General features: G+C 38.3%; 13 protein-coding genes, 2 long non-coding RNA genes and 1 pseudogene across 34 annotated transcripts; 11 read left to right on the top strand and 5 right to left on the bottom strand.

Annotated features, from left to right (window-relative positions):
- The first annotated feature begins 8,200 nt into the window (after positions 1-8,200).
- LOC121794598 (ENHANCER OF AG-4 protein 2-like) lies at positions 8,201-20,160 on the top strand. Of its 13 annotated transcripts, XR_006049319.1 has the most exons (13): positions 8,203-8,612; positions 9,254-9,330; positions 10,820-12,694; positions 12,773-13,277; positions 13,799-13,907; positions 14,236-14,339; positions 14,407-14,588; positions 15,214-16,078; positions 16,175-16,655; positions 17,434-17,517; positions 17,648-17,708; positions 17,985-18,128; positions 18,597-19,045. XR_006049319.1 is itself a non-coding variant. In XM_042192831.1 (12 exons), the coding sequence occupies exons 1-12, from the start codon at positions 8,502-8,504 to the stop codon at positions 18,634-18,636; spliced, it is 4,485 nt and encodes a 1,494-aa protein (XP_042048765.1). In that variant the 5' UTR covers positions 8,203-8,501; the 3' UTR covers positions 18,637-19,045. The 13 variants fall into 13 exon arrangements, 10 of the variants coding, with proteins under 10 accessions (XP_042048775.1, XP_042048765.1, XP_042048772.1 ...); XR_006049320.1 differs by lacking the exons at positions 17,648-17,708; positions 17,985-18,128 and adding an exon at positions 20,135-20,160 and having other exon boundaries at positions 18,606-18,765; XR_006049321.1 differs by lacking the exon at positions 17,985-18,128 and having other exon boundaries at positions 17,601-17,708.
- Positions 20,161-22,997: 2,837 nt separating this feature from the next.
- LOC121793728 lies at positions 22,998-26,624 on the top strand. Its single transcript, XR_006049154.1, has 3 exons — positions 22,998-23,356; positions 23,846-23,976; positions 25,428-26,624. It is a non-coding gene; the product is annotated as an uncharacterized LOC121793728 (long non-coding RNA).
- A 4,298-nt stretch (positions 26,625-30,922) lies between these two features.
- LOC121797136 lies at positions 30,923-32,903 on the bottom strand. The gene is made up of 2 exons (XR_006049799.1): positions 32,595-32,903; positions 30,923-32,265 (listed from the first exon to the last, which is right to left on the bottom strand). It is a non-coding gene; the product is annotated as an uncharacterized LOC121797136 (long non-coding RNA).
- A 291-nt stretch (positions 32,904-33,194) lies between these two features.
- Positions 33,195-37,173, top strand: LOC121793645 (annotated as a pseudogene).
- A 6,545-nt stretch (positions 37,174-43,718) lies between these two features.
- LOC121794596 (nucleolin 1-like) lies at positions 43,719-46,991 on the top strand. The gene is made up of 12 exons (XM_042192827.1): positions 43,719-43,952; positions 44,030-44,078; positions 44,197-44,363; positions 44,571-45,110; positions 45,213-45,248; positions 45,424-45,515; positions 45,594-45,711; positions 45,866-45,954; positions 46,036-46,129; positions 46,211-46,299; positions 46,409-46,683; positions 46,779-46,991. Exons 1-12 carry the CDS (start codon positions 43,923-43,925, stop codon positions 46,802-46,804), a joined length of 1,605 nt encoding a protein of 534 aa, XP_042048761.1. The 5' UTR covers positions 43,719-43,922; the 3' UTR covers positions 46,805-46,991.
- Positions 46,992-47,166: 175 nt separating this feature from the next.
- LOC121794595 (probable metal-nicotianamine transporter YSL7) lies at positions 47,167-49,813 on the bottom strand. The gene is made up of 5 exons (XM_042192826.1): positions 49,266-49,813; positions 49,001-49,164; positions 48,845-48,942; positions 48,632-48,766; positions 47,167-48,553 (listed from the first exon to the last, which is right to left on the bottom strand). The coding sequence occupies exons 1-5, from the start codon at positions 49,621-49,623 to the stop codon at positions 47,260-47,262; spliced, it is 2,049 nt and encodes a 682-aa protein (XP_042048760.1). The 5' UTR covers positions 49,624-49,813; the 3' UTR covers positions 47,167-47,259.
- A 4,343-nt stretch (positions 49,814-54,156) lies between these two features.
- Positions 54,157-57,151, top strand: LOC121794594 (probable metal-nicotianamine transporter YSL7). The gene is made up of 5 exons (XM_042192825.1): positions 54,157-54,680; positions 54,977-55,140; positions 55,228-55,325; positions 55,402-55,536; positions 55,634-57,151. Exons 1-5 carry the CDS (start codon positions 54,302-54,304, stop codon positions 56,922-56,924), a joined length of 2,067 nt encoding a protein of 688 aa, XP_042048759.1. The 5' UTR covers positions 54,157-54,301; the 3' UTR covers positions 56,925-57,151.
- A 471-nt stretch (positions 57,152-57,622) lies between these two features.
- LOC121794593 lies at positions 57,623-63,724 on the top strand. Of its 3 annotated transcripts, none has more exons than XM_042192822.1 (8): positions 57,623-57,876; positions 58,279-58,674; positions 58,793-58,884; positions 58,990-59,385; positions 60,046-61,564; positions 62,139-62,233; positions 62,681-62,825; positions 62,978-63,130. In XM_042192822.1, the coding sequence occupies exons 1-8, from the start codon at positions 57,678-57,680 to the stop codon at positions 62,992-62,994; spliced, it is 2,859 nt and encodes a 952-aa protein (XP_042048756.1). In that variant the 5' UTR covers positions 57,623-57,677; the 3' UTR covers positions 62,995-63,130. The 3 variants fall into 3 exon arrangements, with proteins under 3 accessions (XP_042048756.1, XP_042048755.1, XP_042048758.1); XM_042192821.1 differs by having other exon boundaries at positions 57,624-57,876; positions 62,967-63,724; XM_042192824.1 differs by lacking the exon at positions 57,623-57,876 and having other exon boundaries at positions 58,626-58,674; positions 58,793-58,891; positions 62,967-63,724.
- Positions 63,725-64,554: 830 nt separating this feature from the next.
- LOC121797289 (uracil-DNA glycosylase, mitochondrial-like) lies at positions 64,555-68,744 on the top strand. The gene is made up of 7 exons (XM_042196046.1): positions 64,555-65,067; positions 65,664-65,881; positions 66,110-66,268; positions 67,057-67,087; positions 67,356-67,491; positions 68,069-68,152; positions 68,374-68,744. Exons 1-7 carry the CDS (start codon positions 64,683-64,685, stop codon positions 68,438-68,440), a joined length of 1,080 nt encoding a protein of 359 aa, XP_042051980.1. The 5' UTR covers positions 64,555-64,682; the 3' UTR covers positions 68,441-68,744.
- An 8,194-nt stretch (positions 68,745-76,938) lies between these two features.
- On the top strand, positions 76,939-80,516 carry LOC121794591 (BTB/POZ domain-containing protein At3g19850-like). The gene is made up of 3 exons (XM_042192818.1): positions 76,939-77,252; positions 77,332-78,435; positions 79,956-80,516. The coding sequence occupies exons 1-3, from the start codon at positions 77,190-77,192 to the stop codon at positions 80,364-80,366; spliced, it is 1,578 nt and encodes a 525-aa protein (XP_042048752.1). The 5' UTR covers positions 76,939-77,189; the 3' UTR covers positions 80,367-80,516.
- Positions 80,517-80,555: 39 nt separating this feature from the next.
- Positions 80,556-85,868, bottom strand: LOC121794592. Of its 2 annotated transcripts, none has more exons than XM_042192820.1 (13): positions 85,744-85,868; positions 84,920-85,368; positions 84,159-84,275; positions 83,850-84,042; positions 83,562-83,728; positions 83,320-83,470; positions 83,023-83,084; positions 82,738-82,819; positions 82,247-82,304; positions 82,008-82,108; positions 81,238-81,321; positions 81,077-81,147; positions 80,556-80,920 (listed from the first exon to the last, which is right to left on the bottom strand). In XM_042192820.1, the coding sequence occupies exons 2-13, from the start codon at positions 85,231-85,233 to the stop codon at positions 80,794-80,796; spliced, it is 1,527 nt and encodes a 508-aa protein (XP_042048754.1). In that variant the 5' UTR covers positions 85,234-85,368; positions 85,744-85,868; the 3' UTR covers positions 80,556-80,793. The 2 variants fall into 2 exon arrangements, with proteins under 2 accessions (XP_042048754.1, XP_042048753.1); XM_042192819.1 differs by having other exon boundaries at positions 83,320-83,488; positions 85,744-85,862.
- Positions 85,869-86,550: 682 nt separating this feature from the next.
- Positions 86,551-94,173, bottom strand: LOC121794590. Its single transcript, XM_042192817.1, has 4 exons — positions 92,681-94,173; positions 89,284-89,723; positions 87,474-89,085; positions 86,551-87,103 (listed from the first exon to the last, which is right to left on the bottom strand). The coding sequence occupies exons 1-3, from the start codon at positions 94,130-94,132 to the stop codon at positions 87,597-87,599; spliced, it is 3,381 nt and encodes a 1,126-aa protein (XP_042048751.1). The 5' UTR covers positions 94,133-94,173; the 3' UTR covers positions 86,551-87,103; positions 87,474-87,596.
- Positions 94,174-110,971: 16,798 nt separating this feature from the next.
- On the top strand, positions 110,972-115,660 carry LOC121794588 (extended synaptotagmin-1-like). Of its 2 annotated transcripts, XM_042192814.1 has the most exons (9): positions 110,977-112,068; positions 112,627-112,868; positions 113,424-113,442; positions 113,530-113,735; positions 113,896-114,005; positions 114,100-114,198; positions 114,511-114,961; positions 115,037-115,162; positions 115,315-115,660. In XM_042192814.1, exons 1-8 carry the CDS (start codon positions 111,254-111,256, stop codon positions 115,123-115,125), a joined length of 2,031 nt encoding a protein of 676 aa, XP_042048748.1. In that variant the 5' UTR covers positions 110,977-111,253; the 3' UTR covers positions 115,126-115,162; positions 115,315-115,660. The 2 variants fall into 2 exon arrangements, with proteins under 2 accessions (XP_042048747.1, XP_042048748.1); XM_042192813.1 differs by having other exon boundaries at positions 110,972-112,068; positions 114,511-115,162.
- Positions 115,661-116,244: 584 nt separating this feature from the next.
- On the top strand, positions 116,245-118,883 carry LOC121794586 (G-type lectin S-receptor-like serine/threonine-protein kinase At1g34300). Its single transcript, XM_042192811.1, has one exon. The coding sequence runs from the start codon at positions 116,272-116,274 to the stop codon at positions 118,720-118,722; it is 2,451 nt and encodes an 816-aa protein (XP_042048745.1). The 5' UTR covers positions 116,245-116,271; the 3' UTR covers positions 118,723-118,883.
- A 408-nt stretch (positions 118,884-119,291) lies between these two features.
- On the top strand, positions 119,292-121,718 carry LOC121794587. Its single transcript, XM_042192812.1, has 5 exons — positions 119,292-119,505; positions 119,968-120,079; positions 120,980-121,051; positions 121,127-121,332; positions 121,423-121,718. The coding sequence occupies exons 1-5, from the start codon at positions 119,396-119,398 to the stop codon at positions 121,517-121,519; spliced, it is 597 nt and encodes a 198-aa protein (XP_042048746.1). The 5' UTR covers positions 119,292-119,395; the 3' UTR covers positions 121,520-121,718.
- A 9,344-nt stretch (positions 121,719-131,062) lies between these two features.
- Positions 131,063-134,610, bottom strand: LOC121797135 (hsp70 nucleotide exchange factor FES1-like). Of its 4 annotated transcripts, none has more exons than XM_042195870.1 (8): positions 134,226-134,610; positions 134,048-134,127; positions 133,304-133,454; positions 132,560-132,687; positions 132,251-132,409; positions 131,969-132,154; positions 131,476-131,682; positions 131,063-131,401 (listed from the first exon to the last, which is right to left on the bottom strand). In XM_042195870.1, exons 1-8 carry the CDS (start codon positions 134,461-134,463, stop codon positions 131,354-131,356), a joined length of 1,197 nt encoding a protein of 398 aa, XP_042051804.1. In that variant the 5' UTR covers positions 134,464-134,610; the 3' UTR covers positions 131,063-131,353. The 4 variants fall into 4 exon arrangements, 2 of the variants coding, with proteins under 2 accessions (XP_042051804.1, XP_042051805.1); XR_006049798.1 differs by lacking the exon at positions 131,063-131,401 and adding an exon at positions 131,798-131,898 and having other exon boundaries at positions 131,541-131,682; XR_006049797.1 differs by lacking the exon at positions 131,063-131,401 and adding an exon at positions 131,784-131,898 and having other exon boundaries at positions 131,542-131,682.
- Positions 134,611-141,541: the final 6,931 nt, after the last annotated feature.

Genomic DNA, 141,541 nt, shown 5'->3' with positions numbered 1-141,541 from the left:
TTTTTCATCGCGACCTTGACGAATAGAAAGCAGCTGAGCCGAAGTGATTCGGGCTTCCGCTTTCTGGAAGAATCTCCTATGAAAAGCATCCATTAGATCTCTGTAAGATCTAATGCTGCCTTGAGGGAGGCTATCAAACCACCTCCTTGCGTTCCCGATGAGCAGCTCGGGAAACAGCTTACACATGTGAACCTCATTGAGACCTTGGTTCGCCATATTATACTGATAGCGTCCCAAGAAATCATGAGGATCCACTAACCCGTCATAAGTCATTGACGGAGTTCGGTAATTCTGCGGCAACGGAGTTCGGGTGATATCATCCGAGAATGGAGTCTTCAGCGCTCCATACATGGCGAACCCGACATCTCTTCGGTATGGTGGAGATGGAGTTCTCCTGTGATTCCGGTAACGAGGAGGAAGAGGAACATGTCGGTGGTGAGGATTCTTTCTCCGGGGAGATGCGACACTACTGCGGTAGTGACTTTCATGTCTGGATGGAGAGGGAGAATCCGCCGTTTTCGTCTCCGGCTTTTGGCCTGTTTGCAGGAATGTTAAGAATTCATCCTGCTTCTCGGCCAAAAACAACTTGACAGCCTCGTTCAAATCGGGCTGCTGGGAAGACTCGGTGCGACGACTTCTGGAGTGGCTTGTTCCTTCACCGTGAGGACTGGAGACAGATTTCTCACGAGGCTGTTTTCCAGGCCGACGGGCTGGACTAGCTTCCTCATGGTTATCACGGACGGAAGCACGGGTATTATGTGATCTGGTATGCATTTTTTTGGTGGAAGAGGATCAAAAACTCGCTTTTATCACAGATTTGGTTCTCTGGTTCCCACAGACGGCGCCAGTGATGATTGGCGAATTTTTGATGGTAATAAATGCAGGTAATAAATATAGATCACGACACAGAAAGTTACGTGGTTCGATTTACTGAGGTAAATCTACGTCCACGGGAAGAAAGGAGGGCAAATTTGTATTGCTTGATCTGGATTACAGCTTACAATACTGACTTGCTATATGAGATTCGATATCTAGAGAGCTTAACCCTTGTCTATCTGATCTAAGTTCTATTTATACATTTGAACCAAGATCGTGGCTTGCAGGTTGACAACTGCTTCATACCACTAGATAGATCGTGGGTGTAGTGGAGGTCGTGGAGGTCCTGCATGGGTCCACTATCTCCTTGTTCGGTCGAATACTGAGACCGAACTGCTGAACTTTGCCGATCAGCTTTTGCCGATCTGAGGGTAGAGCTTGATTGGTTCTTTTGCCGATCTGAGAGTAGAGCTTGATTGGTTGGCTTTTACCGAGCTGTAGGCTGCGACCGAACTCTTTGGTTGTGCCGAACCGAACTGAACTCTTTGGTCGTGCCGAACTGATACTCTTTCTTGGGTTTTGGGCTAATGGGCCGTCACTGCTATTGGGCTCGCCATTAGGGTTTAGTTCGTACCCCATCATCCACCATACCAAGTAGCCCTAGTGTTTGAACAGACGACTTTGCATCACCTACGTTTTTTCCGTATGTAGTTTCCATGCTCTTTCAATTGTTAGAATTTCATGGATTGAATGTGAGTATGATCTGTGGGACTTAATTTCTTTAGTTATTTCTTAACTAGACTCAAGTTAGCATCATCTTTTTATTATATTCCTTACCCAATACCAATATTTATAGTTGAACTGAAATTAGACCTCCGCATATATCACTCAAACAACATCTTTAGTCAATTTTGATTTAAACTGAACATAAATTTAAAATAAAAACTCAAAAACAAACAAGAAAAAGCTAGCGAGATCCTGCTCAGTTTTCCTTCATTGCAAGCAGACAAGTTCTCAACCCATAATAGATAATCTAAAAAAGATAATCAAATTCTCAATATTTATCTACTATCATAGTTTCGCGCCAGACTTGTATGTGCGCGTAGTGCACTATTCACTCTCAGTTAATTAGGTTTAATTTAAATAGTAGTATTAAATTTTATAATTAAGTTTTAATTAGAATAACTAATCATTAACTAAAATAATAATCCGCAATAGCATAATCTTATGTGCTATGTTACCTATGTATAGTGAGATAGATCACACAAGACTAGCTCTAAATTCCAAAAGAGTTAGGGTATTTGCAATGAGACCGTTATTTATGGCCGTCGCATGTGCTGAAAATTCCGGCCTTATTGTAGAGTGTATGTTTTGCGGCCGTCGGGTGAGAATAGTTGAGACCGCGGCGGGTTACCAGTGTTGCGGCTATTTTCGCAGTCTTATTGTGAGTGGTTTTCAATCGCAAAATGTGGTTCAAATCAATTATTTATTATTTTATTTTTTTTAAAAAAATTACTCTATCAATCCCAACTAGGGAAGAAAATTTTTTATACGATATGAATTAGCACGAAATTAATGGGTTTAGGTCAAGCATTATTGAGTTTGGGTCCTTATTGGGTGGGTTAGGTCAAGTTGGGGCCGAGTTATCCGATAAGAAATAAAATTATTATATTAATTATTTTTATTACTTAAAAAATACTACACTTTAATTTTATTATTTTGATTTAAATTGTGAAAAAAGTTTTAATCATGTTATAACATGTTTTAATGTATAATACCATATGTTGTACTGTAATTTCAAGTTTTAATCGTGTAATATCAATTTCTGGTCGTTATCGTATCGTGTCAAGTTAATTTGTATAGTTACTAACATTAACGGTAAGGATGTTTCTGGTCGTTATCGTATCGTGTCAAGTTAAGTTAATTTGTATAGTTACTAACATTAACGGTAAGGATGACCATTTTTGACATGACACGATAATCCACATGAACACGCACAAAGTGAATGGGTTGAAACCCAATAAGAACACGATGATTTTTTGGTATGGTTAGGGTTTGACTTTATTGGACTGGGTTGATATTTGGTTGACCCGATAGCGACTCAATCTACACGATTTGTCATCCCTACGTTCAATCCTTCCTCACAACAAAGCTAATCGATCGTTTTCATAATTTGTAATTAAATAAAGCAATGGCGATATTGTTATGCTCAGGCAACAAATGTTTCCCATAGGAGTGAGGGTGGAATCCTCTACCTCAAGTGCACGAAGAACCATGCATCTCATATCGGAGGCTACGCCGTCGATGGTTGCGGGGAGTTCGAGAAGCCAAGAAAGGATGAAGGCGGAGCTTACCAGCAACTGCCATCGGGATTATCACATGATGGAAGCAATTAAAATTACTAGGTCTTCAACAATATTTCACAATAATATTTAATTGAAAATTTAAATTTTCCAATGCATATGTATAGGGTTGGAATTGTTCGTTTAATTTTTAGTTTTTATAGATCGTGTCAAATTGTGGATTTGGTAATTTTTAGTTTGGATCTGCTTGATTTTATTTTATAGATCGTGTTGAAATATCAAATTGTGGATTTGGTAATGTGTGTTGATATCTTGGATATCAAGATATTATAAGGAAATAAAAGTACCATTTTATATCCCAACATTTGTTATTTAGTCAAGAGGTAAGTCGTGTCAATTTTTGACACGACACAAATCCGACCGAAATTAATTATTTGAATGCAGGGTGGATAGAGATAACCTATATTTTAAAAAAAGTTTTATTTTGATGCTTTTATATCTTGTAATTCGGGTTAAATCGTGTAAATAAGGTTTTATCGTGTAAATAAGGTTTTATCGTGTAATATCAAGTTCGGGTTTGAGTGCAGGTTGTGTTTGAGTTTGGAGTTAGCAGGTTGGGTTCGTGTTCAAGTTCATATTAACTTTTATTAGGTTGGGTTGGTATCAGGTTGACCCGATAACTACTCAACCCGCACGATTTGCCACTATAAAGCCAACTAAGTTTGACATTTCTTTTGAGTACGAATATTAAGAAATTGTGTTAAATGGATTATATAAAGATAAAATAAAATTGGAGAGGGAATAAAGTATGAGAAATAAGAGAGACTAAAAAGCATGAGAGAATGAAGTATGATAGATAAGAGTGGTACAATATTTTATTTTTTGCCAAAGAGGGAGTACATTATTCTATATCTAAATGTTGGAATCGTGCTTGGTCAAATGATTTTTGACTAATAATAAATGTTACAAGACATTTAATTTTGTGAAATTAAATGCAATAACGTCGATCTACGTTCCGAGTAGATGACCGTAGTATATTCATTTTCTCAAATCCGATTCCCAGTGAGTGAGAAATAATATATTAAAGTTGGTCACAATAAAGCTAGAAATGAGCTATGTGAAAAGACTAAGGGATTAATTAACTAGGTGTTAATTATCCCACATCAGGGATGAGAAACTTATTTGATGAAGTATTTAATCAGATGAATTATCATGTGTATTAATTATCGTGGAATAAGACGGATGACAGAGCCCAAACGCGCGCACACGCGCGCGTCGCTGCCGCCCGCCCGCGAGCCGTGCATCGTGACCCGTGTTCCGTGTCCCGTGCACCGGGTGCCTGGTGCCTTGTGCCTTGGCAATTGGTCTTTGGGTGGTCTTTGGGCTGTTCTTTGGAGCTGGTCGTTGAGCGTGGTTCGAGCCCCGCTTGTTCTTTTTAGACCATCCCAAACTCCACGCTATCCCCGACGGGTCCTGGTCCACGTCATGATCCCGCTGGACCCCGACGCATGACGGGAGATAAAAGGTTCCCGCTGGACCCCGACCCACAACGGGAGACAAAAGGTCCCCGCTAGACCCCGACTCACAACGGGAGTCAAAAGGTCCCCGTTGGACCCCGACGCATAACGGGAGACAAAAGGTCCCCGATGGACACCGACGGTCTATGGTGTATCCCCTCGTGTAGCATGTCCAGGTGCGTCGTGTCTCTTCAGCTCCCACTGGCTAGTGCACCAGTCAATAACCCCCGGCGGTTACAGTCAAGTCATTATGACACACATAATGGCTGTTGACTCCATCAATGCCCTGCAGGTGGACTTGGCCTATAAATATGCATGCATCCATTGCATTCTACACATAACATACACAAGCATCTTGCATACATGCTCTCTCCCTCTCTGCATAATCTTTCCCGTCAAAGCTCTGCCCCCGCCTTACTCCTGTTCGCCGGAGCTCTGTTGCTAGCGGTGCTGCTACTTCAGAGACGAAGCCGTTTTATCTTTGGGGATGACACGCCAAACCGAGAGCACTACCGGGGCGTATCTTGTCTTGCGGAAAGAGGACTCCTCGACTCGGCTTACCACTTTTCACAAGTTTTCCATGTAATTTTGTTCAATTATTTTCCATGTAATTTTCTTGTTTTATTTTTCATTGTAATTTCGCCAAGCAAGATTTGTATATCTCATTTCCACAACACTAAATATCTCCAATCCTATTTTTTTTATTATGTGCATAGGAATTGAAGTTTAATGTAGAAATATTAATAAATAAAATATTATCATCGTAGGTATTTTAATCTATGTTATTGTTTTCTAAATTTAAAATTAAAAGAGTAAAATATGAAAAAATCCTATGATTAATTTTGGGGCTGATTTTGGACTGTGTTAGAGCATCCACAGTGGGACGGATGTCCCGGCGGACATCCCGACGGACTTCCCAAAAATACTTCCTGCCACATCATACAGACACCCCACTGCACTGCCACGTCATAAGGACATCCCACTGCACAATGACGGACATCCCCAAGGACATCACGACGGACTTCCCACAATAATAAAAATTCACAAATTCACCAAATTAAACAATTTACGGAATTAAACTCGACACAAATACGGAGAAAATGCAACCACTTTATTTAAAACAAAAAACATACATAATTATTAAAAAAATATATAGTTAAAAAAAACAACCTACAGCTTCGACAGATGCGCCTCCCGTCTCACTCCTCGTCGTCCCCGCCGCCAGTCCCGTCGTAATTCTTGGGCAGGTGTGGCATCCCCAAATCGCGCCGCATACTGTCGATGACATCCTTCAGCATAATCTTGTATAAGGGGTCAGTCGCTAAAAGTAACTTCTCCATGGTGATTAAAAGTAAATCATGCTGTTGTATGCGGGCGAAAGTGCGGGGAGCTCGGGATCGATTTGGGAAGGAGCTGCGGAAGGAGCTGCCGATTGGACCTCGGGTCCGGACCCGCTGGCGCTTCCCCTAGCCATCCTCATCGCGGACTTTTGCCCAACCGGGCGACGACGGCAGGATTGAGGGGTCGGGAACTTTGCCTCGGCTTCAAGGAGTTCGTGGGAACCAGCAGTGCTGCTGTACTCCCCGGAGGGGTTGATCTTCGTTCGCTTCGGCCAGCCAGCTTCAACACCCGAACTAAACTTGGCGGAAGTCTGCACCACAAGATAGACCTCCCAATATTTGAAATCCTTGAAACCCAATTCACTGTCGGGGTACTACTGGTGAGACAGAAGCTTCACATCATCGGCGGACATGCCGTTGGTTGCCGTGAGGAGGTTGTTTTGGTAGATGCCGGCAAATTGGCTGAGCTGCCTCCTCAGCCGCTCCCACTGTTTCCGACATTGCTCTCTATCGTGAGGCTTCCCACCGGGCGGTTTGAATTGGAGATAGCTTCGGCTAATGCGCCACCACATTATGTCGATATGCTGGTTAGCCCCGACGTAGGGATCCTTGACTACACTGATCCAGGCCTTCGCCAGCACGACAAACTCCTCTATGCTCTAGATGGTCCTCTTTCTCCTGTCGGCTTCCTCCCCCCCTCGGCCCCCGCTCCACCCTCGTTCCCCGCACGCGCAGACGGGGTAGTGGCCTTGCCCTTCCCTCTCCTTTGCCTCCACGTCCTCCCTTCCGCCGATGGCATCTCAGTGGGAGAATCCCTGACCGGAGATAGCCCCAACTCCTCAAAAGAGAATGTCTCGATGCCGGTGAACTGAGTCTCCAAATGAGTACTATGGGAGAATCACCCGACAATAGATCCATGTAGGGGTGATAGATATTGTCCACAGGTGATTGGGGTACCCCCTGCCTGCTCCCCCCGCAGCGGCAGACATATTCTGCATCATCGCGGGCATCATCATCCCGGGCATTTAGGACATCATCTTGTGCATCGCGACACTCATCCCGTGCATTTGGGGCATCATCCCACACCAAGGGGGGTACATATTGTAGTACCCGGGCATCATCTCCGCCATTTGGGGTTGGGGCATCATCGGCGCCATTCCGGGCATCAACCCGGGCATCATCCCGGACATCGGTGCACTTCCGCCGGCATTTTCTCCAACTCTAACGGGAAAGTTGGTGTTTGTGACTCGCTCGTGGCGGGGGAATCACTATCGAAGTGCTCCATAGACATGCCCACGGTTCGGGACCGCCGGTTCTGGTTTCGAGAAATGTGGAACCGGAACCGAACCGTGAGGCTATTTCACGATTCCGATTTCAGTTAAAAAACCGGCGGTTCCGATTCCGATTCCGAACCGCCGATTTTCGATTGTTTTTCACGGTTCCGAGCCGCCTGTTTCCGGCGGTTTTTCACGGTTCCGGTTTGGAACCGTCCAGAACCGGCGGTTCTTGCACGGTTTCAGTTCGTAAATTTTGGAACCTGAACCGGCCCGCGGTTCAAAATATGGCAGTTCCGGTTCAAGAAAAAAGTCACGGTTCGGAACCGGTACCGGCGGTTACGGTTCCATGGTTAACCGCTAGAACCGAAAACCTTGGGCATCTCCATTTATCTTCTGAAGAAATGAAAGTAGAGAGGGAGAAACTCGTTAAAACAAGTGGCGTGAATGAAATGAAGTTCAACGAGCCGTATATATAGAGTTTTTTTAAAAAAATGAAAAATCGGGAAGTCCGCCGGGACGTCAAGACGGACGTCCCCGGAATGCCGCGGAACTCCGGTGTCCGCATATCACGTCCGCCTCCATGCTGCGTAATGGCGGACGTCCGCCGGGACGGCCGCCGTTGTGGATGCTCTTAGTATAATTGTTTTGCCTGAATTTAAAAATACTGTAGAGGGAAAATAAATTGTAACTAATTCTGTGGCTAGTTTTATGACATTATTGCTAATTCGCCCTAAAACACTGAAATTTATTTGTTCAGAAAAAATAATTGGGATTTTATGACAGGGGTAATAATGGAAATCTATGGATTATGTAAGTAATTTAAAAAATCTCTGAAAATTGGGTGTAGCAAATTAAATTACGATTATAGCCTATAGGGATCCCATGGTGGATTTTTTTTTCTTTTATTTCTGTTGATATTTTTGCAATTGGTATACGAATTTTGACTTTATGTACAGAAATACTACAGAATACATACATGCTTGCGCGAACTGCATTCGTCCCTGTCTCTCATCTACCACCGCCGTCTCCGCCTCCCGCTTGCGAATTGGCCTTCGCTTCTGCTATATTTCCGTGATCGCCGCAGTAACCAACCTCCGCAACACCCGAGGCCGCCACCCCCAGACTGACGCCGTTTTTGGGGGCCTGCTGCCCCCTGACATCTGTTATTTTCGCTAGGGTTCTTCCGATTGTTCCGCCGTTAATTGCTTGCTCAACCATAGGGGCGAAATAAGTTGGAATTGGAGGGTCATGGCTCCGGGGCGCAGGCGCGGAGCCAAGGGGGTTAAGTCGAAGAACGACTTGGGTTTGGGCGATCTCGTCCTCGCCAAAGTTAAGGGTTTCCCCGCTTGGCCTGCCAAGGTACATTCTTGTTCACTTTGTTGCTTTGCTTGATTTGTTTTCTTCGCCCGCTTTCGCTTCATTTGTCGCGGAGTAGTTATCGGCTACCGCGAGTATTCAATTTTTCTTCTATTGGAATCTCAATTTGTTTGGTTGCCATTGGCTTAGTCTTCACTCTCTGGAGTTGCATTTAGTTGCTAAGTTTGATTGAAACTAGCCTTTCCGAGGGAGATTAGGGATTATTATTTCGAGAATCTGACATCTTGAACTCTTAGTACACGATGAATCCGATGTTGCTCATATGTAGGTCTTTGGGATTTCGGTCAATTATGATCAATTGTCATGGATATGCTATTTTCATGTATTTATTTGCTGAGCAGGCGCATATGTGTCTTTACATATTTAGTTCCAAAGCCACATGTATTAGTATACTAGTGTCAAGGTTTTATTAGTTTCCTTACAGATTTGGTTAAAGGCAAACAAAACATCAATATTAATATTGGCAGTTACGATATCTGAATTTGGTGCTGCTTATCTTGCTTTTCCATTCTTTGTTGTGCCTTGGTTAGCTTAACTTGGCTAAATGATGGTAATTGTGCCTGTTCCTTATTAATTCTGTTTTACCTTATGTGAATTGTTCACTGATGAGCTTCAAAGTTCAGATCAGCCGACCTGAAGACTGGCAGCGTGCTCCCGATCCTAAAAAGTGCTTTGTCCAGTTCTTTGGTACAGCAGAAATGTGAGTACTTCCTCTCTATGTTTTCACTTACTTGTACTAGTGGTAAAGGGACTTGGTTGGCGTTAGTTATATGTGCTCAGAGCCTTTCTTAGCCTGCTAAGAACATAAAGAAAGCTGTTACTACTTGAGGGGAGTACAAAGTTCCTGAAACCCTTTTGTGTTGTTATGGTGCTTTGAAAAATACAATTGTCTATTCTTTTCAATTTCACCATAGACGACAAAAAAGTAAAACAATAATAATAATAAAATATGAAGAGTAACAGGTTAGCTCCTATCTCCTTGCTTCATGCTTGAAATGGCTTCCCATCCTAACTTGATAAACTTTTGTAAGCATGAAGTTGGAAAACTTTTGCTTTATGTACTGGAAGTAGGTCTTTTACTTGGCAGGCCGCAGGTGCATAAATGTCACATAAGAAATTGTACTCATGACACTTTGTATTGGCACATCTCTCATATTGCTGAATTTCTGTTAACATCAGTATCACTAAATTTTTAGTAGACTCCTATAGTTATCTTAGTATTTTAAAGTGTATACGTAGTACTTCAAAAGATGACAGATGCATAGAATTAGACAGTGCGCTTGTAGAAACTAGAAACTCAGCTTTCATATGATATTAAGTCTACCTTGCAAGTAAATTAGAGAATTATTGAAAGTACCGTGTGCTCTTTTACACTGTTGGAAAGTCTCATGTACCTAATAAAATTACTTTATATTGGCGGCCCACTTTTATGTAGGATGTACAAAATTTACGTTTTGCACTAATCTATTAATTTACTGCGTTGTGTTTGTATATCTACTTGCTGTATCACTCGCAGGAAACAATTGATTTAAAGTCAATGTCTCATGGAACTACTAATTATCTTTAGAACATGGTACAGATTCGTTGAAAAACATTAAAGCCAAATTAGTTAATGATTAAGATGAGGGTACAAAACTACTACTAATAATCATCTTCTATCTGATAAAAGAAAGCAGGATCTAAGTAATTTGCTTTCACATGCTCCTTTTACTTTTGGATAATTTATTGTGTTTGTGACTAGAAACCCAAAATATGTTCATGAAGGAACGCATAACTGGGTTTTTGAATTCATTAATGCGGATGTGGAAGCATCTCATTATAAGAAAGTTGGTACTGATGGTTAATTATCTTCGATGGGGAAAGTTCCTGAGTTATTGCAATAATATGTATGGAATTATGGGTGTGGTTTGCATGTTCACTTCATCACTTGGACTTAAATGTGATCTGATATGCTCTGATATGTGTCTCGTGAAGACATTTACTAGACTTAAAAATTCGCAGCAGAACACTCAAGAAAGGCCAAAGGGATTTTACCCATTTTTTGAAGGGATATCATATAATGCTATTTCTTCGTTCATTCAGTTTTGCTCTTAATTGTATTTTTTTGGCATACTGGATAGGGAATAACAAAAATGGTTTTCTAAAATAGTTTAATTTTAAATTTTTTCCTTGTTTTTCTCCGGCAATAGAGCTTTTGTTGCTCCTGTGGATATCCAAATATTCACCAATGAAGCGAAAAATAAATTGTCAGCTCGATGCCAGGGTAAGACTGTTAAATACTTTGCTCAAGCGGTGAAGGAAATATGTGAAGAATTTGAAGAGTTGCAGCAAAAAAGAAGTGATGTTGGAGATGATAACAGCATACAAACTCATCCACCTGAGGCACATTCTGTTGATCCAATGGTAGAAGAGGCATTGGATATTAGTCAAAACAATGGGATTGCGCCAGAATGCAAGTTGGAGACTAAAGAGTATGATGATCCGGGCTCTGGCTTAGAGCATTGTCCGCACAAGCAAGATGCGGTGGAATGTCAAGATGTAAAGCCTTATTTGTCTGACGATGTGAATCGTAGGTTGTCCGCTCCTGTATCTTTGCGGAAGAGCAATAAGATCTCTTCAAACAACAATGCTTCAAAGGATTCACTATCAGTTTCTAGCCCTTCACACCATTTTCTTAAGAAGGAAGATCCTCTTGATAAAAGAGTAAAAGGCAGATCAACTGATGGTAGCCAGAAAAAATTGACAAATGGACACAGACCAAAGCTGGCTATGGGGTCAAAGAAAAAATCTCCGGGTGCAGTACATAGAAGTGGTGGATCAGCTGTTTCTCATGATCATAAAGGAGATGCGATGAGAAGAAAATTTGTTTCAGGTGAGGGCATGAAACTTTCATCACCTGATATCCGAAAATTACGATTAGATATTATTAGTCAGAAGAAGGAAAAGCTGTCGGTGAAAGAAAAAAGGCAATCTGAGGCAGTACATGATGGTCAACAGGATGCTAAAGTAAATTTTGAGTCACATAGTGATGCTATTACCTGGAAAAAGATGAAGGTCCAGCATGGCAATGAAAAGAAAGGGTCTCATACAAATGAAGTATCATCTCCTGCCAAAATCTCAAAAATTGCTGATTCTAGTGGTCCTAATGTTCTTGATGACAAAATGCCTAGCAAAGAGCCTAAAAGGTTTACATCAGTCGGGAAGGCTGATGTCTTCCAGTCCATTAGACCTCCAATTATTAGTAACTCTGAATCTGACAATGATCTCCCCCCAATAAAGCGCCATCGCCAGGAACTGGAAACAATGTGTGCATCTGCCTTGTTATCTGAAAATAGATTGGAAACTTTTGTATCAGACAAGACTGACAAAGTACTTTCTAGCGAAGTCATATCTCCAGTTGTGCAGTTACCGATGAAGCGTAGATCTGTCCGCATATATGATGATGATGATGATGAGTTGCCTAAAACTCCAGTTCACGGAGGAACTACTAGTAAGGTGTCTGTACCACGCCTATCAGATACAAAAAAGAAATCTGTAACACATGGTGAGAAATTTGTCCATGATCTCCAAGTTTTAAGAAATTCAGTTGAAGTTGAAAATGGGTTAAAAGATCAGGTACAGTATAATGGAGTGATGAAGAAGCTGCTATCTCCAGCTGCTCAACAGGGTATGGAGAAGAGGACGGGAGATTCATCAGCACATGTATCTCCTAGTCCACAGCAGATGAACTCTGAGAAATTAGCCCCAATGGAGGTTAAACCAGTTTCAGTTTCTCCTAAAAGCCCCCTCCAATCTGTTGGTGGTGGGAGAGTGTCAGGAGAACTGGAAAGCAAGCAACCCAACAAGGCACCTAGTAGTGATTTTAGGAAAAAAACTTCAGCAGGAGACAACAAGAATGCAGCATCGTCTGATAGGTCAAACTTATTTCCTAATCAATTGCTAAGTGAAAGAAGCAAGCAACCTTCTTCTGGAGAGAGAAAGTATACTACTCTGAAATCAGGTTCCCGGATCAATGACTCTGTGGTTGGGGCTTCAAAGGAAAACATCACGTCAATTAAAGAAAGGTAATGAAAAACGCTTGATATTATGGGGACTAGTATTTGTGTTTCTTTCTTTCTTAAGCTTTATTTTCCATTGCTCAGGCTGAATGCTAGCAAAGACCGCAAAACAAGTCACACATTTGACTCAATAACATCCGACTCCGTCATGTCAATGAAAAATCTTATTGCTGCTGCTCAGGCGAGAAAGAAACAGACACACTTTCAAAATACCCATGGAAACCCTTTTCTTTTTTCTATTCCTGACATTGAGATGGCTGGACGGGGACCTAGTCCTGCACCTGCTGCTTTGGTGTATGAAGCAAGGAATACACTCCAACTGGATATTTTAGGAGCACATCCGATTTCTCCTTCCGCCAATCTTCATCAAGTCCAATCTAGTCATCAACATGAGAATGATGAGCTTGAGGAGAGGAGGGTAAGCTCTGGTCATCCAGGCACTGGGAGCTCTCTAAGTGGGGGTACTGAGGCAGCTGTTGCTCGTGATACCTTTGAAGGGATGATAGAGACACTATCAAGGACCAAAGAGAGTATTGCACGTGCAACTAGACTGGCAATTGATTGTGCAAAGTACGGACTCGCCAATGAGGTAGCTAACTGGCACATGTTCGTTTCATTCCAATTAAAAGGGTATGGTATAGAATAATTTGTCTTAGGAGTTCTGAAATCTGATGGAAGACTTAATTACTATAGTTAGCTGACTCCTTTTTTCCTTTTTCCGTACTGTAAATTAGGATTTCTAGTTCGTCATGGTTATTCTTTTTAGGTTGTGTCCGGATTGAAGGATTTGATATAAATAGATTAAAAAAATTCACTCAGCTTTAAAGAAGATTCCAATCCGCGCCAAATTCACTAAAAAGTTAGTTTAAAATAGGATTTTATGTATTTAAAATCCATATGAAACAGCCACCAATGTATTTAAAATCTGTAGTTGAACATAGATGTTTTCCCTCCTATTAGACAATTTAAGTTGGGTAATCTTGATTTTAGGTACTTTGCCTTTGACTTGTGCTTAGTTACTAAATGTTCATGTTTGCCTTTTCTACATCATTAATTTACTTGTTATATATTCCTTGGAAATAGAAATTCTGAAATTTGATTCTCATGCAGGTTGTGGAACTTCTTATACAGAAGTTAGAAAATGAACCAAGTTTACATCGCAGAGTGGATCTGTTTTTCCTTGTTGACTCAATAACCCAATGCTCTCACACCCAAAGAGGTACAGGAAGTTCAAAATTAAACTGTTCACACAGAATACTCTGACTAGTACACAGACGCAGGGGACCAAAAAGAGAAATGAATTGTTTAGTATGTGGATACTTTAACCGGGGTTTGGAACTTGGATCATTTCTTTACAATGATGCCCTCTAAAATATCTTGTCTATCTTTATTCCCATTGTCTTCTTATTCCCCAACTTACCCTGCTCCAGCCATACATCAAAATAAAGTTATGCAGCCGCTTTTGCTTTACATCACACTCATCACCATCCCGATGGGTTTCTTTGTGATGAACCTGTCTTCGACTAAATCTTCTTCATGAAATGCAGGGGTCTCATATGTCTCTACTGTTCAAGCTGCGTTGCCCCGCCTCGTTGGAGCTGCTGCTCCTGCTGGTGCTGGTGCTCAGGAAAATCGTCGTCAGTGTCGGAAGGTGACTATACTGTAACTAAAAGTGAGTCGTCAGACTTTGTTACAAAGTACTGAGTATCCTCTTTCAGGTCTTGCGTTTGTGGCTCGAGAGGAAAATCTTGCCAGAATCCATTCTTCGTCGCTACATGGATGACTTTGGAGTGGTAAATGATGATACATCAATCCCACTAAGACGCCCTTCCCGAGCTGAACGATCTATTGATGATCCTATTAGAGAAATGGAAGGCATGGTTGTTGATGAATATGGAAGGTCTAGAAATTACTAGTTGCTCTTTTAAGTAATGTTTTGTTTTTGTTTTCTAATTGTTTTTCTATCATGTCATGATTATTATACAGATTATAAGTATCTTTGGCATTTCCCGACTCTTAAGCACATGCCCTAAGCACTAATTGAATGTTGTGATGATTTAGTGTTACTAGCTAGGCATGTTTTATAAACTGCTTTCATTCAGGACTCTGGTTAATACGTCATTTTACACTGTTGTGCAACATTAGGCTTCTTACTTCATAGTCTTCAACATGGAACAATTCATGGTTTGCCCAACATTTAATACACTAAAAATTTAAAGAAAAAGTAGAATGTAGATTTTTCTCTTATTTTTTGTTTTGCTGTTTTACCCTGTGATACTTTGACAACTATTCTGACATTGTCTGCAAAACTCGTATAAGTTACTGTATTACTTATTTAACTTGTGACTTGAGTTGGAAACTTAAATTTAAACCTCCAATGTATAACCTGATTACTGTGATAACAATATCTGATTTGAAATCTGTATAACAGGATCTGAATGGGTTAGTCTACATCTCATACTTTGCGAACTTTATATTTTCATAGATCTCATATGCCTGCATCTTGTGTTTTGTGTTGGTTTCAGCAATGCTATGTTTCAGTTACCTGGATTTCTGTCAGCAAGTGTGTTCGAAGAAGAGGAAGATGAGGATGCTTCTGATACGAGTTTACACCTGAAAGATGATGGTGCATCACCTTCCAAGGATGCACCTGCTACAGGCAGAGATCATGAGAACCATTCTGTTACTCCTAGTGATAGGCGCCATTGCATATTGGAGGAAGTTGACGGTGAGCTTGAAATGGAAGATGTTTCTGGACACCAAAAGGATGAGAGACCGACGATGACTAATGACACTATTGAGCTCGCTTCATTGGATCTCAAACCAGATAGTGGCCGTGAATCTTCTTCAAACACCTCCTCCGAGTGGCTTCCTTCTCCAGATGGGTCTCCTCCATTACCACCTGGATCTCCACCTATGACTCCACCATTGCCATCTTCACCACCTCCACCTCCACCTCCACCTGAACTTCCATATTCTCCCCCACCTCCACCACCCACCATAGTCCAACATCCTTTCCCACAACCACCTGTTGAACCACCTCAGCCACCTGTTGGTCCTGCACCACAAGCGGGTCCAACTCCGCCTGTTGGACCTCCACTAAGACCTGCTGATCCTTCTCCTACTGGCCCTCCACTGAGACCTGCCGGTCCTTCTCCACCAGTTGGACCTCCCCCACATCTTCATCCTCCACCACCTCTTGGACCTCATCCTCCACCTTTTGGTCCTCCGCCCCTTCTGGGTCCTGTGCCACTAATTTCCCAGCAATTATTTCCATCTCAGCCTTCACTGGTTTCCCACAACAAGACTCCACTTCAATCACTGCCACTTTCTCCACGATCATCTTATCGACCTCATCCTTTACCACGTGAAGTTAGTGCCACACCCACTGTAAGTCTTCTAGCTTTACTAGTCCAAATGTATGTGAGTTTGTCTGTAGACCATTGTTTTCATTTTGAATATGAAGGATCAACTTGTGGATTTTAGGGAAATCAACAGACCAATGTGGTTTCTACTATTCATGGGTCTCATATGGATGCATCTGTTAGAGGGGAAGTACCACCACAACAATCATCTTGTTTTCCTCCTTCTGGGATCAGCAATGCACGAGAACATGTTGGCTATAATTCGTCTAGGCATGTGGAATATGGAGAGGATGATACTTATATGAATCCCCAAGATTCACAGCATAGGCAGCAGTATCTGCCTGGTAGTGTGCCTTTCGCACAAAGGCCTGTGCATCCTGAACTCCCATCTCAACGACCACCTAACCATTTCCCCTATCCAAACTCAGCTCAACAACCTCAGTACCCCTCTTATTCATTACCAAACTTTGCCGATAATCCAAGGAGATATATAGCTGATGAGCAATGGCGGAAGCAAGGAAATGACTTCATTGTGGATCATCCTCGTGGTGGGTGGATGCCAGGAGGAAGGTCATGTTCAGGTCCATCTTATTCCCAAGAAGGTGCGATTTATTACTATTGTTGTTTCTAATGCCAAATCAACTGTTTTTAGTTAGGATTTCTTTATGTGCTCTTATGCGTATTTTGAAGTATTTTATGGAGTATAATTATTATGTCTTCACTGATGCTTCTTGTATAACTTGCTTAGTGAAACATAACGTAGATGGTTTCTGTATAAAATAAAGTACTAGTCTCGGCTTTTAAACCAGTTCAGCCAGTATTTTATTATTCAAGCATTGCTGTTAAAATATACATGCTGTCTGTTGCTGGTGGCTAATTCGAATCCCAAGTGAGAACCAGGTGCATGATATGCGTTGTGTGTGGTCATTGGTCAACTGCGCTGGGTAGGTGTTTGATACTGTAAATATATAGAATGTTTTAGGAATGCTCCTTCCCTCCCAATATCGTAGTCCCCTTCCCTGAATTTCCTGACCACCGGTTGGTGTGTACACACACCATGGGGGTTTTTGTAGTGAACTGTCTCGATATGGATTTCAGAAGCACTTGCTTGTTCCTGTTGCATGCCACAGATCACAATCCCCCCCCCCCCACAATAAATAAATAAATGATGATGATAATGATAATAATAACATTAATAAATAAATGAATGAATAAAATTTTGTGGAAAATGCATATATACGTCATGCATGAGGGCATCACAATGCTTACCCATTCAATAAGAAAAGGGTTGGATCCTTGGTTCTGATGCTATGTAGCACAAGAACTTAGTGGTGGTGAGAACACGTTCTATAAACATTAATAAGGTGTCATGTCTTGAAGGTTACCATGAAAGGCCTCCTTCTAGTACCATAAATTATCAGCACTCTGCCCCAAATAGTCTACCTTCGTCTGGTCAAATGCCAGGTGATCTTTTTTCTGCATACAACATTACTTTTATTTGTTATCACTTTTACTTGTGGTTACAATGATTCTGTATGTTATGTTAGTATAATTTGATTTTTTTAGTTCATGGTGTTCCCATGATGCTGCCTAGACCGAACATGTCTTCCGTCAACTGGAGGCCAGCATAGACGTATTCCGACTCAAATTTTGTGGTAAGCTTTTGTACATTTTCTTAGCTCATGTTATCTATTAAATGGGACAACATCATCTTTACACTAGTATGTAAGAATAATTTATTTGCTGGGACTACTTATCTAATATAACTAATTACTGGAGTATTTGGTTAAGAAAAGATCTCTTGTTGAACTGCTACTGTGGAGAGAGAGAGAGAGAGAGAGAGAGAGAGAGAGAGAGAGAGAGAGAGAGAGAGGATGCTGAATTGCATAAACTAGCTTTTATTTCAGCACATGATACCAAAATTAATACAGTACCCATGCAGACTATCGTGTCGTTTGAAGTCTGGCAAATGGAAGTATGTTTAAATTGATTGAAATCCAACAGCACAGAAAGATGCATGCATCATCCTGGAAAATTCTCGAATGGGCAAAGGATAGAGAACTATTGTTGCTGGAGTAAGCACTATAGTTTTTAGCCACATCATCAGCTGAAAATTTATGGTATCATAGAAGAAGATTTACTTAAGTTACAGGCAAAATAAGTGGATTTGATGAACTAAGCATACATATTGATCTTGTTAGCTGGCTCGTGTGTACTGTACTTGCAAATCCGAAGAGTATTTATATGAATCCTGGAAATTGAATATTACTGTCCAATGTCCTTACAAATAAATGGATTTTGATCTCGTTTCTGTTTCCGAAATATCTTGTCCCTTTCTTGAAAGCCAAACGGCTAATTGGTGTGCAGTTAAATGGCAGTTTTAGTTCTCTTCATATTTGGCCTGCCATAAGTTTTGAACATTTTCACATCCCATTTAGTTAAAAAAATACAAGTATGTTGAGCATGCATACACAGAAACTCTTCACAACTGTTCATGTCTTAATCTTAAACAACCAGTTTAAAGCTAGTTACTTGTCTACCAGATTTTTCAGGTTATACATTTGCGAGGAGTATGGGCTTTAATATGCTCCAACTGAGAGGTTGCTATCTATCAGGATAGATTGAATTGGTGGGAAGTTGTTGGAAACCTTCTCGGGACTTTATACTAGAAAATTGCCTGACAAAAAGCATTCAAGGGTGCACAACTAATCTGTAAGCCCTTTTTTGCTTGCTATACCAACGCTTGTAATTATACAATACATCTCATGAAGTAAGTTAGTGGCTGGTACAGTTAAAAAAAAGCCTGCTAATTCTGTCATTTTTTCCAACAACTGCATTTCTAATCTCTTTCACGGAGATCTTAAGTGCATCAGTACATATATTTGTTGTTTTTGATGCACGTGTGCATACCAAGTAGATCACATCCAACATTCACTTTGTAATACTGTCTTTGTTGCATATCTTACATCCATATTACTCAAGTTTTATGACATGAGCATTCTTTGAGTTGCATTCTTATTTGGTCTTTTTTCTTTGGATGGGCTTGAAACTTCTTTCTTTAATAGACAGAGTGGATTAAGTATCAAACTCATCTGTGATCTCTGATTTTACTGGATATGCTTTCTGCAATGCATCTTGTACTTGAATGGTTGCTCGATATAATCATTTTTTGAACCATTTTGTCTGATTTTTTACGGTTTAAGTATGTTATCATCTTCATTTTTGACATGTGAATGCAATGATCATGTAACTTAAATATTAACTTTATACATTCTGATAAGTAAAAACGTAGGTTATTGGAAAAAATATCCTTCCTCCATTTGCATATACGACGTGCGATCAACTAATAGAAATTCTCGTGAAAATATATTCATGGATGAATCATATTGTTGGAGCAAAACAAAAGTGTTTTAAGGAGAAATTCAGTATCGTGTTTTATATATACGACACCATATGCCTGTGTACACATCTTGTGAATTTATCTTTTGATTCTCGAATCTCGTTGACTCAGCATTATTTATTAAGGTTGAAATGTTAAGAAGAAAATGTCAACTGCTGCCATTAAATTCAAAGTCATTTGAATAGATTATGTTAGGCATAATATTTGCACATCCTTGAAAAAACTGTATTCCATTTTGTAAAGTCAGGTTGTATTTAATGCGCATGGTCATTCTTGTCGATTGCATATTTGCTTTTATGCTTATCAGATAAAAATAATAAAATTGTTAAATTGTACGATAAACTGAATCAAAATTTATCCAGTTTTAAAGCAGAGTATAATTGAAGCACCGTATTTGTTAGAGAAAAACAATACTCCTATTTTTATTTGGTTTTTTAATTGTGTAATGGTTCTATTTTTTTTATTTTATTACTCCCTTCGTCTCAAAAGAATATGCACTTTGGGTTCGGTACATGTTTTAATGCAAAATTGGTAAAGTAAGAGAGAAGTAGAGAGAAAGTAATTAAAATATTATTAGTGGAGAATGGTTCCATCCCACTAGAAAGAAGAGTTTTAAAAATTGAAAATGCATATTCTTGTGGGACGGATTAAAAAGGAGGGTGCTAATGAAAGCGGCAGCAGTGTAGGAGGAGGATTTGACAGCAGCAGTTGGGGGGGGGGGGGGACAATTGCGGCGTGTAAGAGGGGGAAGAGACGGCAACGATGATGGGGGAAGAAGAAGCAGTGCAAGAGAGGAGGGCTAGATAATAAAAATAATAGAGTTTGGATTTGTTGACAGTCATTTTGTAACTAATTTTTTTTATGAAATTGTGTCTCATATAACAATTGGAAAATCATTTATCAATATCACTACTAGTGAGTTAAATTGTGATTTATTCATAAAAAATCTAAGTAAGCCGTCACATTTTTTCATCGCGGAATAATTAGGAATAAATGTAAACTTTATAGTTTCGATAACCTGAATTTGACCAAAACTAGTACTAATACTTTTCAAGCGATTTGCCCGGAAGTTAATATACGTAGTACTGTATATGTTGAAATATTCGCTATGTGACAATTACTCCTAAACATTAAATTTATTTTATTTTATTTTATTTTATTTTATTTTATTTTATTTTATTTTCTACGGCGCCTGTTTGGAATAGTAAAATCAAATTCTCATTGCACTAGAATGAAATAGTAAACATTCTTACTGCGTAGGTAACTAAATTCAACTAACTTAACCTTTTATACTTCGAAATATAAACAGGCAAAATAAAGCAGATGCTATATATATACTCCTCTGTGTATCTGGAGAGAGGGGTTTTTTCTATTTTTGTTCTAATATAGAACTTAGATTCCTCGTTTGTTCTAGCGTTTTTTTTGTTCCGGATTTGGGGGAGACGCATGACCCTCATGCGTCTCTTTTTAATGAGACGCATGATCGTCATGCGTCTTTCATAGAGACGCATGAGGGTCATGCGTCTCTATTTTTTTTCGTTTTTTTTAACGACGCATGAGGGACATGCGTCTTAGATATAGACACATCTCCCTCATGCGTCTGTTGTTTTTTAAAATATAATAGACGACGCATGAACGTCATGCGTCTTAGGTAGAGACGCATGAGCCTCATGCGTTTCTAACTTGCTTAAATCAGTTCCCACGGCAGAATAGGCAGAATACGCGAGAGAAAGAGAGGAAGACAACCCGTGCGATTTCCTTGGCGATTTCTTAGCGATTCCCTTCATATTTCCGGTAAGTTTCCTTCAATTTTTCAACATTGTTCTCGTATTTGTTGTTTATTTGCATATTATTAGGGTTTTGATAAATCTTTTGTATACTTACTATATTAGGGTTTAATGAAAAAAATTGTCTTTAATTGTTGTTGGTTTGTATATATATTTTTGCAGAAATCATGCAAGTATACGTGAGTTTATATTGGGGTGGTAGAATATATCAACTTCCTCAAGTGGGTATTTGTTATGATCCTCCTCGTGCGAGAGCTTCCATCGTATTGGATTCATGTGTCTCATTATCTGAATTAGTTGCAATGATATGTGTTAAGATAAGAATAGATTCAAACCAACACTTCATCGAAATATCTTGGAGGCATTGTTTCTTGGGTACCGGTACGAGTTATGTATGTACTGCGGTTGACAGTGATCAAAGTGTGTTTTATATGTTCAATGCGGCTCTAAATTCTACTCGGCATATTGAATTATTTGTTGAGTATTCGTATGTTGGAAATGCCTTCATCCCACCAATTGTTGATCATGGTGTTGGATCATCTACGAGGTTTGAACCTTTGAGCATGGATTGCGGTATGAATGAGCAAACAGATGTTGCAGATGCTGCTGATGTTGGATTGAATACTCAAGAGAATGTAGAAGAGCATGATGATGTTCATGTTGTACGAAGAGACCTTGATGATCCAGAATTGTCGTCATCCTCGTCTGATGAGATTTTAAGTGATGATTCTGGTGCTGACTCTAGTGATGAGGAGGTAGTGTATAAACCCGTCGTGCAAGGTGAACAACCACTTCCAGAATACGTTCACACCGGGTTGAAATATTTTCGCAGACTGCCTAGTGGTCCTTCTGAGGTACCTGAAGTTGGTAATGAACGCAGTACCATGTACTGGGATGAAGAACACCCATATCGGATTAATGCGGGAACAAAATTTGATAGCAAACTGGTCATAAATCAAATGATTGATTCACTCCAATTCAACACCATTCATGCTTTATAAGGCCTAATTTACATATAGCTACTAAATTAGAAGGTTAAATTAAAATATGCAATTCAACCTATACTTTATTCTTCAATATCAACCAAAATCACAACACCAAGCATCTCTAATATATGAATAACTATACAATAGAATGAATTTAGCCACTAAAATCCATTACAATTAACTAAACACCAAAAAATCGGACAAAATTGAGCAATTTGTTATAAACCCTAATTTACAAAAATTAGGGGAAATCTAAACAAACTATGCAAATTAACAACAAATAAGGAAGGAATGTTGAAGGATTGAATGAAACTTACCGGAAAACGAGAGGAAATCGTCGGATTCGCCAAGAAATCGCCAAGGAATCGCCGGAAGTCGCCTATCAGAATTCTCTCTCGCGTGTATTCTGCCTTCTGCCTCTCGCGGAACTGATTTAATTCGAAATAGAGACGCATGAGCCTCATGCGTCTCTACCTAAGACGCATGACGCTCATGCGTCGTCTATTATATTTTAAAAAACAACAGACGCATGAGAGAGATGCGTCTATACCTAAGACGCATGACCCTCATGCGTCGTTAAAAAAAAACGAAAAAAAAATAGAGACGCATGACCCTCATGCCATGCGTCTCTATGAAAGACGCATGATCGTCATGCGTCTCATTAAAAAGAGACGCATGAGGGTCATGCGTCTCTCCCAAATCCGGAACAAAAAAAAACGCTAGAACAAACGAGGAATCTAAGTTCTATTTTAGAACAAAAATAGAAAAAACTCCTGGAGAGAGACAGGGAGAGAGGAGAATCCCCAGATCCGTCAGTGCTGTTACCCCACCGTCAAAGCTTCACTGGCTAGCGATTATTAAATTAATTGTATTCCTATGAATTTCGTCATCAATTTGGGGTTCTGATTTTTATTTCGTTCCGGATGGAAAGATACGGGATATTGGATGATGACAATGGCGAAGTGGAATTTGAATCCAGATTAATGGTGGCATCATCACCGTCGTCGAGATCACTGCCGATTTCTAGCTCGCCGTCCGATGACGCCGGGATCGGCGGGTACAGTTACATAATACACACCGTTAGCAAATACGACACTCTCGCCGGCGTCGCCATAAAATACGGTGTCGAGGTAGAATACTTCACATATTTTCCCTCTTAAGATTTTTTGAAATTTATTATAGTTTGCTGCGCTCATTTAGAATTCAGTATTCTGTTCCCAGCCTATTTTATTGTGTTGCTGTGCCTTCCATACGCTATTGTCGGTTTGTATATATAAGAATTACACTGATAATATGGTTTTAATTCCATATACAGTTAGAAAAGAGCTGAAGATATTAATTTTAGTTTGTTATCTTGTTGTTATCGGTTTCGCACATCGATATCTTGTATTTTGCGCGTTAGCAATCTTGTTAGATTAAAACAGTTTCTACATTAGGTAGATGATGCGATAATTGTACCTTAGCTTATTTGCTCATTTGTTAGAAACTTGTGTTCTCCATACTAAACCGTACATCCAGTTTTCTGTTAACCCGACCTACTTGTCTCTTTCATTGTAGCTTAAGGGGGGTTATGTGATAGTTGGTATTTGTCTGATTACTTGGTTTTGGAATGGGATTAGGTGGCAGATATTAAGAGGTTAAATGGACTGGTGACTGATATTCAAATGTTTGCTTTCAAGACCCCTAAAATACCATTGCCAGGAAAGCATCCCATATCCCCCACCTTGTGCAATGGCCAAGAGACTCAATGGTACTTGGCTTTGACTTTGATTCTCATCCGCATTATGCTTTTCTGTGCATCCCTTTGATAGATTGTGTCAAAATTTTCCACTTTGTGCTGTCAATTTGATTTATTATTTTTTGTCATTGTTGGTTGAAAGATTGAGAAGCCTTGCAAATTAATTTTCTGTCTTGTGTTGGGTATGAATTTCTGTTGGAAGAAGCTGGTTGGCATTTGTCCCTTTTTCAATTGGTATACAACCTAATATGGACTTATTAGGTCGTACTGCTTACTCGGTGCTTCTCAATGCATTATGCAGTTAACTACTCCACTCTCTTAATGCAGCTGTAAATCAGTGCTTGAATGTTTGTAATGTTACATGATAAAATTGAAGGACATATCTTTGTTTTCATTCCTTCGTTTCTAATTCTTGAATAAGTGGTTAATCAATTTATGCTAATGAATGAGTGTCCTTTGAGCTACTACCCAGTTCATGGCTGCTGCCTTTGTTTTAAGTCTCTATCTCTGTCCTATTCACCTTACGAGCACTATAAGGGATTGCACGGATTGAGTAATCGTGTGTGGCTAGACTTTGCTAATCTGGTAACTGAAGGCAGTAATTACATGGGGGAAACTATCATTTAGACTTTCCAAATCAAGCATCAATCAATTGGCTATTTGATTTGGACTTTGAAGTGGTGTTATAGAAGGCGTGTAGATAATTACTTTAAAGTATGAGATACATGACTCATGATTGAGTGAGGTTATGCCCCCTAGAAAATAATTCTTGTCAGATGATATTGCCTGATATGCAGCTTAATTATACAAAAACAATAACATTCAACAAACCAGATGGCTCGTCGATCATAATGTTGAGTGATCATGTATGATGTTTCTGATCCATTGGGTCTTCAACTGTAACTTGCATTTGTATGAAGACTTGAGAGATATTAACTTTGCATAATAAAAAATCAGACTACCCTCTCTTCACAGTTTTTGGTGGAATCCAAAAATCTCTCTTTCTTATCATGGATCACATTCTCTACAAGGAAACTATTTGCCTTGATGCTCATGCAGGTTTCTTCCTAATAGCATCTTATGTAATGTATAAATTCAAGTTTATCTGGTTACAATAACTTTAGAAATACCAGGCCATTGTGCTCATGTTGAACCATGATGATGTTGCCATGTCATATCCTTGTGTTAGAGATGCAGTCTAGACTCTAGAGTTAGAAAGGTATCTAATTGCTATTAAGTCCAATACCCAGTTTTATTCAAGCTGGGATTTTCATTTATGACTTATGTCATATTGGTATAAAATGTAGCCATGCTTCACCCCTCTAGTTAATATTGTTGAGGACAGGCTAATTTGTAATGTCCTGATTTTGTGCATAAATCCCAGTATCTACACTTAAACAAAATAGTTGTACTCACACTAAATCAGGAAGACTATTGGTGGCTGATTATAATGCCTTTTGCAGACCAAGCAGCTCCGAGCAGGACCCATCCAGCCGTCGACAATCTGATTTATTTGATTCGTTTCAGTCTTTAAAATTAAGTTCTTCAGAGCATCATAAAGTCTCACCAGCCATGAACAGCTTACGGGGTTATTATGGTCTCAGACAACCAGATGAAAAGGCTTCCTTCGAAGGTTTAGAGCGGAATGGAAGAGCTAACTATCTTGAGGATGGGTCATTTTACACACATTCAAAACATCCATTGAGCCATCAAAGAAAATCGAGAAGTGTTGCTAATAATTTAATGTATGCAAATGGTGGGCCTGCATAATTCACTCTTGTCACCAGAATCTGAAGATAATTGCACTAACAAATGGATTGAGAAGCTTTTAGGGAGGCGGCAAAAGTCTGAAACCGAACTAGCATCTTGTCCCCCAGAAAAGCTTCGTAAGGAGGAAAGCAGCAGTAACAGTGGCATTTCAAGCGGAGGCTTGGCTCTCAGGTCCAATGCAGCCACCAGAGCTTTTTAAGGCAGAGTAGATGCTGACTCGAGTTGGCTGAATCCAATTTCTATAAATTTGGGGGAATCACCTCAAACTGACTCTGTCACTGTAATACGGAAGTCATCAAGTACATTGAGTTTGATGGATACAGATATTAGTGCATTATCATCTCTATGGGAAACATCCAAGTGGAGTTTGAAGCCAGATTTCCAGGCTCTCTCTTCTGCTGCCTTGCCTATCTTTGATGGTCTGCCTAAGCCAATTAGCCGGAAAAACAAAGCTGCGCTCGATTAGTGAGTCCATTCATCACTCTATTATTTCATCCACCGTGCAGAAGCTTTTGCTGAACGCTGAGATAGGTAAAGATGAATTTGATGTGAACAAATATAAATGCTTACGGCCATCAGCTACGAATCTGTAGCAGTTTTGGTAAAATGATACTCGAGTCGCCACTCTGATGGTGTTGAAGAAAAGTTGATCTTCATTCACCTTTGGAATGGGGAGAACAGAAATGGCTTATTTTGCTGTGCTTTTGGAGAATTGCTGCAGCATGTGTACATTCTTTTATTGAACATTCATAGATAGCGTGTAGTATATTGGATTGGATAAGTCACCTATATTTTTATGACAAGAAGGAGAAAATAAATTATATTTGTACTTGCACATATTTATATAGGGATGTATTCAGATTAATGTATAAAAACTTGTTAAAAATTAAAACTAATTACATCCCTTGATTACATGTGATCTGATGGTTAATAATAGATCCACTTGGAATTAATTAAATTAATTTAAAAATAAAAAAGGGTAAGGACGCAACATGCAAAAAACATCAGTTATTTTCATCCCATGATTCACGTTCTTTTATTTTTCTGCGATTTGTTTTCCTTAATTATCAAACCCCTGCCGTGAAAACTCTCTACGCCGATGATTTGAAGAATTACTGTTTTATTGCTGCTTCGAAGAACTTTATTCTGAATCGCCTTGGTGGGTTTCAGTACTATCATCTGGGGTTATCATCTATGTAAGAAGGTAAATTATGTTTTGAAACATGATGTTTGCTATTTTTACAAGGTTCATCGAGTTGCTTTTTTTATCTGGTTTCCATAAAACGAACGTGCGTAGATCACCCTAATTCGTTTCGCTTTGATTAAATCTGTTCATTGTCATTTTTTCCGTTTTGGTTTCGTATTTGCCTGAAGTTGCAGCAATTTTTTTTTATTCTTTATTAATGATTACAGAAAACTTCACACTGGCCACGGAGATGAATCCATTCCCCTAGGGTTTAGATTGCTATGTGGCTAGGTTGTAGTACCCACTTATTTAAGAAAACTAACTACACCAGAGCAGAGAGATGAATCCATTCCCCCAGGGTTTATCAATCCATTTGACTAGGTTGTAGTATCAACATTTTAGATAAAATGTAAGTTTGTACTGTTGCTTTTATGGTTTCGAAAAGAAATCGATGTACCGAAAAAGATTGGTGATGTACGGAACTCAGAGGTTAATGTATGGTAACGAATGATTAATGTAATATATCATGATGTACAGATTAAGAAATTGAACGTATATGCCCTATGTAGTAATGTACAAATACATTGGTTTAATGTCATGCAACAATTTTTTTACTAAGGTGAGTTAGATCCATCCCCTTTGGGTTTAGAAATCTATGAGGCTAGGTTGTAGTATTGAATTATTAATCAAAATTTCAACAAGGGCATGGAGGAAAAGCACAGTTAGCTGCGCCATATTACCAACATTATGTAGTCTGTACACTTATTGGATTGTTTTATGGTTTTCTACGCCGGTATGAGAAAGACACATAAGTATTACATGCTTTTATAGCTGGTGTGAAAGATGTTGGAGAATCTCTGAAATCTGGAGCACCAATTACGTCTTCATCGGAAAAGACGAGAACGTGTGAAGAATACTATGGAATTGAAAGACCAGAATCTGTTGAGTTTCACCCTCCAGATGTAGTCAGAACTAAGGGCTCATGTAGCGACAAGCCTAGCCGAATCGTTTCTCATAGGGAACAAGCTATCAAGGAGGCGAACAGACCACTTCGAAGATGTAGGGCATGCGATGAGTTGTGCCATCATGATAAGAGAACCTGTCCAACACGGTTGGACGCTGCCGAGGACAATGAGAAGTGCCAAGGAAAGAAGAAATGTTGATTTTTTTTAAAAAGCCTTTTGTTCCAACTTTGTGTTTCAAAAATTTGCTTCCAGTATTCAAGTGACAATTTGTAACATCCCTAACACAAAACATAAATTTTGCATAGCAATATATTTGTTTTTGTGTTGTTTGCATATTCTCATTAGCTCTACAAATATATTTTTCGGATATTATAAAAGATGTTATTTTATTTTTGACATAATTATGCCTAGTACTTGAATTATTTTTATATGTATCTATATATGAACGAAACTTAAATATATATTTAGTTAGTAATTAAATTAGTGTCATTATCTGATATGAATATATATAGTGGTGTGAATATATAAATAGAATATTTATACATGAAATGTATACAAGTATACTATACACGACAACTTTGCAAGAAAAAGAAATGAAGACATGCTCTATTATTACATGGATACCGTACGTGTTCGAGTTAAAACTTTTAGATGTGTTACAAACAGGATGTGTCATTGTTATAAAATAATTCCAAATGTTTAAATATTAAGAAATGGTATCAAAAAATATATAATATTATACTGTATTAAAGATCTCAAAGTCGGTTTAGCCGACTTGAAAAAACCTTGCCTAATATATATTTGCATGGTAAAGACAAAAAGAAAGGGGAAGGGAGGAAATAGAAAATTGGAAATGTCCGCGGGAGAACAAAGAGGAGGAAAGAAAAAAAAAATAGAAACCTGAGGATCGAAGGTTATAAATAAGGAGAGGGAAAGCAAGAGGGAAAGCAATTAGTGAACAAGAACAGTGAGGAAACTGAATAAAATTTGCAAGAGCACTGCATAGGGTCTAGGGCTCTAAAATAAGAAGAGGAATCGAGCCTTCGGGTAAATTACTTCCGAATAAACTACATATTATAATCGGGTATGTATAATCTGTGCCTTTTAATTTTACACGTGTTATGTGATTGACGAAATAGATATGTTTTCTATATCGTATTTGGATTATATGGTGGAATATAATGTGAATGCATGATTGGTGCAAGGTATATATTTATATATTGCGTTGATAGAATATAATGTGGATATTGATTGATGCAATGGATACACTCGACATTGAAGTACATGAATCATATGATTAAAGAAGAACTGTGACGGTCTTGCCTGGATCTGAAATTATAGAGAGACCTACGGATCGAATTACAGAGAGACCTACGGGTCAAATACAGAGGGACCTATGAGTCCAATTATATAGGGACCTTCGGATCGAATTACAGAGAGACCTACGGGTCAAATACAGAGGGACCTATGAGTCCAATTACAGAGGGACCTTCGGGTCATAGAGGAATACCGGCAGATACCATGCTTGATCCGTCACAGAATAATAAACTGAACAGAGAGACATATGCATATAGATATGAAATTGTTATGATATTATTTCTGATTATATGTGTTGTTTAAAGAATATGTTTGTTGTTTGTGTAGTGTGAAATTAAAGTGAGTATTTGTTTATTATCAATATATACGTCGATGGGGTTGGAGTGTGACAGTAATGGATATGTTTTTATATGACATTTGGACTATTTAAATCACTGAATTAAAGAGAATATGTGACAATCTCGCTATGGATCTAAAAACATATTGGGACCTTTGTTGGATATTTTAGTGTAATTGGATTAACTTGATTGATCAATATGATCATAATGGGACATCAAATAAGTTGGAAGTGCAGAGTGCACACTTGTTTGAATTTGTTATGATTGGACGGAGGTTCGGGGGCAGCGCCCCCGAGAGCGGGGTCCAAGGGGCAGAGCCCCTGGCTGGGGTCCATTAAAGTTGCTATACATAAATCTTCATCCGGAAATGTAATTTTCGATAATTGAATGACTAATTTGCAATTTTAGAAACCCGCCAAAAATCAGTTAAAATCGGTTAACTAATGAAGAGAGGCAATGTTCCGTGAAGAGACGCGATGCTTCGTTTCTGCATCTTCTTATTGATCATTTTCGGTTCTAAGATCTTATCGAGAAATCAATATACGAATCTTCTACAAACCTGAATTGTATCCAATCAAATATTGGTAGAACCACCAAATTGATTTGATCTGAAAGTGTTTCACGCCTTTCAGGATATCCAGATTGTTCACATTTTGTTTAAACTCCCTAACAACCTTCAGGTCAAATCATATTGGGACCTTCGGGTCAAATCATATTGGGACCTACGGGTCAAATCACAGTGGGACCTACAGGTCAAATCATATTGGCATATTGAAAATCCCGGGCAGATATCATGCTTGATTTGTCACAGAATAATAAATTGGACAGGGAGACATATGCATATGGATGTGAAATTATTTATGATTATTAATGCTTATGATTATATGTATTGGTTAGAAAATATGTTTGATAATTTTAATATGAAATTAAAGGTGAAATTTATATATACTGAATTGTGGCTCATAGATATCAATGATATAGATGGATGTTGGATGTTGGGTTTTGAATATATATGATATGAGTGTTTTATATGATATGTGGATTAAGAGTTTTAAATTTTTATTTTGGATTTATTTATTTTAAGAATATATATCAGAGGGGTTGGGGTGTGATACAAATAGTTGTTTCAGAAATTATATTCGGTATTTTGTACATTATGTTTTGAGCATTTCGTTTTTCATTTTCTTTTCTCAGTACATTTTTATTCACTAACGGTTACATTATTATGCATTAGCAGTAGTCTTACTTTACAGTTTCAGTATTACGCATTTCCATTTCATAACATAATTTCAATTTGTATTTACATTATGCATTTTTTTTAGCTTATACACCTTACGCATTATTTCTATCCTTTAGTACAGTTAACAGAACGAACCAGGTTATTGATCACCTCTAACAGACCCATTTAACATCCATTCATTAGAAACAAAACCATAAGTTAACTACAGAAACCAAACATCCATTCATTAAAAAACAATCTCAGAAGTTTAACTACCAAAACCCCATTACTGCTAATTGTTTCATAATAAGAACACCCTACTCCAAACCATACTCTTCAAACCACTTCCCGAAGTTGAACCTTGCCCGCCTTTCGTTCCAATGCCTTGTTGCGTGGGTCTGGTTAATTTTACCTCTACTGTTGTGAGCACAAGTCTGCAAGGTACGCATGTACTTAATCCTCAACATTCCCAAGCTCTTGGACCCCTTAGCAGAGAGACCGCACTCCCAATCCTTTTGTGAAGCGCCGAAAAATGTTTCCATATGACGCATCAAATACATACCTGCGTCCATGGGGTTCAGTTCCGTCGTCCACGGCAATGTTACAAGATGGGTTGCACATTTGCGGACTTGTTCAGCTATTTTGGGAACCCTACACTTTTCCAGCACAACAGCAAAAAATTTGTGCTAAAATAATAACGACAAACCAACCCAAAAAAAAGATTAGCATATCAAAACAACAATATCAAAATTATACACTCAAAAAAAAATGTTTGCTGACAGTTCGCGTAAACAAGCTCAATTGGATTTGAGTAATGTATATTAATCATTACTTAATGTAGTCACCTATGATGTACTAATTTCCAAACATGATGCATCACAACAACAGTAATATCAGCAGAAGCTATTCATGTACTAAAGTGTATACATCATTTCCCATAAAAACAATATTCACTGATAGTAGTAGTAAAGTTACTGATCTGGTTTGAGTAATGTATATTTATAAGGTAATAATGCAGTTTCAAATGATGTATTAATGTGCAGACATGATGTAGCATAACAACATCACGTACAAAACTGTGTACATAATGTACCATAAATGTATCTATAATGTAGCAACAGAACAAACGATAATGAGTCCTACAATAATAATGTACCAAAACTTCACCAAAATGAAGTTTAATCCACAAACTGCAAACAAACAATGTACTCTGCTACTACGAAGAAAGCATCAAATTTTACTTTGCATGATGAACCTTTAACACAAAATAATGTACTCTATTCATGAACTAAACTTCATTGATGATTTAACATAAATGGGATTTTCTTAAATAATGCGTAAAGATTGTGGTATAATGTAGCATATGACATATAACAATGTACAGAATGAGGTTAACAATGTCTAAGCAATACTTTGAAACAAAAAAGTAGATTACTTGTCGGTTGACTAGCAGGCCTTTTCGAAATGGTTTGCTTGTTCACCATTTTGTAGGAAGTTCTTCAGGAACTGAATGAAATCAAAAAAACCATTGTTGAATAAGCCAATGTACAAAAGGCAACATACACCAAAAAGGTGGGGAAATCAAGAATGACCAATACTTGCATACCAAAAAACGACAAGCAAGAAGAAAATTGGAAGGAGAATTTCAGTGCAAAATCAATTGACAAAAGCTTCAATTTTAGAGCAAAAGCCCTCAACCAACAAAAAACCCTAATCCACACAAACAAACTTAGAAATCAAATTTGATACTACATAATGTACCAAAACACTAAAACAGCAGTTCCTCAAATATGAATCTACCGTAAATTGAAGCAAACTTAATGTTTCGGACTTACCTTTTCACCCCGCAGTTGAAATAAGACGTTAATTGAAATGCTTCCGTCACCGAAACTGAATTTGTTGGGTATACACCGGGATTCCCTCGTCGAGATGGTCACCGATTCGCCGTGACAAAGGCCGTTCGTCGAGATGACGGTAGGTAGAAGTAGATTCGGAAGGAGGCGGCGGCTAGGGTTAGGAACGATTCCAACCGAGGGAGGAGAGAGGGTGGAAGTAATGGGGGGAGAGAGTGGGAGGGGAATGATATGACTGTGAGTTGAAATCCCGTGAATGGCGCAAATGCTAATTAGAAACTGAACCGTCCAATAATGTTATACCAAATTTTCCCTGCGATGTACGAAACTAGTAACATAATGTACCGTCTAGGATTTAATCTAAACCATTAGATTAGTGGATCCTAGGGTGTATATTAGTCCTATGTTTTATAATAAGGTGTTAAAAGGAGGGTAATGCACCCTTTTTAATATATTTATATTCTTTTTGCTTGGCAGTGTATAAACTAAAAGGGCAGTTTTGTACTTTACTACAAATATCTGATTTTTATTAGTCCATAAAAGAGTGCGGAGTTGGGGCAACCGTAAAAAACTAACCGCAATTTGAAATTCCATTGGATAACAGCAGCTTCGGGAAATCTAGAGAGAGAGAGACATCATCACATTCACCACAAACCATAAGCTCAACCATGGCGGCTCTTCAGCACCTCTCTTCTTCTATTACAGCTCCCTTGCCATCGCAGCTCCGCTCTCGCTTCCATTTCCGCCGCCGCTGCCATCGTCTCCTGCCTTCCGCCTCGGCCGCTCCTCAGTCCAGGCAAACTGACAATGCTATTACCCGCCGCCAATTAATAGGCGGACTACAAGCCGCCACCGCCGCAATTTCGCTCTCTCCGCAAGGCGTTGGCGGCGGAGGACCCGCTATCCGAGTGGGAAAGAGTTTTCCTGCCAATTGATCCCGGCGTCGTCCTTCTCGACATTGCTTTCGTCCCTGATGATCCCTCTCACGGTTGGTTTCTACACTAGACTCCATTGTTTATATTACCTGCTGATTTCGTGTAATGTTTGTTAGATTAGTTATATATTGGCACATTAATTGAAAATAGTTGAATTATCATATCAATCGAAATCATGCTGATTCAGTTAGCACATTGATTGAAGATATAGCTAATTAATTGAGCAAAGTACCAACACAATTTGATTTGAATGGTTTGGCAGGTTTCTTATTGGGGACTAGACAAACTTTGTTGGAGACGAAAGACGGAGGAACCACTTGGGCTTCACGTTCCATACCGTCTGCTGAAGACGAGGACTTCAACTATAGGTTTAATTCCATCAGCTTCAAAGGGAAGGAAGGTTGGATTATCGGCAAGCCAGCTATTCTTTTGTACACTCCAGATGCTGGAGATACGTGGAAGCGCATACCATTAAGTTCTCAACTTCCTGGTGATATGGTAACCATCACCTACCTAGCTTGCCTCACTCTATTTCTTTTTGACAATGTGATTCTTTATTTGTGTCTATGCTTGCGTTGCGTATTGTTACTTTTATTTGTAAACGCCTCCATTTCCAGTTCTCATGACATGATCCCTTAACTTGACTACCATTGATCGTGTTTGAGGATTGCTTCCTATATATGTCTTGATCATCCATTTCCACTTCACAACCTAGTGCATTAACTGCAAATATGACCCAAAAAAGAATGAAAGGAGACTAATCAAGCAAAACACGCAGTGGGTGGGTGCTTATATGTAATTTTTCAAAATTCAGTTTCACTTCGTTCGCGATAGCAGAAGCAGCAAGAAAGAGGAGAGACCTAGATTCTTTGACTCAAAGGCCAAGAAAGTTTGCTGGGACAATGCAAAAAAGGTTCCAGATAGAGACCCAGAAAGATGGCGAATGGATGCAGCTGGAAACATAGTCTGCAAACGTCTCCATACCTGTAATGGTTGTCTTTGTTATGAGTATGATCATATTATCCCTTTTTCTAAAGGTGGTGAGTCTGTGGCCGAGAACTGTCAAATTCTTCAAACCAGGGTAAATAGGTTGAAATCCGACCAAAATAAAATTAAACAGGGATTGCTGGAAGGTTACTCTTGCGACCTTAAATTCACCGAGGAACAACTTGACATAATTGAAATGGCCGTTTATGGAAGTGTTATTCGGCCAGGGAGGCAGTGCATTGTTGGAAGTATTAGATCATTGATTGGGAAATACAGCTCTACAGATCCTAAGATCACATGCAACTAGGCAAATTTAATCAAGGCTGCTTCTTATCTATGTATTTTTTTCAATAAGCCTTAACCTATCCCTTAATAAAGTGTGTAACAGTCTTGTTTTGGTTTTTGTACTTTTAGTTTTGCACTGCATTTTTTATGAAAAGAAAATTCATTTACTCTTATAATGCACTCATTTTATTCCAATTATGTTAATGAATTTACATTCATCTGTGAATGTCCATTTACGAGGCAGAAGGAACAGACATAGGCATAGCGGAATTATGTGATTGAAGGTTACAATTAGAAGTACGAACTCCATGAGCCAATTTATCTATCTCTTTCTGATCATGTCCTTTCATTAAAATATCTCGAAACTGGACTATAAAGGATATCATCAGACTAGGGAGATAACAAAAGTCCAAGTATCAAGAAGGAACAAAGACTAAGATCCGTCCAATTTTATGCATGTGCAAGCACGGTGCACTACCAAATACTAATACAGAAGGCAGGATCTGGACCTATATTTTATTGCTAGATTTAGCATTGTGTTCTACTTGTACTATAGCTGGATTAATTTAGGATCTAGGACTGAATTCATATGATGAATCTTATAGTAGAATCATAGTCATCACTCATCAGTAATCACTATTACCATTCTTTTCATCTTCTTGCAAATAGAGGACCGTGTTAAGAATAAATTGGTAGTATTTGATAAGTATTAAGTTAACCGGGAAAGTATTCCTCCTTCTAAGCAAGGTGGCCATACTGGTTGATTGTTTCAGGTATATATAAAGGCTACTGGAGAGAAGGGTGCTGAATTGGTAACTGATCAGGGTGCAATTTACGTCACATCAAATGGAGGATACAATTGGAAGGCTGCTATTCAGGAGACTGTTTCAGCTACTTTAAATAGGTTAGTTTCCTCTGGAATTCCTGAGTCTCTTGCAGAATAGGTATTATTTGCATTACTATCTCAAGATTCTATGCCTGCATTTTGTTCCCATGCGTACGAGTTACTAATGAGCAACCTTGCTGCTGCAGAACAGTTTCTAGTGGTATCAGTGGTGCCAGTTACTACACAGGAACATTTAGCACTGTGAATCGCTCACCGGAAGGAAAATATGTCGCCGTGGTAACTTCTATCTGACATGGGAACCAGGTCAGGTAAGATTCTCTAACAGCATTGACATAAAAAAAAATTATAGCTTCTGTATGTACCAGAGTGAATTAACTGATCTTTTTCGTATTATGAAGTTCAACTCTATTTCCATGTTCATATTTCTACTGCTATCGCTTTTGAATACCAAATGAGAAAATTAAGAAAAGGTTATGATGCTGTCAATTTGTATGCAACATGTCAGGCATACAAGCAGCCTCATAATAGGGCTGTAGCAAGAAGAATTCAAAACATGGGGTGGAGAGCTGAGGGTGGTCTTTGGCTTGTAGCACGTGGTGGGGGGCTTTATCTCAGCAAGGGCACTGGGGTAGGTGACTTTTGTATATGGCATGCTGCAAAGTAGGGATATTATTTTGTGGTAAATCCCCTAATTTCTTCCTTGGGATGTAGCTTCTTGTGTTGCTTTTCTTACCCACTTATTTGACATTTGTCTTCATCGATTGTAATCATTGTCAATATATTTAGATAACATAACTGAGGACTTTGAGGAAATTCCAGTGCAAAGTCGTGGATTTGGGATTCTTGATGTTGGGTATAGAGCTATGTTGATAAATTTCTTTACTGTGTGTTTGCTGCATTCAGGAGAATTAATTTTGAGTACACTACATGTAGAAGGATTTGTATATTAGAATTAGACAATATATATAGGCCTTCCCAAAGTTTATCTGTCATTAAATAGTCACATTCTTTGAATATTATGTGCCTCCCTCCTCCCTCCTATCTTTGTGTTTCTTAGAACATGTAATATGGGTCCCTGGGGTTGCAACAGTTTAATAATTTGCAAACAAGTGCCATACCGAACATTGTGTCGGATGAGGCTTGGGCTGCCGGTGGCAGTGGCGTTCTGCTGAAAACCACAAACAGCGGGAAGACCTGGATCCGTGACAGAGCAGCTGACAATATTGCTGCCGATCTCTACTCGCTCCATTCTTTATATAGTGCGTTGATGAACTAAGCATCACACATGAGAGAGAGAGAGGGTTATTTTATCGATCGAGTGTGGTAGATGGTGTGTGCAGGTTCATAAATGACAAACAAGGATTCGTACTAGGGAACGACGGAGTGTTGCTGAAATTTCTAGGATGAGTGTGTGTTTCTTTTGTTTAGTCCAATACATTATTACCCTGTGAATTATTTATCCCTTTTCATTCAACTTAAAACTACATACATTATTTGGATTTGTGGAGGAATACTCATTTGTATATCACTGGAAATTAGTGGTGTTTTGAAAGACAAACCTAATTCGTCTTAACATTGTAGCGAAACAAAAGCGAAATATGTATGTATTCAACTCATGATACGCTATCAAAAATCTCATTGGTGCACACTTTTAGGGCATATGTATTTTGACAACAAATGAGTATTAACATAAATTTTACATAAATTGTATACACTCATACACACAATACCCTTATTATTATTCGATTACGGATATATATATTAACACTACCAATTTAGAAATATTCATTAAATCAAATTATTAATTATTTATGGTATTAGTATTAATTAATACTCCATAATTATATTATTGTATTTAATTAAAATTAAATTTATAACTTAATATAGTAGTGCATTTTTTTCTAATAAATTTATATTTAATCATTTTATAGTAGTTTGCTAGTGTTTTTCTTTGTTTAATTTTCTTCTAAATTATTATTTATTCATTAATTTCTTAAACAAATTATCATGAGGTATAAATCATCAATGTAGTAACAATGAATTATTTATCTTAATATATGAAAAAATAAAAATTACTAATTATATATATTCTCCGTCCCATAATAGATGTCATATTTTTCTTTTTCGTTTCTCTTACAAAAGATGTAACATTCCTTTTTTTTGCAAAAGTTCTCTCTTGCATTAATAGTATAGGTGTACTATATTCCCTCTTGACTTAACATATAAAACAAAATCTCATAAAATCTCATGTCATTTCCTAAGTGTGTCACTTATTATGGGACAGATGAAATATTTAATTTAAAATTTTACTATTTTTCTAAATTGTTGCATAATAGTACTCCGTAGTAATTTGTTATAAATTAATTAATTAATAATATATCACTAACATGGAATTATTCCGACAACACTTAATGAGATTATTTTTTTATCACTTCGATCCGATATGTCTTTTTCATTATTTAGAATACAAAATTAATGAGCAATTAGTATTACACCTGCACGAATCACGATCGTCGGATAAATAAACCTTTCAAGTTTCAATGTTCCTAAATTGATACTCCATTTAAAACATGATATCAATTAATCAAATAAAGATATTGTTGAGAATAATCACATTGTTTGCTCAAGTTTACAAATTTACTCAATTTTTAAATATTTCACTCATAACATCATTTTTTTCTTTTGCAAGTTTAGTTTAGTAGTGAAACTACATGGTTTAATTAATAAATGACATTGTTTTAGGACACACGCATACTAACTTTGTAGACCATGTTGTAATTGTATGCAAAGTGAAAAAAAGGTAATGTAAATGCAACCATCTAAAACTATGAAAAAAGGGTCATGCAAGTGCAACTAATGTAATTACTACAATTTATGGACTCAAATTTTTTTATATACTCCGTACAATTTATTATATTCTCAATATACAATCACTATTAGTAGATATTATATGAAAATCTAGTGATAAATTAATTAATGCAATGGTTTCTTATTTAAAATGTTGTCTTATAGTATACTATAAACCTTAACAATTTTTTCTTAAATTTACAGGTTACATTATGTAAAGATTGAAGATTAAAATCTAACAGTGAGTAACTGCTATATTGTTCAACACATGAAAAAATGCATTGAGAAAACCAGATCAACTCCAATGAACTTAGAAGTTCAATGAGTTAGACAAGATTGTGCATCTACTAGATCTAGTCTTGCATAGTAATGAAGGGTATTAGAAAAGCAATGTTAAATGTAACTGCTCCCTCCGTCCAACAATATAAGGCCAAGTTTGGTCCAACGGTGGTTTTAAGAAATATATTAGAAAGTGGGTAGGAAAAGGTTAGTAGAAGAATCGTATATTTTGGCAACTTGATTAGGTGACCTTATTGGCTTAAGTAGTACCCAATTTCTAAAAATTCAATCCCAATTGGGATATGGAAAAGAATCGTCTATTTTGGAAACTAGGTACGTGGATTAAAGGTTGGTGTACGATTTTTTCCTTTTTTACCTAATCAGGTAGACAACATTAGAATGTGGAAAGAACCAAAGGACCCCAGAAAATGCATAACTCAGTGACGTTCTAGAGGTGGTTTTGGTACGTCTCCATTCTTTCCCCCTCTTTTGATGGTAGAGAAGTTGCATATGCCTTGGTCTTTGTGGTTTTGGAGACTTTGTTTGGTTTTTTGATGTTCTTGTTGTTTGGACGTCAGTTGCAGCACATGATGTTTTCTTAACGATCTCTTTTTTTTTTGCTTTGGGTTGGGTTTGGTTTTGTGAGGATCGTGGGGTGTTTGTGGTAGCCTATGGTCTTTGCTTTTCTTTGCTTTTTTTTTTCTTCTTCTTTATAGTGATTCTAGTTCGCTTGTATTTTTGCGCTCTTAACTCGTCATCGAGTCATGGCTAGGGAATATATAACAAAACATAAAATATGAATATAAGATATGGTTTGTGTTAAAATGACAACACCTCTTAAAGTGATACCATACCACTATTCCTAGCCAATCATTTATACACATGGACAAATAATCAGCTGCCATGTGGCAATCATAAAAACCCTCAAGGTTAAATTTTCTCGGCCTGCAATATCCAATACGCTAGACTGCAATTTTGCCCGTTTGCAATATCCAATACGCTAGACTGCAATCTATAGATTGCAGTGCAGCGCTTATACTATTGCAGTGTAGTGTTTATAATATTACAGGCTACGTGGTGTTACAGTATCACTTTTAATTTAAAGCTATCCCTATAAGATAAAGTACAAAGGAGGGTGTTATGAGTTAGGATTCTCTTGGAATATTATAGGACCTCAATAGATCTGAGGGCTACTCGGTAACTGTTTTCACCAAGAAACAAACTAAAATTGACTCCATTTATGTATCATCGGTCAATTTAGGTCATACGTTTACATTAATTAATAATTCAATAAAATGCAACCACAAAGAAGTGGAATTCATACAATCTCACAAATGAAAGGATAAAATTTGCTGTAGAAGAGAATTGAGAATTTTCACAATATAAGAGCTATCCAACAAATAAGCTCCAAAGATCTAACTGTACTTATTGTGCAAATAACAAGTAAATAAACACAGCTTAGCCAAAAAGCCACAAATCCGCCGGATCTATCTAATCAGGTAGTCTATGGCAAGTGAGAGATGGTCTGTAGAACCTCCTTCTGAATGACACCGAACCAGTGGAATTAAGGATCCCCAGCCTACCTGGTCGTGACAGGGTAATGGTCTCGTCTCGGCCTCATAATTTGAAAGCTAAAATCCATAATTTTTTTTACGAATTTGTATATCTCTCACAAAAATTATTAATTTTAGTATGAAAAAGACTAGGGTAAAATACTTTGGCTTCCAATTCATACATTATATTTCCCCAAATCTAAATTATTGTGAATTTTTTTGAAAAAATGTACTCCATAACTATGTAGTGGAGTATAATTTACCAGAATGTTATAAGATTAAGAAAATACTAAAAAAAATTACTACTACTAGTACTACTCTCTCAATCCTGCAATAAGAGTTCTATTTAGTTATGACACGGAAATGTAAAGAAAAATGAGTTGAATAAGCTAATATAATATGAGTCCCAATTATATATAGTACTACCTCCGTCCCTCAAAGTTTGTCCCATTTTTCCATTTTCGTCCGTCTCCCAAAGTTTGTCTCGTTTCACTTTTTACCATTTTTGGTAGTTGACCCCATATTCCACTAATTCATTCATACTCACATTTTATTATAAAACTAATATATAAAAGTAGGATTCACAGTCCACTAACTTTTTCAACTCACTTTCCATTACATTTCTTAAAATCCGTGTCGGGTCAAAGTGAGACAATATTTGGGGGACGAAGGTAGTATTAGTTTTATATACTCCTTAATAAAATGTGAGTGTAATAGATTGATGGAATGTGAGACTCACTTACTATTTATAATAAAAATGAAATGAGATTCTTGTAGTGGGACAGACAAAAATGATAAAATAATTGTGAGAGAGAGAGAGGGAAGGGAGTATTTTTATGTTAATTTGGCCTATTATTTGCATGTATGCCCTAAGGCCATCCACGATGGGGCGGACAACGGATGGTGCGTCGTCCGCGCTCGACGCTTTGTCCGCGGACGAAGCGCGGACGATAGGGCATCGTCCGCGTCATCGTCCGCCCACTGTGGGCGACGCGGATGATGCAACGCGTTTTAAATTTTTTTTTTATTTTTAAAATTCGAAAATTTTGTTATATACATACCCCAGCTTCGCTTTTCATTTGTAACTTTTCGATTAACTTTTAAACTCTCAAATTACGCTATAAAATGGATTCCGGTGGATACTCAAGTCCTAGTAGCCCGATGTTTAGAGATGGTGTACGGTGGCCGAGTACACAACCTGGCGAATATTGGTCGTTCGACGCCAACACACAGTACGATCCGGACTTCAATACGGATTCGTACGGTCTCTCCGACATGCAGCCGTCTCCAACTCGCCATGCCGCCCCCTCCGCCGCCCCCGCCAGAAAGAAGCGGACCAAGCACCGGGCACACAAGTTGCCACCTCCGACAACTTGTGAAAAGTACGCCCACGGCCGTACGAACTACCAGCCGGATGAAACCCTCGTCTTGGCGAGGTGTTGGGTGGATATATCGGAGGACCCGATATTCGCGAACAACCAGAAGCAGCTCGCGTACTGGGAGAGCATCGCCGAGCGCTACAATGAGGTGAAGCCGCCGAGCGCGTACAAGCGCCAACGGGAGCAGCTCCGCAAGCACTGGGATTAGGTGAAGAAGCAAGTCAACCTGTTTGCGGCGGAGTACGAGAAGTGCTTGAGGGATCAGGGAAGCGGCGAGAGCTTGAGCGACGTGCGCGATAGAGCGCTATTGTCGTACCAGTCCATGTACGACGACTTCAAGCATTTCAACATCTGGGCACTCTTGAGGGACAAACAGAAGTTCCAAGGCGGGATTCTGCACACTGGTGCGGCGAAGAGGACGAAGACCACCGACACTGGTGGTTACACGACCAACGAAAGCGGAACTCGTCCGGTGGACCTCAACCAGACGTGCACGGAGGAAGAGAGTTTCGACACACCGATGTCCTCCCGGCGGCGTCCCATAGGCGTCAAGGCTGCGAAGAACAAGGGGAAGGCGAATGCGACATCCTACTCGGCCGCCGCCCCCCATCGCCGATCCCGACCCCGGCGACGATCCAGGCGACACTTGCCTACGCGGATTTGGCAACGACCTCGATGGCGCGGACGTTGTTGGATACGCACAACGCCCTTATGAAGTGTACGGGTCCTGCCCAAGCCGAGCGCCTCTAGAGGTTGAATGATGAGTTGAGCCGGAAGTTGGGGCTTTTGTAGGATAATCTTTTTTTTATTTCTAACTCGTGTAACTTTTTTTTAATTAATGAATTTTTTGTCGTTCTTTTAGTTAATCGTTGTGTTTTTTAATAAGTTTGCATTTATATAATTGAAAACATTTAAATTAAATAACAAAACAATAGTAAAATGCTTAGGCGCCCCTTAAGGCACCTCCACTGCAGGTGAAAGGGCAGGAGGATAAAATACTGACGTGGGTGCATATGGCAGGCTTTAGACCATGTTTATCAGCAACCCCCCAACCCAACCCAACCATCCACTTTTTCAATATTTAATTCATTTCTATCTCCTCCACATCATCTTCCACATCATTAATATACACCCAACCCAACCACACATATTTTCATGGTTTATCAATGACCACCAAACCACACTATTATATATTTATTTTTATATTATTTTTTAATACTATTATTATTACATGAAATACTTATTATTTTTTAATATTCTTTTCTTGTCTGCTCATATAGAAACAACTGCATTCGTGCTCACGAAACACCAAGCAGACATTAATGCCAGGTCTTCTTGCTCACTCCAACCATGTGGGGTGTTTACAACATTCTTGGTTTGTGATATGGCTTGGCTTGAATGTTGATTTTGAAATGAACTTTGAAATTGCTCAGAATTCGGAAAATCATCAAAGCTAGGGAAATAATCTTGAGAAGGGTTAATATTTTGGGAAGGATTGAAATTTTGGGAAGGGTTGAAGTTTTGGGAATCGGAGAATATAATATCCTCATCATCATCCATAGCTAGCAACAAGGGAAACTAGAAAATATCAAATTTTACTAAACAATAAGGATTATAGGAGGAGAATAGATGATATTTTTTTGTGTGGAAAACTATAGCAAATGTGGTCTCTATTTATAGAGGAAGAAAAATTATGATTTTTGGTATAAATTTTATAATTTTTTAATATAATATATTAAAGATATATTAGTTATTAAAAATAATAATATCAGCCAATGAAATTGTGCCATTTGGCACAACCTCATTGGCTGAATGGTGAAATGTGAAGGGAGACTCATCGGTTGGTTTGAGGTGAGAGAGAGACATGAGTCAAGGAGAGAGAGAGACTTATGTTTAGATTTTTTTTTTTTTTTTAATTGTAATGCCACGGTGGAGGTCGACCTCCAAGACCGATAAAGGTGGTCTTAGGGATCCCATCGTGGATGGACTAATCTATTGAAAAAAAAAGAAAACGAAAGAAGGAAAGCAAGGAAAAACACGCCGCAAAATTCTGAAAACCTACTTATATAAGGAGGCATGAACCTGCTCTAAAAACATCTCCTCCTCATTAAACCCTATTGCTTTTTAGGGTTTTTGAGAATTCACTCCTCCTACACTCAGCCGCTCCCTTTCTCAACACCCCATTCTCACAGTTTGTTATGGGTAAATCAAGCAAGAAGGTCACTAAGGTTTGTCTACTTCGCATTGGCTGTTGTTTTCGTTGAATTTCTTTTGATTTCGTTACAAATTACAATCTTTTTTGTAGTCTGAAGCAGCCGCTGTCGTCGCTACACCCATCAAGTCCTTGAAAAAAGGTTTGTTTTGTTTTTCGCCATCGTTTTGTTGTATTTCTACGTCTTCTTTGTATGTTCTGATTCTCTGTATGAATTTATTTATTGATTAATTTGTTCCATTTGGTTATGTTCGTTTTAGGCAAGAGAGAAGCAGAAGAGCTCATTGAGAAGAAGGTGGTGAGTGCTAAGAAGCAGAAGGTGGAGGAAAAGAAGATTGAGTCCAAAAATGACAAGAAGGTGCTTAAAAAGAAGGTCGAATCTTCGTCTGAAGATGACTCCTCTTCAGAATCTGAGGAACTCCCCAAGGTTTGTCCTTTTTCTCTCTTTCAAATGTATTGAGATTGACTTCTTTTTCCACTCTATAAGATGCATAACTTTTTTTTTGTGTGTGTGTTGTATTTGTTGTGATACTTATACACTGTGTACTACTTGGTGTATTGTTAGCTCCTTAAATTTCCAATTAAACATTTGGAGATTATTAAATTTGTATTTATCTGTATGCGCTATGACCAGGTTAAGGCACTCCCTGCCAAGAATGGGGTTGCACATTCAGATTCAGACTCAGACTCAGAGGAAAGCAGTGGCGTAGAGGAAGCCCCTAAAAAGGCCCCTGCTGCTCCGGCAAAGAATGAAAAGGCCGCCCCTAAGAAGAAAGAGGAGTCAAGTGATGATGAATCTTCTGAAGATGAGAGCAGTTCTGATGATGAGGATGTTCCTGCAACTAAGAAGGCAGCACCTGCAGCTGCTGCCAAGAAGAAGGATGAATCATCATCTGAAGAGGAGTCCAGTTCAGATGAGGATGATGCTCCTGCCAAGAAAGCAGCTCCAGCTAAGAAGGTAGCCGCACCTGCAGCAAAGAAGAAAGATGAATCATCATCTGAAGATGAGTCCAGTTCAGACGAGGATGTTGCACCGGCCAAGAAAGCTCCTGCGACCACCCCTGCTGCAACAAAGAAAGAGGAGTTCAGTGATGAATCTGAATCAGAAGAGTCAGAGGAAGAAGAGTCTTCGGAGGATGAAGATGAAAAACCGGCCCAGACTCCCAAGAAAACTGTAATTGCCACTCTTAATCCTCTCCATGTCTTTTCACTTCATTTTTGCAGTGTCCTTTGTATGACTATCCATCCTTACATGGATTTTATTTTTATTATGCAGGGTGGAGATGTTAAAATGACAGAAGCTGACAATAGTGTGAGTGTTGCACTTGTTCAATGCAATTTGTTTTATTTGTATACTAGAGCATATAGCTGTTGATTTGTTGTTAGGTGAATATGTTAGAAGGGAGTTAATACATGAAAACTGAAGTCAGTATTTGGTCTCTTAGATGCTAGTATCTTAGTGTAATCTTGATTGTTAAATTCTGCAGCCCAAGACCCCTTCCACACCCAATGTCCAATCTGGAGGCTCAAAAACCCTATTTGTTGGAAACTTGGCTTTCTCTATTGAGCAAGCTGATGTGTGAGTTCCTTATCCTCAAGTTGTTAATTAATTACTTATTCTTGTAAGTTTCTTTGATGATTTTTTTTAAAATTTCAGTGAGAACTTCTTCAAATCTGCTGGGGAAGTTGTAGATGTTCGCTTTGCTATGGGCCAAGATAATTCATTTAGGGGCTTTGGTCATGTTGAGTTTGCTACTGCTGAAGCAGCAGCGAAGGTAAACATCTCCTTTTGACTGAATATTCTTGATTCCCCCCCTGTATTATTTTGCTGCACATGTAGCATAGCTTTACCAGTATGTAAAATTATTTATATGATCATTATTCCCAGAAACTAACTTATATTTATTTTCTTTTCTACAAACTGTATAGGCTATGGAATTGAATGGTCAAGAGTTGCTAGGTCGTGAAGTGAGACTTGACATGGCAAAAGAAAGGGGTGCTGCCACTCCGTTCAGCGGGTGTGACTGCGTTATTACTTAGTATCTGCTTTCTTATGTATAGCTAGCTCCAAGATGATAACTTGTTATGTTTTTTTATAGTGGCCGTGATTCACAATCCTTCCAGAGGGGAGGCGCAGCTAAGGGGCAAACAGTGTTTATTCGTGGATTTAACAAATTTGACGGTGAAGACCAGGTAAATCTTGGGATGTCCATATCAATTTTCTAAATTTCTAAAGCTCTACAAAAACTAATATCACTAATAATGAATTTGCAGATTAGGAGTGCTCTTGAAGAGCATTTTGGTGGCTGTGGTGAAATCACTCGGGTTTCTATCCCCAAAGATCAAGAGGGTGGTGTTAAGGGGTCTGTTTTCTCTCTCATCTTATACAGCTGCTTCTTGTAATTGAAAGTTTCTGCTGATTTTATGATTTTGAGTTGCTCCTAAATATGCTTAAAACTATTTTTTCTTCAGGATTGCTTATGTTGATTTCACGGAAGGGGCTGCCGTAAGCAAAGCTTTGGAGCTAAGTGGATCTCAACTTGGGGACAGCACCTTGTATGTTGATGAGGCCAAGCCAAGGGATAATAATGCTTCTGGTGGTGGCAGAGGGGGTGGTAGAGGTTTTGGAAGAAGTGGTGGTCGGGACTCTGGTGGCAGATTTGGCGGAGGTGGGCGCCGCGGTGGTGGCCGCGGTGGCCGTTCTGGAGGACGTGGATTTGGCAACAAACCCAGCTTTGCTTCGTCTGGTATGTAACCTTACTTCTCTCACATGAGATTATTACATTTATTACTACTGCTTTTGTATTCTTCTGACATCTTGTCATTGTCGGAATTTGTGCAGGAAAGAAGACCACATTCGACGACTAGTAGACGAGGCCATAACTTCTGGTGTATTATGAAGGCCGTGCTCCACACTGGCATTTGAGTTTAGGACAAGTTTTGTTTGTTTACTGTTTAGGGCAGTATAATTTAATTTTTGTTGTTAATGTGCTTCAATTAATGTTTGGATCTTGTGAGTTCAATTTAGTGCTATTATTCAAGTTATGTTTGCTCATTTTTCAATATTTATTTACGATAATGTATGGTTCTTGATTATTGTAATGTTACATTTTTTAAGCTTAAGTTCTACGCCAAATTGAATACCAGTTTAATTTTACTCTTAATATAGATGAAGTTCTGAAAAAAACTCTTACCGCTCTGCTAGTTGCTACTCACCTTCACAATTTATATTAATCTCTCCCATAAATATTTTTTATTAATGGAGTATGTGTTTTTTCAATCACCTGTAATCGACTACCTACATTATATACAATATTTGAAGATTAGCCGCCTAATATGGAATCAACCCGCTTATTAGCCGCAGCTCCCAAAAACTTCATGCAAATCGGCGGACTCACTCCGGCCAAGGCCAATATTGCCGCCGGAATCCCCCATAGTGAGTCACCGCAGATGAGCCCTGATGCCACGGCCGGCGACAGCTCGGACGCCTGCTTCTTGTTATTCATCTGCCACACGAAGAGAATCAAGCTCCCAACGCACATGTCAATGGCAAAGTAGCCCCCAAGATAGAAAGGAATGGCCATGCACATAGGGCTGGGGATAATCCTATAGATCCTATACTTGCTCTCCCACTTCCTCAGCACCACGATCAGCACGTTGATCAGCACCGCTGCCACGAAGCACCCTATCGCCAGCATCAAGCAGTTCTCTGGGAGCGACGAGAATCCCTCCACCCCCAAGAGCGCAATGCCTCGGTACATCAAGGCATAGGGGGCTGGGAAAGTGCCCTCTGGGTCCCCTACGTTGTATGCCTTGTAGAAGAACCAGAACACCAGTGGAGAGAGAACACACCCCATGGCAGTGCCAAGGACTTGGCTGACGAACATGGACCGAGGGGAGGATAGTGTGAGGTACCCTGTCTTGAAATCCTGCATCAGGTCAGAGGCAGTCGAGACGATGCTCATCATCACTCCGCACGAGGCTAGCCCTGCGAGAACTCCCCCTTGCTGGAGCCCCACCCATGAGCTGAACACGAGGATTGCAAGCTTCCCGTAGTTGGAGGCCAGGGACCAATCCGTGAGGCCACAGCCATAGGCATTGCAGAAGGCGAGGACCGGAGCTATGATGTAGGCTACTAGGATTTGGTACCACTTTAGCTGAGGGAAGATGTGCGGCACCACAATTATTGAGATGAGAGCTAGCACAATGTATCCGCCTATGGCTACTCTGTTGGGGATTTGGTCCTTTAAGAAGTACTCGGTTCGCCTACTCTCATTGTAGTCCTCTACCGAGTCCCCTTCTTCTCTCTCATCCTCTGACTCGTTCCTATGCACCAGCTGCTGCATGAAGCTACTCAGTGTGAGTACAGCCATGTACACCACTTGGAAAAGGCCGTCACCTAGAATCATAGCAATAGCAAGAAACACTCTGTATCCTTGGATGCCATGAAGGCTGTTTCCCGGTATGTCCGCGCTGTACCAATGGCCTTTCTTCGACTCGATCACCGGCCACATAATGCCCCAAGATATTATGGCTCCGATCAACAGTGATATGTTAACCATGTAAGGGCATATCATCCCCACACCCACGTATGTAGAAGAGAAATCAAAATAGAATCTGCATTGCCACCAAATTAGATTACACCAGTAAGCAGATGGTTCAACAAATTAATCTGCAATGGGTTGATGAACAAACCTGCGGTTGTAGGCTTGGAGACCGAATGTGGGGAAGCTGCTAAAGCCACAGCCGTCAGCAGCTGCGAAGAACCACTGGAAGAAAGCCCACAAAAAGCTACCAACAAAGGCTTTGAAAAGAACCCACACTTGTTTCCTGCATTAGCTTCATCCATCAAATTAAACAACAGTTCAATCTACATAAACACTACTGTGTTAAAGGCACAGAACACACTTAGCTAGCTTGGCTCCTTTGGGAGTGTGGAAGCTGTTGATAAGGTAGGCCGTTGCAGTCCCGCTTGGATATGTCAATTTGTATTTCAAAATCATCACCTAATTAATTTCAGTTAGCAAGAATTTGTGTAAGAATTGATGTAGTAAGAGAGCAGACCCTTCTTAGCGGCATGATTGAGAATAGGCCGACGAAGCTGACAGCAAAAACGAAAGCAATCATCCATCCAAGGTGGAGTTGTTTGACATTGTTTGGTGTATTTCCTGTTTCAGCTTGAGATGCTGTGATTGGACTCATCGCCAGCAAATAACTTGCAGTTCCACCTGCGAAATTCAAATCATTTCCCCCAATTTGACAAAACCCTAGATCAATTTAACTGATCATGAAATTGATTATTCTGCATATAGATAAGAGATGCACTTACTGCTAAAAGCAATGCCGGAAGAGGCGACGACGCAGGTTTGAATCACAGTATTCTCCTGCCTGGTAAAGGGCTGCTTGAGAAGGCCGCACTTCTCGATCATCACTGTCCACGCCTTGACGGCGGCGAATCCGAGAAGCCCCGCAGCGACGTTCAACGACGGAATAACACCGGTGGAGAGATTGAGCTTGCAAACTATGACATTGAACACAATGCTCAAAACGAGACTAGTGAACATCGCTCTGAAGGTGATCTGGTCCTGCCATGGCGGCACACGCATCTCCTCGAAAGCTCTCTCCATCGCCGCCGGGTCATCCTCGCCGAGGCCTCCCTCACCGTCTTCCACCTCACTTTTCCTCATCACTACTATTCAAGATCGATGTTTGTTTTTGCTTTTTCTATTGAGCAAACAAAGACGATGATGTAGAGAGAGAGAATGCATGAGCATGAGTGAGGGGATCTCCACTCAACCCCCGAAATTGCAGCCACAGTTGACACTCTGCTCTTTTTCTCTTTACTCAAATTTTCTCTTCTTTTCTTTTCTTTTTGCTGTGTTTTTAGATCTATACTGTTAATTAATTAACCAACTATTCATCATATATTCAGTAGTACTATAAATTTGATATTTTTTATATTTTGTTTGGATAAAATTGACATTTGAGTTATTAGAAATAATTCTCGTAGCAACAATAGTATATTAGGAGTAGATTTCATTGCATGGGAAAAAGTCCTAGAAGGATAGAGGTAATAAACTATGGATTTCGAGATCATTCATTCATTGAATTTATCTACGGAGTAATTTATAAGGTCTCGCAATACAATAACTATTCTAATTAAACACTCCCAATTTACAACCTTTGCTCTTTCAAGGTTAACTTCTGTGTATGTTTGTAGATTTCCAAATAGAATAAAGATAAATGTACATGTATATAATTCCCTTATATTTTAAATAAAATTGGATTGGATTAAATTTATATAAATTACTCCTATTTATTATCAAGTATGTTATTTTATAGTAATAAAAGTTAGATGAATGAAAATTTTATGACAAATTCACATGTAATTTTGAACTTGATTTGGAAATAATTACTATGTTATACATCTAATAAAAGATTAATCTTTTCTTAGATTTACCAATTTAATTTCAAGATTATTTTTTTACTTAAATATTACAGAAGGGTCAATATATAATATGAAGAATTAATTTATTTTTAATAAATTAATGTTTATTAGTAATTGTTTTTAATGTAAAACACCAAAAATGACAAATTTTGTACATGTACAAATTTTACGTATATTCATCACTACCCATCTAAATATATAATGTGAATCAATTCAAAAAAATTTTGGTGCGATTACACAATTAAGATTTCGTTGAAGTGTACATCATGCATTAGTTTGTTTTATTTGAGAAAAAGTTAAATTTGTTTTCTATTATTGATTTAACTGATTTCTTTTATATAAATATGAACATTGCCAGCTATTCCAAATGCGTGTGATTTTGATTAACTTCTTTAATGTGAAAGTTACCAAATGAATTTCACTATATTAACTTATTAAGGTACACACGTCTTATTTGCATTCTCATTTCAATGTCATCAATTCTATATTTGCCAGTGAAGTTTGTTATTGAATAAGATATTTGCCTTTACAATATTTTGATAACTAATTAAGCTTGTTTTCATTCAAATATTGCTAAATTCCAAATGAATTAGTAATTGCTTTGACGTGCGATTTTCATATCATTTAGCTGTTAATTTAATCAAGACTACTGAGTACTCATAAGTCATAACTCGTCTCAAACTAATCAACTGCGTATGACTAAAATTAAACGATACAAACATTAATAAACGATATTTTTGTAAGATAAGTTTACATAAATTGCATATACATAAATTCTCTAAATTTAAATTAAATCGAACCAATTATATATATTTAAATTCATTTTACTATAAATCATAGTTATTTTTTTTACTCAATCGCCCCTATTAGATTTCAACAAACTTAATTGCATACAAATCCCCACTATCGCTAGTGGAAGTATTCCATCATTGTTAGTACTTACTCAAGCATAAATGAAATTACGGTGGAATCTGGATTAATATGTAAAATTATTTTTATTTGCTTCGGCTATTTGATTCGCCACTATTGTCATAATGAGAATTATTTTTATTTATGAACAATCGTATTTCCTGTCAACAAAGTGACACCACGCATACTAGGAGTATAAAAAAATCCGTTTCCCTTTATTAGAGCATCCACAACAGTGGTGGGAGTGAAGGCCGCCGTCCGTGCCAGCGGCGAGGACGAGGACCGCCGCCACTGCGCTCGCGCCGCTGGCACGGCACTGCTCGATGCATCAAGCAGCGCCGTGCCAGCGAGCAGGCGACGTGGCGGCTTATGATTGGGCAACGGCATAGCCGTTGCCTTTGAATTATTTTTTTTTATTTTAAAAATCGTTTTTAAATTATATAAAATGATTAAAAAAATTTCCAAATCCCAAAAATATGGCCGTTTTTTTTCGTTTTTTCTTATTTTTTTTGATTTTTTTTCCCCCAAAATCATCTATAAATACACACATTCATCATCCATTTATCACATCAATTCATCTCCCATTCATCTCTCATTCTTAATTCTCATACAAACTATCAACACATTCATCCCTCATTCAAAACCTCAAATGGATTTCACCCATATTATGGCGGAAGCGGAACGCGAAGAACAAGAATACTACGAACAACATTGTGCCGCTTACGAAGCATATGTCGCGGCGAATACCCCCGCTCCTCCTCCTCAACAAACCAGATCAAACCGGCGCTACATTCATCGTGACCGGGAGGGAGCCCACGAAAGGCTCGTTGCCGACTACTTTGCCGATCAGCCGCGGTTTCCGGCAGATTACTTCAGGCGCCGTTTTCGCATGTCAAAGTGCTTGTTTATGCGAATTGTCAACACATTGTCCGCACGTGTTGAATTCTTCCAAACAGGTCTAGATGCAGCCGACCGGCAAAGTATCACGCCGTTGCAGAAGTGTACGTGTGCCATCCGATAACTCGCTACTGGGCAAACGGCCGACATCTTCGACGAGTATTTGCATATCGGTGAGTCCACTGGAATCCTTTGTCTAAAGAATTTTTGCGAGGGCGTTCGTTCAGCTTTCCGGGATGAATTCCTTCGGGCACCCACAACCGATGATTGCCAACGGTTGCTTCGTCTTCACGAATCAGTCCATGGCTTTCCCGGAATGCTTGGCAGCATTGACTGCATGCATTGGAGGTGGAATAATTGCCCGACTGCTTGGAGGGGGCAACACTTGAGCGGTCACAAAGGCGGCGGCCCAACGCTTATCCTTGAGGCGGTCGCCGACTACCGCCTATGGATTTGGCATGCATATTTCGGCGTTGCTGGATCCAACAACGACTTGAATGTACTATATTCTTCACCACTCTTCACTGATGTGATGAATGGTGTAGCACCGGCGATCGACTTCACCATCAACGGAAATAGCTACCACATGGGTTACTATCTCGCCGATGGTATCTACCCAAGGTGGTCGACTTTCGTGAAGACGTTCAACAACCCGCACGACCCGAGACGGGTTCTTTTTGCCCAGCGTCAAGAGTCCGCACAGAAAGATGTCGAAAGAGCTTTCCGGGTCCTTCAAGCCCGATTCAACATTTTGAAGTCCCCGGCTCGGCTATGGTACGTGAATAATATCGCCGACATCATGTTCACGTGTATTATCTTACACAACATGATTATAGCCGACGAAGGGTCGAGGGCGGCTAGCTTCTACGACGAGGACGAAGCCGGAAGCTCAACAGCGAGGTCTCCCCCACGCCGAGGCGAGCATACGACGGTCGGCCAAAGAATCGAGACAAGACACACAATGCGCGATACCCGAATCCACAATCAACTACAAGAAGACCTAATCAAACACATGTGGGCGAAATTCGGCAACGCGTAGTGGTTTTTTTAATTTTTAGTATTTTAATTATGTAATTTTTAATTTTTTAGGATTTTAATTATGTCGTTTTTATTTTATTTGTCATTTGTAATATTATTTAGGTTTTTTTAATGAATTTTAGTATTATTGAAATGTTATTGTTTAATTGAATTTTAAATTAATTGTGCTCGTCCTTGCGGAAGAGTACAGCTGTGGGTATTGTGCTCTTGCCAGAGAGCAGGCAGAAAAAGTGGGGCCGGGCCCACAATCGTGCCGCTGGCAAGAGCACGGTTGTGGATGCTCTTAGAGTCTTACGAGTTATGACAAGTAAATTAACCATTAATCACGATATATAACTCTCCTTAAATTCAGCAAGAGATCAGCCTTGAAAAATAATCGAGCATATCCTATTCCATAATTATTACGTGAAGGATAATCGGTTAAAATAAAAATTCAACAAATTTGTATAAATCCCTTATATATCGGATTATGTAAATGACAAAATTACCCCAATTATTTATTTGCAATTTCGGTTAAGTATACGTTGAATTAATATTTGCCAGAAATAAAATGGTTGGACAAAAATTTCAAAATAGTGTCTTAACGGTTTTCTTATTAATAAAGATTCTAATGATATGTATGATATGAGCTGGCAATTAGGAGTATTTATTTGGGATGTAAAACGGTATCAATATTAGTACTAGTATTTTCATTGTGTATATAATTCTTAAAATAATTTAGAAAATAAACTAATATATACTTAATAAATAAATTTTATAACTGGTTTGAGGCACATATAGAATGCGGTGATAATGTTAGCGTATAAAATCGGTGTATTAATGATGAAATTAATATAACAACTAAATAATTATATTGAAATTTAGTAGGATTAGGATACAAATTTCGCAATTATAATATCTGAAATCCCCATGCATCGGGATTCATTATCTCACTCTAATCCCAATTCCTCTCTCTCCCGATTTCAGAATCTCAGATTTCTGCACCAACTCTCTCTCTATATAAACACAGATACACGCATCATATTCGAGAATTTCTCCAACAAAAAGGAAGAAATCCTGTAGAAGAGCTGTCCATGATGAGGGAAAAGGCAGAGAACATGGTGAGAGAAGAGGGAGAGGACTTTGAGGAGAACGGCGAGACGGAAGAGGCGGCGTTGGAGAGGGCTTTCGACGAAATAGAGGTGCCGCCGTGGCAGAAGCAGATCACCATTAGGGCGATGGTTACCAGTTTGATTTTGAGCGCCGTCTTCAATGTGATAGTCTGCAAGCTGAATCTGTCCACCGGTGTGATTCCGTCGCTGAACGTGGCGGCGGGGCTTCTAGGTTTCGCCGCCGTCAAGGCGTGGACGGTTATGATCGAAAAGTGTGGTCTTCTCAAGCAGCCTTTCACAAGGCAGGAGAATACTGTTATACAAACTTGCGTTGTCGCCTCTTCCGGCATTGCTTTTAGCAGTACGCCTCTCTCTCCATACATTCATATACTGTTTTTTATTTTGAATTAAATTCTACTGTATTTAATTATTTGCAGAATTGCTTTGCTAATGTTTGTTCTTAATTCTGAACTCATTTGTTTAAGCACGTTTCTTAATGCTAATTTTATGTTGTGGTAGAATCTTAATTTCATCGTGGTTGATGCAATGATTCTAGGGTTCCAACCTGCTCAAATTTTAATTTCATCTCGGTGTCATAATGTTTAATTTATTGTTGTGATAAATTGTTTATATGATGTTTTTGTAATCAATTATCAGGTGGGACAGCAAGTTATCTACTGGGTATGAGTCCATTAACAGCATCCCAAGCTGATTCAGGGAATACTCCAATCAACGTGAAGACACTTTCTCTTGGATGGATTACTGGGTTCCTTTTTCTTGTCAGCTTCGTCGGCCTTTTCTCGATTGTGCCCCTAAGAAGGGTATATACATTTTCCTTTATCCTCATCGATCATCTTCCAAATTTCCATATTTTAACTGCTAGTTTACAATTGAAATTTTGGTTACAGCTGATGATCTTGAAGTATAAATTGACATATCCAAGTGGGACTGCCACAGCCTACCTTATCAACAGTTTCCACACTCCCAAAGGAGCCAAGCTAGCTAAGTATGTAAATTCTCTTCTCATTCCCATTCTCGGTGCAGTTTTCAATTGTATGGCTGTTGATTTGATGTGAATGCAGGAAGCAAGTGTGGGTGCTTTTCAAATCTTTTGTTGGTAGCTTTACATGGGCTTTCTTCCAGTGGTTCTTCACTGCTGCTGATAACTGTGGTTTTAGTAGCTTCCCCACTTTCGGCCTTAAAGCCTTTAGCCAAAGGTGTGATATCATCTCTACCCTGATTGAATCTCACTCATATAAACAACTGCTTGTTAGTTAATTAATTACTTGTTCATCAATTTCCTTACAAATGCAGGTTCTACTTTGATTTTTCGGCTACATATGTGGGAGTTGGAATGATATGCCCTTACATGGTTAATGTTTCATTATTGATTGGAGCAATCATCTCTTGGGGCCTTATGTGGCCAGCGATTGAGTCCAAGAAAGGCATCTGGTTCCGCGCAGACTTGCCTGGGAGCAGCCTTCATGGCATCCAAGGATACAGAGTGTTTCTTGCCATTGCAACCATACTTGGCGACGGCTTATTCCAAGTGGTATACATGGTTACACTCACAGTCAAGAGCTTCGTACAACAGAGCTTGCACAAGAATGATAACATTAATCTTGATGAGGGAGATGTAGTGGAAGACTACAACGAGAAAAAGAGAACCGCATACTTCTTGAAGGATCAAATTCCCAACACAACAGCAATAGGTGGATACATTGTCCTGGCTCTCATCTCAACATTTGTAGTGCCGCAGATCTTCCATCAGCTCAAGTGGTACCAAATTCTAGTAGCCTACATAATAGCTCCGGTTCTCGCCTTCTGCAATGCCTATGGCTGTGGCCTCTCTGATTGGTCCCTGGCCTCCAACTATGGCAAGATAGCCATCCTGGTGTTTAGCTCATGGGTGGGGCTAGAGCATGGCGGGGTTCTTGCAGGGCTTGCCTCATGTGGTGTGATGATGAGCATTGTGTCGACAGCCTCTGATCTGATGCAGGATTTCAAGACAGGGTACCTCACCCTTTCCTCTCCTCGCTCAATGTTCGTCAGCCAAGTCCTTGGCACTGCTATGGGGTGTGTCCTATCTCCTCTGGTGTTCTGGTTCTTCTATAAGGCCTACAGCGTAGGTGACCCCAACGGTGCATACCCAGCCCCCTACGCCTTGTTGTACCGTGGCATTGCACTCTTGGGAGTGGAGGGCTTCTCCGCACTTCCCCACAACTGCCTGATGCTTGCAATCGTGTGCTTCTTGGTGTCTGTGGCCATCAATGTACTCATCGTGGTGTTGAAAAGGTATGAGACCAAGTACAGGATCTACAGGTTTATCCCTAGCCCCATGTGCATGGCTATTCCTTTCTATCTTGGAGGCTACTTCGCCATTGACATGTGCATTGGGAGTGTCCTTTTGTTCGCGTGGCAATTGAAGAACAAAAAGCAGGCGGATGAGCTGTCACCTGCTGTCGCATCGGGGCTCATCTGTGGTGACTCTCTGTGGGGAGTTCCAGCGGCGATATTGGCTCTGGCCGGAGTGAGTCCTCCAATCTGCATGAAGTTTTTGTCTGCCTCGGCGAACAAGCGTGTTGATGCTATGCTTGGCGCATAATTTCGTGGTTGAGACCATGTTTCTTAATATTTACTTGTATCGTTTTGTTTTTATTTTTATTTTTATTTTTATTTTTATTTTTCATTGGTATGGTTGTTAGTTACTATCTAAATTTGAGGGCTGATGATAGTTGGCTCGCTTTCATTTTTATTATTTCATTATTGTAAAATCTGCAAGATATTATTCTATTACAAAATTAGTCAAATTTCATAGAATCGTTTTCTTTACTCTCGTTGCAAAGTATTCAATTAAAAAAGAATTATGTCACGTATTAGAAAATATATTGATATAAATTGTAGAGAAGGCGCGGTGCCTCTGTAATTAAAAATACTAGGCTACACTAATTTTTGTGTACTTAACAAACTATCAAATGTATAATATGAACGAGAGCTTTCGTGGTGAAGAGTAGTATCAGTTTGGAGTCTTTGGACACAATTCTAAAAAAGATAATTTTTTAGGATTTAAATTTATAGTTAACGAAATGTTGAGATATTATTAATCCAATTATAGATTTATAAAATGATAAATACATACTAACAGTTTTCTAAAAAATAGAAATTGTTTATAGAGTAGTCCTAGTAATTCTAGCGATTGGCGGCGGCGGTGGAATCAATCTAAAGCCGGACGAATGTCGCGTATCTAGGAGAACACGATTTAAAAATCGCGGTTGCTCTAAATCCCTAAAATTCAACTGCTCTATTTCCCAGCAAAATCAAACTGAAATCTGACAATTTTTTAGCTTTCTGATATTAGATGTGCGTATGTATGACTGATCTCAGTCGCTGTGGTTTGCTGCTGCTGGCGGCGGCGGCGATATCTCTTTTCTCCTCTCACACTGTTTACTGCGACGGCAGCGGAGATGCGGATGTGCAATGGCAGATCCTCACTAAATTAAACTACTCCTCGCAGATTCGTCTCCATCCTCGCCTCATTCTCCTCGTCACTGTACCATGTAATTGATAGCCATAATTTATCTAATTAATCGATTCACATGTGTGGTAGAATTTGGTGTTGTTACCTGTGTACCGAGCTATAACTAAACACTGGACATACAGGTTTGCGATAGGAAAACATGTTCTTTTTTTTTGTTTCTCCTTCAACAAACATTGTGATTGTTGAACACCGAGCTAACGTCTATTAGAGACAAAAAACTACATATTTCTGCTTGTTTATTGTTTGAGAAGTTGTGTCCAGCTCAAGCAGCCACTCAAAATCGATACATAACAATGATTTAGCTCTAATGCTGTGTTATTTACTTATGGATGCGTGTATACTCTGATGGTTCCACAAGTCACTATATTTCACATGTTCCATTTCTATTCCCCTTATGTTGATGTTCGCAATCTTTGTGAAGGGTCTGGTGAGTCACGGTCCCTTATGAAGGGATTGGCTCAAGCGGTTGCCAATGATGAAATGGGGCTTGGTACCTTAAAGCTTATGGTCCTATACAAGAATGTGGAGAGGACTCTAGCCGATGCACTTGGTGCCACTGATGGAATAACAGTCTTTTACTACCATACCTCCCTGTCATATAGATATGGGGGAAGACTTCGAGTCCAGAGCATATTGGTTTCTGTGCATTATGTAGTGCAGCTTTCGCCTGACGAGAAACCTCTTAAAACTTTAACCACTGCAGAAGAGCTAAGTGTATTCCTTCATTCAACTGACAAGGCTGTAATTCTCTTTGACCTCTGTGGTTGGACTCCAAGATTGCTTGCCACGAATGAGTCTACAATTGGAAATGATCCAGGTATGTTATGTTTCTACCTTCTGAATTGACCTCTGTTGTTTTGATCACATGAGTAATAAAATGAAGCCAACATAACAAACACAATAATTTCAATTCTTTTGTGATATGATTCTGACAGAGGAAGGACTGATAAATCGCCCAGGAAAAGGTTTTTTTGGAGCAGACGCTGAAATAGAGAACAACGTGGTAGAAGAGAAGGATAACAGGAAGGTGGATGGTAGTTTCTTAATTCTCAACTTTATGACACTCACTAGAGGTGCATAACAAACTTTTTTGGTAGGTAAAGAAACACCTTTATTCTATGTGTGTGAATAGGATATGGAGGACGGTATGCCAAGCTGTGGAAGTGACGTTGGATTTAGTGGAACATCTTGGCTGAATCAGTTTAGCACTGTAAATAATAGTCTTTCGAAAGAGGTACAAAATGTTACAGTTAGTGCTGGGGAATCCTGTTCTTTATTTGAGTTGCAGCAATACAAAGTGTCTTTTCAGAAGTTCATTGAAGTTGCTAGAGAATTCTTCTTACCTCCTGAGAAGTATAGATATGCTGTGATTCATGAAAGATCACTTCTTCCGTTGCTAAATATTGAAGAGCCAATTCATGGGTTCGTTTTTGTTCAATTTGCCGGATGTCCGAGTTGTTCTCAGGTTCTCAAAGAAGTTGATGATCTTAAAGCTATACTGCAATCCCAGCCCTCGACTGTTTCAGAGGTAAATTGTATTTTGATACCTCTAACTTCTTGGATCTCTCAATATCAATGATTTCAATATATCTTTAGATATCAAAATTACCAACTTGTTAGAATGTAATGCCAAAACAATCATAGGGATGACCTATGCATTCACATCTCTTTCCTTTATACCAATCGCCTCTTTACTAGTTACTGTTACTAGTTAACACAAGTCACTGACATAGTACTCCCTCCGTCCCTTGTTACTTGAGGCGTTTCTTTTCTGCACAAGGTTTAAGAAAATTGTGTTTAGTGGGTTAAAGGAGATAAAATAATAGTAAGAAGAAAGAATAAAGTAGAAGAGAAAAGAGATAGTAAAGTAGGCGAGAGGATAAAGCATGTGAGATTAGATGTTTTTTTTAACCATAAAGAGAAATGACTCAAGTAACTTGGGACAACCCAAAATAGAATACGACTCAAGTAACTGAGGCCGTATTTTTTTTAAATTGTGACTTATTTGTGTTATGCACTTTGTGCTTAAACTCTAAAAACAATGGTATACAAGTTACTATAATGAATGAGGCTAGAAACTGTTTTTCTCATCATAATTGGCTAGAATCATGCATTATAATAACAAACTGTCAAACTTTATCACAATATGTTCACATCTACTTCTGTACTTACTCACTGCCTTATGCAGGTTGGAGATGATGGAATTGATGCAGCTTTGCCCACAAAAAGGCCTTCAATGCTTCTTTTTATTGATAGGTCATCAAACTCAGTAGAAATAAGAAGGGAGAGCCAGGAAGCTCTGAATGCTGTTAGAGAGTTGGCAGAACACACTCATGGACAAGACATTAAGAGGCCCGACAAAACATTAGATACCTACAAGCATCCAAAACTACAGCATTTTGCACTATCAGAAAAAAATATTCTTCAAGATAAGATGTCTATCACGATCATGAATGAGGGCCAACAAGTTACTCTTGAAAATTTGGTCTCCAATTTGCAAGGTCTTATGTCTGTGCAGGAGATCTTAACATATGCACTCAAGAAAAAGGCAGAGAGGAAACTAAGTTCTCTTGCAAAGGATGTAGGGTTTCAACTTTTGTCCAAAGATTTTGCCATTGAAGTCGTAGAATCTCAGCCATCGCACAATGAGGACCAGTCTAACCTAGTTTCAGGAGAAACACACGTGGAAGATGGTCAAGAAGGTGTTGGCATACATAAGCAAATACCAGCTGATGAGTCTGATAGAAGGCTTAATGTGATATCCAGTCCTTCTGATGTTGAATGTACAGTGTCAGAAGACAAAGAAGATGATAGTTGCACATTTTCATCTGTAGTACCAAACCAAGGTGATGCTGATGAGTCTGATAAGAGGCCTAATGTGATATTCAGTCCTTCTGATGTTGAATATATAGTGTCAGAAGGCAAAGAAGACGATGATAGTAACATCTTGTCATCTGTAGAACCTGAGCAAGGTGATGCTGATGACTCTGATAGGAAGCCTAATGAGGTATTCAGTCCTTCTGATGTTGAATATATAGTGTCAGAAGGCAAAGAAGATGATAATGGTAATATCTTGTCATCTGTAGAACCTGATCAAGGCGATGATAGTTTAAGTATCACAGCTGGTCGTGCTCAAGGCTGGAATGTTGGGGAGACAGCCCACTCTGGAATGGAGGACAATGAACAGAACACCAAATTTAATATTTCCTTTTTCTTTTTGGACGGCCAATACAGATTGCTTGAAACTCTAACTGGAGGATTAAAGGTTCCATCAGTTGTCATAGTTGACCCAATTTCCGAGAACCACTATCTCTTAGATGACCAATCGGTTTTGAGCTATTCTGTTCTATCTTTATTTGTTAATGATTTCCTAGCCGGAAAGCTTCATCCACATCGGCAATCATCTGATACAGTTCCTAGCCCGAGAGGTGCTCAAAGACCGCCTTTTGTTAATCAGGATTTTCATGAAACAGATTCCATTCCCCTTGTTACAACCCATACTTTCTCTGAATTGGTTCTCGGTAATAATTCTGATCCCAGGAATTCTGCCAGTCCTTGGGATAGGAATGTATTAGTTCTTTTCAGCAATAATTGGTGTGGGTTCTGTCAGAGGATGGAATTTGTTGTTCGGGAAGTGTACAAATCTGTTAAGAGTTATGCTTATATGAAGACAAATAGAAGGAAGGTTAAGTCGGTACTGGAGGCAGGTGAGAAGTTCATATTTATGCCTGTGATCTGATATTCCTCAATCTGTCCATGAAGATTTGTTTCAGTTTTTCTTCTCTTTGTTTGAATTCAATTCTCTTATACGTTTGTTTTTTTTGCATGGTGATGTTTCCTTTGTCAAAAAATCTTAGTTCTTAACGGTCCATGAGGATGACATCAAGTCACTGTGCCTCTTATCATTGTGTTGCACAAGGTGGTGTGAATTTAGATTATTCCCTGCCCTTATTTTGGAATGGTAACAATCCACCACCTCCTTTGCTTACATGCCTTGGAAAATCTTTTATTCATTTACCGTCATTGAATTTTAAATGGAAAAATAATACACTGCTTTGAGTGCACCAAATACTTGGATGTGAACCTATGTGGTTGTTGCTCAGCTCAATGATGTGCTTACTTTCATTTCCACTTTGGATTTGTTGTACCTTTCTATAATGTTTTTATGTGCATATAAGTTCTCGTCTAAACTAAAGTTGTTTGCACATAATCTACTCGGAAGTGGTAGTCTTGATTCTTCTATATGTTCTGATTCTGATCAATGGCTTAGAATTGTTGCAGAACACACTCATGATGTGGTTTTAAAGCTTCCACTTATCTATATGATGGATTGCACGCGGAATGATTGTGGCTTCATCATTAGACCAATACTGCAGGTGCGAGTTACAGGATTACAGATGTATGTGTGTTGGGTGTCTATCCAGTACATCTTGCTGCCTTTTATTGTGGGATGGTAATATGGGTCCCCATGATCCCATCCTTATCAAAACTAAACATTTCGTAGCAACTGTAGATTAACTTGCAGTACTAAAACCTGTAACGTTGCTTGAAATTGTTGAATAAATGTTCATGGTGCACAGTTATGTATGGGAGGTAGAAAGGGTACTTAGTCATGCCTCGACAAAATATAATGAATATTTGTCATGTATGACAAATGTCTAGGTTTCTGCATAAGCATAATCATGATCAGTCTTGGTCTCTAAAAAAATTGAGAGTTAAATGTTAAAAGCCTTATTACCCTTTTTAACTCTGCTTTTGCAATTTTTTTCTAAAACATATTTAATTGTTTCTGGTCTGTGCACCTGATATGTGTAAATTTGCAGAGGGAAGTTTATCCACTTTTACTGTTATTCCCGGCTGGAAGGAAGAATGAGACTGTATCTTATGAAGGAGATAGTATAGTATCTGATATAATCAAGTTTCTGGCTGCTCATGGAAGCCATGTAATGGACCTTATCACGAATCAAGGTAATTGTGTAATGGTACTTTCTCGTGTTCCTTTACATGGACCAAGTATCTGCTTATTTTTCTACTCCACTTGTATCCTCAGGTTCATATGAACTATTGAGTCAATCTAAATATAATTTTAATAACCCTTTCCTGGGTTAGATTTTCTACAGGACCACAAGTCTGTTAAAGAGGAACTAGAGACTAGGAGCTTGCACCATGAAGTTCTAGTCAGAGATCTAGTGCAGAATGCTGCTGTCAAATACAAAATTGATGCTCAGCTACCCTCTAAATTGCAGGAAAAGCCTGAGTTGTCTGTTGGTTGTGTTCTGAGAGCAACGGAAAAGCTTCTGGACGTTCACCCCTTCGACGAATCAAAGATTCTAATAGTGAAAGTGGACGAAAGAACTGGGTTTCGTGGTCTGATAATTAACAAACATATTAGTTGGGACTCTCTTGAAGAGCTTGGAGAAGGAAGCTTTGAATATCTAAAGGAGGCGCCCCTTTCTTTTGGGGGACCTGTCATGATGCGCGGGATGCCTCTTTCTGCGCTAACACACAAATTTATTGAAGGCCGATCTGTGGAAGTCATGCCAAACGTGTACTTGATGGATCAGGTGGCGACGCCTAGCCTAGTTGAAGATATAAGAGGTGGAAACCAATCTGTTGGTGATTTCTGGTTCTTTCTGGGATATTCTAGCTGGGGTTGGGAACAACTGTTTACTGAGATTGCTCAAGGTGCTTGGAATGTAAGCAAAGGCGATGTAGAACAGTTAGAGTGGCCATGGCTTTAACACGGGCGGGCGGGCGGCTGGAAATTTTGGGGGTGTGCTAAAATAGTTGAAATAGTTGTGAATCTTGAATCCTGCAGCTTGTTTGTAACTACCTCTTTGACTAATCTACTTGCTTCATTTTCATTTTTTTCTTCTCTCCATGAAGTTAATATGCTAACTCGGTTATAAATGTTGGGTCCTGTGATATAGAACAAGTCGATACGATACTATGCAAATTGTTAAAGAGTGTGTGGTTTAACCGTTTAACCATTTTGGTCATTTTTTGCCCCATTTTGATGGTGATGTCCAAAATTGTCGGTTAACCATTTTTTGCTAATACTAGTATACTAATCCAAGGTCGACTACGTTATTCAAAAGCATGGTATGGATGTAACTAAGGTGGGATACTTTTATTTAAAACCAATGATGACTATGGATGAAGGTTAGGCGTGCTTGTTCGGCAACCATGACACAATACTGGAATTGTCATTTTTTATATTACCGGGTGTTCGGTTTGCAAGATAGTATATCAGGATTAAGTATATAGTGTGTTTGGTTCATGAAATATAATAGAATGCGAGTGAAGTGAGTTAGTGGAACGTGAGATATATAATAAAATGTGACTTATTGTGGAACGGACTGAAATGACAAAATGTGACTTTTATTGTGAAACCAATGGAGTAATTATTTTTTTAAATTTAATTTAATGATGGCTTTGATTTGGCGCAATTTTGGATAAATTTGATAAATCCGTGACCGCTAAAACAAATTGAAGAATTTATAAGGGCATCCGCGATGGGGCGGACGATAGGCCGCCCGATGCCTCGGGCGCGCTATCGTCCGCCCACTGTGGATGACGCGGACGATGCAACGCGTTTTAATTTTTTTTTCCCGAATTTTTGTCTATTTAAACCTCGTTTCTCATTCTATTTTTCATACGAACATTTCTCTCATCTCTCACTTTTCATACGGATATTCTGATCATCTCTCACAAACAAAAATGAATCACGACGACGACTGAAATACCTCGGAGGGCGTTAGTCGGACTTTGACTTGAGTCTTATTCGATGCCGTTAATGACGCAACGACGGATTACTTAGCCGAAATGCAACACGAGGAGGAGGAGGCCGCGGTGAAGCAGATCCCCAGGCCTATTCAACGTCGGACAGAAAAAGCGGCCCGACGGCAGAAAACCAGAATTCCCGCCACCCTGCAAACGGATTCAGAAATCTCCACCACGATGGCGGCCCCTGCCAAAACCCTAATCGACTTCTTCCAGCAACCGGCGCCGAAACGCCTCAAGAGAGCCTCTTCGCCTCCACTCAGCCCATTTTCCTCACTCAAGGACGACGGCGCCGCCGCTTCCTCCAAGTCGACGGTGTCCATTTCGCCGGAGCAGAAGCGCAGAATGGAATACAACAAATCCCTCGCATTGTCGAAGCGGAACCTAAAACTATGCTCTGATAAACTCTCCAAGGCAGTTGCAACAGGTCTACCATCTTCTTCTTCACATTTGATTTTAACTCTTTGTTCACAGAGTCAGATTCTGTTGGTATCTCTTTTATGTTCATTAGTATTTGTAGTTTGATAATCTCTCTTTTTAATTGTCAGAACGATGTATATATTTGCTTTTATTCCTTTTGGTCTTGAATGATATGAAATGATACATGATACAAAAGAACAATTTTCCTACGTTGAGACAGTTGCACTCTGTAGTTAGCCGTTGGGTCTCCCCAGCATTTTCTTCGTACTTCTGTGTATGGGGATGTGCATTGACAGAAAACATTTGATTGGACTCGCTTCTGATTTGCTTCAAAAGCCGTTATGTGAAACTGTACCAATTTGGTTAGAGTTAAATAGAGGTTGAATTTGTATTCTGCGGGAAATTTCTTATCCATAGGACCCTACTTTTCCCTTTACCATCTTTTAATGAACTTACTTTGGTTTACATTTTTGCATATCGAATATTTGGAATCTGCAGAGCACTGAAGAACTACATGTTCTCATTTAACTTTATAGATTGAGGCATACTATATAGCATTAATATTAACTCATTGCATGTTCTTGTGTGATTTGGTTAATGAAGGGGTGGGGTATGTAAATTTGGAGGAGCTATTAGTGGAGGAGACCTGGTCAGAAGTGCTATCTGGGGAGCTGCAAAAGCCTTATGCAAGAAAGTTGTGTGAGTTTGTCGAGGCTGAAATTTGCCATGGTAGCACACCAATTTACCCTCCCCAGCATCTGATTTTTAATGCTCTTAACACCACTCCATTTAACTCAGTAAAGGCGGTTATTATTGGACAGGTAAAAACTTTGTTTGCCTTACAAAGTGAATCTCAAAATTGTTTAAAAATATAAAATCAAGAAATATGAAGAATAAGTAAAAAAAAAAGGTGTTAGTCGATGCATTGTCTTTTGTCATATGCTGATTGCTGTTATTTCTGTTCATTCAACTCAATCTTCATTATCCCAAAGTTGAGAATTTACATACCTACTTGTGAAACAGTAAAACAAGCCTTGTAATTTCCTCAGGACCCATACCATGGACCAGGCCAAGCAATGGGCCTCTCTTTCTCTGTGCCAGAAGGCATCAAAGTGCCTTCAAGTCTACAAAACATATATAAAGAGCTCCAGAAAGATATGGGTTGCACAATTCCATCTAATGGGAATCTTGAAAAATGGGCTATACAGGTAATATACCTGTTTCTGGATCATATATTTAAGCTTAGGATAGGACTTATTTTTATGTTTCTGTTTTAATTGTGGCCACATAAGATGAAGTAGTGACTAGTGACAATCCAATGTGTTTGGGGCTACTTAGATTCATGTTTATGGAGTTTGGAGATATTTTGAAGAGATTCCTCTGAGGTGTTTTTTGGGTTGCTGAGTTTACATGTTATTTATGGTTACGATTTTCTTACATCCAAGTACATAAGATAAGTTCAAGAACACATGAAAATTACAGTGTATGTTTGGAAAATAAGTCTCATTCTTGGTTGTGTTTCCTCATTCCTGAAACAAAATTTTTTTTCTCTGGATCTATGGATTATTTCTAAGCTAGCCTAAATATAGTGGGCATGTTCTTTGTCTTTTTTGATATGTCTATCTTTCATTATAATGCTTCTTGAGTTTTTGTCAACACAAAGGTTATCACTCTCTGCTGTTTCTTTGGCTTGTGGTTGCTGAATAATATGAGCAAATGTATTCGCCTCTTTATGTTGTACAGAATAAACAATTTTAGATCCTAATTAGTTCATCAAAGGGGACAAAAACACTAACTGATGCTGTAACACCAATCATCTTTTCCTTGTGTGTTAAAATAAACCCCATGTGAAAAAATTAAATCTAGTTATTATCTTGTATGATTAGATCAGTCGATCGACTACAGTGAGTTATATTTTTAATTCCTAACCACCATTTTATTGAGTGCATTTGAATTTAATCTCCTCAAGAAATGACTCTATTGTCTTGATTTCTAGGGTGTCCTGCTATTAAATGCTGTTCTAACAGGTATGCTCCTTTCTTCCCCTTCTATACTAACCAAGTCATATTTATTCTGTGGAGGAAACTGTTTTTATGCTGATATGCAGGTGTTGGTTTTCGTTGGTTTGCTGCTTATCAATATTTCATTGGCCCTTAGGATTGAAAGGGGTCTGTTATAGAAATTCCCCCCCCCCCCCTCCTTCTACCAAGTAGACAGTATCAAATGTACTGCATACGGTGCTTTGGCATAGACTGGTCTCACATAAATGCCATCATATTCCTATCTTGTTTTCAGTTAGACAGCATCAGGCTAACTCTCATGCCAAAAAAGGGTGGGAGCAGTTTACTGATGCTATAATTGGAGCAATTTCACAGAAAAGAAGTGGAGTTGTTTTTCTCCTCTGGGGAAACTATGCCCAGGCGAAATCCCGGTAATCTATTTCACGATACATGTCTAAGTAATGGTCAAACATGCTTGTATGAGCATTCTTTTTTATTATCGATTAGCAAGAAAACTGTCTTTGACCGCCGACATTGTGTTGGCCAAAATTTTGTGGCTCTTATCAGATCACTTTCTATAAAGTTTTCAAGTATATATGAAGCTTAAAGTTATTTGATTATTTCACTACTAACACAGCCCTTTCAGAATTTTGGCAAATTAATTTGACCGCCCAAAGGTCACTTCAGCTCTTTTATAATGCTGGGACTAGTTTGTTACCTTTTAAAGACTGCATGAAGCGCCTGTTTCTGAAATTTCCTGAGAATAGCAATACATGCTAAATGAGTCAATAAATTTATGAGCACAGAAAGAATTGTGATGGATAAAGTGGGGTTCGCATGCTATTTCTGCCTTTCATTTGGCCTTCAGCCGAAACTTTAATTAATCTGTTTTTGGTTGAAATTTATGTTGAAAAAAGAAAATGCTTTTCTAATGTACACGAACCATCCATAAACAGAATAGGTATCAGACTATGCATCTGACAGGTTTAGGGGGATTTTGTTTTGCAGGTTGATAGATGAATCAAAGCACTATATTCTCAAATCATCACATCCTTCAGGTTTATCCGCAAACAGGGGCTTCTTTGGATGCAGGTGAGTCAGACTTGGTTTGGGGACTTTGAGTTGCTGTCCTAGCTTGGCTTCTAGTAATTTGTGGTCATTATTGATTTTAGATTTAATGCCTTCTTCCAATATGTTGACGTTATTTTCGCAAAGGAAGTGGGTTTATAGTTCGAGTGTTTTTGCATGACAACGATAAAGGATATAGGAGAATTATATACTGGCCTGTACTAATAGCAATTTTAAACTTTCAGGCACTTTTCTCGGACAAACCAGCTCTTGGAGAAATTGGGAGTATCTCCAATAGATTGGCAGTTGTAGTGCTACAGGGACAGGACGTTCCCATGCTTTGTAACCTCGACTCATGAGTGATGAGTCTGAGATCTTTTGCCACCATGTATCATCTGCTGGGTTGTAAGTCTTGTAGTACAAATATGCATATATAGTTATGAAGTTTCCAACCTCATATTGCCGACTTGCAGTTGCAGTATTGCTCTCTGCAAATAGTTGGCCCTCTAATTATATATCTGTATGTTATTTTGCAAAGCCCAAGATGATGTTTTTGATTTGGATTATGTAGATTCCAGTTCATATATGCTCTTACCAATTTGAGTTTTTTGCTTTAGAGTGAACTGCACCAAATAACTATAACTTTTGCACTTGTTGCACAATTAACTCCTAACGAAAAAAATAGCATCAGAGGGGCCTAACAAAATATATAATCACAGATAGGGTATTTTTAGTCATTTTTTAGACGAAAATGCCCAGATGACTTGATCTGTAGCTTGTACTCTTTTATATTACATAAATGATTGCAGGGTTGCTGGGCACGCTTTCTTATAATAATTAATGGGTAGTCTTTCTCTCTCGTACTCATAGACACAGTAAGAGCATCCACAGCGGTTGAGCGCAGCCGTCCGTCCGTCCGTGCCAGCGGCGCGGCACCCGCTGCTCGTCGCTGCGCTCTTGCCGCTGGCACGGCGCTGCTCGATGCATCGAGCACGTCCGTGCCAGCGAGCAGCCCACGTGTCAGCCGTCCATTGGCCAACAACAATACCGTTGGCAATTTGATTTTTTTTAAATCTGATTTTAATTAAAAAATCAGATTAAAAATAAAAAAATATATATTTTCCCACTTCCCAAAAAATTATATCCGTTTTCTACCCACTTTTAATTTATTTTTCAATTTTTTTCCCAAAAAATACACATTTTCATCTATAAATACCCTCACTTCCACACCAAAAATTCACACCACACTACACAATTCTCATCTAAATTCTCTCATTTCTATTCTTACAATTCTCAATCTTTCTTTCACTCACAACAAAAAAATGTCCGGCTTCGGCGATCGCCCCTCCGGCTCCCACGGTTGGAACCCCGATTGGTTCGGTTCACAACCATTTACTAGTCCGGAAATAGAATATTCGGCCCCACCTCAAACCCAAGGTTCGCAAGTTCCGGGTGGCTACCGGCCTTACCCGATCGATGACAAAGATGGCCCCGAAGGGCAATACGGGTGGACACCCGAACCACCCGTACCTAGAGCGGGAGGGAGCGGCCCCTCTCAAACTCCTCCTCTTCCTACTCGTGGTGTCCGCGCCCCGTACACTCCGGGAGAGATGGAGTAATTATTCAAAGCGTACTTGTCAATCTCCGAAGATCCGGAGGTTGGCACGAACCAATCCGGTGACCATTATTGGTGGCGCATCTGTCGCCGGTACAATGAAAACCGGCTGGCTAGAACAATTGAGCGTAACGAGAGTATGGTGCGCAATGCCATATACAGAGCCAACGAAGAAATCCAAAAGTTCCAGGGGTATTACCTCCAGGAAGAGCGGCCGGAGCGAGCTTGACATCATCAGTTTCGCATTTGCGACCTACCAATCCATGAACTACAAGCCGTTTAAGTACCTCAACATTTGGCAGGAGACGCGGGCGCATCCGGAGTATAGGGGAGGCGTATCATCCTCCTCTAGCTCCTCCTCCAAACGGACGAGGTCGGTATCCCTATCCGACGCCGACTCCGAGGATGTGGCTAACCAACTTGCCGGAGCTAACTTGGGTAGCCCCGACGCCGACCCGAGCAGTTCCCAACGCCGGCCGCAAGGAAGGAAGAAGGCGGCAGCCAACCGCCGTCGCGCCGCGACTCCATCCGCCCCCGCTTCTGAACCCGCTCCCTCTCCATATGTACCACCTCAACCCCCCACCAACTCCTTGTGTGGGATTTTGGCCCAACTCAATTTGGTCGATAGGTCAACTATGACCCCCGAGCAACTTCGATCGCATGTGGTGGTGATACGGGGTCTCCAAAGAACATTGGGGGTAGAGACGGATGAATAGTCATCCACGGGGGTAATTTTTATTTTTAGGTGTTTAATTATGTAATTTTTAATTTTTAGGATTTTAATTATGTAATTTTTAATTTTAAGTATTTTAATTATGTAATTTTTAAAAAAAATTTAATTTGTAATATTATTTCGGGTATTTTTAATGCATTTTAATTTTGTGGAAATATTTTTATTTAAATTGAATAATAGAATGGTGGGCTCCTTCAGCTTGTCCTTGCGGAAGAGCACGAATGCAGGTGTTGTGCTCTTGCCTAAGAGCATAGAGTAAAAGTGGGACCGGACCCACATCCATGCTCGTTGGCAAGAGCACGGATGTGTATGCTCTAATATTTAACACATTCTCCATCTGAACTCTCTCTTTTACTCGGCTCTCCATCCTCCATCACCACTTCTCCGCACTTTCCTTAGACTTTCACCACCATAATCTCATCTCCCTTCTCCAATCATGCCATCAAATCCGCCAAACTGCTCGAATTCACTGTTTGATGGTGAAGACTGGTCTCGACCGAATCCCATTCCCACTGAGCAAGCTTCTCGCTCAAGTCTCTACGCAGGATATCAATTACGCAAATTCCATCTTCAACCAGATAATAAGCCCCAATCTTTACAAGTTCAACACCATGCTCCGTTGCCATTCTATCATCTCCGATCCCGGAAATTCCCTCCTTTTGTTCAAACGCATGAGGGCTGAGAATCACAACTTCATTTTCGATCAATTTACATTCATTTTGGTTCTGAAATCTTGCTCCAGTTTAGTGGAGATTCGGGCTGGGATTGGAGTTCATACCGACGTCTTGAAATCTGGATTCGGTTCGGTTTTGAATGTGATGAATGCTCTTCTGCATTTTTATTGTGTTTGTGGCATGATTAAAGATGCGCGCCAAGTGTTCGATGAATTGCGTCTGAGGGTGGATATCTTTGCGTGAAGGAATATTCTTTGGTTTTGGATTTGTTTAAACTATTATGTAGAGATAATTTTGGTGTCGGTGTGAGTGTGACTACTGTGCTCAGTTTTGTCTCAACTGTGGGGAATTTGTTGAATGAATCATTGAGCTCAACAGGAAAATTAGTTTAAGAAAGAAGAACCACGTCAGAACGAATAGGATGATGAAAGAAACGTGCAGCAGTGGAAGGGGGGGGGGGAATGAGGAAAAGTGGAAAACTTTAAAAAATAAGTAAATTTCAATAGATAAGTAAAAACGTGCAACATATCATCTCTAGTAAAGAAATGTAAAAAGTAAGAAAATGATGGCTCACTCAACTTTAAGTCAAATCATATGTTGTTGTGTCAGGCTGTATGCACGGAGGCGTCATCATTGTGAGTAATTTGACAAAAATGTCCTTTTAGGGCCTGGGGGTGTTATCATCCAAAAAAACTCATTTGTAATTATATATTTTGTTAGACCCCTCTGATGCTATTTTTTTTGTTATGGGTCATTGGTGCAACAAAAGCAAAAATTAGGGTTATTTGGTGTTGTTCACTCTTTGCTTTAAGGCCACCCGCAATGAGGCGCCCGATGGCGTCCATCGTCCTCGGGCGTGGACGATGCCCACATTGTGGGTGGCCGCCATCGTCCGCGCCCTACGTCCGCGGCCGATGCATAGGGCTCGCCCTACGTCGCGGATGATGGCCTATCGTCCGCGTCATTGTGGGATCGGCGGATGATAGGCCATCGTCCGCGCCATCGGGCGCCCCATTGCAGGATAGGCGGACGATGGTCACGGGACGATGACACACGTTTTCGATGGCTATTTAAACATCGTTTCTCATTCACTTGTTCGTACGAACATCGCACCTCTCTCATTTCGCTCATCTGTCACATTTCTACCTCTCTCAAATACCAAAATGAACCACGACGATGACGCCACTAGTTCTAGCTCCTAGGAGTCGGGTAGTTCGACCTCGGCCACCTCGGAAGCCTTAGATGCAACCGTTGAAGAGGCCATGGCGGAATGCTTAGCCCAACTGCAGCGCGATGCGGCGGCGGCGGCGGCAGCGGAGCAGATCCACAGGCCTATTCGACGTCGGAGGTCTGTCCGACACGACCACGCGGCAGCTCACGAACGTCTGATTGCAGACTATTTTGCCGATCAACCACGGTGGGGACAGACTGTTTTCCGCCGTCGGTTTAGAATGCCGCGTTACCTTTTTCTAAGCATTGTCCGGACGTTGTCATCACGTGATGAATACTTCACGTATCGGGAAGACGGCGTCGGCATACCCGGCATTACACGATTGCAAAAGTGTACGGCTGCACTCCGTCAGTTGGCCTACGGCACCACTGCGGACATTTTCGATGAGTACCTCCACGTCGGGGAGACAATAGGCCGGGAGTGTCTAAAGAGATTTTGTAGGGGAGTTGTGGAGGCCTACGGCGACACATATTTGCGCAAGCCGACTGCCGCTGATTGCTAGGGCCTGAAGAAGATGCACGAGACGGCGCACGACTTTCTTGGGATGCTAGGGAACATCGACTGTATGCACTGGCAGTGGAAGAATTGTCCGACGGCATGGAGAGGCCAATTCACAAGTGGATACAAGGGCAGCCACCCGACGATGATCCTTGAAGCTGTCGCTGACCATCGGCTCTGGATCTGGCATGCTTACTTCGGCGTAGCCGGGTCGAACAACGACATGAACGTCCTCAACTCATCCACCCTCTTCACCGAGCAATGCAATGGCAACGGCCCGGCTATCGAGTTCACTGCCAACAGCCGCCAATACCACATTGGGTACTACTTGGCCGATGACATATACCCACGGTGGCATGTTTTTGTGAAGACGATCAGCTGCCCAATTGGTGAGAAGATGGCTTTATTTGCGCAAAAGCAGGAGTCGGCACGGAAAGATGTCAGCGGGCATTTGGTGTGCTCCAAGCACGGTGGGCAATTGTAAAGGGGTCGGCTCGTCTCTGGTTCAAGGAAGTCATCGCCGATGTCATGTATGCGTGCATAATCATGCACAACATGATGGTTGGGCATGAGGGTGGGAGCATCACCGACTAGAACGATGATGACGGTGCATCTAGCTCGTCCAGCACGGCGACCGAGCCTCCCGCTAGATTATTACAGTCGGGCTTCAACGAGGTTCTAGCTAGACAGACCTCAATGCGCAACCAACAAGACCATGTTCAGCTCATGAACGACATGATTGAAGAAATGTGGGCCCGTAACTGCCGTCGCTGAGTTTGCGTATTTTTTTAATTCGTATTGTAATGTATTAATTTCTATAAATGAAATGAAGTTTTTTCTCAATTTTTGTTGTTATTTAAATATTCAAATAAAATGAAAATTCATAGGGCGCGTCATAGGGCGCCCCATTGCTAATGGCCTAAGGGACCTCTCTAAATCACTAATTAATACAAGTTGGTGAATGAGTAATTTGGAATGTGTTTTAAGATGACACATTAGGACAATCTGAGTTCACGGACAACAAAGCCTAATCCAAAACCCTCAAAACATAAGACTAATCAGGATTTTGAAAGAGAAAATCAAATTTCAATTATAATCCAAAATTACATAGCTAGAGGTATTGTCTCTATTTATAAACTACAAACAGTGGATCATGTTCGACAATTCATAGACTAGGCCGGCAGTGGCACAGACCCATCCAGGAGTCAAAATAGCACATGCTGAGATATTAATACGAGCCTTGGTTTTTAGTAGTAATTTTGACTACTGCACAATCAATTTATGTTGGTCCGGTTTTATTTAAAGGCTAATCGTGGCTACTAAATACACCCTTGATATTTTAAAGTCCAATCATGATTCATAAGGGCTATATTTGTATCATCACCATAAAAGTGGCTAATATTTTGTACTAATATGTTTATAGGGGGGGAAAACAACAAATAAACAATTAAACCTAAATTACTGGTACGAGTCCATTAATAAATTCAGACGCGTAAAATTCAATCAATTATTTTATTCCGACTTCCCTTTTGATTGTGTCCAACTGATGGAATTATTTAATTTATTAAAGTGGTAGTATGTTTCTCCACGGGTCTTTTTTTATTTATAAAAACATACATTTAATTGGGCCATAATAAATTTCTTTTATTATTTCCTAGTACATTTCTGTCAATTGTCCTCTATTTCTAGAAATTTCTAAAGCCGTTCATTTTGAATTTGACAATTTAAAAGGGAGTCCTTTTATGATTTGATGAAATAATAATATGGATACTGATTTGAGGGGCAAATGAAAGCATAATTACTGGTTTCTTCTTAGACCAAACAAAATTATTACTATGTGTTTTCATTATTGATTAATTTAAAAAAGAAATAAGACATGACCTCAAGAAATGATTAATATGTATATTCCCATCGATGGAATCTAATTCATGTAAAGGCACTATACAATAAAGATCTAAACATAAATTAATTACCTTTTGAACATACGCGTAATTGGTGATTTATTCCTGTGATTCTTTTGGCCCATTAATTGTTGGATATTCCAATCGACCTCCCTTTAAATTCGAGTTTATTTTCTGAAGCAATAACCACTTGAAAATCATCACCATCACCATCACCTATACAAAGACATTATATAATTACCATCACCATCACTTATATTTAGAGGTGGACGTATAAAGTTTTTTGGTGGGACTATATTTTCTAAATTTTGAATTCGAAATATTAATTGAAAGGAGAATTTTTCTATGATATGTTAATATATAGACGTTTTATACAATTACTTACAAGAAATTTCAAATATTCAATAACGTTATAGAATAATATTCAAGAAAATTCATGGTAGAGGCTTGAGCTCCTTGTGGGTCTCAAGTGTGTCCGCCAATGCCTATACAACTATATTATAGGCCATGAGATCGCCCATCGATAATTGCAAGAAAGAAAATTTGAAACCCTAGTCAGGTGCTAGGGTTTTAGTCCAAAATTTGGAGAGAATAGAAGTTGAGAAAATTTTGGATATTATATCTCAATGACTATCATCTATAAAGAATTCTAATTTACAAGAATTTTAAACTTTATGCAGTTCGAATCTCGATTATACGACTCGAAAAAAAATGACAAAATCTAACACTCAATAAAAGAAAAGATTACATTAATATATGCTTAACAAAAAAAAACAAAAGGCATGTCAATCTTCCTTATCACAATCGTCCCACAAAGTATCAAGAATCTGTGTGGCTTGTGATGACCGAGCAGGCGATGGGCGGGGCTGCACGATGCTGTCTAGGCTGGCGGAGTCGCATGTCGGGCTGCCTGGTTGGGCTGATGTTGAGGCTTCCATCGTATAGGTTGTATCACTATATATGCTTCATTATCAATTAATTGAAATACTATTATATTAAAATTTGAAAACGAAAATCATCCCAAATTGCAGAACAAGATGGTTCAATATTGTTCGCCTGAAAAATATTTTGATGAGCTGTATTTTTATAGTAATACATAAAACTGAACTTTCACATTAACATAAATCCAAATAGAAATTGAGTAACAAGTTCAAAAGGAAATGATAATCATATAAGTATGTAACATGAAAGTTATAAATCAGTTGAGCATAAAAATACAATAAGTTGGAGAATGGAGTTGGAAATTGGACCCAAAATAATCCAAATAAATATTATAGGGCCCCTTCCTAAGTTTCACATGTTCAAGAGGTGCTTTTCCACATAGTGACAAAGCAAGTGACCATCATAAATGCGATGCTGCTTCACAACAATTTTGCAATTACACTTTCAGCCTTTTTGAGACTACAGAATTTGTCTATATATAATTTACAACTTTCACTACATTTTCTTGTATATATGTTCAGTGCATATGCAGATAGCAGAAAAGGGTAAAAAATATAATTCCTCCATCCTAAAAATAATTTTCGTTCGTCATTTTAGTCATTCCGGCAAAATCAGTCCACTTTCTATTTTGAAAAACTTTTTCGCCATACATATACGTACAACTAATAAAGTGGGTCTTATTATCCACTAAAACTACTTCAATTAATTTTCTCTTTTTTCTTTCTCTCATTTTTTTTATCAATTCCGTGTTAAAACTCATGCCAACCCCAAAGTCCTATTTTTAGGGTACGAAGGGAATACTATCATATTTTACTACTCTTTCCGTATTTATCTTCCCATGACATACAAATTCCCTACATATCATGATATCACATATACTACAGTCTGTTTTAATTAATGATATTCACAAATTATGGTTCATTAGTTGGTATATATATCATCATATTCTGTAACGCAAAACTTAAAGGGTGTGGTCGAGTGACATGGATTCGTCCATCTTTAACTAAATGGCCTTGGTTCGATCCTTGCCTTAAGGTAAGTAGCAACCTTAATTCTCCTTGAGTCAACTATCCCAGCCTTTGATGATAATCTGAAACGCTATCTATCCACTTGGAATTGAAAGAGAAACCACAGATTTGGGCGATAAATTCAACCCTATCCCCAAAACAAATTCATTTTACAATGATACAAAAAACAGTAGGGCCATAAAATACAAACTAGTATAAATTTTTTATAAAAAAAAACCGTCAAGAATGTCATAAATGCATCACTTTCCATATTTATACCATACACAGCTCCACTGGCTCCTGATGTTGCAGAAAAAATCTGCCTTGAGCACCTCACACACACACACATATTAACACAATCACCAATCTATATATATATATATATATATATATAGGTGAGCTTGTAGTTGTACAACTACAAGTTAGAAAATCATCATTTAATGCAAAGCAGATTCCCACCATGTCAGAAATGTGCCATCTCCAAATTCACATCAATGGCCAACACACATTCTTCCTCTCCGAGGTAACTAGTAATGAACAAGTGAAACTCTCTCTCTCTCTCTCTCTATGTATACATATAAACAAGGTTTTGTTTCTCGCAGAGGATTCTATCCAAATATTCCGGCAAGCTGAGGAAGATAGTGAAGCAAGAGAAAAAAACAACTCAGATCAGGAGCTCCGGCATCGACATCGCCGAATTCCCCGGTGGCGCTGCCGGATTCGAACTAGTCTCCAGATTCTGCTACAACAACGGCACCCTATCCATCAACGTCTCCAACGTAGCCCTCCTGCATTGCTGCGCAGTCTTCCTAGGCATGACGGAGAAGCAATCGCCATTCAATCTCTTAGCTCAAACCGAGCAATTCCTTCAGGAAATCTTCCACTGGTCATGGAACGACGTCGTTGCCAGCCTCAAGAGCTGTGATCCTTTCCTCGACTACGCCCACACCTGCGGCCTTGTCGACAAGCTCGTGTCATCTCTTCTAGCAAAGATCGCTCAGAATTCACACGTCAATTTCCTCTCGGTCTCATCCTCCTCTTCCTCGTCCTCCCCCGACACTGCTCGGAGCTCTGCTTCTCCGTCGTCTCGGAAACCTTATGCGTGGTGGTTCCTAGATATGGCAACTTTGAACCCTAAAATCATACATTATTTTCTTAAAGCATTAGGCTTTTACGGAGCCGAAAACAGCAATTTAGTCATCACGAGATTCCTACTGCAATATCTGAAAACCAACGGCGGCGGAATTAGGCCTGTTCCGGCGGAGTACGGGGGGCTGGCTGACACGGCGGTGCACGGGGTGGTGGTGATTGGGAGGAGTGGGTTCTCCTGCAGGGGGCTTTTTTGGGTGCTGAAGCTGGTCTCGGGGCTCGGGATCAGCCGGGAGAGGAGAGCGGCGCTGGAGCGGCTGATTGGAGGGATGCTCGATCAGGCGAAGCTGGATGACCTTCTGGTGTCCGGCGTCGGAGGAGGGGTGTATGATGTGAATTTGGTGGTGAGGCTGATCAGATTGTTTGTGTATCACTATGAAGACATGTCGATGGAGAGGATGGTGAAATTAGGGTTTCTGATTGATATGTATTTGGGGGAGATTGGGCCTGATCCTTCCCTCAAATTGCCTAAGTTTCTTGCTGTTGCTGAGAGCCTGCCTGACTGTGCAAGGGATTCTTTTGATCATGTTTATAGAGCAATTGATATCTATCTTCAGGTAATTAATATTGTTAATTAGCATTTTCATTTCTTCATGATTACATCAATCTGTGTTTGTGTGAGTTGGATAGAGTAAAGTGGAATTTGTGGTGTGGGATGGCTGGGGACACAAACAAATGCATAACATTGACATACAAGACAAAGGGACTTACTGACTTTGAATTATTTCTCTTGAAACCCACTAATATGGCTGACTTCCCCAAAAATATGTCACCACTTCGAATTTTTTGAAGTTGGAGAAATTTTGAGTTTTTGTTTGCCATTGGTTAAGGTTCAAATGTTTGAGTGAGTTGTGTTTAAGCCCAACTATTCTCTTCTCTTCTCTTCTCTGCCAGGATGTGCATGTATTAATTAGTGAGGTGAATAGATTTGTTTTGTCCTTAGTTGTTGTGTGTATATTCCATGACTCATGTTGTCGTCCACTAATTAAAATCTGCCAGCAGCTTTTTGTTTGTCAGCAATGGAACCAAAACCTGTAAGTATAATAGTACTCCATTAATAGTAGCATTGCCTTATATTCCTCCTATTTTATTATTTTGTCTAATTAAACAAGTTGTATATATTGTATTAGCAATATATGCACGGTACATACTTAAGAATTGATATATACAATTTGTAGTATCACGGGACACTACTCGTTGTTTCCTAGTACAAATAGTTGCTATTTTATATACTTTGTATATGTTACTATTTTTTTTTATTGTGTGGGTTTTAATGTCTTTGACTGCCTGAATCTTATTTAGCATGCCGTGAGGGGTAGGTATTATACAAGCTTGATCTTCCATAGATAAAGACAATAGAGTCACGTTACATAGTTTCTTATTTATTGGACGTTTTCGATAGATTGATTGCATCTGTGACCGGCCAATTTGCTTAGTCATGACAAATTTTTGTGACACGGTAAATGAACCATTATTATTAGGGGTGAGAAAAAAAACCAAAAACTGAATATCCGAACCGAACCAAACCGAAATTTTGAAATTCGGTTCGGTTTTTTCGGTTTTTCGGTTTGGTTTTAAAAATAAAAAAAATTTCGGTTTTTCGGTTCGGTTCGGTTTGGGCGAAGAAAAAAACCGAATTATATATATATTCTATTAATTTAATATATTATATTATATATAATATATATATTCTTTTAATATATTCTACTATATAATATATATTATATGTATTATTAATTTTATATTATATATAAATACTCTATTAGTATATATAAAATAAAATAAAATACACATATATAAATATATATTTATATTATATTTATTTTTTTCAGGTTTTTCGATTTTTTTTTTCGGGTTTTTCGGTTTTGTTCGGATTTTTCAATTTTTTAAGTTCGGTTTTCGGTTTTTCGATTTTGGTTTTTTGGTTTTTCGAGTTCGGTTCAGTTTGGATTTTGAACTAAATTCGGTTTTGGTTCGGTTTTGGCAAAAAACCGAACCGAAACCCGAATGCACCCCCCCTAATTATTATTGATTAGGTAATTAATCCAAGATATAATAACGTGTTTTTTATATGCAGGCTCATCCCTCTCTTTCCTTAGAGGAGAGATCAAGGTTGTGCAGATGTCTAAACTACGAGAAGCTAAGCCTCGAAGCCTGCAAGGACTTGGCCAAGAACCCTCGGATACCTCCAAGAATCGCGATCCAAGCACTATCTTGTCAACGTTGCAACGTTCCAAGTGAAAACATTGAGTTTGTGGTTGAAGATCACAATTTTGGCAGAAAAGATCATCAGCTGGTGGTGTACAAAAACAATGAGACTGAGACAGAGTGCTCGAGCGAAGACAAGGAGGAGATGAAGACGAACCTGGAGAGGATGCAGTGGCGAGTGGTGGAGCTGGAGAAAGTGTGCAGAGAGATGAAGGGTCAGATGGCAAGAATGGTGAAGCTTGCTCCTCAACATAATAGACCACTTCCCAGATTGTGCTAACCCCCTTCCTATACACATTATTATACATTTACATACTGCTTCCCTTTGTTTGCTACTTTTTGTTTTCTGGAAACAGAATCTCTCCACTTGAAAAAATTGTAATCCTGTTTGTAAATTCTTTTTGAATGCCACCTATAGTTTTGATTTTCATCCAAGAAAACGCAAGACAGCAAAACGACACAATCTTCGTTTTTCTTGTGAACTTGTGATCAACTTTCCATTAAGGTGGGATAGCGATGTTCGTCTGAATCCTCTTCAGAGAACAAAGGAAAGCTGATATCAGCATGGAACTACACAACACTACAAGGCTACTCCCCTTTATCTATCTCTACCTCTAAACTAGAGCATTCAACGAAATAATTACTATGTAACATATGCAGACTCTGAGATGAGAGAGGACATATTCCTCCATGCTATATCTCTACCATCAGCTGCTGGTCTGAACTGGTTCAGATACACACCTGTCCTGTGAATCGTTGGAACCTGTCATTTTTCTCAAGGACCGGTACTGTAGGCGGACATTTTCTCCAGTCTCAATAATCTTAAGCAAATACCTTCATAAAATGCAGTACAACATCAATCACCACAAAGAATCAATAAAACACCATGTAATTAATTAACAAGGGTCCTATCAGAGTAATTGAAAAATATGCCCTGGTTCTGAATCAAATAAACCAATCACGATTATAGGGGTTGTCTATGCAACTAACCAGCCATTAAGACATTGTGAAGTTATCACTGCTTCCTTGCCAACAAACTTATCAGGTGTCCGCCTGTTGCCCTGCGTGATATTGCATGGTATCTTCAGTGAGGTGTTTGTAAGTGAAATTAAGAAACATAAGTGATGATACAAGCGGACTCGATAGTTTACCTTGATAATAACCTTTTCATTAACTGAGAAAGGATATTGTACACCTCTATGCGATCCATTTTCTGGAGTAATATCACCATTTTCCTGGAGTTGGGAAAAGTGCATCAGATAAGAAAACCTAATTCTGCCAATTTTCTTTTTAGGAGGTGATGGGGATTTGGTGTCAATTATGGTAAACCCCAACAAAATTAATGACAAAATATGCAGGAAAAGATAGGCAAAGAAGACTCATAACTCAAGATAACTCATTTCCAAAGTCCAAAATCGAGGGCAAACCTACATTTATACTGTAAAGATCATATACCTTCTAGGAAAATGAAATATCCATCTAAAATATTTCACATATATCCTGAACTGTAAAAATAATACAATTATACGCCTCTGTACTTACAGGAATTGCTAAGAATCCTCAAGACATTAAATGAACTGATAGCTAGATCAACTCTTTTTATGTTTGTTAAGACAGGACTGGGACTAAAAGTCGAAATCCAACTTTCTTTTAAGTTTATTTAGGAAGAAAGGTGGAAGGCTTATAATGTAGCTATTGCAAGGGAGTATCCATAAAAAAATAATACCATTGCAGCTTAAAAGGTATAACTAAGGAGTCATGATATAAAACCGCATATAATGTCATGACAAATTGGAGTTCTGGCCAAAAAATTAAGCAATTGAAGTTTAAAACTTTAAATTGGTTATGTTCTTTTATTCATGATACTTTTTCAAGTACTACACACACAAACAATGTTAGTGAAAGCAATTACAAAATTTACCCTGTGCTCGTTTGCTTCTTTCCTACGTTTCCGCAGAGCTGCATTATGGAATAGTCTGCGTTCATCCTCTTGCTTGACTGCTACAGCTGCAGCTCTCAAAGCTGTAAATACATCAGAGGCAATCATCATTAAAACCAACAAAGAACATAAGCAGCCTAAACTGGAGAAATTTCAGAGAACATGCACACGGCTTCTTCCTTGTAGTTTTCATTCCATGGGAAAGAGAGAGAGTACAATACCGTGATTAGGGATCAATGACCCAGAATCGATTTCTACATTGCAGAGTGTGCATCTAGACTGTAATGGCACAAAAACTGAGTCACGACAATTCACAAGTGTAAGCCAAATAATTTTAAGCATATAGCATAATAGAAAGAGTAAACTGGAAACAAATATTAGCATAGAAATTATGGAAACAGAATGAGCTCATTGGTCCAATAGTTCATGCCTAAAACTTTTCAAAGTCTAGTTCAGCCTTTCCCATCAGCTTAATATTTTCATTAAGAAGATAAGGTGTGGTCTAACTAAGAAATTTATCTGCCTACAGCTAAGAAGATTAGTGCCTGTTCTATAGGATTGCATCTAAGACATAACACGCCCCACTTATGACTGTTTGGTTTAAACTGTAAATGTAACTTCAGAACACAAGCAACACACAAGTGACGGATGCTTCAGGTTTTGCAATAGAATACCAGGAAAGGAGAGATAAGACATTGTTGTCCCCACTTACAGTTTCTATCACTTTTCTCAGCATAAGACCACCAAATGAATGTCCACAAGAAACTAGTGTAGCATCCTCAAGGTATGAGCCACTGGAGAATCGTCGATTTCAAAAACAGAAAATTTAGAAAAGAGATTTATACAGTGAAAACAAAATATCTACCCATCATGATTTTGATAGACAGGAGAAATGTTTGGCACAGCATAAAATAGATTAATACAATATGTATATTAGATATGAACCGCATAAGAAGTAATGAAAGAAGTAGATTCGATGCAAGGTGGTCTAACTTACGATATGGGATCTGAGAGCACACTTCTTAGTGACGGCTCCCTATTCAAATTATCTGCAGGTACCTGTTGAAGCAAGATCCAAACTGAGATTATAGATATCATCACATGCTTTCCTCAAACTACACCATTTTCAAGAAAATTGATCTAGAGGTATCAAACTATAGGCAATTGAAAAAAGAAACCAACCCATCCTAAAGAAGTCACACTTTGATTAAATCAGGGGGAAGTAACTGAACTGAACTAAGTCATTTGTCACGCAAATTTAAACGCATCAAGGAGTCTTCATAGAACGGCTTACATAATCAGCACGGTTACACAATATGTCTTCCTCGGCGGAGAGATCATCCATGAACTGGCTTACAGATATTGGCACATAGCTTTGAGGAATCACATGCCCAGCTGCTGCAATTGGTGTACAATCCAGAATTGCATTGCTTTGTGGCAGTAGCCTAAATGCCAGTGATGTCCTGGATAAATACAGTCAGCCCTCTCGTAAAGCAAATCATGTGTTACCAACAAAACAACTTCCAGGATATTTACCTTCCACCACAATGTGGGATCAGAGAGTTATCAGAGATGACCCTATAGGAAGCAGCAGGCCGGTGTCCGGCAGTGGCATGGCTGAGAGCCTTTCCTGTAAGCAGTAAAAGATCCCCAGGAGACAAGCTACTATCTGCTTGGTACCAACGCCCATTGGAGTCACAAACCTATGGTCGGAAGAATGAATAACTCATGTAGAAGAAGAATGTCTAGATTTTAACAGATGCATGGAAGATCCAGACCAAGTAACCAATAATTGCAATTGCACATTAAAGATGAGAAATATACCTGAAGGCCAGGAGCATCTGAGGATATCAGCATTAACAAACCCTTCTCCACTTCCCAATTTGAAGCATGCTTTCCTCCCGCAGGTGCAATTTTCCCTTGTTGCGAGGATACCTGGGAAAATGTGGCAACAAGAATTGATGAAGATAGCTCGCCAGCAGGCAATGGGCTATCATCGAGCAAGTGACTGAAGACACTGAAAATAGAAAGGTTTCAAGAATATGCTAGTAAGAGAAAACAAAAAATGCTACTGTGGCGCAAATAACAGTAAATGAAAAAAAATGGAGGGAGAGATAGGGACACTATGCTTACTCGCTACGCAGCTGAAGATGCCTAGATATAGCACATAAAGCAGCACGAGCTGCCCTTCCCATGCATCTGAAGATGTCAGTCAAGCATGGAGGGGATGAATCTACATCTTCCAGAGGCCTGTGCAAAATTTGGAATATCAATATGTCAGATACAAGTCATGCAACATAAACAAAGTTGACTGTGTCTGATGAGCATAACAGAACGGGAAACAAGCATTGAGAAATTCACAAAGACATTAACTTAACTGACTATAAAGTGGGAGAATGATTTGGTTTCATTGCTGGGAAACAATTTATAAGAATATCAGAAAATGAAACGGAAAACGTATAAATCATATACTACCATATTTGAATATGGCTGGACACTTGCTATCTTAATGCATATATGCGGTGGCAAGATAAGAATCTAGAAGATTTTAATTCTATAGTAAAATGAGATGATAAACAATAAGAGCATATAAAGAATAAAAAAGGTTCTGAAGTGTACATCCACTAGAATTAACCAATTTCAGAAGTTTGACTTAAGTAAATAACGCATCCTAAATAGTCCACATTGACATTTTTGTTCTCGCCATGCCCAAATTCTCAAAGACCACCAATCATGAAATCCAAAAAAATAACCGGTTCAAGTACTCAGCCTCTCAAAAAATTTCAGAAATTTAACAGAATTATAGTATCAATCACTAATAAGTAACAATAACCACAAACAGTTGGCAATAACTAACTAAATTCCAAAAAAAAGTAGTAACTGCGAGAGATAACCTTCCAGCCCTGTAGGTATAAACTCCTCGGCCGCCCTTCCTGGTGCGGAAGTAGAGGCGGGAGGACTCGAGGGCGCAGCGGAGCAAGGCAGCATCGTCGGAGCCGAGCTCAATGATGGCAGCGTTGTGGCGCGTGAGGGAGGTGGACAAGGCATCCACGGCCCTTAAGTAGGGGGCCATGGGAGCTCCATCGTAGGGAAGGATGTCAGCGAGGCGAACTCTGGAAGGCGAAGGGAGGGCGTGGTTCTGTGGGGATCTAATACTACCAACGGCGGCGGGTGGATTGCCGTGATTCTGATGCTGTGGGATCATCATCGATCATTATTTTGCTGCTTCCTGATCGTTCCACGGCATAGCTGAAATCGCCAATTTGGGGCTTGGTTTGTTGAGGTTTTGGGGTTTTGGAAACACTACGCTTTTCAGATTACTTGCCCTCACTTCTTCTAATTGCTATATTTAGAATAAACAGAAATGGCTTTTGTAAGTGCACCGTGAAAATAACATGAACATTTAAAAATAAATAAAATAAAATAAAATAAAATAAAATAAAATAAAATAAAATAAAATAAAATAAAATAAAATAAAATAAAATAAAATAAAATAGAAGAGTAAGCTGTAGCTCTACACACTAAAAATGAGCAAGTAAAGTGAATTTTAGAGAAAATATTTTAAGATACAAGTTGATCAATTTCTTTTTTTAATGTATGAGCATTGATCTTAGAGAAAATATTTTAAGATACAAGTTGATCAATTTCACTTTTTAAATTTATATTTATTTACCCATAAAATATATAGATGAATTTGACTTGAATCAATCATTTGTACCTCATCTCTCTCAATTCAAATTAGTTGTAGAAACATTTCTCTGGCCGCAATAGCAATGTTACTCAAATCGACGGGCTTCCCCAAAAGATGAGTGGTGCATGGTTAGGGCATCCGCAGTTGTGCGGATGTCCCGGCGGAATTCCTAAAAATACCTCCTGCCACGTCATACGAACTTCCCACTGCACTGCCACGTCATACGAACTTCTCACTGCACAGTGGCGGAATTCCCCTGAGAATTCCCACATTAAAAAAAACGAAATAAAGCGGAATTCCGCGGGAGTCGACGCAATGGCGGACGTCCCCGCGGAATTCCGCTTAACGCCGCGGACCTGCGACGTCCTCAGCCCAATTTTGTATCCGTGGCGGGCACGCCTAATGGCGGACGTCCGCGACGGAATTCCGGGATGTCTGAGGGAATTCCGCGCAGAAGTCTGCCATTGCGGATGCTCTTATGGGAGGGTGATGTTACTCAAAATCGAAGATCAATGTAACCATTGATCGATCAAGATCTCAGATGATAAAAGATCAATTGTAGTGGCCGAAAATCCTTAGATACGTTCAACATTCTATAAGCTTTACAATATTAACCCATCATTTAATTCAACTATCTACAAATACATGAACTTTAATGTCAATGTTCATCGGAAGACGTGTTATTGTGACAAATTCCAATTAATCATTGAAAGTTAAAACAGTGTTTTTAATCAAAACAAGGTAATTTGCGTGTATTTAATTTTTTGGCATTTTCTTTTTTTTCTCCATAACCTTTTTTTATTAATCTAAATACATAACTTTGAGATTTTCTGATTTTTTTTTCTTTCACAAACTTATTTTTAATTTAAACACATTTGCGTAGGAATAGTGCAGTTAAATAGTCTGCCGAAAAGAATAACAAATACAGAAACAACCTCAAAAATCTGTGGGAACTCGAAAACGATTGTTCAGGCCGAATTGGAAAGGGAGCACACTTACATATGGATACGGAGATCTAGCTTCATCTTCTGTCCAAAGGCCACATTAACTTCCAACATGCTCGACTAATGCCATCATCTTGTCGGGTTAATGCCTCTTTTTCGTTCCCAGGGCCTTCCTGCATCTCAACTTATAGTGTACAAATTACTGTAAGAGAACCACAGATTCATTATCTATCTCGATTCTTGATGTCCAATATTAACACGTGATGTGGGTCGAGTTGGTTTCCTCAAATGCTCCAAAACTCGTGATAATGTGTCAATGAGAGCTCTCTAAGCCATCTTCAGCTACCCTGGGATGTGTATTTTGGATCCGAATCGTAGCTTCAACAAAGATGTACTTACCCAATTCCAAGAATCCATGTACCCACTCTTGTGTTCTTGCGACGCTGTTGCAAACAAACAAGCATATTGTAATTCAGTGGAGTGTTGTTTTCTTCTTGAAATGTGTAAACAACTTATGGCCAAATCAGCAGCATAGAATGTTTCCTAATCTCATGACTAATTTTAAGTGTTTCTTCCTCTGAAATACTATGTCGTTTCGTGACTAAGAAACTCAGTAATTCCACATAGCATATCAAGCAACCACTGAGTAGGCACTGGAGTAGTAATCATATCGAAAGCCACTAGAGCAAGAAGGAACAGGAAGTGAAATAGGATACATTAAAAAGTAAATATGATAGTAAATGAGCAGAGAAAACTGAGACCATCATATGAAGCAAATATACAAAGTAAACTGAAAAGAAGAAGTGTCAGTACCTGTTCCATAACCATGCTCAACAATGCCTTATTTTTGAGTGAACAAGAATAAAAGAATTTGAAGCCAAGTCCTGAACAGCGTCAATCAAAACAGAATCCAGTTGAAGGGTTGCAAAGAAGGCTTCACTCCAAAAATAAAGCTTCCAAATAGTCGTCAACATAGGCTAGGCATGGCCAATGGTCAGTTCTAATCCGGACCAGAGTTGAAAAATCACGAATCTCCAGCTGAAATAGGAGATGGAATCTTGGTGGAAGAAATATCAAAATGTGACAGTAACCAATGTTTTCTCTAGCAGCTGTAATTTGAGTCCCTCCATCATCTTCTTCTTCATCACCAAAGTACTTGAGATAAAGGGCCCCTCGAGCACTAGTTGGTGAACAAGTTATATCCAATGAAGAATCTGAGCTGGAATCCTTCCATATAACATCCTTGATCACGCCCCCTGATTTCACCATGCCAACAAGTGGTTCACCAATGACACAAACAACAAAAGGTGCCAGGTGTCGTTCAATAGCTTCAACCAAAGCTGTCACTGGAACTTCAAGAAGTTTTACGGATCGCGTCCCACTGATAGCAGCAATCCCTCTTCCTCCTTTCAGGGCAAAGGTTTCTCTACCGGTGCTGGATGTTGTCTCACAGGCCTCCCATAATGCATTGAATAGATTCACATAGTAACTCGGAACATCATCTTCAGCAATGTCATCTGGAACAATAGCTCTAAGAAACATATCCTCAATCCCAACAGAAATGCTCGGAAGCTGTCCTTTGATTACCTGACCATTGTCTGCATTAGTTTCAATGAAAACATCAACCAGGCCAGGCATTGGTTCTCGTGGTTCAAACTCTATACACACAGGAGCTTTAAAGCTCTCTTCTTCTACGTGGCCATTCTCCACAGAAACAATAGCTAATGAATCAGCTTGGCTCAAAAGTTTATCATTTTTAGGTGGTGAGCCAAGAAGGAAAGGAATATGAAATGGGGAAATAGCTCCATATGGTGAGGAGGAAGTGAATGTAAGCACTATAGCATATAACGCAGGAAGTTGGTCCTCTCTGTCAAATGCATTAGCTGCTGTAAATTTCTTCTCTTCATCAACCGATGGCTCTGAGTCAAATCTCAAATTACAGGAGATCTGAATTTTGAGCCCTGGCATATGTCTATAATCAGGAATAGATATAAAATGTCTTCTCAGTTCATTGACGATCTCAGAATTTTTTGCATCCATCACCCGTAAAGGCCCCTTTTGTTGATGAGGCAAATCATTCTCTAAGATAGTATCACCACTCATAGTTATCTCCAAGACCTGTTCCTCGCCTGCTGGTTCATTATCCCTGATGCCATCAAAAAAACCAGGCAAACCAGGATTGGTGCCAAAGTTAGGAAGGGACAAGGACCATGACTGCTTCACTAGTAATGACGTTGCCCGTTCAATGTATATACAAGAAGCAATACTGCTAGACTTCTTAAGATCAGGAAAAATTGAAGTGGACTGAAGACTGAAGAATGAGCCAGAATGAGTAGATGGAGATAACCCAGGCAAATGTTCCCCTGTATTCAGGATGTGCTTGAGCTTCTTTCCTGGTATGCCAATTAGCATTCTCAGGTAAAATCTGAAAATAACCATGAAATCTCTGATATTGCGAACATGAGTAGCATAATAAAGTTACTTGATAGGAACAAAATGTTTACATTAGATTAAACTTTAGCCATGTTATTCATACTACAATGACCTTAAATATAAAGGAGGTTTTAGAATTGGATCATGCAAAAGTAGGCGGTAAGTTAGGCCAAGAGACTGTAAGGTGTACCTCGCACTATCACGAACCTCCAGATCAGGAAAGAAAAGACAAATAGAGACCAGAAGATGAGATAACCCAATAAACAGGCTAGAACCGTGATGGTGGACTAGCATTGTTCTACAAATGCCAAGAATTTTACTCCCATGATGCCAAGATCTCAACCCACTATCAGGACCATGTTTCTCTACAAGAAAAACCATGAATCTCAACAGAAGGTTTAACAGCCCACTAGGTGAAACTTTGTCATTTTCAGAAATTCTCTCAAATATAGGAAAGTAAGATCCCAGGTTATAGTCTTTCTTGAGTTTCGGAAGCAGATGTTTATCCAGTGTTTTAAGGAGATGTTCTCCCAACCAGCGGTGTTTGTGGCATCCCAAGAGCCTATCAATGAATGCAACAACTACTGGCACCAATCCCTTGAATTCTGAAGTTGAGTCCACCAGTCTCTTCTGCAAATGAAAACATATATGAAACCATAATGCATAAAACTTCACCCTAGTATTGACATTAATCAAAATATCAAAATTGAAGATTAAAAGTAAGGTCATCTGTGTCAGGGATGCCAAACTTGCAAGCAATGTACATAATATGCATTGAGAGTCTGATAGAGATAAGCGGCTGCTGGCTGGAAACGAACATGAAATGCAGTAAAAGAACAGGGGACATGAAAAACCACAACAAATGGATGGAAACTGAACTGAAAATTAATTACAAACGATAAAACTCCTTCGAAAAGGGTACACGCCTCCAAAGAGGGCTACAGCAGTCACTGGACTCGAGACTAAATTTCTGCTCACTTAAAACTAAAAAACATAATTCTATTTATAAGACTCCAACTCTAATTGACTTAAGACTCTCTACTGAAAATTGGCAAAGATAATAAACAGCTAATTAACAACTAAAAGATAAATACTTCAGAGAATAGAGCAGGGAACGGCTACTGCAGGAAATAAAGCATGGACGATTGATATCAAGTTATCAACTTTCCCGCTGTCGAAACAGCCTTGACCTCAAGGTGGATGTAGATATGGCCAAGGTGAAGCGTTGCAGCCACCAGAACTTGGATGTGCAGGCGTGACTGGTACAGCGTTCCAAATTAGGCTATACGCATCAGTATTTTCACCTGAACTAACCAACAACTCTTGCAATGTTTTTGGTGGGCAAAGGTGAGTTGGGCTGTAGCTAAGGCCACAACGGAAACAAGTACCAGCGGCCCTATGTTGTCTGACTTCCTCATCCGTCATAGTGTGAAATCGGCATTGGAGTGGCGGTGGTGAAGGAGTTGGTGCTGATGAAGCTGAAACGGAAACAGTAGCTGGAGACTGGAGAGGACTGTGGGTTGGGACTGGACCGAAAGTTGCTGTGAACCTAAACAGATTTAGATAAGGTATCACGTGCGAAGAGAATATAAGACTGATGAACAGTGGAAAGCAGCTGGGCGTGGGATACCTCCATCGTGCTGCTAACCGTAATGCTTGGCGAAGACAGGAAGTTAACCCGCTTAAAATCTGTACGAGCTCAAAATAATTGCGGATGCCTGAATCCTTTATCTGTAGCAGATGTGAGGCTTTAGATCACCCAAAAAGAACTAGGCACTGCCCCGGTCGAGGATGCCTGGTAGTTTGATGAGGTGTGCTTCGAAGGCTGCGTTGTAACCGTCCAATGAGAAGTCTTGGCCTTGTAGGGTGGTGCTATTGCCAAAACATAGCAACATCTCATGGGTAAATTGTCCTCACGTGAGAGCCGGGGAGCGGTGAAGTAATGTCTGAACAAACGGCACCGTTGGCCCCGGATAATGCGATTATCCGATGAGCGTGAGCTTAACCCGTTGCTTAATTGGTGTCCTGTTGACTAGAAATTATTGTCCCGCAGACGCGAGCCATGAAAGAGCGTCAGTCCCATCGTGCAAGGATTCTTCCAATAGCAAGGGAGGTAAGCGTTGCATGACATGTTCGAGTAGTATATGGATGGGTTTTTGTTCCTTAGAATGGGTGGAAGAAATTGCTTTCAACTCATTTGAGATCATTTACTGCTCAGCAAACGATCGGGTGTGACCTTCGACCGTCTTCTCTAATCTGTCGAGCCTGGCGTCTATGCTTTGTGTCAAACCATCATTCACCGCACCAAATTCATTGAGATAAAGGGGGATGTTAACCAAAAAACGCAGGAAAAGAACAAAGGACAGGAGAAACCACAACTAATTGGATAGAAACTGAACTAAAAATAAATTACAAACGATAAACTTCTCCGGAAATGCTACACCTCTGAAAAGGGATACACACCTCCAAAGAGGGCTACAAAAATCATTGGACTCAAGACTAATTTTCTGCACGCTTAAAATTGAGAAATATAAACCTGTTTATAAGACTCCTAATAAAGACTTCAACTCAAATAATGAAGTAAAACTCTATTTAACTAAGGACTCTTAATCCTAATCAAACTTGTCAAAAATAAACTAAATAAATAATTAACTAAAAGATAAATACTGCAAAGAACTATGCATAGAATGACTAAAGGTGGAAATACAGCATGGGCGATCAATATCAGAGTCACCAGTTCTTCTAGGGTTAAAAAATAGAGAGCTAAAAATTTGAACACACTCTTGCTCGAAGTTAGCAAATAGTAAGCGGCGGCACGAATTATAATAGGCTCTTGAGGGATTCTGACGGCCACTAATGTAGTATTAATTTTTACGTATATGTGAGGCGATATAAAGATGTTCTAGGGTTAAAAATCTTGGGACTAACGACTCAATATAACACCAAAAATTGCATCAAGTCCTCAGCATGCACGCAAAAGCAATGAGTGGCTAATTGGCTATCATTCTACAACATAAAACAACAGACATATAGCTACATGAATACAAGGCGGTTCCACTGACAGATAATAAAAAATCTTCATGCAGCTATTAAGGCATAGTGATTGTAAATTTATCCAACTTCGTAACTAATAAAAGGCTTGGGTGAACAAGTGCTCTATTCTAACCGAGAGCAGCTGAGGCGTAAAAGTAGTGAAAAATCAGTGCCTAGTTATGCTGAATCTGATTCAGTTGTAAAAGGATCAGGTTCGATCTGATTGCTGCAAGATACTACTACATAAGGCAAACTCCACCAGAACTAAAGCTTCCCTCCTCAATGTTAAAGTAATACATACAAGATACAACCACACCAAAACTTTTCTATTCAGCAGTAATTGTGTCTTCTCCATTACATTTAGTACAAACCGAAAAACTAAGAAAATAAGTTTTAGAAAAATAGAGCTCAAAATTATTATCACATAAAGGCTGTCCATTAAAACTATACATCATATGTGCTGATCTTAAACATATTAAAACTATACATCAAATGAACAGCCACTTAACAGATCCTAGAAAGATACCCTAAAAATTATGGTAGTGTTAACATACCTGTAAGGCGTCAAAAATGTTAGACTCCGTAAGAGCAGAAACGGAAGAAGTAGCACTGTCAGAATGTGGTGATCCACCTATCAGAAACTTATGGAAGGTGCGAAACGCCACTGCAGTTTCCGTGTTCCATGGCGGCAGCCATTCAAAAGATGATACTGAAAGAAGGCCGTCTTCGAATAGCTTGACTTTATACACCTCCTTATCCACCTCCACACCTTTTACAACATTTGCATCTCCAATATCAGAGAGCAATCTAGAGCAATATGCAAGCAGGTCAAGCTTCAAGGCTTTCATAGCCAGTGGATCAAATATTGTAGGATAAAACCTTAAGCTCATATCAATTATGCTTCTCTTTCTTGCTTCTTCCTCTCCAACTGTCAAAGCAAATAAGCCCAACATCCAGTGAAGAGCCAACAACCTAAATACCAAATAATGATGGGATTCTTTCGACAATAGCAACAATCTTGAAGCTACTTCAAACTCTTGCCCCTCAAATGAATCCAAAAACTTAACATACATTCGCAAGAAAATGTGGCAAAGCAATGGCTTGAATGTGTATAGCAGCCATGAGAACTGCACTCTCAACAAAGAAGCCTGAAGTTCCAATTCTTCAGCTAATGGAATGATGGCACCCATAAACTCCACCACTCCAAATGAAGTTAAATACTGAGGGCAGTCAAGCAAATATGAAACCACTTTCCTCAACTCTTTATAGCAAATCTCGTTCTCTTTCCACACGAAATCTGCCCCAACTCTATCTATCAAAAACTGAGGTAGGTTGAACGGGACCAGAGGGATTGTAGCATTACTAATCGACGCAATACTAGCCTCACTCGGCTTCAGCTTCACAATATTGAGTACCGCAGTGGAGAGCAACAGAACGTACCACTGCGAAACGTGAGTGCGCTCGCTCTGGCAAAGAGACCACAAATGGGGGGCGATCTCGGAGAGCAAGCAGGGGAAAGCAAGCTCCAATTGGCGCAGGCACTCGCACGCGACGCCGCGCGTGTGGCGATCGAGGCTGTGGTTGGGGCGATTGATGATAGTCAGCAGCAGCTCGACGAGGCCACAGAGAGGCGGCGCGCCGCCGCCGAATTCGTCGGCCTCGGAGAGCGATATGACGAAGACGGCTGCAGTGGAGATGAGGAATTGGTCCTTGAGGGGGAAGGGGTCGCTGGGGGACTGGATGACGGAGCGGAGGGCGTCGAGGAGGCGGAGTAGAAAGGGCGGCGGAGGGGGCGAATCTTCGAGCGAGTGGTGCTCGAGGAAAGTGAGAATGTGGAGCTTGAGTTGGATGGGGATGTCTTTGCGGAGGATTGAGGAGAGGCAGAGGTCCGGAACGGATGCGCCGCCGGTCCAGCGGTGGAGGCGGGAGGCGCCGTCGAGATTGTAATCGTCGATTAGGGAATCCCATTCCGGCGGAGATAGGGGTTTCGGCGGCATTCCGGCCATCGGTGTGTGTTAACATAAATCATAAATCCGGTAATGCGTAAGGGCTGTACTGATTTGTATTTATTGTTTTCCTTTTTTATCTTTTTCTACATTTATAAATCAATTTTGTTACTAGTATTTTGTCATTAATTATAGTGATATTTGCCATTATTTGAATTTATAATTATATTCTACTACTAGTGACTGGACATTAGCACGAAAGGCTGCGTGCACGATGTAAATTGTTTACTTTATTCGTAGCACTAACTTCAACCGTTCAAAATGAATATAGTAGTACTCCTTCCATCCATAAAAAATACTTCCATCCATAAAAAATATTTCCCTCTTCTAGCAATAGGAGTCCTATTTAATTAAGGCATGAATTTTAAGAAATGTAAAAAAAATAGGTTGAATAAGCTAATAGATTATGAGTCTACATTATTAAATGACACGTGGCATCAATCTAACCGTCGGATGACAAAATCGTGGGGCTGAGATTAAAAAGAACAAAGAACAAAAGATACAAAAAGGAAATGAATACATCCATATATATATATAGGGGTGCATTATAATGATAACCCCAATTTCCGTAATAACCCTATAACTAAATCTGGACCACACATTTTTAAAATCACGTGGTCTAGATTCAAACTTAGATTTACTTTATAAAAAAAAGTGCAGAGGTAAATATGTCATTTCGCTCATGATAAAATTTACGTATCCAAATTTCGCTCATTTAATTTCTGAATTTCGCTCATTTTATCATTTTATCAGTCAGTCAAAAGTATCATTTTATCAACTCAGAGTATCATTCTATCCGGCAAAACTATCATTCTATGCAATAAACCTAACATATATCATTTTATCATTTTATCAGTCAGTCAAAAGTATCATTTTATCAACTCAGAGTATCATTCTATCCGGCAAAACTATCATTCTATGCAATAAACCTATAATTTTATCATTTTATCAGTCAGTCAAAAGTATCATTTTATCAACTCAGAGTATCATTCTTTCCGGCAAAACTATCATTCTATGCAATAAACCTAACATATATCATTTTATCATTTTATTAGTCAGTCCAAAGTATCATTTTATCAACTCAGAGTATCATTCTATCCGGCAAAATTATCATTCTATGCAATAAACCTAATATAATCGGCACAATACATAATATACAAACCTATAAAGCAGTAAACGTATCATTTTATCAACTCAGAGTATCATTTTTATAAGGTTACTGTCATTTTATCCGCTTAGATTATCATTTTATCAGGTAAAAGTATCATTTTATTAAACAAAAATGTCATTTTATACACCAAAAATACCTATCATTCTATCGGCTGAAAGTATCATTCTGCCCGGTAAAACTATCATTCTATCGGCTGAATGTATCATTCTATCCGGCAAAACTATCATTTTATCAGTTTTATGTCATTTTGTCACGTTAAAGTATCATTTTATCAGCTTATATGCAATTTCTTCAGCTAAACTATAATTTTTATAAGGTTACTGTCATTTTATCCGGTTAGATTATCATTTTATCAGGTAAAAGTATCATTTTATTAAACAAAAATGTCATTTTATACACTAAAAATACCTATAATTCTATCGGCTGAAAGTATCATTCTACCCGGCAAAACTATCATTCTATCGGCTGAAAATATCATTCTATCCGGCAAAACTATCATTTTATGCAGTAAACCTAACATTTATAAGCTAAAAGTATCATTTTATCAACTCAGAGTATCATTCTATCCGGCAAAACTATCATTCTATGCAATAAACCTATCATTTTATCATTTTATTAGTCAGTCAAAAGTATCATTTTATCAGCTCAGAGTATCATTCTATCCGGCAAAACTATCATTCTATGCAATAAACCTATCATTTTATCATTTTATCAGTCAGTCAAAAGTATCATTTTATCAACTCATATTATCATTCTATCCGGCAAAACTATCATTCTATGCAATAAACCTATCATTTTATCATTTTATTAGTCAGTCAAAAGTATCATTTTATCAACTCAGATTATCATTCTATCCGGCAAAACTATCATTCTATGCAATAAACCTATCATTTTACGTGATATTTGGCGAAATTCAGAAATTAAATGAGGGAAATGACAGTTTTACCCCGCGCTTTTTTTATGAAGTAAATCTAAGTTTGAATCTCAAAACTATCATTCTATGCAATAAACCTATCATTTTATCATTTTACGTGATATTTGGCAAAATTCAGAAATTAAATGAGAGAAATGACAGTTTTACCCCACGCTTTTTTTTATGAAGTAAATCTAAGTTTGAATCTCAACCGCATGATTAGAAATATGTGTGGTACATATTTGGTTATAGGGTTATTACGATATTTAGGGGTGAGGCATACTTACTCTTTTGGTTATATTAATTTTCTAATAAAATGTGAGTAGAATAAGTTGGTGGAATGTGAGGCATACTTACTCTTTTTGTAAGGGTGAAATATGATTCTTATTGTCAGACATACCAAAATGGCAAAATATGACCCTTATTATGAGACGGAGTAAACAAAGTTGTAAATTAATACGGATTTTAATGCGTAATTGGTAAATTAAGAGAGATGTGAAAATGTGTGGAAATAATGTTAGTGAATTATGAGGTTCACTTATAGAATAATGTGTATAACGTTAATATTGATTTAAACTTTTCTATTTTTAGTATTAGTCTAATTTTGATGAACGGCCCAAAATTGTAAAATTAGATTATTTTATTTTGGAATAAGCAACTAGTAGTCATTTAAAAATTATAAGGAGAATGGTTTACAACTTTAAATTAAATTTTGAGTTTTGACTTAATTTCTTCTATTGAAACCTGGTGTGATGAATTTGACGATGGACGTAATTTAATTGGTAATGATATTTTTTAGTAATAAATTAAGAGTTCGAGTTACTTTGAATGTGTAAGTATATGATAAAAAAAATCATTTGATAGGATGCACTGCTTTGTTACATATACCATATGTGCCATGTATAGAAATTAAATGAATTATGGTTAATTTAAAATTTTATTATGTTGGGGTTTGAAGCCCCTTGCACAGCGGAATACTTGTATAAAATAAATAAATCAGACGTAGGATCTATTTGACAGATTATGAGATTAATCTATTCACATGTTAACACATAATTGCATGCTAGAACGCAAATAATTCATGCTTAAACAATATAAATCCTAAAACATGAATTCTACGGTTTAGAGTTATTGATTTGATTCTCCAAAGAATCGTCGATTGCTCGCGCCTTCTCCACGATGATCTTCAATACTAGACCACTGATTTTCTGACTGATTCCCAAACTGTGTCTCGATATCAGGGTGGGCTGATCTTATCAAAATACTAGGACTCGAATAAAGACACAAAACTTTCTCACGGAGGAGGAGCTGAAAAACTCACGGAAGAGAAAATTAGAAAATTTCGTCCTTCTTCAAAAAAAGAGAAGGGACGAAAATTTTTTCTTTAAATTGTGTTTTCTGTCTCATTTATTCTCCTAGTTATATTAAGTTCATATTGGGTCCAGTCAGGGATCTACGGAAGGTTTTGGATATGGGCTCCCTCAATTAGCTTTTTACTAATTAAATTGAACCCACAATTTAATACAAGCTTGTATTGGAATATTACGAGCAGCCACAACAGAAGTAATATTGACCTCCCCATCCAAATCCAAAATTACAAGTAATCCGGGTTTCCATTTTGTTTATTATTTATTTCTCGCGCTTAAGATATAAATGTCCATTAATTAATTAAAGTCTGTTATGGACTTAATTAATTAACATCTTATCAATTCCAAGAGTGGACTTATCAAGAAACACTTATTTATTATTCATGGAATAATTAAATTCCAACTGGCCAGTTTTCGAATAATAAAACCTTGTTCAAACTCCTCTTGAGGACATTATCAAACGAGACTCACCTCGCGCACGATTCAACATAATAGCAATCCTAGCACCGCTAGATATTAATCACCACTACCTAATATATCAGGATTATTGGGTTGCGAAAAACTCGCACCTTTTGATAAGTCAAAGTAGTGCATAATCAATACCGTGTGCTCAATGCTAACGTATGTAGATTAAGAAATAGTATTTTATCAAGACCTAGTCTTTCAGTATATAGCATAAAGACATGTCTTGCTGTTAGATCCATTCAGTGCTATACCACACCAACATCATCTTATTTCAATAAGGCTTAGAAATAATCGGACTGACATCGCAACCTTTTGCGATAGGTAGCCAAAGCCTATCTAGGTTGTGAAATTCTTCTTTTTCTTTTGCAAAGCATTGCATAGAACTGACAGTAGTTACCTTAAAGTGGACGACGCCCACAACCAGTCTACTAAGCAAAAGACTTAGACTTTGTTTACTTCTTATGCATTTAAATGTTTATAAAACATCTTATAAACGCACAAGCAAAAACAATGTAATAATTGTCACGCCCGCATTTTCTAAGGATATAAAACACGGTTGATCGCGACTAGGGGAGGATTAAAGAAGCGGGGAAGAGAGGGGAAAACAACACAACTCGACCATAGCTCGAAACAAATGGGAATAGCTCGAATAAAATCAGAGTATCTCAACAATCAACAACTCAAAGAAATGAATATTATCTGAGTGATACAAGAACTCAAACGGAGAACAACTACTCAGCGGAAGCATTTGAGAGACGGAATATGCCACGTGTGAAGACATGACACATTCTAGACACTTAAATTTCTTCAACGGTCTTGCTCAACAACCGCCGCACACGTCACGCTCAACCTGCACATTTTTTTTAAAAGAAATGCAGGGCTGAGTACTTGATGCACTCAGTGGACTCATGCCGAAAACATTTTACATAAAGTATTTATCATGCCACCATTGAGTGACCTTGGGGTTTTAACTTTAGAAATCGCCCAAGACACTAAAATCATTTCCATCGTAAAATTCGACTGATCAGTCATTTTCCCATAGATGTCTACCATATCTTATCCATTGATGACAAGGAACGTGGCCACATTCCAAGTCACTGGACCGGCCGACCCAAAAGACGGCTCACGGTCCCCTCTGTGTACACTAGCCTGAGTAGGGACTCACTCCCTAGTCCGACCCTAATTCGATTATCCATAGATGGCAAAAGCCACATCAGATAGGTTCCATAGATAAAACAAAACACGGCATGACAAATATTCATATTATTTTCACATAAAAATATACTTAGGGCATTGCCCTTATTTAAAAAGAAAACTCATCTCGACTGCTTAATTCACAAGTATTTTCTTCCCCTTGATATCACGTTTCGTATGCGAGGATTTACCTTTACATTTAGATAATACATAAATCAACAAGCTTTTCAAATAAGGAAATAAAATGCATGCCTCCTATGTCTTCAAATTATTTTCCACGTTGAAGATTATAAATTTTTCCCCTCCTAACTACTACACGTATACTCCTTTACAAAACACATACACACCTAGGGCTGTCAAATTGGATATCGGGTATTGGATACCCGATACCCGAACCCGAAAATATCGGGTAATTGGATACCCGATACCCGAAAAATCGGGTTTCGGGTCGGGATCGGGTATTGGGTTATTGGGATTTTCGGGTATCGGGTTACCCGATACCCGATCGGGTAATACCCGAATACCCGAAATACCCGAAATTAATAATGTTTAATTTAATTTATCAATTAATTCAATTAGGGTCTAGGGAGGGTACACATACACATTAGTTACACAACACAACTTACACTCCCGTCTCCCTGACGCCGCTCCCTATCTCACTTGTCTCCCCTCGGCTGCGCCTCTCACCCTCACCCACGACCCACCGACGACGAGCACCACCGCCTGAGCACCACCGAGCTTGTCGTCTTCTCTGCGGCTCCTCCCTCTCCCACACGCAGACGCAGTCCGCTAAGCCCTCTCCGGCTCTCCCTCTCGGCCCAAGCAGTGGCCTCCCCGCCACCGCCGCCCTCCGCCGCCTCCGCCATCTGAAGATTGAAGAAGGTATGAATGTTGCTTCAATTTACAGTTTAATTTTATGCATTCTTCTTTCAATTGTACTATAAATACTTAAATTGTTTCTTTGAATCACATTTTTTTCGCTGAAATGTGTGATATCTTTGTTTCTTATTATTAAGTTTCATTTTTTTCCTTAAATAATAGGATGAAGATTGGAAAATATTGGGCTGAGGACATGGAATTAAATCCAAGGATGAACAGGATCTTATACATTGCTGCAGTGCTTGATCCGAGACAAAAGATGAATCATGTTGAGACATGCTTCAAGTCAATCTATGGAGATGCAAGAGGGGAAATCATGGTAAGAGATGTTACATACGCATTGAATGAGTTGTTTGACTATTATGTGGCACAGAAAGAGGCTCAGAATCCTGCTCAACATCAGAAAAATGCTGCCAATGAGAATATGCGCCGTCAAGGGAGGTCTGATCGTCGAGGATCCCTTAGTCTCGTGGGCTTGAGAGGTAATCGGCAGGCCAACAACAATGCAAATGAGCTCGCTGTTTATCTTACTGAAAACAATCACATAGAGGACAAGGAAGACGTAGACCACTTTGATATCTTGAAGTGGTGGTCGGAGAATGGCAAGGGATATTTTGGCTATTCCCATTTCCGGTGTTGCATCTGAGTCTGCATTTAGCTTGGGAGGTCGTGTTCTCACTCCGTATAGAAGCTCATTAGCTCCTTGTATGGTCGAGGCTTTGGTTTGTGCTTCAGATTGGTTGAAGAGTATAAATGTGGAAAAGAAATGTAATGAAGACATGTCTGAAGAATTAGCCAACATTGGACTTGACGAGTTTCAAAGAGGTAAGTTATATTCATTACATTTCATTTCAGTTATACATTATACTTATTTGTTGTTGTTTTATTGTTTATCCATGTAGTTTTAGCCACCACTGGAGTTCGAGAGGTTGGTCAATCAGTCGTTGGGTCCACTATGCCACAATGAAGATGATTAGATGGAGAACGATGGATTTTGGATGAAGAATGAATGAATGATGGATTTTCTCCAAATTGACTATTAGACTTATGTTATATTGTTATGTCGCTTGAACTTATGTTACTTATGGATTATGGATTGGAGATTATGACTTTATTGACTTTGTGATATTTTGAATTTAAATGTGTGGCCAGTGTGGGAATCATTCTCCATTGACTGATTTGTGGAATGAGACTTGTGGAATCTTTCTTCTGTGCTTTCTACTCATTATAAGAAACTAATATCCATTGTCCTCAGACAGTAGAGCAGAAAAAGAACTGTCAGAAAATATTCTTATAAATCCTCTCGTGAAAGTGAAAGCATGATTAAAACAAAGCAACAGTTCACAAGTTAGTTATGGAAGCACCCAACTACCTATGTACACCAAAACATTTCCTATGAAAAATTACCAAAATGCAAGCTAAAAGACATAAAAAAGCTCATACATCAATACGGCTATAATTTATAGGGATTTTGGGTTTGAAACGTTGAGGGAGAGTCAAATTTCATCAATCAATGATTGATTTCGAGAGAGAAAAAGAAGCATTTTTTGGAGCATTTTTTAAATCGGGTATTTCGGGTACCCGATTTATCGGGACTGGATACCCGATTCGGGTATCCGGGTACCCGAAAATTTTTTCGGATCGGGTATCGGGTAGCAATTTTTTGGATTTTCGGGATCGGGTACCCGAAAATTTCAGGTCGGGTACCCGCGGGTACCCGATTTGACAGCCCTATACACACCCATTTCTACCTTTCCGCGGGTACCCGATTTGACAGCCCTATACACACCCATTTCTACCTTTCCACTTTTCATCAAACATTAAATAAGAATAAAGAAAAAACAAATAAAACAAATACTTCCCTTTTTATCATCACACGGTACTGCCTCCCACTCCACTTTAACAATCATCAAAAATTAAGGAAGGTAATTAATACTAATTAGAACAAGAAATCAAATGTACTCTATTCACGTCTGTTATTCTTCTCTTTCTCTTTCTTCTCCAAATCTCCTATGTCTCTCGATTTCTCTCACAAATTGGACCAAAAAGGGAGTAGCTCTAGTCGATCCCATTTTTCTCACACAACATCGAAAACGAGATTCCCAAAATTGAACACACCCAATTTTCTAAATAAATCCGTCAGATCAGGTGGTGGTGCGGTGACACCGCTGATGAGCTCCGCCGCCGGCAGCCTTCAATCACCGCTGCTGTTCGCCACCGTCGTAGGCCGCTGTCCCAAGGTACTTCATCGTGGCCTCTGATTGGCAGCCCCGATTCGCCTCGATCAACCCCGCAAGTTAAGATTTAAATTTGCTTTCATGAACTAAATTTCGATTCTTTGGTTTAGATTTGTTCGAATTATCGATTTGCTTCGGTTACTGGTTTCATGAGAGGCACAAGAGTGGAATAGGAATTGGGTGGGTGAGGTATACCTTCAACAATAGATGTTCTATGGATTTGCTTTTAGTGACTTATGTTTCTTCCTCTCTGTATTTGGATTACTCTGCAGATGAGGAATCAAAACTCTTGCTTCAACACTTTGCCTTCGGTTGAGAATTGAGAGAAGGCGGCTGGAGGAGCAGAATGGGGTAGAAATACGGGATGGGATCCCCTGCTGTGGTGGGAGCACAGCAGGGGCCGCTGCTCCTCACAAAAATATTTTAATTATTTTTTTTTTTTTAATAATTTGAATTTAATATTAAAATATTTGTATGGGATAGGCACAGCAGCCCCTGCTGTGCTCCCACCACAGCAGGGGATCCCATCCTTAGAAATACCGTGTCTTGCATGGAAAATTGTAGCGTTGAAACTGATATGGAGTAATTGAGATATATAATGAATTATGTGGAGATTTGGTTTGTTGGAAAGATTTTAGGGAGTAGAGATATAGGGAAATAGTTTGTTGATGGGGTTTGGAGAAATATATTTGACCAAGTAGTTGACTGTAAAATTGAAATAAATAATTGATTTTTTTTGTTTTTACGGGGTGTTATAATAATATACTAATTTTATTCGTGAAAACTGCTCGAATAATATTGAATCGGGTTAAAAGTGGATTGTAGAGTTTTCTGCATACAAGCAAGATTATATTCGCATGAACTTGCTCGAAACATGTTTTTCGGTATACTAAACCTAACATAATAATAGTGAAATATCAAATTACTTATTTAAATTACATGCATAATACTCCGTATTCATTATTTTGAAAAACAGACGAGAGAGAGATTCGGAAAAAGGGATTAAATTCGCTGATCTTTTGAAATTTGACATTCAATTCGCAGACCTTTCGAAATATTGGATCGAGACATGTGAATTTTTCAGAATAAGGGATTTTTGCTTTTTTATTTCCTTTCTCTTCTTTATTTTTATTATTCATCTCCCAACATTTATAAATGACTATATTATCCTCTCAAAACTGAACCCAAATTTTGAAAAACATACGAGACAATTCGATTGAAATTTCCTTGACTTCGCTGTTGCAGTAGATCCACCAGAAAATGAAGTAAACTATATTCAATTGTTCAAGCTAATCTTATTCACAAAATGAATTATACAGTATATGTTGCCGTAGAACGATTTCTTATTTGAAATTGGAATTGTACTCTAGTAGTCATGGTATGTTTTCCGGGGCAAGATTGATGATTTTGCAACATGCTTGCATATAAAGAATTGCAATGAGAAGATCATAGAAGTAATGGGATCTGCAAAAAGTTTATATACTTCGTGAATAACACTGGCAGAACCATTCTCTGGTGGATAATTTGGTCAATTGATAAATATTTGGGAATAAGAGAAAAAAGATAAAAAAGCAAAAATCCTTTATTCTGAAAAATTCGCATGCCTCGATCCCATATTTCGAAAGGTTTGCGAATTGAATGTCAAATTTTGAAAGGTCAGCAAAATTGCGAATTGATTAATGTTACTAAATTAATACTCCTACTTCACCAATGTAATTGAATACTAGTACTACCATTTTTAAGACATTGAAAATGTGAAATCGGCCCGTACCAAATGACTGACCAACATACTTCGATTCTATGTAAACTGCCATGACTAGTAGTGCTCACTTAGTTTACTTAAGAGTAAAGACTAAAAATGGTCATAAACATATGACGATTTTACGATTTTGGTCCAGAACATTATCTTTTGAATTGTTTAATCCCGAACAAATAAAAATGGACCGGATTTAGTTCATTTTTAACGGAACCGTTTATTTTTAACAGTCAAAGTAAATTAATGACATTTGACTAGAATAGAATTTCTATAAACTGGTCCGTGGCTGCCCACACCAAACCACCGACGAAACTCATATACTCAACATCGGCCATTGGTATTTAGAGAAGAGAGGAAAAAGTGTTGAATCTATAACCTCTAAAACCCCAATTAGAAATACTAATCTAGTCAAATGTCTTTTAATTTGCGTTGACTGTTAAAATAAACGGTTCCGAAAAAAATAGACCAAATCCGGTCCATTTTCATTTGTTTGGAACCAAACAATTCAAAAGATAATGTTCTTGACCAAAATCGTAAAATCGTCCTATGTCTAAGACCACTTTTAGCCTTTACTCCTTACTTAATTTGAAAAGTAATGTAATTGAAATATTGTGAATTGACTAAACATGTAGTATGAATTTGACAAATTCATATCACGTTATTCAGTAAGGAATATTCACATCACGTTATTAACTTTAGTAAGAAATTCAATGTGTTTGACAGCTATACAACATCGAAATTATTGTTAGAAATTTGATAGAAACAAAACAAAAAGATTTAAGAAAAAATCAATTTGCTCGAAATTAAATGGAAACGGTTGAAATGAATCAAAAAACACACAATTTGCTTGGATGGCATCGTCTTGCTTGCCTCGCCTTGCCGCCCACCACCCCGACTTCCCCGCCGGCTACGCCCACCGCCCTCTACCACCGGCTAGGCTTCCGTCCTCCCGCCTTATTGCCTTGGGCTCATTGTGGTGTGTTGCAAGTTTGCAACTTCAATTTTCTTGATCGATTTGGTTATATTCTCTTATGGCTCGTGTGATTGTCTTGTAAGTCACTAGCACCAAGTCCTTGAAAATGGGCCTAGCATAAGTTTTGTGTTATTGTTGTTATGGCAAATAAAAATGTGTTTGATTAAAAAATGAGGCCCATGTTACCGTGTTACTGTTCCTTGTGCTTTTTTATGTACAAGTTGTAAAATGACAAAATTGTCCCTCTTATATTTTTGATATTTCTGCTTTACACCCAAAATTTTAGAAGAGAGGGACCGAGAGTACTAATGGCGTCAATGATCGGCCCCGGTAAAGATCCGAACTCGAAGCCTAATCTCTGCAACTTCTCCGACACGCTTGAGGAGGGTTGTATCTGTTAGGATCGTCGACTGCAACATTAGTTTGATATTGTCCGCTTTGGGTCAAGCCCGCACGGATTTGTTTTTGGGTCACTCCGAAAAGGCCTCAAACTAATTGGGGTTGGACAGGAATTATATACACCTTCCAACTTCCCTCCCTCATCCGATGTGGGATGGGTTTGTAACCCAACAAACCTCCCCTCAAACCGAGACCACATCGGGAACGCAGTCGACACGAACATGGGTCGTTCCAGCCCTGGCCTCTGGGTCATCCTGGGCCCGACTCTAACCCGAGTCCTTCAGGGCCCGACCCTAACCGGGGCTCATCCAGGCACAACCCATAGCCACATGGGCTCTGATACCACTTGTTAGGATCGTCGACTGCAACATTAGTTTGATATTGTCCGCTTTGGGTCAAGCCCGCACGGATTTGTTTTTGGGTCACTCCCAAAAGGCCTCAAACTAATTGGGGTTGGACAGGAATTATATACACCTTCCAACTTCCCTCCCTCACCCGATGTGGGATGGATTTGTAACCCAACAAACCTCCCCTCAAACCGAGACCACATCGGGAACGCAGTCGACACGAACATGGGTCATTCCAGCCCCTGGCCCTTGGGTCATCCTTGGCCCGACTCTAACCCGAGTCCTTCATTGCCCGACCCTAACCGGGGCTCATCCAGGCACAACCCATAGCCACCTGGGCTCTGATACCACTTGTTAGGATCGTCGACTGCAACATTAGTTTGATATTGTCCGCTTTGGGTCAAGCCCGCACGGATTTGTTTTTGGGTCACTCCCAAAAGGCCTCAAACTAATTGGGGTTGGACAGGAATTATATACACCTTCCAACTTCCCTCCCTCACCCGATGTGGGATGGGTTTGTAACCCAATAGTATCTTGGTGTTATGGTCGATTGCAACGCAGGAGAGCGGAAAGATTGGATTTTTTTACGTGGAATTTAAGGGAAATCTTGAAATTGGGGAATTTTTTAAGGTGAGTCTTCGCGGATTGAGGTGAGGTGGATGTGTGAGGGGCCTGCGTCCATGAAATTTGTTTTTGCTGGGTTAGTGAAGAAGGAAGGAGGAGATGTAGAAAGGTATATTCTGCAGTGAAAGATCTCATTTTTTTTGGGTTTGCCGGAGTTGAGTTGAGTTGAGTTGAGTTGAGTTGAGAAAAATTAAGAGATGGAAGAGTAGAGGTGGAGAGAATGAAGTGGAGATAAGCAGGGTAAAAAGGGTAGATTAATGTGTTTCAAGAGTGAATAGTCCACTAACACAGCAATTTTACGTGTTAGGATTATACAGAATATTGTGTTAACTAGTACGCCACGTCACCGGCTCATGTTTATTTGCTTTGATTTTTGACTGAATTTCACTTATTGACCTGATCACATCCCTGTGTGTATATATACATATATATGCCTGCACAGATGTTGTTAATCATTGAATGAGACAATCTCCAACGTACATACCACATTGGATGCTCATATTTTGATTCACCAATGCCCTTCCTCACAATTGCGTCGTGTAATAAATAAAACACCACAGTAAGATTTTGTAAAATCTTCTTCCTCATACGAAAGAGAGGTGAGGAGTTTTGAAAGAAATGCAATGATACCCGACGGACTTCCCTCGGATATGACCTTTCGCTTTCCATTACCCGCCATCGGAGCTATTGCAGTACGAGAATGTGTTTATAGTGGAATTGTGGTGAAAGGAATGTACAAAGCTTGTGTTTATATGGTGGGAAGTGTGGGGAAGGTAGCGTCAAACAGAGACAAGGATGGCACCATTTTGCTGTCTATCAAGGACGAAGGATGGTTATTGCGGACATTTCATTCCAAAAAGTAAGGATATTTTTGTCATCACATAAAGTAGTCTGATAAGGGGATGCCATACGTAAATACTACCAAACAATAGATTAAGTGTGTAATCATCTTCTACCACACACTGATTCACACAAAATTTGGTTTCACTATTCATGGGAAAAATGTGTTATATGAAAACCAAAGAAAACCTTTTCAACCAACCAATCACACCCTTGTTGTATTGGACAGTGATTTTGTCCAATAATTTATACTAACATTATTTTTCTTCCACTATAGCTTTTGTCTAACCAATAATCATGTTTTCTGTCAAAACCAATCTGAATGACATTCTTGAAATTTTAATATATGTATAAAGAATTACTTAGATCTTCTATATGATTTGTTGTCAAGAAGTATTAATCTCTTTATGATCAATATTTACTAGACTAAAGTCCCAAAATGATCCTTAACATATTGCATTTTTTTTGTCCAAAACATTATCTTTTGAATTATTAGGTCCCTGACATTTGAAATCGGATCACATTTGGTCCATTTTGGACGGTTCCGTCAATTTTTTAACGGTTTTAATTACCGAGTCACAAATCCGTCACTAATTAATTTATTTGTTCACATCACGTGTATCCAAAATGACATTATAACTAGGACCCCCAAATTTGCAGACGTTCCAACACTCCCAACAACATACAAGGCCAAACAAATATTACTTGCAAATCCACAATCCATAGAGAAAGAATTCCCCCGTAACTAAGTCACAACCTAAAACTCCAGCAGCTCTCCCCCACAAAAATCTAAATTTCACAACCGAACCCCATAATTCCTATCCACCGACACAGGCAATTTATCCAAAATGGGGCAAAACACAAGAAAACATCTAGTAAACGATGTACCCAAAATCAGAGCGACATGGATTCCGAGAGGTTCTGAGATGGCGCATAACCAAGGCTAATCTGCTTAGCGACATTGATTTGAGCAGTTTCCGGGTCAACGCAATTCTGACCCGGATCGGAAACGCTTATTGCCAGCGCCAATTGCATCTGAAACTCCTCCTCGAAGAAACTGATATTTCTATTGCTCGAATTGCCACCCGAAGACGACGACCCCGTCGAGAGGCACCTCGGAAGACGGAGATGTGGAGGTCAATTGCTGAGACGACGTTGTTTGAGATGAGGGAACCAGCACAGGCGGCCGCACTTGGTTGTGGTGATCGCCGATGTGAAGCTTCCGGAAAAAGTGTTTCACTTTGGACATTTTCGTCGCCTCTCATCGATCGGAGAAAAAAATCTGATAATTTACAGTAATACACAATAGAAGCCGACAGATTACGATGTCGAATTCACTCTAATTGATTGACTTTATGATTAGGGTTTGAGATTGAGAATGGGGAATTTGATTTCGGGGTGCTAAAATGCGTGACGGTGGGTAGAGAATAAGGTGAGAAGTTTAAACTGCGCACTTGGTGTTAGAAGTCATCGTCAACTAACAAATAGCCGGTGGTGACGGATTTGTTTCTTCCAGTTAGTGACAGATTTGTGACCCGGTAATTAACACCGTCAAAAATTTGACGGAACCGTCCAAAATGGACCAAATGTGATCCGATTTCAAATGTGAGGGACCGAATACTTCAAAAGATAATGTTTTGGACAAAAAAAAACGCAAAATGTTAAGGACCATTTTGGGACTTTAGTCTATTTATTATTATACCATCTTTTCAAACTGAGAACAACTTCGATTCTGGTAACCATTCACTTTATATTGTTCACGTCTATATAAGTTGGAATACTAGTAGCTTAATGATCAAAAACCGTTTGTACTAAGAGGTCTATTGATTCGTCTACTAAGAATTAACTTTATTTATTAATTTTCATAAATATAATAAACAATGCTAATAAAAAAAACGATAAACTATGTGATATACTATCTACTACTACTATATCAGACTATAAGGAGGCATATTCGATCTTAATCAAATTTCAGCTATAACAAGTCAATTATAATTGAACAACTTCACTTCAAATTTGTCAATCCAAGGTCATGATTATAATTTATCAACCACAACTGTGATTAATTTAGATGAAACAAGTTTTAAAATAACGAAAAAATATCTTCAATCACTTCGTTTTGTCAAACACTAATAAATTAAAGCGCGGCGGCTCCGACCCATGTGAAGCTTATTATTAGTTAAGACCATCCACAACGCGTCTCGCGCCGGGCTCGCGTCTCGTCTCGGAGAGACGAGACCCCCGCGAGACGCATTGCAGCGGCCATCTCGTCTCCAGCTCGCGACCGGCTCGTCGCGTAGCTCGTCTCGGAGAGACACGAGACGAGCTGTCTCGCCACGCGCCCGAGACACGTGGCACGTCCCCATGCGTGCGTGACGCCCACTCGCTGGCCCGCGAGTGGGCGTCGTCACTGATGACGCAATAATTCATTTTTTTTAAAAAAAAATCGATTTTTAATAAAAAAAAAAAATTTTTTTTTTCAAACGGTAATATTACCGTTAAATATTTATTTTCATTTTTTAAATTTTTAATTTTTTTACTCTATAAATAATTCTATTCCATACTCATTTCAAACACAAACACACATCTATTCCTCTCAAATCCTCTCTATCACTCCAATTTCCATCTTCAATCAACTCAAACAAATGGATCCTTTTGAGCAAATGCGCCAATTAATGGAACAATCACTCGAAGAAGATCGACGACGAGAGGCGGAGGAAGCCGCACCACCCCCACGACGCTCCCGGAAGTACATCAATCGGAACCGGGAGGAAGCCGCCGCACGGTTAGTACGCGACTACTTCTGCGATAACCCGATTTGGGGAGATACCTATTTCCGTCGCCGTTTCCGCATGCGGAAACCGCTATTTCTCCACATAGCGAATTTTCGGGCAAGGACACGCGACTCTAGCGCCCACACCCAACTCCAAGAGGATCTAATTGAGCACATTTGGGAAAACTTTGGCGGAGAATATTAAATTATGTCATTTTTATTTTTTTAGAATTTTAATTATGTCTTCGCTTTTTTAATGTTAAGTTGTAATATTGTTTTAATTTTAATAAAGTGTGTTTGTTTAAATTGAATTGGGTTTTAAAAAAATTATAAATTAAATTGAATGAATAGTAATTAAGAGACGGTATAGAGACGGTTAAGAGACGGAGCGTTGCAGCCTCCGTCTCTTAGTTAAGAGATGGAGGAAAAAAGGACAGTGGGGCCCTCAAATAGTGCTCAAATAGTAGTTAAGAGACGGTTTAAGAGACGGTATAGAGACAGCGTTGTGGATGGCCTAATGATTTAATCCCACATGCCTAATTGACTCACCAAACCTTTTCAAATGGAGGACATAGTCACGTAGTTTCCGACCTGCCATAATCTATTCAATAATCATCATCATTATTATTAAAAAGATTTAAATATTAATATCAACACAGGATTAAAATATCAACATAAGTTTATGTTGATATTTTACTACGATCTTATTGATATTTTTAATACACTATTTGATAAGTTAGCGAACTAGCAATTTAAGAAAAGTTAGCAACGAATCACAACCCTCCTCGTAAAATTTAATTTACCATGATCTTCGAAACGGTGAACAACACTTTCACCAAAAAAAAAAAACAAAAAGAAACAGTGAATCACATTTCACCGCCGGCCTCTCCAATCTACGGGGAATTGAAACTCGGTGATTGACTTGGATCATAATATTTCCATCCCAAAATCACAACACAACTCAAATTGGTGAACCTCAATTTATTTCAACCTTACCCTACTATCTTTGTCTTCTTCTTCATCAACAGTTCAACACCACCACCATTTGCGAACTCACGACTCATTTTTCTCTCTTTCTCATACCTCCGCTCAATAACATACCCCACTCACTGACTCTGTCCAATTCATTCATGTTTTCCGGCGATTCCTCAGCTTGCTTTCCATATTGGCCGCCTGCAAATTAATGGTTTTACATTCGGCCACAAACACGTCACCTATTCGCTGTGATTTCTCACAGAGAAAACCCCTATATCTCCCCCAATTGCCTCTTCTAGGTTTATGCCCTTGCGCTTCAGATTCTCACCTTTTCCGGAGGAGAAGCGTAATCGTTAAAAATGTAGGATGGGCTCTATTTCAAGCTCAATCCTGCATCAATGGCGGAAACCCCCCTCACCAATTCGGCGGCGGCGCAGCAGCCGCGGGAAGGGGCGCCAAAAACATAGTGCTGAAACGGTTTTCAGATGAGGAGGAGTTAAACCGCCCCTCTACATCTGATTCGAGCATTAACGCTGGTAACTATTACAGCACAAGTTTTGGGGAGGACCCTATTGTAAATAAGCTGAGGAGTCAGCTCGGGGTCATCCATCCAATTCCATCTCCGCCCATAAATCGCAGTGTTTTCGGCCTTTTCGCTTTGTTCTTTTTCGTGGGTGTTGTATTCGATAAGGTCTGGACATGGAGGAAGACGGATGAGAGAAGTGGCGGCAGTAAACCCGGGAGCCGGCAGAAGGTGCCAACGGGGCTGTCGTTGTTCCTCGAGAAGGACTTACAGAGGAAAGAGTCGGTGGAATGGGTTAATATGGTGTTGGGGAAGCTGTGGAAGGTTTATAGGGGTGGGCTTGAGAATTGGCTGATTGGATTGCTGCAGCCTGTCATTGACAATCTGAAGAAGCCAGATTATGTGCAGAGGGTGGAGATCAAGCAGTTCTCTTTGGGGGATGAGCCCTTGTCTGTTAGGAGCGTCGAGCGCAGAACTTCACGCCGGGCTAATGACTTGCAGTGAGTTTTTCATTCTGCAATACATATTGCTTTTCAGTTATATGAAATCATTTTCACATGTGATTGATCCTGTGTGTAGTAAGGTAATTGAGAATGGGTGGATGAATGTTTCTCGTCTTTTAGAGTTCTTGTTGCGAGCTACCAAGGGTTGTAAAAGAGTTATATCAATGGGAATGAATATGTTGCTTTATGGATTGCATATGACATCAACACTCCCATCTCCTAATATAACTGATAACCAGAATAGATGTTAATTTTAAAATTTGGAAGTTCCGATGTTTTGCCATCATAACTCATATTTTACTGGGCTAATAGCCTAATATAGGTTGGATTTTGCTTGCTTGACATAGAGCTACCAACTTTAACAAGTAACGGAAACTCTAATTAGTTTTGCATCTGCAGTCTGGGAAGAAATGGAGTAGTGAGAAGAATCTTTTGATCTTTTCTGTGATTTATCAACATTTATCCACAATTTGTACTCTGTAGTTATTTTGCATGATGCAAATATATTTACTCTGAATGCATATTGAATGTTATTTTTTTTGTCCTGGTAAAAAGATACCATATTGGCCTCCGGTACACTGGTGGTGCACGTATGCTTCTACTTTTGTCACTTAACTTTGGCATCCTTCCCATTGTTGTGCCTGTTGGTGTGCGAGACTTTGACATTGATGGGGAACTGTGGGTTAAACTGCGACTCATACCAACAGAGCCATGGGTTGGAGCTGTATCATGGGCTTTTGTCTCTCTTCCGAAGATAAAGTTTGAGTTATCACCATTTCGCTTGTTTAATTTAATGGGTAGGTTATTTCAATTTCTCCTTTGACTTTTTCTCTTAGTAATGGCATGTTGTTACAATAAAGCATCATGAATTGCGAGTATGATTCAATGAAAACTGAAAGTCATGAAAAATCATATTTGAGCAGCAATTGACACTTGACGTTGAGCCTTGTTAGAGTTTGCAGAGATATTAAAGATTAAAGATACAGTTTCTTAGACTCAATGCTAGATTGATCTCTCTGCAATCTGCATAATCACCCTCTCTACCCAGGAAAGTAAAAATTTCTTAGTTTATGATTATAATGGTCATTGGTTGACATTGGACAGAGAAAAATATGCATAAATTAGTTTTTATGTAATGAAAGTAGAGCAGTTTTGTACTAAAAATGCCAGTTTCTTGCTTTCTGTCTTAATGTTTAGCAAAGCTATATCCTGCTTAAGTTACTTAGATCTCTTCCGGTCACATAATGTCTATGCATAAGTATTGCATCTGAAACTATGCTCATTTCATATATCAGATCTTCTAACCTGTTTTTAATGGTGTTTTCTGTGATGGTGCTCTGGAAAATATTTAGCAATACCAGTACTTTCAATGTAAGTGATGTCCTTCAAGCTTTTTCTGGATTATTGTCCATATCTTGATTTCTGTTCTTCAATCTTAGCTATAAAACACTTATGCAGGTTTTTGACAAAACTTCTCACTGCGGACTTGCCAAAGCTATTTGTTCGTCCCAATAAGATTGTTCTAGATTTTCAGAAGGGAAAGGCTGTTGGACCTGTTCCGAAGGACTCCAAATCTGGAGAAACTCAAGAGGGTAACGGTAACTTCGCAGGAGAATTGTCCGTGACGCTTCTGGATGCTCGAAAACTTAATTATGTATTCTATGGTATGAATCTTACTCATTCCAATGCTAAGTGGAATAATTTAACGCTTCTCTTAGGCTGAAATTGTTAGCGTTTAGTTAAAGGATCAGCTAATCGTTGCTCTACTTCTGGTTCATGTATATTTTTGTTTATAGTCACGAGTTTTTGTCCCACACTTTACAGGCAAAACAGATCCATATGTTATTTTAAGATTGGGAGATCAAGTTGTACGTAGTAAAAGAAACAGCCAAACGACAGTCATTGGGCCTCCTGGTGAGCCAATCTGGAATCAAGTGAGTTCTTTACTTGTTCTAGATCTGATGTACGTGGTTTCATGAGGGAAAGCTCTGGATCAATTACTGATATTCAGGTTTTTACATCTTACAGGATTTTGATATATTAGTTTCCGACCCTAAGAAGAATAAATTATCAATTGAAGTAAAGGATTCTCTTGGATTCACAGACCTGACTGTAGGTACAGCAGAGGTGAGGCTCTTAAATTTGCTATCAGATATTGGAAATGTTTAAACATGGCTCAGTTTCCAGGTTTGGAATGGTAAACTAGGATGGTTTAAGACTTTCAGTACATTGCCACATTCACTTCATCTCTGTGTATAGTTGTGGTCTTTTGATTTTTCCTCAAGTAAAATCGAGACTTTCAAGGAATTTTAAACACAGCTCTGGAGTTGCTTTTTAAGCAGTCACAATTATAAGAAAAATTTATTCAAGTTATTATTCAATTCTCCCATTAAGGTTTTGCTAACATCATAACAAAGTTGTTTGGAATACCTTTTGCAGATTGATCTTGGATCTCTGAAAGATACAGTTCCTGCAGACAGGATAGTTGTACTTCGAGGAGGTTGGACTCCACTTGGAAATGGATCAGTTGGAGAAATTCTACTGCGTCTGACATACAAAGCATATGTTGAGGATGAAGAAGATGAAAGATCTGACAAAGTACTTGCAAATACAGAGGCATCCAAGGATGACTTGTCTGATTCTGATGAATCGGACATTGCAATTCCTGAGAAACGTGCGGAAAAATACATAATTGCACCAGATAACGACTCTTTCATGAATGTTCTAGCAGCTCTGTTAGTAAGTGAGGAGTTCCGAGGTATAGTAGCATCAGATACCACAAATAACAAGCCTCCAGATGATGGAGCAAACAACGTTGTCTCCGAACCAAACAACGGCACTTCTGTCTCTGGACAGCAAACTCCGGCTAATGACCCTGGTGGTTCTCAAGGTATGGATATCCGATTCCTTGGTGCTTGTTTTCTTAAATTGATCTTCTTTTTCAGAATATGTCTCTGTTTTTCAGGATCAACTTTATTTTGGCTTGCCATTGTTACAAGTATCACAGTCCTTATAGCGTTGAACATGGGCACCTCGGGTTTGTTCAATCCTTGATGCGAGTGGCACATCGGTTTTGTAAATTCTTTGTGAGGTAAGGCGTTAATACGAGGATCCTATCCCTTTTCCTCGTTCCTATGTACTAGTATATACAGTAATTCTTTTTTATTATTGGCAAGAACTTGTCTAAATTAGGAGTATTTTGTGATTGATGATGTTGTTGACTCTATACATTATGTGTGATAGGGTTGTGGAGATTGAATAAGGCGGAGAAGGAGAAGAGTGGAAGTCCTTTTGGTGAATCTATTGTGTTCGGTAGAGCAATGTTTTTCCGGCGTTATATTCTTTTGTCCATCCAAATCTAAGGAGTATAGCTTAGGCAATGGACATGGACACTTTATATCCACTGATTAATTGTCTGTAGGTAAGTTTCCTACACAAATAATGCATGCAAAATAGCTCAAACCACTGTCCGAAAGTATTCCATGTTATTTTTTTATACTTTATCCTCTTAAGTAATCTTGTATGCCAAGTTTTTGAAATAGTTGTGATAGGAATCTAAATATAATCTTAATCTCCTTTTTCTTCTCTAGACTCTAGTTAACAATTTTGATCATATGCCCCTCTCCACAATTCATCTCATAAGCAGCCGCTAAACAATACGTATTCAACAGCTGCAAGATTAAAATAAACATACCTAAATTTAATTATTAAACCTACACAAAAAACCTCCCTCTGCGGTCTGCTCTGTTTGTTAGCAATAAGTCAACCTTTAAAATCGACCATGGAATACATTTTGTTTTCGTTTGTGGAATTCCATTATAAACTTCTAGGTACTCACTATCTGAATAACGTTAGTTATTTCCAAAAGTACACATACCTCGAATTATTGTTCCAATAAAAATTTAAAATATTAATTTTTTTATTAAAGTTGAAGGAAAAACAGTGGAATTTTTTTTCTCCATTTAAAGTATCTAGAAAACCAAAATGAAATACAATAATATTAGACATAACATAATCCATATGTCATTAAATTTGGTTAACCAAAATGAAATACTAAAATATTAGACATAATCCATATCTCATTAAATTCAACCAAATATGAATTATTTTATTAATAAAAAATCGCCAAAAATTCCTACTACAAAATGCAAGTTGCCAGTAGTAGTCAACGCTGACCGCCTTACCCATTTCCACACGCACATGAAATCCGCCATTAAAATTCTTCAATCCCACCTTCAAACCATCCTCTCCATAATGTCTTCTCTCAACCATCTCCTCCCTCTCTTCTTCTTCTTCTTCACGCTCTCAATCCTCAATTCATCCATCTCCCAACCACAATCCGCCACCAACATCTCCGTATTCTCCTCCTCCAACTCCCCATGGCGCCCCGCCCAGAACCAGACTCTCCTCTCCCCAAACGCCACCTTCGCCGCCGGATTCCTCCCCGTCCCCAACTCTCCCGGCCTCTACACCTTCTCCGTCTGGTTCCGCAACGTCTCCCAAAACGCTGTCGTCTGGTCCGCCACCAATCCCCCCGTTTCCGCCGCCGCCTCGCTGATCATCTCCCGCTCCGGAGAGCTCCGCCTCGTCGACTCTCCTGGTAACGCCACAAATCTATGGCCTTCTCGTCCTGTTGCGAGCGTGAACGGAAGCGGCCTCTCGCTGCTTCCCACCGGTAATCTCGTTTATGGCAATTTTGAAAGCTTTGATTTTCCCACCAATACTATTCTCCCTAATCAACAGATAAACGGGACAACCCTAGTTTCTAGCAACGGGAAGTATAGGTTTGATTCTAGGCAGCTTGTTTTCATTGGTAGGAACGATAATTATTGGACTAATCATGGCAATTTGACGTTCATGAGTTTGGATGATTTGGGGGTGATTGTGTATGGTGATGATGGTAAGTATTACGCCTCCGATTTCGGAGTTAAGAAGCTGAGAAAATTGAGCCTTGACAATGATGGAAACCTTAGGATGTATAGTTATGATGTGAGGCTGAGTCAATGGATTGTTAGATGGCAGGCTTTGTTCCAGTTATGTATGGTCCATGGCACTTGTGGTGCAAACTCCATATGCATGTATGATGCTTCCAACTTCTCCACTTCCTGCGTTTGCCCTCCTGGGTACACGAAGGGGCCTGGGGACTCGTGCCAGTTGAAGATTCCGTTGAGCAGTTCAGGGAGGACCAAGTTCTTGAGGTTGGATTTTGTGAATTTCACCGGTGGATTGGACCAAAATGACATCGAGACTACCAACTTCACGACGTGTGAGGCTTCGTGTTTGTCCAGGCCTAATTGCTTAGGGTTCATGTTCAAGTATGATGGCTCGAATTTCTGTGTTCTGCAGCTGGGGAGGATGGTTAACGGATACTGGTCCCCAGGGACGGAGAAGGCCATGTTCTTGAGGGTTGATGAGTCGGAGAGTGATGTGTCGAGCTTCACTGGGATGACGTCCTTGATGCAGACCATGTGCCCGGTGAGGATACGCCTCCCTGAGCCCCCACAGGAGTCCAGGACGATTACTAGGAACATTGTTCTCGTGTGCGCTTTGTTTGTGGCCGAGCTGCTTTTTGGTGCGTTCTTCTTTAGGACGTTCCTCAACAAGTATATAAAGTATAGGGACATGGCTAGGACCTTTGGGCTTGAAGTAATGCCAGCTGGCGGGCCAAAGAGGTTCAGCTATGCTGAGCTGAAGGTTGCCACAAACAACTTCTCCAATCCAATCGGGAAGGGCGGTTTTGGCATTGTCTACATGGGGAAGCTGAGTGACGGGCGCGTGGTGGCTGTCAAGTCCCTCAAGAATATCACCGGTGGCGATGCTGATTTCTGGGCTGAGGTCACCATCATAGCGAGGATGCACCACCTCAACTTGGTGAGGCTATGGGGATTCTGTGCTGAAAAGGGGAGTAGAATTCTAGTGTATGAGTATGTTCCTAATGGATCACTAGACGAGTTCTTGTTCCAAACTGTGGAGGAGGATGGGCCGTTGGAGAGTGAAGGTGACGCGCTAACCCTAGGCTCGAAGGGGAAGCCGATTCTTGACTGGAACATAAGGTACAGGATTGCGTTGGGGGTGGCGAGGGCGATAGCATACCTGCACGAGGAATGCTTGGAGTGGGTGCTGCATTGTGACATCAAGCCGGAGAACATATTGCTGGGAGATGACTTCTGTCCGAAGGTGTCTGATTTCGGGCTAGCTAAGCTGAAGAAGAAGGAGGACATGATCAGCATGTCGAGGATCCGAGGGACTCCAGGGTACATGGCACCAGAGTGGGCGCGGCCAGACCAGATCACCTCAAAAGCTGACGTGTACAGCTATGGATTGGTGCTGCTGGAGATAGTGAGTGGTTCTAGAAACTTCGCACAGCTGGACTCGAAGGTGGAGAGCGACCAGTGGTTCCTGCCCGGGTGGGCGTACGACAAGGTATTCAAGGAGATGAGCGTGGAGGACGTGCTGGATCAACGGATCAAGCAGAGCTACGACAGCCGGGCGCACTTTGATATGGTGAATCGGATGGTGAAGACTGCGATGTGGTGCCTGCAGGAGAGGCCCGAGGCTAGGCCGTCGATGGGGAAGGTGGCTAAGATGCTTGAAGGGACGGTTGAGATCACCCCGCCTAACAAACCCAACATATTTTACTTGGATGGCTGAAGCCTCAATGTTGCGCTTCTCCTCCTCCTAATCTTCCACTACTTCTCTACATATATACTACTATAATTGCTATCAATGTCACGACACAATCATATACTAGTATTTATGTACCAATGCTACAACAATATTGCCTATGAGAAATTCACATTATTATTATCTCATTTAATTCATACCAACAATGTGGTTATAACAAATAAGATGTAAACTTAGAAAGCAATATTTCTGTATACATTAGTCGGTCTAGTGGTATTGTGGTTAATGTGACCAAAGATATTTGGTTTGAGTCCATTGTATACCAAGACATATGTAAATTATATAGGTGGAGGGTCAGGGGCCAACATGTATATTGATTTTTATTAGGCTTTCTTAACATTGAGAAATTGTGAAAATATTACGTGAATTATTAGAATTAAATTAGCATTGGTCTAATCCCAGTCTCAGCTAATCAATTTGCTAGACTAAAATAAGTAAAAAATATTGGAGTATATTTTAAGGTCGGTTATTGGGCCACGATTAAAAATAATTAAAGCCCAAAAAGAAGAAGTAACGTATTCTAGACATTCGAGAAGATCGTAGAGTAATGCGACGAACACGCGTTTTATAGTTGAAGATCATCTGTTAATTTGCATATATCCAAAATTCCTCTTGAATTGAATCTAGAGGGAGAAAAGTTATGGCTCTGAATCCTCAACTTTTCCCCAATGGGATGCCGGTGCCCTTCGACAACGAGATGTTCGTCTTGGGTAGAGACGGTGTCGAATTTGAGATCGACAAGATCCCCGGGTTTCTTTCTTATCCTATTTTTCTACATTACTTTGTCAAATTCGGATCAATTATGCTGTCGTCTTGGCATGATCGTCGTATTGATTGATCAGATAACTTGTTGTGTGGAATTGTCACTTTTTTCCCTTTTCACGTGCACTTATTGTTTAGGAGTTGAATTGTTGGGTTTGTGCTGATATTAATATTATTCTGTTTAATTCGCGTTAGTGTGGCTATGGTCATGGTCTCTCGTTCATTTAATTTGAATTCCGTTGTCAATTATGGAAACGGTCTCTTTCTGATTTATAACCCCAATATGGATTCCTTTACTTTGCTCTCTGCATCACATTGTTGGCCTAGTTGCAGATAGAAGGTTTTCGTGGTTACTGCATTTTGCATTATTTAGATCAGATATTGTTATGGGTGGACCTCCTCCACTTTTCATGTCCTGTTATGCCAACTTGGCTTCTGAATGTTTCGCAGAACTCAAGGTGGAACAGTGAAAGCAAAGGGAACTATTTACTTGTCAAATATCCGCATGGTGTTTGTTGCACAAAAACCTGTTGGGAATTTTTATGCATTTGATATGCCACTGGTAAGCATAAATACAGTATTACTTGTTTGCCTTCTTTGATGGAAGTTTTGAAAGAAATACTCCCTCCGTCCTATTACATATGAAACGTCTGCATTTCGGCACTGGATTTTATTTCGTGTTGTTTTGTGATTTAATGAAGACAGAATAAGGTAAGGGAGAGGGAAAAAGTAGAGATGATGGGATTTCTGTTCTAGAAAAAGTTTCATTTTTAATGTGACAATCTAAAAAGGAAAACGTTTCATATTTAATGTGACTGGTGGAGTATTAATCTATATTCACATCCATCTAACTTTTTGCTGGGATTTACTGTTTTACGTTTGCTATTTCGACCTAAAATGACAGTGATGTTGCTCCAACTATCTAAATATATCAGTGATAATTTTATTACATGGGAAAGGACAGAGTTTCACAATAATGTGGCATAATAAGATAACTTTATATGATGCCTGAACACTACTTGAGGGTATGATGTCCATATTTGACTTTGTGCTATGGGATGGCTTAGCTTACTTTCCAGAAAAGACACAATCCTCTCTAATATGTGTCAATAAGCCAGATCACTAGACATTAGTAGTTCATGGGTTTTGGAAACTCTGAGATATCCAATCAACTTGCAACTGAAACGAGTAGAGAGAGAGAAAAGATTGTAACCAATAACAAGGAACTTAGTGAAGTGCTCAATTGTCTGTTGTGGAAATATCTTTTAATGAGTTGTTCTTCCTGCAAATTTGTGTTTTCTGGAGGATGGGGTAATAATCTAAGGATGGATTTCGTAGCAGTTTAACCACTTTCTCATGTGCAGCACATTCTTTGCACTTTGTCAACATATTTCTCGTCTATTGGTTTCAATGTCTAATTAGATTAGTGAACTTATTTCAACTTGGGATTTTTACAATGCAGCTCCATGTTCATGATGAGAAATTCCACCAGCCAATTTTCTACTGCAACAACATTGCTGGCTATGTAGAACCTGTAAGTTTTTAGAACTTATGCTACTGATCTATTGTTTCACTTGAGCGGGTCTGAAGTTTCTGGTGCCATTTCCAGGTTGTGCCTGATGATGAGCATTTGGCTCTTTATTCAACTCATTCTTTCAAGATTCTGTTCAAGGAAGGCGGTTGTGGAACATTCGTCCCACTCTTCTTTAACTTGATTGGATCTGTCAGACAATACAGCCAGCACCTTGCAGCACAGCCTCGAGTGGATCCTCTTCAAGCAGCACAAACTCCTGTCGATGAGATGATGAGACATGCGTATGTGTTGTTTGTTACAGTCTCTAACTCTTGTTTGCATTTTTTTACATCACGGCCTGCTAATGAGAGAAGGCACTCTGTATTTTGCAGATACGTTGATCCTAGTGACCCCACTAGAATTTTCTTGCAGCAGCCAAATGCAGAGTCTCAGCTGAGACGCCGCACTTACCAGCCACTGGATGGCTGAAAACCCTATGTAAATCATTGCTGTTTTTTTCCCTCATGTATACTTGTGGAGCTCATGCTTGGAAGTCTATGTAATATAAACCTTGTGTTTTATTTGTTTGCAAACATATTGCAAATTTATTTTTCGTGTTGAACACCTCATGGCAGCAGAAATGTGCATTTCCAGCATTTGTGTATAAAGTGTTTTTATTTTTTAATCATTTTCATGTGTTGTTATATCAAGAGTTTGATTTAAATATATAAATTACGGAGTACCATTTTCTAGAATGATAATTATGGTCAGATCGTATTTAATTATTAAGTTTTAACAAAATTGTTAATATGGATAGTAATATATTCAAAATTGCTCCTAGTGCTGAACTGTTACTTCATTTTAGAAAGAATACGGAACGGTTTTAAAATGAACTCTATATCAAAGGAACTAAAACAGACTTAAAATGAACTAAAAAGGTTTTAAAATGAACTCTATATAAAAGGAACTAAAACGGACTTAAAATGAACTAAAAATGTTCTAAAATGAACTAATAACAAACTAAAAATTAAAAATGTTCTAAAATGAACTAATAACAAACTAAAAACGAAGGGTTCGGTGCTAGAAATTAGTTCAACATTAATTATATTCTTATGGATTAAAATATATTGTTTGGGAGTAGAAATTAAGACATTAATGTACTCCATAAGAATAAAAAGATTTTTTAAGCAAATATTGATAATCATTTTTTGGACTTTAGAATGTTTTAACTTTGCAACCATTTCCTATATACTACAAACTAATCGATATATAAATTTCTGATATTCAAACCAGCATTATAAACTCGTATACTTCATTCTGTCTCTTAAAGTTATGAAGTACTTTTTTTAATCCGTCTTTTAAAACTATGAACTTTATATTTTAGAAAAAATTTCTTTCTAATGTGGGATTCATACTCTCCACTAAAAAAAATTTTAATCACTTTTTTTCTATCTTTCTCTTACTTTATCAATTGTGCTCTTTTAAAACTTTATATTTTTAAGGAACCGAGGAATATATATTCGTATTTTTTTAGTGTCAAATATTTATTTATTTATTTATGATAAAAACGGGGATAAAAATATGTAGCAATATTGATCGTATGATACGAACATAAAAAATGCACGTAACCAACCCACATGAAAAGAAACAAGACTAGTCTATAACCGGTTTTAAGGGCACTTGGATTGTTTTCTACCATGAGCTATGGCGAGCTGGACTTCAACCAGTGGAGGACCTACATGTGGTTTTGGGGACCCATGGAATAGTGGTGGATCCAGACTTTTAGATTGGGGGTACGAATTATGATAAATAAACATATTAAAAATAATACTCCCTCCGTTCCCTCATAGTTAAGGCAAAACTTTTTGGCACGGAGTTTAAGAATGAGTGTTGAGTGTGTTAAATAAATAGAGAATAAAGTAAAAAAGTGAATAAAGTAGAGAAAATAAAGTAAGATAGAGTAAAGTAAGAGAGAGAAAAATGTTACTATATATGAAAATGACTCAATTATGAGGAAACTTCGCGAAATGGAAAAATGACTCAACTATAAAGGAACGGAAGGAGTACTATATTAAAATATAAACAAGATAAAATATATTATATTATATACCACCACAAAATAGTGTAAAAAAGAAAGAACATAAAAAAGACTTCCTAAAATCATCAAATATAATAACTATCGGCATGAGGATACAAAATAGAAAATTTGAGTAGAGTATACACAAAATAGGAAACATAGGTAATAAACTACAAAATGGAAAACAACTGAAAACTGTTAAGACAAAGAAGAATCAAACCCGGGTCTCCACTTAGAAAAAGCACCTCACTAACCACTGCACCACTAATGCTTCTGCCAATATTAATCACAATAATATAGTACATAGACAATTATTTGGGGTACAATGGTACCCCTTGTTCTATGCTGGCTCCGCCAGTGCCATGAAACCCCCAACAATTTTGTACCCCTTTGTTCTATGCTGGCTCCGCCAGTGCCATGGAACCCCCAACAATTTCAAATATTAGTATATATTGTATATTCATAGGAATAGTATAGTAACTTAGCACAGGTGGTAAGTTTCTTTGCCTAGCAACTTTCCGGCCCGCGTTTGAATCTCATCAAACTCATTTTGGCGGGTTTGAATCTCATCAAACTCATTTTGCCTTTTATCATCTTCAATTGTATTTTTACTATATTTCAGAAGTTTTTTTATATTTCTTACATCAATTATACACAAAAAATTCATGTTTTATATACTTCATTAATTAACCTATTCAAAATTAATCATTTCAATTTTTCTTTTAGCTAGTATTTTTTTTATGTTTTTTTTTAAAAAAATTTCTACAACTATTATACACAAAAAAATTCATGTTATATAGTACTTCATTACTTAACTTATTTCAAAATTTATTCATAGTTAATATTACTCCCTCCGTCCCATAGAAATAGGCTATTTGGGATTGGCACGGGTTTAATGTGTAATTGGTAAAGTAAGATAGAATGAGAGATAGTAGTTGAAATTGTGTAGTAGATGGTGGGACCCATAAATGATAAAGTTAAAGAGAATGAGAAAAATGTTGTCATAAATGGATATGTACTATTTTTATGAGACGGACAAAAAGGAAAATAAGGTCTATTTCTATGGGATGGAGGGAGTATTAAACAAATATATATATATATATATATATATATATATATATATATATATATATATATGGTTGCGTTAAAGATAGAACCATTCTTAAGTGTAGAACCTAGAACTCTACATATTTTATTCATTGGATGAGGAAAAAATGACGGTCAAGATTAAAAATCATACATATTAGACTATGTTTTCACGACATTCCGGACTCAACATGTGAAAAAACTCACATGTTGATGGAAGAATGAATGAAACGAAGAAGAGTCCATGCATGCTTTATTTTTTCACTTATCTGCATTCACCCATTAATAATAGTTTTGGTTGTAATGGGAAGTTGTTGTGCAAATCAACACCATTGGATTAAAAGATGTAACGACCTCCGTTTGGCATTTGTTCTACGTTTAAGAATGGTTCTATCTTGATCACAATCCTATATATATATATATATATATATATCTAGTTTCTATATCATCTAGTTAAATTTATCTCATTACTCATTTTCCACGCATCGTAATAATATCGCAACTTTCGGCTACGTCGACATCAAATAATACCTTACAATTGTTACCAGAAAATTGGACCCCCCAACTTCAAAATCCTGCGTCCGCCACTGACTTCAACTAGAGGTGGAAAAAATACCGAAATACCGCATTTACCGTACCAAAAAAAATATTGAAAATACTAATTTTTCGGCATACCACAATTTTCCTATATTGTGGTATACCGAATATTCGGTATATGCCGTAGATTTGGTATACTGAAAAATCGGTATATGTTGAAATATTATATTAAATGTAATATATTTATGTATAAAATAGAATTAAAAAAATAGAATTTAATATAATATTTCAACATATTATAAATATTATATTAAATGTAATATAATATGAATATTATATTAAATGTAATATATTTATGTAAAAAAATAGAATTAAAAAAAATCTCCACAAATCTTACTTTCAAATATTTTTGTATAAAATAGATTTTTTTTGCATAATGTTATTACAGTATACCGTAAAAGTGCGGTATACTATAAAACGATAAGGTAATGATATCAAAAATTAACCATACCAAATTTTTGGTGTACCAGATTGCGGTATATCAAAAATTCGGTATGAAAACGGTATGATATTTTGTCATAATTCATACAACAGTTTTCGGTACGGTATGACGTTCTCGATACAATAGACCAACCCCTAAACTCAACGCCTGATCCGACAGTTGCTCCGTCCTCCGCTAACTCTGTGTCTTCCTGGAGTCATTTACACCTACTCTTCTCCCCTCTGTCATTAAAAACAGTAGCTCCAGTCGTCATATCGGAATTTAGTGTAGTTCGGTCGACGAAAGAAGTCAAAATCAAACAGAAACAACTGGAAAACGGATTTACAGAGACATGGAGAGGTTAGGTAGACCTAATTTTGATTTCGATTTTGTTGTATGCATTTTTCAGCCTCCGAACAAATACAATATTCAAATAGTTTTTTTTACTTTAAGTATGTATTGGTTGTGATGATGAGATGACACAATGAAGATATTTAGGAATTGTTCGGAAATTGCAAATGGAGATTTTGAAAAGACGAAGTATATAATACTCCTTCCGTCCACGAAAAATAGACCACATTGTGAATGATACGAGGTTTAATGTGGTATTGACAAAGTAAGAGAGAAGGGAAAAAAGTAAGAGAGAAGGGAAAAAAGTAAGAGAGAAGGGAAATAAGTAAGAGAGGAGTAGTGTTAGTGGAATGTGAGGTTCATATTATTAGTAGTGTTTAATTGTATTAGGTAGCAAATGTGGGGTCATTTTTCAAACTTGGTCTATTTTTCGTGGTAAACCAAAAATGGCAAATGTGGTCTATTTTTCGTGGATGGAGGGAGTAATAGATAATACAGAGTACTAATATGTATTAAGAGAAACTGAGATATTATGAATGTTGTATTATCATTCGAATGATCCTAGTCTTAGACTCTTAGCTGATACAGTCGAACAAAATAGATTCTATAGAGTATATAGTAGTTTTCCATTGACTAATGATTGTTGTATTTTTTGAAGTTGCATCAAATAAATTCTAATGGAAAAGAAATTTAAGGAAGGAAAATGAACTCTTTAGTCTGATATTTATTTGTTAATAGTTGATATAATTATTGATTAACAGAAAACTCACGAAAACTGTGAAGCAATCTCAAGCAGGTTGGGGTAGTTAAGCAGGAGATTTGAGTGAAATTGAGATATATTGAAAACTGTGCTTCATTAACAGAAAACTCTATGAAGCAATCTCAAACAGATTGAGGTAGTTAAGCAAGAGGTTTGAGTGAAATTGAGATATATTGAACTTCAGGTCTTCAACCAACTCTGACTTGATATCTCTTACATTTAGTTTGAAAAGATAACCAATTAATCTGTTTTTCTATTTTCCTAAGTGATACTTCTATGAAAATATTCCACCTAAACCTAAATGAGCATTAGTATTTTTTTTAAACTTGTTTTAAGCGTTTGTCTATGTTCCCTTTTTAGTGTGCTCTGTAGAGATAAATTCAGTTGCGAGTTTACTTTGTGTTAGCAAGAATTTTTACACATAACAAGTTGTAACAAAGAACATGTAGATGAATTTCAACGGGGTAGCATGTTTCTGTAAAGCTTGGAGACTTTGTGATGGATTGCTCATAAAATACATGATAAATTTCCAAAGAGCATGAGTATTGAGACCAAGTAAATCCAAGACAACATCTATCATACATTTTATTGGTGACATATTAGTTTGCGTTGCTCCATTACTACCACTTGTTCCTGGAACGTCTTGCAGATAAGTAAGTCATTTATTTGATAACATGACATATATAGTTTATTATTTCATTTGATCAAGTTCATTTATTTGATGCCATGACATATATTTGTGGGGTATTTACCGATAGATGTTGACATTATTGATTCACTCCTTAAGTTATGCATATTTCTTTGAATTTGAGTTACTTGTGTCAAAGTCCCTACTATCATTGTGAAAATTGAGTTTTTCAATCAGGAAGTTGTACTTATGTTTTTAGATATAGTGTAGTGAAGCATCCTATCTCTATTAGCTTTACATGCTTGTTACTTATATTTTTCTATTTATTTTAGATATAATGTTTGGATGTTTTGATCTGTGGAAATATTTTGTTTGAAGTAGATAGGAAAGGATATGATAACTGTAAATCACTATTTTTGGCATCATTGAGTTCTTGTCCGGTGGTTTTGACACTTCCTTAATGCTTATGAAACACAAGTTAAATTTGAGAGGTGTCTACGGACTCTCAAAGAAATAGTAAGTTAGATCTCATAGATGTGGAGATAGCTGCAACTACTAAGATGTAAAATTGTTTAAGCAGCTATGGTGGTCATTCTCTAGGATCCGTCATTCATCTTCTGATGGTTCACTTATTACCCATGCCATATCTATAATGCGGAAATTAGGGGTGACTAACATCAACTTACATCTTCTTGTCTACTTTTCAAGATCTAGATATGCACTGTAGAAAAGTGGAAATATATTAATGGCATTGAACAAGAAGGTAGTATGACTGGATACATTGTTTCATGTGGCTAATGATGCCAACCCATGGTATGAAAATATAGTAGTCATGTTCCCTATCTTTTTTTTGATGAATAAATAAATTAAGTAAAAATGAAACCATTGTTTACATCATACACTCGGGCAAACCCGAGGAAAATACAAGTGAAAAGCCACAATTCGACTAGAATGAAAAAAAACATGGTAGAGACCAAGAAACAAAAACCAAAGAACAAGGAGACCAATTCTTTTAATCCCCTTCTCAGAATTATGTGATGTAATATTTGTTTCAAGTAGGGCAGAATTGACGAAATGATTGCTTATTACATTCAGGAGGCAAGCTTAGTTGTTCCACTCTTTTCACCGGTGCCAATGGCTCAAAGATTTGGAGCACTTTTATCACAATTAGTGTCATCTCCATATGTTCGCCTTGGGGTGAGATGACTATAAGAGAAATAGAATGGGATGGGTTTGCTATAATGATGTATTTTTAGTCCATAAACAAAGATTTAGTCAAAAACATGCTATGAATATTTTGCAGGTTGAGATGACAAGGAAGCAGTTTAAGAATCTTAGTCCTGCCATTTTGAAGCGATTTATTCCTCTGGTAGAACATCTTCCTCCACTGCACATGGACTTGGTTAAAGGAAGGTCGGACTTCTTCTCGAAGCCAAAAGAAACTCAACGATTGGTAAGTTCAGCTTTTACTTTTAGCATATTGTCATAATTATGTTACCAGTATTGGAAATGAAAGCGAGCTTGATGTCTTGACATAAAGTATTGAGATGTTCGATATAGCACCTGGTTTGTTCGTACAATGTCGACAAATCATGCTTAGGCAAACGTAGATACACTGCCAACGTCCAAAGTGAATACTTCTGTCACACCCCAACCTTCCTGACGTATATATTTATAATAAACAATTACAAATTAGAGTAAAGAAATAACATATTAATCATTTCACCATCCAAAATACTATAATAACAAAATCCATCATTTATTGAGCTTATTTATAAATATTTTAACCCACGACATTAAATATCATAAATAATTTCAGATCCATATGCATATGCCGCTCTATTTCTTTTTATTATTCTATGACGGATTAAGTCTGATATCTGTCCGGGAATTTCATTGTATACGACCCGTAGGTCTCTTTTATTTATTTGACCTTTCCACGGAGGTCCCTCTTTGTATTGACCTTTCCACGAAGACCCCTCTTTGCTCTTTTGCTTTGACCCGTAGGTATATTATCATTGTATATGACCCGTAGGTCCATTGCCATTGTATATTAGATCCAGGGCATGACCGTCACATATCCTCTTTAATTCCATGGTACAAATAATTCAAATAGTACATCTTCATATATTCCATCAAATAATTCCAATACTTCAAATAAACATATCTATTACACCAATCACATATCTATATTATTTTATACCATCAATATCAAATAACACATAATTGATTCACACCATATAATCCAATTATTCATTTCAATTCAAAATATAATAATCAACTAAGTAACACATGGAAAATAAAAAATACTATAATTTATACACAACTGACTATGATAGATAAACTTACCGAACTCCTAATTCCCGACTCCTTATTTATAACTCTCTCCTTATTTATAACTCCTAATTTTATTTTCTTCCTCGGATTCGATATTCTCATCTCTGAAATGCTTTTCTTTTCTCCCCCGTCCTCATATATATGTATATATTATTTATATAACTATCACATAAACAAAAAGATCATGCACTTCTCTTCCTAATAACACGTGTAGTATCCCATTTTTCATCCCAAAAGACTTAGTATAATATTAAAGCATAAAAATATTAGTTTGAAAGGCTAAATTTTGATCACTTTTAAAAGCCGATTATCAATGACCCCATGTACTAAAAGAATATAAAAGTATTACAATAATATTAATATTATTATTATTATTATTATTATAAATAATAGAGTCACTATATGTAGCTACAGTCTATACTCACACACACGCATACCTATGTGGTTATACACAGTGGCACATGATCAATTGAATCCAAACCAATTCTTAGCTATTAGATTGAGAGATCGAATGGTAAAAATAATGACAAGTGTATTACATTTAAAATTTAAATAATTAGTAAATAAATTTAAAAGGTATTAATGTCAATTCTCGTTTATCAAAATCATCTCAAAACTTTAAATTTATGTAACTCTCTCGATTTAAATTATTTTTCGCAAAAAATATATCAAATTAAAGATAATTTTAAAAGGATTCCAACGAGATCTCAATTGCATATGTTCTGACGATGTTCGGGTGATGAAATTTGATAATTTATAGTTCAAATTGGGTATATGTTGATAAGCAGATTTTATCAACAAATACAAAAAGAAAACTCAATATAGTGTATGTAAAATCTCAATATTGTGTATATAATATATCAAATAAAACTGTGTTGATATTTTCTTGTACTTGTGTTGATATCTTCATGCCATATTGTTGATATTTGTAATACACTATGTTGATATAAAAAAATCCACGAAAATTATCATATGATAACATAATGACGATATCACCCTTTTGTTTTTATTTTGTCTACTATTTATTGATATTTGTGAGCTTTAATTTTATCCGTTCATCTTAAAACCTAAGGGTGTAGATTTAGTCTTAGATTTGGACTATGGCGTTAAAAGCATTAGAAGAGGACCCCATACACAATTATATTACTTTTACATAATTAGTTAAAATGCTATTTTAACATTACTTATTTATTTTCCATAATGCAAATGACAATATCAAAAATATCAAAAAGTTTAAATCATTTTGTAGAGGAATTTGATATAAGAGATTATTTTTGCAAGTTTTTAGGCCCGAATAGCCCGATGGGTTAGCCCCGAAACCCGACGTGTTAGAGTTAGAATCGAAAATTATGACCCGAAAAATTAATAACCCGAATAGCCCGCACCCAAATAACCCGGCAACCTGAGTGGGTTGGCCCAAACCCGAACGAGTTAGCTCGATTGACATCCCTAATGAAAGGTGGCATATCATGATGGCATGTTGAACACATGTATCATACTCCCTCCATCCCAATAAAATATGGACAATTAAAATGGCATGAAAATTAATGCATAATTGGTAAATTAAGAGAGATGAGGAGAAGGCTAGATGGATAGTTAAAGTAGTGTTAATGTTTAATGAATTGTAATGGGGGTCATAGTGGTATAAGTTTAAATAAATTGATGTATATGGATAATTAGTTGAAGCAAATTTTTTCCACAAATGAAAATGCCCATATTTTTTAAGGATAGACGGAAATGGAAAGTACACATTTTTATGGGACGGAGGGAGTATATTTCATCACTAGTCCGCTGTTCCATTGTACGGACAACCACTCGAATTGCAAGGAAAGTGAAGTAGTGCCATAATTGAGTTAACAAATTCACTATAATAATTGTATAAAACGATCTTAGAAAGCCTCCAGTGCATTCCACGTGAATTGCTACTCCATTTTTCGGTAAAATTTGAAACAAAGTGCAGAAAGGACTGTAGCAGCTGGTTGAAGAGGCATTGCCAAAATGGTTACTCACTTACTCTAACAAGGGAATGAGTTGAAGGAAGGTCTAACTTTATCCAACGTGTGCGGTTACTGAAGCGCAGTCAAGCCCAATTGTTGTGTAAAAGTTGGCTTGCCCTGTCATATTTCAAGTTCACACAAATAAAATTTGGAAACTACACAAGAATCTATTCCCTTGTTATTATACACACCTTTTCAAGCTTTCTGTGGAAAATGAGCTCAACTTCTTTTCGAAGATTTTCTACATCCAAAGCATACTCCTTATATTGATCATCGAGAATCAATTGCAGCAACTGTTGTTTCATTCTTCCTAGTACCAAATCCAGTTCACAGATGTCTTTGAAGACAAGAGCATCAGTAGACCTTAGCATCAACAAACTCTTTACTGCATATAGGGCCTGCGAAAATTTGAACAATAAATATATTCTGTAGATGATTAAATGACCAAAAAAACTTTTTAAATTCAGCAAACATGATTGATGCATTCAATTAATTTTACCAGTACAACAGTACCCAAGTCATTATTCTCTACAACTCCAGATATTATGTTTATTCAACTGCGCCAAGAATGCCATTTATATGGCTCATTGCTGTTGAGGTGAGTCACATATTGTCTACAAAATACAAATAGCAGAAAAATGGTAATCACACATCATATATACTGATAAAAGGACAAGCAAAGACCTTTTCCTGGAGATCAAGGTCTGCTGATGCCGTTAGATCAACAACAGATTTTAACAAGATGTGATTGCTGGAAAAAGGCAGTTGTGTGTCACTTCTGCTTTGCAATTGACAGTCAACAAGATCAGCCAAGAGGAAAACTGATTTCCGGTGTAATCTGATATCAATGCTAGAGTTGCTCAGTATTTTCTGCAAAATTGTATAAAAAGTAATAACTGCAAATTAGAGAGACAACAAGATGTGTGTCATAGCCCCAACGTGTTATATTATCCTTAGTGTTTTCACCTGAAGCATCAAATCTCCAGCTTCCTTATAAAATAACTGTTGCCCCTCAGGATTATTTCTAATCAAGGCTGAAATAGCATATAATGCTTTAATGGCCTCTTCAATGAAGTCAGAGTGTGCTATCTCCATTAACTTTGCCAGTGTTCCAAGCTCCAAAATCTGACATTCACAAATTTCAGTATGAACTCTACACTCTACATGTCACGTGAGTCCCTCCAAAAAGAAGTATGACTGAGGTTCTGGAGGGATTAAGAGGTCTAGAAACACATCATCAACTTTGACATTGAATGGTAAAAGCAAATAGCAAACCTGGTTCTGGACAAAGAGATTATTTTGGCTGGCTGTCCCAAGAATCCATGCAGAAATAGTTCTTATGTCTGGATTTGAATGGTTAAGGTCCTTTATGACTGCAGTGAGTCCCCCTAGCTTGTGCAATTCTGGCATAAGACATGTTTTTATGTGCCTTAAGCTCGTGGACAAAATAATTTTGCTTACACTTTTTAAAAACAGAACAGTTCAAAAAGTAAAACAGGTAAGCGGAAGTGAATGCTGGGCCAGATTATGTTCATGGGCTCCATAATTATACACATTTTTATGTACAATGTACATTTCCTAATAAAATCATATACTTAGCATAAGTTTTTATATTCGGAATTTGAATTTAAACATGAATTTTTTGTATATCATGTATTGCAATTAAAATTATTGATATATCATAATATCACATACTTATACCAAAAATTGCAATTATATTAGTGTTATCCTTCCACCAGCAATGCTCCAGTTAAGTGGTATGTTTCTCAAGTACTCGATGCTTCATTAGTTGTCACACGTTAAGAAAATCAGTAATGGGCGACAACACTGCTATTTCATCCCTTTAATGATTCCTTAGTCTCTATCAAATTTTAATTTATTTATTACATAGTAAATATACCAAATACAGCCAATTTAAAAGGAACACGTCACAAAGAATTCACTTAACCCAGTATTTCTGCAATAGTGGCGATGTAGATTTGATAATTTTCTTTTGTGAAGGCAGTGAACAACACATACCATTTGCATTATCTATTGGCTCCACAAGTATCAGGAGTTCTTGAAGTGCACGATGGCGGTCATCTAACGATATGGATAAGTTGTTTAGATCATTTATTGCAATCTTCATCAACTCTGCATCTGATGGCGTCTTCAATTTATCCATCAGTTCCTATGCAAGCATGCCATAACCAACAAGATTAGATTTCCCTAGGTAAAAACAGAACATACGATTGGACGATAGGTATTACCAATATCCTCCAACAGGAAGAAATGACATAGCATCGAGTATAAAAATTCAGATTGACGGGACACTATTATAGGTTAAGACTTTTAAGTGTCCTCGAGACAAGAGGAAACCAGAAATGTAAGTAGGACACAAAATGGATAAACACAATAAAAATTGGAATAAATAAAATGAGATCCCTTAAGGTATGCTTGATAAGTAATAACTGTAGCTACCAACACACAATACAAAATTCAACAATCGATACAAACTTAAATACCATTGTCTGTCAAACTATACATTGATAACAATAATAAGTTATACATGTAAATGTACGGTGTAGATATGAATGTATTGATACTGTGCTGTAAAATATCATTGCAAATGTGAACTAGAATCGAAAAGAAGCATTTCAGAAGAAATGACTGCAGAATAGCTGGTGAAAACCTCTGGAGAGTAGCTAAAACACCTTTGTAATTCTATAACCATAAATAATAATAAAAAATCATGACGAACTACAAAGTTATCTTTATTTCCACCTGGCGTTGCTTTAGATCTTGAGAAGAAAGCCGCTCGATGTCTAATGCAGCTTCCTTCAACTTCTCTGGATCTGAATGGCCTGCCTCCATTTAAAAGATACCACATCATTCTAATATACTGCTAAACCTAAATCAACTACATTAAAATCATTGCAGAGAGAGAGAGAATATAGTATACCAATAGACCACTGTAACATTCCCTCAAGGGTAGAGAATCCGCCGTCCAAATGGCGTTCCTCCTCCTCCTGGACAGTAGTAGGAGGACCGCCTAAATCATCTCCTTCCTCTTTCGCGCTGGACCAAAGTGCCCCTAGCGACGACGTCTTATTTTCGCGCTCAGCACCAGCAACCGCCGCCGCCATAAACACCAGCATCGCCGCCGCAATCGATGAGAAAAAAATGGCTCGCCGCTTCATCTCTGCTAATTTTGTCTCCCTTCAATTACAAATAATCAGCGATTGTTGAATTCTCAGTAGGAAGATGCAGCAATCGTCTTCGTCGCTGTTTATGTGTAGCTTGTGCCTAGTAGTCGTCGGGGTTTTGGGATTGAACAATTGCTTATAAGTTTGGAGTCGAAAAACAAAATTAAGTTTTTTTTAAATTAAAATAATACTAAGTAAATTAAGATACTTCCCCCGTCCCACAAAGATCGTCTCGTTTTTCCATTTCCGTCCGTCCCACAAATTTTGTCACATTTCACTTTTTACCATTTTTGTTAGTGAACCTCATATTACACTAACTCATCTATATTCACATTTTATTATAAAACTAATATATAAAAGTAGGACTCAAATTCAACTAATTTTTTCAACTCACTTTTCATTACATTTCTTAAAACTCGTGTCCGGTCAAAGTGAGACCATCTCTTTGGGACGGAGGTAGTACTTTGATAATTTATGGCAGTACTACATTTTAGTATTAAGACTAAAGGCTCATTTTGGTCCTTAACATATTGCGATTTTTTTTATTTTGGTCCAAAATATTATCTTTTGAATTATTTGGTCACTCACAAATAAAAACGGGTCACATTTGGTCCATTTTGGATGGTTCCGTAAAAATTTTGACGGTCAACGAATTTTAATTACGTTTTGACCGGATTAAGTTAATAAATATATTTTATTAATGTCTAATATCTAATTACTCCAAAGCTAAGTGATTGTAATCCATGGAGACTTATTGCAGAGAGGTCATACCGTCGAAGAAGTCGGGAGGGACGGAGGTAAACTTGTTGTTGTTGACGGAGAGCGTTTTCAGCGAGTTCAAGCCGGCGAGACTCGGAAGGGCGCCGGAGAGCTGGTTGTTTTGGACCTCCAAAGTTTGGAGAGATGTGAGCTTTCCGAGGGAGGGAGGCAGCAAGCCCTATAGGCCAACATCATCTTTCCCCTTTACCCCCTCCGCCATACCTGCCGCCGCTGACCTCGCCCTCACAGCCGCCACCTCTGACGCTGACTTCTTCCCTAGTCTCCAACAAACCCAAGCTGTCGCCGAATTCCATCAATTCGTTCCACAAATGCCGCCACCACGTCAGATTCGCCTGCTCCGCGACGACGAGAATGTAGGCGACGAGGTTGTAGGGGCGGGCTGCATACTCGGCAGTGGAAAAGGTGTTGAGCCAGCGCCACGTTTGCTTTTGCGGCTCGCAGATCTCCGCCACCTACTTCCCCAGTCTTGCTGCCGGACGTCACTGTGGATTGGGGCCTTTTTTGGCGATGGATGGGATGAGATGATGGATGAACAAAGACAATATGTTTAGGGTGTCCACAATGGTGGTCCTTGAAGGCCACCAAATGTGGCCCGGCCACCATTCGTGGCTCTCATGTGGCCTCCGCAATGGTAAAGTAACAAAATTAACAAGGGCCACCAAATGTGGCCCTCTATAAAAAAAATTTCATTTGTTTTCTTTTTTTATTGTTATTTTTAATTTAACTATGTTAAATTTTAGTAGACTAATAATTTGGGAAATAAACATAATTTAATAAAGTTACGAATTATAGTCAAATTTCCGTCGTACTATTGATAGGGGAAAATTCTACAACGAACTTTTTTTAAAAACACAACATCTCCACCTTGCATTTTTTGTAGGGATTGGAAGTGTAATGAAGGGATTGGAAGTATAGAAAGAAGTGAAAAAAATGGAAATGGAAGTTCATATTTATAAAAAAAATTAAAAAAAAAAAAAATTGGCGGCCCAGCCGCGAAACGCGGCCCGCTGCAGTGGAGGGCCGCGGCTCACACGGCTCAGCCGTGTGAAGGCCGCGGCCGCGCCCCGCCTCTCGGCTCTCTGCAATGGGGGGCCGCGGGCCGCGGCTCCCCCATTGTGGACACTCTTAGGACCAAATAGGTAGAATACATTATTGTGTTAAAATTGTTAATCCGGTCAAAATTAAGTTAATTGGCGTTGACCGTCAAATTTTTGACGGAACCGTACAAAATGGACCAAATGTGACCCGTTTTTATTTGTGAGTGGCCGAATAATTCAAAAGATAATGTTTTAAACCAAAATAAAAAAAATCGCAATATGTTAAGGACCAAAATGAGCCTTTAGTCTAGTATTAATTGTAGTACTCCGTACCTAATTTGAGGTGATATGATGGGCTTTGTATTCGTCCATATCCCAATCAATTTATCCCTCTGAAGCCCAACAAGCTTTAAGCAATTTTACTTTTCCTATTAAAAAGAAAAAGAAATACATACATGAGTAATAGTTACTCCATTAAATTAAACCTTGGAAGTTGGAACTGAACACAATGGGATTTATGCAGCTCCATTCAAATCACAATTTCAATACATCAAATATAGGAAATTTTACACCCAATGTGGTTTCCATCTCTCTGATATAAAATAGGATAAGAATACTAAATTTTAGTAGTAGTAATTATTTTAAGAATAATTGTCAATTATATTATAGGAGTAAATTTTTGTTGACTTGTACTGAATCTCCTACCTTTTAAAACTAAAATATAAAATCATGATTTATTTTTTCTATCCCACAAAGGTCAAAATTGAAACTAATATAACAAAATGCAATACGATGTGACAATAAAATGACGCCATATTTTGAGTGTTACTTAATAGATGCAGATATACCTGAAATTATCATATAAATTTTACTTTACCATGTTAATTTTATATCTAATTTTTTTAATTATCGGATTCAAAATCAAGCAAAACTGTTACGGAGTATTTAAATAACAATAGTCCTCTATTAAAAAAAATTTAAAATTAACAAATTAATAGCAACTCGTATTAGAAATAGACAATTTGCATAATTTGCATGGCATCGGGAGTATTGTTTAACAAATCATATAGGATAGTTTGATTATCAATTTATTGATTAATTTGAAATCTAAAATTTTCCGATATATACCTGAATAAGTAACAATATCCTTACTAAATAAAGTCAAATACAACAGAGAGATTTTAGAAAAAAACTATTTAATTCGGTGATCTTTGAAATTTGTGATTAATTTCGTTGACTTTTTAGAATATGAGATCGATGCTTGCTAATTATTCAAAATAAGAGATTTTTAAACGGAAATAAATGGTCATCATAAATTAATACTCCCTCTATCCACCATTATAAGGTCACATTTGACCGAGCACTAGTTGTAAGAAATGTAATAGAAAGTTGATGAGAAAAGTTAGTGGAATATGAGTCATACTTTTATATAGTACTACATCCGTCCCTTAAAATTTGACACCATTTGACCCGGCGCGGGTTTTAAGAAATACATAATAGAAAGTGGGTTGAAAAAGTTAGTGGCATATGAGTCATACTTTTATATAGTTTTAAAATAAAATATGAGTGGAAATGAGTTAGTGGAATGTAAGGTCCACTACCAAAAATGATAAAAGTGAAAGGTGAAATTTTTTTTAAGAATGGACGTAAAAGGAAATAATTGACAAATTTTCAGGGACAGAGGGAGTATTAATTTTATAGTGAAATGTGAGTGGGATAAAGTTAGTGTAATGTGGATTCCATTGCCAAAAATATTGAAAGGTATATGAGACTTGTATTGGTGGACAGATGAAAATGGTACAAAATAAAATAATTATTGGTGGACGAGGGAGTACTCCGTATTTTGTATTCAGTACCGTCCCGCTACAAGTGAGGCCCTCCAAATCGAACATTGTTTTGCAAAAATGATAAATAGTTAGAGTAGAGATAAAGTAAAATAAGTAAGATAACAATGTATATACGACTCTCTTTTATATTATTCTCTCTATTACTTTACTTTTTCTCTACTTTAACTATCTATTATCATCTTCGCAAAATAATGGCAAAAAAACGCTTCACTTATAGTGGGACAGAGGGATTATCATTTTGAGTATGTTTGACATTTTAGTTTTATTATCTATATTAGCCTTACTATTTAAAGGAAGTGGGACAGAGGGATTATTTTTTTGAGTATGTTTGACGTTTTAGATTTATTATCTATATTAGCCTTACTAATTAAAGGAAATTAGGTAAACATTTGTTTTTACCGTCGGCACGTATATATGTAGTGGAAAAAGAGAGTGTTGAGGTGAAGGATGAATGTGTTACTCTTTCGGCGTAAATCAGAGCATATGCTTTTATTATATTCTTATCTGTCTACATTCATGTAGCTACGGCTACCTATATGGCGGTCGCTTTAAGATTGTCTTCTTTTTTTTTTTTATCAAGTTAATCTATATTCTATACATATCGCCATATTAGGTTTGCTTGTTATTTTCCAATTTTTAAGTAATTTGCACTAACTATACACTGTAATTATATATGCTAGGTTTGCTAATTGCTTGTACTTCATCGTTATTAAACACTACCGTCTCATTTTAGGAGTCCCGATTTACCATTTTTAGGTATCTCACTTTATGAGTCACGGTTGAGATATTCCACAAATGCTAATAGGCCTCACATTCAACTAATATTTATCTACTTATATTTTATTATAAAACTAATATATAAAGTAGGACCCGCATTCCTCTTTTTCTTCATCAACCTTCCTTCACATTTATTAAAACTCATACTGAACTCAAATGAGACTCCTAAAATGAGACGGAGAAAGTATTATTTTCCACCTTTTAAAAATTTGCACTACTATACACTGTATTTATATATGCAGTGCCATGATGGGTTTTTAATTCAAGATGTCCTTTTATTTTATATACGCAATGCAAAGATGTTACTGGATTCAAGATATCCTTTTTTTAAAAGAAAAGTTTAAATCATAATTTTTAATTATTTTTTGGTCAATCTCAAACTTTTAAAAATAGTGAATTAGTAGCAAATTATCTTCCTTCTTTTTATTTTGTAGTATATGCAGTGCCAATATGGGATTGGATTCTAGATATCCTTATTTAAAAGAAGAAATTTATTTAAATCATAAGTTTAACTATTTTTCGGTCAATCTCAAACTTTTAAAAAGAGTGAGTTCGCAAAATTTAACACTTGTTTCTATTGTAATTGTCTCATACGATAAAATTCTAATAAAATTTAATATGACTTTTATACAATTTGTTAGTCTCACCATATACATAATAATGGTCTAAAAATCGACCAAAAATACTTTAGAACAAATTAGAAAATGACAAATTTTAATAGTATAGAATAATTGGAAAAGATAAAAAAATTATAATTTAATTCGCTAATTTTAAAAATTATGAATCTGACAATAAGTCAACCAAAATTATAATTTTAATAATAATTTACCTTTTTTCAGAGCATCTTTACTATTCATTGTTGTTATCTAAATTATAGTAGTAGTAGATTTCAATTTCTTATATATTGTTGCATCGACTATATATAATACAACCGTCCAAACTTTATCTTGGGTAGTGCATTCTCAAGATTAATTATATCCGTGGCCCAATATCTCATAATTTAAATTTAACATTTATATTAAATATATATTTATAAAAAATTGTCAAATAAGAATATACTAAAAACATAAGCAAAACGAAACATGTATAAATATAGCCTCCAAAATGTTAAATATACAGTCTTTACCATCCACATCACTCCTTACCTTCCATAATTTAAATATAGTAAAAGAATACATCCATAAATTTAATGAAAATCTGAAATTCATATAATATTCAATGTATTTTCAACATAGGTAGGGTATATACATACACCATAGTTTAGATTATTTCAACTCATATTTCGTTTTCATATAGTAAGAGGCAATTAACTAATATTGTGGCATTGAGGTGGATTCATGTATAGATTATTTAGAAGATAAAGTTTGGTATACTGATTAAAAAGGTGTACCTAAACATATGCATGCAATTATTTGTTTTGCTTATGAAGGAAATACTGAGAAAAAAAAGTCAAACTTGCTACTTGATTATCACATCTTTATTGAGTAATCTCATTTTGTATTTTGCGTAATTAACTAAATTATTTCTCTAATTTAGAAATCTTGGATTTCAAGCAATATTTTGACTAGGGGTGGGTCGATACGAGATATCGTATTGAAAACGTTGTATCGTATATCGTATCGAAAATATCGATATGAAAGAATTTCATATCGTTATCGTATCGAAAGTTTACTTTTGATATGGATAATATCGATATTTCGATATATCGTACCGAAATTCGATAATATCGATATATCGAATTTCGGTACGATATATCGAAATATCGATTTCGTATCGAATACCTGTATATCGAAAATTATAATTTCAAAACTTAAAATTCACACAAAAATTAATAAAACTTCAACACAATAAAATTAATAGTGTTCTTATCTCCATAATCAAAATACAACACAACCAAGCGATATATCGAATTTCGGTATGATATATCGAAATATCGATATATATCGTATATAAAACGATATATCGAAAATATCGATATATATCATATATTCGATATAAAACGATATATCGCGATATAAGGAAATTCATATCGTTATCGTATCGAAAACTTACAATATGGTATCGTATCGTATCAAAAATTACGATATATCGAAAATTCGATAACTTTTCGATATTTTTCAATATGATACTAGCGATATATCATTTTTTCGATATTTTTCCCCAGCCCTAATTTTGACACCGTTACTATTCTCATACCAGATACCCCGTCTAATTTGCTGTTTTGAAACGAAATTAGTAGTCTACAATTGCAGACATTATCATTAAAATAAAATAAAGCGTATAGCATTATGTGATAGTAATATTACGAATTTATTAAAGAAAAAAAGTTATTTTCAAGAAAAAATCCAGAGTACTGAGGCATGTCATGTCACGTGATCTAAATTGCATAAATCTTGTTTTTGAAACACTGAAACTGCTGAACACTGTGAATTCTAAGGGCATCCAGCCATCCACTATAGGGGCAGCTGGCGTCGCCCCGAATAACTAAAGTGCGGGTAGTGTCCGCCTCGAAGCGGGCGTAATTTTTGAGGCGGAAGGCCCTCTGGCGAGAAGAGTGCGAGGACGCGTCGATAGGCGCGCCGGCCTATAGCGCGGCGCGGCGGATTGGGGCGGATGAATTTTTTTTTCTCA

This window comes from Salvia splendens, chromosome 3 (assembly GCF_004379255.2).
Source record: "Salvia splendens isolate huo1 chromosome 3, SspV2, whole genome shotgun sequence".
In the NCBI taxonomy this organism is placed as follows: domain Eukaryota; kingdom Viridiplantae; phylum Streptophyta; class Magnoliopsida; order Lamiales; family Lamiaceae; genus Salvia; species Salvia splendens.
This window is presented reverse-complemented; position numbering and strand designations above follow the sequence as displayed.

Bases quoted from the DNA above. Each gene is read 5' to 3' on its own strand.
- LOC121794592 (XM_042192819.1), bottom strand. From the start codon at position 85,233: ATGATGATCCCACAGCATCAGAATCACGGCAATCCACCCGCCGCCGTT. The intron at 84,043-84,158 runs GTAAGCATAGTG...TTCTATTTTCAG, and splicing joins CATCTTCAGCTGCGTAGCGA to TGTCTTCAGTCACTTGCTCG. The intron at 83,729-83,849 runs GTATATTTCTCA...TTCCGACCATAG, and splicing joins CAGATGCTCCTGGCCTTCAG to GTTTGTGACTCCAATGGGCG.
- LOC121794586 (XM_042192811.1), top strand. From the start codon at position 116,272: ATGAAATCCGCCATTAAAATTCTTCAATCCCACCTTCAAACCATCCTC.
- LOC121794590 (XM_042192817.1), bottom strand. From the start codon at position 94,132: ATGGCCGGAATGCCGCCGAAACCCCTATCTCCGCCGGAATGGGATTCC. The intron at 89,724-92,680 runs GTATGTTAACAC...TTTCATTTGCAG, and splicing joins ACATTTTTGACGCCTTACAG to AAGAGACTGGTGGACTCAAC. The intron at 89,086-89,283 runs GTACACCTTACA...GGTTATTTTCAG, and splicing joins GAGGTTCGTGATAGTGCGAG to ATTTTACCTGAGAATGCTAA.
- LOC121794594 (XM_042192825.1), top strand. From the start codon at position 54,302: ATGATGAGGGAAAAGGCAGAGAACATGGTGAGAGAAGAGGGAGAGGAC. The intron at 54,681-54,976 runs GTACGCCTCTCT...ATCAATTATCAG, and splicing joins TTCCGGCATTGCTTTTAGCA to GTGGGACAGCAAGTTATCTA. The intron at 55,326-55,401 runs GTATGTAAATTC...ATGTGAATGCAG, and splicing joins AAAGGAGCCAAGCTAGCTAA to GAAGCAAGTGTGGGTGCTTT.
- LOC121794588 (XM_042192813.1), top strand. From the start codon at position 111,254: ATGGTTTTACATTCGGCCACAAACACGTCACCTATTCGCTGTGATTTC. The intron at 112,069-112,626 runs GTGAGTTTTTCA...CCTGGTAAAAAG, and splicing joins CGCCGGGCTAATGACTTGCA to ATACCATATTGGCCTCCGGT. The intron at 114,006-114,099 runs GTGAGTTCTTTA...TACATCTTACAG, and splicing joins GTGAGCCAATCTGGAATCAA to GATTTTGATATATTAGTTTC.
- LOC121794598 (XM_042192831.1), top strand. From the start codon at position 8,502: ATGGCTCCGGGGCGCAGGCGCGGAGCCAAGGGGGTTAAGTCGAAGAAC. The intron at 13,278-13,798 runs GTAGCTAACTGG...ATTCTCATGCAG, and splicing joins AGTACGGACTCGCCAATGAG to GTTGTGGAACTTCTTATACA. The intron at 16,656-17,433 runs GTGCGATTTATT...CATGTCTTGAAG, and splicing joins TCCATCTTATTCCCAAGAAG to GTTACCATGAAAGGCCTCCT.
- LOC121794595 (XM_042192826.1), bottom strand. From the start codon at position 49,623: ATGAGGAAAAGTGAGGTGGAAGACGGTGAGGGAGGCCTCGGCGAGGAT. The intron at 49,165-49,265 runs GTAAGTGCATCT...TGAATTTCGCAG, and splicing joins TTCCGGCATTGCTTTTAGCA to GTGGAACTGCAAGTTATTTG. The intron at 48,943-49,000 runs GTCTGCTCTCTT...GAAATTAATTAG, and splicing joins CAATCATGCCGCTAAGAAGG to GTGATGATTTTGAAATACAA.
- LOC121794593 (XM_042192821.1), top strand. From the start codon at position 57,678: ATGTGCGTATGTATGACTGATCTCAGTCGCTGTGGTTTGCTGCTGCTG. The intron at 58,675-58,792 runs GTATGTTATGTT...TGATTCTGACAG, and splicing joins TACAATTGGAAATGATCCAG to AGGAAGGACTGATAAATCGC. The intron at 59,386-60,045 runs GTAAATTGTATT...TGCCTTATGCAG, and splicing joins AGCCCTCGACTGTTTCAGAG to GTTGGAGATGATGGAATTGA.
- LOC121794591 (XM_042192818.1), top strand. From the start codon at position 77,190: ATGTCAGAAATGTGCCATCTCCAAATTCACATCAATGGCCAACACACA. The intron at 77,253-77,331 runs GTAACTAGTAAT...TGTTTCTCGCAG, and splicing joins ACACATTCTTCCTCTCCGAG to AGGATTCTATCCAAATATTC. The intron at 78,436-79,955 runs GTAATTAATATT...TTTTATATGCAG, and splicing joins CAATTGATATCTATCTTCAG to GCTCATCCCTCTCTTTCCTT.
- LOC121794596 (XM_042192827.1), top strand. From the start codon at position 43,923: ATGGGTAAATCAAGCAAGAAGGTCACTAAG. The intron at 44,364-44,570 runs GTTTGTCCTTTT...CGCTATGACCAG, and splicing joins AATCTGAGGAACTCCCCAAG to GTTAAGGCACTCCCTGCCAA. The intron at 46,300-46,408 runs GTCTGTTTTCTC...TTTTTTCTTCAG, and splicing joins CAAGAGGGTGGTGTTAAGGG to GATTGCTTATGTTGATTTCA.
- LOC121794587 (XM_042192812.1), top strand. From the start codon at position 119,396: ATGGCTCTGAATCCTCAACTTTTCCCCAATGGGATGCCGGTGCCCTTC. The intron at 120,080-120,979 runs GTAAGCATAAAT...TTTACAATGCAG, and splicing joins ATGCATTTGATATGCCACTG to CTCCATGTTCATGATGAGAA. The intron at 121,333-121,422 runs GTATGTGTTGTT...TGTATTTTGCAG, and splicing joins GATGAGATGATGAGACATGC to ATACGTTGATCCTAGTGACC.
- LOC121797135 (XM_042195870.1), bottom strand. From the start codon at position 134,463: ATGAAGCGGCGAGCCATTTTTTTCTCATCGATTGCGGCGGCGATGCTG. The intron at 134,128-134,225 runs GTATACTATATT...AAATGGAGGCAG, and splicing joins AATGTTACAGTGGTCTATTG to GCCATTCAGATCCAGAGAAG. The intron at 131,683-131,968 runs GTCTTTGCTTGT...AAATTTTCGCAG, and splicing joins ACCTTGATCTCCAGGAAAAG to GCCCTATATGCAGTAAAGAG.
- LOC121797289 (XM_042196046.1), top strand. From the start codon at position 64,683: ATGCAACACGAGGAGGAGGAGGCCGCGGTGAAGCAGATCCCCAGGCCT. The intron at 65,068-65,663 runs GTCTACCATCTT...TGGTTAATGAAG, and splicing joins CTCCAAGGCAGTTGCAACAG to GGGTGGGGTATGTAAATTTG. The intron at 68,153-68,373 runs GTGAGTCAGACT...TTAAACTTTCAG, and splicing joins AGGGGCTTCTTTGGATGCAG to GCACTTTTCTCGGACAAACC.